Here is a 124,418-nt window from a genome sequence, read left to right as displayed (position 1 = left end):
TTCTGCTCTCTCAACCACGCTCTTCTTATTTCCACACATCTCTCTTACCCTTACATTACTTACTCGATCAAACCACCTCACACCACATACTGTCCTCAAACATCTGATTTCCAGCACATCCACCCTCCTGCGCACAACTCTATCCATAGCCCATGCCTCGCAACCATACAACATTGTTGGAACCACTATTCCTTCAAACATACCCATTTTTGCTTTCCAAGATAATGTTCTCGACTTCCAAACATTCTTCAAGGCTTCCAGAATTTTCGCCCCCTCCCCCACCCTATGATTCACTTCCACTTCCATGGTTCCATCCACTACCAGATCCACTCCCAGATATCTAAAACACTTTACTTCCTCCAGTTTTGCTCCATTCAAACTTACCTCCCAATTGACTTGACCCTCAACCCTACTGTACCTAATAACCTTTCTCTTATTCACATTTACTCTTAACTTTCTTCTTTCACACACTTTACCAAACTCAGTCACCAGCTTCTGCAGTTTCTCACATGAATCAGCCACCAGCGCTGTATCATCAGCGAACAACAACTGACTCACTTCCCAAGCTCTCTCATCCACAACAGACTTCATACTTGCCCCTCTTTCCAAAACTCTTGCATTCACCTCCCTAACAACCCCATCCATAAACAAATTAAACAACCATGGAGACATCACACACCCCTGCCGCAAACCTACATTCACTGAGAACCAATCACTTTCCTCTCTTCCTACACGTACACATGCCTTACATCCTTGATAAAAACTTTTCACTGCTTCTAACAACTTGCCTCCAACACCATATATTCTTAGTACCTTCCACAGAGCATCTCTATCAACTCTATCATATGCCTTCTCCAGATCCATAAATGCTACATACACATCCATTTGCTTTCTAAGTATTTCTCACATACATTCTTCAAAGCAAACACCTGATCCACACATCCTCTACCACTTTTGAAACCACACTGCTCTTCCCCAATCTGATGCTCTGTACATGCCTTCACCCTCTCAATCAATACCCTCCCATATAATTTACCAGGAATACTCAACAAACTTATACCTCTGTAATTTGAGCACTCACTCTTATCCCCTTTGCCTTTATACAATGGCACTATGCATGCATTCCACCAATCCTCAGGCACCTCACCATGAATCATACATACATTAAATAACCTTACCAACCAGTCAACAATACAGTCATCCCCTTTTTTAATAAATTGCACTGCAATACCATCCAAACCTGCTGCCTTGCCGGCTTTCATCTTCCGCAAAGCTTTTACTACCTCTTCTCTGTTTACCAAATCATTTTCCCTAACCCTCTCACTTTCCACACCACCTCGACCAAAACACCCTGTATCTGCCACACTATCATCAAACACATTCAACAAACCTTCAAAATACTCACTCCATCTCCTTCTCACATCACCACTACTTGTTATCACCTCCCCATTAGCCCCCTTCACTGAAGTTCCCATTTACTCCCTTGTCTAACGCACTTTATTTACCTCCTTCCAGAACATCTTTTTATTCTCCCTAAAATTTAATGATACTCTCTCACCCCAACTCTCATTTGCCCTCTTTTTCACCTCTTGCACCTTTCTCTTGACCTCCTGTCTCTTTCTTTTATACATCTCCCACTCATTTGCATTCTTTCCCTACAAAAATCGTCCAAATGCCTCTCTCTTCTCTTTCACTAATAATCTTACTTCTTCATCCCACCACTCACTACCCTTTCTAATCAACCCACCTCCCACGCTTCTCATGCCACAAGCATCTTTTGCTGAAGCCATCACTGCTTCCCTAAATACATCCAATTCCTCCCCCACTCCCCTTACCTCCTTTGTTCTCACATTTTTCCATTTCTTTAATACTTAACCGCTGTTTTCCATGTCAGCGAGGTAGCACAGGGAAACAGACGAAGAATGGCTCAACCACTCATATACATAAACGCTCATATCAATGTATACATATATACACATATATGTATATATTCACACTTGCTGCCTTCATTCATTAAGGTTGCTACCACCCCCCCCCCCCCCCCCCCCCCCCCCCGTGAGGTAGTGTCAGAAAAAGATAAAAAAAAAAAAAAAAAAAAAAAAAAAAAGGCCACATCCACTCACACTCAATTTCTAGCTATCATGTGTACTGCACCGAAACCACAGTTCCCTTTTCACATCCAGACCCCACAGACCTTTCCATGGTTTACCCCAAATGCTTCAAATGCACTGGTTTATTCCAGTAACAGCACTTCAACCCCGGTATATCACATCGTTCCAATTCAATATATTCCTTACACGCCTTTCACCCTCCTATATGTTCAGGCCCCGATCGCTCAAACTCTTTTTCACTCCATCCTTCCACCTCCAGTTTAGTCTCCCACTTCTCTTTCCCTCCACCTTTGACACATATATCCTCTTTGTCAATCTTTCCTTACTTATACTCTTCATGTGTCCAGACCATTTCAACACACCCTCTTCTGCTCTCTCAACTACACTCTTTTCATTACTACACATCTCTCTTATCCTTACATTACTTACTCGATCAAACCACCTCACACCACATATTGTCCTCAAACATGTCATTTCCAATACATCCATACTCTTCTGTACAACCCTATCTACAGCCCATACCTCACAACCATATAACAATGTTGGAACCACTATTCCTTCAAATATATCCATCTTTGCTCTCCGAGATAACATTCCCGCCTTCTACACATTCCTCATCACTCCCAGAAACTTTGCCCCCTCCCCCAACCCTGTAACTCACTTCCACTTCCATGGTTCCATCCGCTGCCAAGTCCACACCCAGATATCTAAAACACTTCATTTCCTCGTTTTTCTCCTTTCAAACTTACCTCCCAAAATAACTTGTCCCTCAACCCTACTGAACCTAATAACCTTGCTCTTATTCACATTTACTCTCAGCTTTCTTCTTTCACTTTCACTTTACCAAACTCAATCACCAACCTCTGCAGTTTCTCACCTGAATCAGCCTCTTCCCAAGCCCTCTCATCCACAACAGACTGCATACTTGCCCCTCACTCCAAAACTCTTGCATCCACCTCCCTAAATACCCCATCCATAAACAAATTAAACAACCATGGAAACATCACACACCCCTGCCGCAAACTGACATTCACTGGGAACCAATCACTTTCCTCTCTTCCTACTCGTACACATGCCTTACATCCTTGGTAAAAACATTTCTCTACTTCTGGCAACTTACCTCTCACACCATATACTCTTAATACCTTCCACAAAGCATCTCTAACAACCCTATAATATGCTTTCCCCAGATCCATAAATGCTACATATAAATCATTCTGTTTTTCGAAGTATTTCTCTTATACATTCTTCAGAGCAAACACCTGATCCACACATCCTCTACCATTTCTGAAACCATACTGCTCTTCCCAATCTGATGGTTTGTACATGCCTTTACCCTCTCACAAATACCCTCCCATATAATTTCCAAGGAATACTCAACAAACTTATGCCTCTGTAATTTCAACACTCACCTTTATCCCCTTTGCCTTTGTACAATGGCACTATGCACGCATTCCACCAATCCTCAGGCACTTCACCATGATCCACACATACAATGAATATCCTTACCAATCAATGAACAACACAGTCGCCCCCTTTTTTAACAAATTACACTACAATACCATCCAAACCTGCCACCGTGCCAGCTTTCATCTTCCACAAAGCTTTCACTACCTTTTCTCTATTCAACAAACCATTCTCCCTGACACTCTCACTTCGCACACCACCCCGACTAAAACAACCAATATCTGCCAGTATATCATCAAACACATTCAACAAACCTTCAAAATACTCACTCAATCTTCTCACTTCATCACTACTTGTTATTACATCCCCATTTGCCCCATCCACCAACGTTCCTATTTGTTCTCTTGCCTTTTGGCAAAACATCTTTTTATTCTCATTAGCCCTCTTCCTCACCTCTTGTACCTTTCTCATGATCTCCTGCTGCTTTCTTTTATACATCTCCATCATTTGCACTACTTCCCTGCAGAAATCATCCAAATGCCTCTCCCCTCTTTCAATAACAACCTTATTTCTTCATCCTACCACTCACTACTCTTTCTAATCTAACTACCTGCTACCTTTCTCAGGGAACATGCATCTTTTGTGCAAGCCATCACTGCTTCCCTAAATACATCCCATTCCTCTCCCACTCCCCTCACATCATTTGTTCTCACTTTCTGCCATTCTACATTCAATCTCTCCTGGTACTTCCTCACACAAATCTCCTTTCCAAGCTGACTTACTCTCACCAATCTCTTCACCCCATTTTCTCTTCTTTTCTGAACACCGCTACAAATCTTCACCTTCACCTCTGCAAGACAGTGATCAGACATCCTTCCAGCTGCCCCTCTTAGCACATTGACTTCCAAAAGTCTTTCTTTTACACGCCTATCAATTAACACATAATCCAATAACGCCCTTTGACCATCTCTTCTATTCAATTCAAGGTTGAAAAGTATAAGAATTACATAAAAATAATAGAATATCACATAAATGGACCACATAAAATATCACATAAAGAATCATCTACTGCACTGAAAAGCTATATCACAGAGGAGTTACAGCATCTCTAGATAATTAAACAGTAGAATGCTTTTTGGTACAAATGATTTCCTGAATCTATCAATGCACTGTTCAGGCAGAGACAGTCTACTTCCTGGCCTTAAAAATACATAGTATTGGTGTAAGAGGATGGGTTGCATCTTGCATGATCTCTGCCTGCCACACTGCTCATTCCTGATACAGCATATCTAATATTTTAGTGTTTGCACCCAATTTCCCAGCTTTCTTAATTTTCTCAAGCTTATTTTTATCTTTACTGATTAGCTTGCCATACCAGGCAGTAATTGAAAAACTAAATTGATTCAATAGTTGACCTACAACAAATATTAATTATTGCATTGTCTATATGTAGACTAAGATATGTACAAAGTGCAAGCTGATTACATGTCTTATACACCACATCCATATTTGCACCACCTTTTAACTGGTCATATATGATAAAGCCTGAATATTTGTACTGACTGACTCTTTCTACACTTTTATCTTCAATTGTGATTAAGTCTGGAACATGTAGTTTTTTGTCCTAAAATATATTATCATCTTTTTAGTCTTCTTTACATTCAAGTGCAAATGATTTGTTTTACACCACTCAACAAAGCAACTAACCTGCACAATATATTTATCACAATTATCATTTTAAATTTTTCCTGATTTCTGTATCATCAGCATATTTCAAAATGACGCAGTCGCTAAAAACACAACCACAGTCATCAGTATACAAACTGAACAAAGTGGAGAACATAAGGCATCCCTGGGATGAACCTGTATTGGTAAAAATTATGTTGGACTTAATGTTTTGGTATACTGTGGCCTTTGTGTTAAAAAGCTGAAGATCCATTTCAGTAAGTTACAGTTCACATCCATCACTAACAATCTATTCAACAAAATATGTGAATGGATAGTATTAAAGGCAGAGCTAAAATCAATGTATAAGATTCTTGCTTGTGAGTTGTGACTGTCTCAATGTTTGCTAATCTCATTCATAAAAGTCAAACTTGCATCCTGCACACTCTTATTTCTACAGTATGCAAAGCGCAGTGGATCCCTGAAATTATCTATGCAATTACACAAATAGTTTCTAATTATGTCTTCAAGACATTTAATATCTGACATCAAGAGTAAGTCTAAAATCCTTGAACACTTTAGGAAATGAGATTTTGGCAATTGGCTCATTTCTGACAATATCCATATGTCGGGCACTACCCCTTGATCAAGTGAATCCTAAAACAGATGGTGAAGTATGGGTGCCAGTTGTCAGGCACAACACTTAAGTGCCTTGGCTGGCACTTCTGCAACTCCTTATCATTCTCCAAACATAACACCCTTGTCATTAGCCAACAAACCTTACAACCACACTCCATCTCTCTTCCCCCTTCCCCTAATTTTGCTTTCATCTTTCTTATCACTCCATCCCTATACATGTTAAAAAGCACAGTGAAATCACACAGCCCTGCCTCACACCCATATGTATACCATAACATTCACTCAACTCTCCATCCACTCTTACACAAATGTTTCCTTCTTTATAGAAGGGTTTCACACCATCTAACAACTGTCCCTCTACCCCATATATCATTAACATATCTCATAAGGCATTCCAATTAACTCTTGTCATATACTTTCTCCAAATCCATAATAGCTACATACAGCTGCTTAACTTTCACTAAATGTTTCTGAAATCATTCTCTACAAAAATCTAATCCACACATCCAATATCTTTCCTAAAACTCCTTGCTCCTCACTTATTCTGCATTCACTCACTTCCATCATCCTATCAATCAACACTGGCAAACACTTTTCCTGGTATAATTCATAAGACTCATTTGCTGTGGACATCCCCTTGATGAAAGTTCCCAGAAGAAATGGGCATCAGAGATATGGACAGAATAATTCAACAGACTTAGCAGGCTTATTCCCCTACAACTGCTACATATATCCTTAGCACCTTTCATTTGAAAAAAAAACGAACAATAATAGCTTTCACCCAATCCTCAGGCAACTACCTCTGCTTCCATGCTACATTACATATCAAATGCATCCACTTTATTACACTTTCTCTTCTATACTTCAAAATTTCAGCCATAACCCTAACCACTTCAGGTGCATTTCCAACCCTCAACATCATTATTGCCCTTTTTACTTCCCCTCTTGCTATAGGCCTCTGCACTTGTATCCTTTTCCTTCCATTCTCACTATCCATGCATGTAACAAGTGCTGAATCACCTTCTGCAGTCTTCAGTTCTTCAAAATACTTTTTTCATCTTTCTTTCACTTCCCTTCTTGTATATTCAACAACTCTCCTTCCTCACTTCTTATATTTACATTTCTACTTTTACATCCACTTCTTCCCTTTTTCACCTCTTTCCAGTACAATATCTTATTTTCCCCAAACTTTTCACACAACTTTCTTCCAAAATCTTCATTCACTCTTTCTTTGCTTTCCTTTAAGAGCTTCTTAAAATTCCACTAACACATATTCCTCCCTCCTCCTCAAAACATTTTAAAAACCACATTCATATATCATCTATAACATTCAAAACAGCATGCATGATAATTTTCACAATCAACCATCATATATATACAAAATGCTCAGCTTGACAGATGTTCACTTATCTATATCAAGTTTCAGCTGGGAAACATAACTAAAACATAAAAGAGATTATGACATACACAAAGCTTAGAAACCATAAGACTACAGCTTATTCTTTCATTAAATTCTTGCTTTGTGATGATAATAGTAATGAATCTATTCTCATTTTCTTTACTGTATTGTTCTCTCGGTAAAATGCAATACATGAAAAGGTTGAGGTTTGCTATAATGAACCTAATACATTTGTTGAAACTCCCCAGTTCCATTAGTTCCCTGTGTATTACCAGTTGATATGTTTCTTGGGAAAAACAAACTGTGAGTTTACCTTAAAGCAGACATCTGGAAAACAACACAGTACTCTATAGAGAATTGTAAAATGTCTTGTACCTATGTTTCGATGGTGTACTTTTATGGATATGGTCAGTATGTGGTCACTCTAAGTCCATTCATATCATCTACAATATACTAATTTCTAAAATTAGTATAATATTAATTAGTATAATAATAATTTCTAAAAGAGGAGACAGAAGAAGGAGCCACGTGGGGAATGCTCATCCTCCTCGAAGGCTCAAACTAGGGTGTCTGAATGAGTGTAGATGTAATCAAGATGGGAAGAGAGGTGAGACAAGTAGTATGTTTGAGGCAAGAAACCTAAATGTTCTGGCCCTGAGGGAAACAAAGTTCAAGAGTAGAGGGGAAAAATGGTTTGGAAAAGTCTTAGGAGTAAAGTCAGGGATTTGTGAGAGGACAGGAACAAAGGAAGGAGTAGCATTATTACTGAAGAGAAGAGTTGTGGGAGTGTGATAGTGTAAAGAAGTAAATTCTACATTGATGTAAAACTGAAAGTAGATGGCAAGACATGGAAAATTACTGGAGTTTATGCACATGGTCATGAGAAGAAAGATCATGAGAAAGAAGTGTTTTGGAAGTAGCTGAGCGAGTGTGTCAGCAGTTTTAGTTTACAAGACTGGGTATTAGTGATGGGTGATTGAAATATGAAGGAATGTAATGAGCCAGTTGAGGGGAAAATTGGTGCACATAGGGTATTCAGTGTTATGAATGGAAATGGTGAAGAGCTTGTGGAATTGTGTGCTGAAAAAAGACTGGTAAAAGGGAAATACAAAGTTTAAAAAGAGATATACACTAGTATGAGAGTAAGATAGATGGTTAACCAGCATTACTGGATTACATATTAAGTGACCGGTGTGTAAAAGCTCATGGAGATGAGGGTGAAGATTGGTAGAGGTTTTCGAAAAAGAAGAAACAATTTTCAGCGAACAACAACTGACTCACGTCCCAAGTTCTCTCATCCACGACAGACTGCATACTTGCCCCTCTTTCCAAAACTCTTGCATTCACCTCCCTAACAACCCCATCCATAAACAAATTAAACAACCATGGAGACATCACACGCCCCTGCCGCAAAGCAGCATTCACTGAGAACCAATCACTTTCCTCTCTTCCTACACGTACACATGCCTTACAGCCTCAATAAAAACTTTTCACTGCTTCTAACAACTTGCCTCCCAAACCATATTTTCTTAATACCTTCCACATAGCATCTCTATCAGCTCTATCATATGCCTTCTCCAGATCCATAAATGCTACATACAAATCCATTTGCTTTTCTAAGTATTTCTCACATACATTCTTCAAAGCAAACACCTGATCCAAACATCCTCTACCACTTCCGAAACCACACTGTTCTTCCCCAATCTGATGCTCTGTACATGCTATCACCTGTCCAATCAATACCCTCCCATATAATTTCCCTGGAATACTCAACAAACCTATACCTCTGTAATCTGAGCACTCATTTTTATCCCCTTTGCCTTTGTACAATGGCACTATGCAAGCATTCCACTAATCCTCAGGCACCTCACCATGAGACATACATACATTAAAAAACCTTACCAACCAGTCAACACTACAGTCACCCCTTTATTTAATAAATTGCACTGCAATACCATCCAAACCCGCTGCCTTGCTGGCTTTCATCATCTGCAAAGCTTTTACTACCTCTTCTCTGTTTACCAAATCATTTTCCCTAACCCTCTCACTTTGCACACCACCTCGACCAAAACATCCTATATCTGCCACTCTATCATCAAAGACATTCAACAAACCTTCAAAATACTCACTCCATCTCCATCTCACATCACCACTACTTGTTATCACCTCCCAATTAGCCCCCTTCACTGAAGTTCCCATTTGTTCCCTTGTCTTACTTTATCTACCTCCTTCCAAAACATATATATATATATATATATATATATATATATATATATATATATATATATATATATATATATATATATATATGGTTGGTAAGGTTATTTAATGTATGTATGACTCATGGTGAGGTGCCTGAGGATTGGCGGAATGCATGCATAGTGCCATTGTACAAAGGCAAAGGGGATAAGAGTGAGTGCTCAAATTACAGAGGTATAAGTTTGTTGAGTACTCCTGGTAAATTATATGGGAGGGTATTGACTGAGAGGGTGAAGGCATGTACAGAGCATCAGATTGGGGAAGACCAGTGTGGTTTCAGAAGTGGTAGAGGATGTGTGGATCAGGTGTTTGCTTTGAAGAATATATGTGAGAAATACTTAGAAAAACAAATGGATTTCTATGTAGCATTTATGGATCTGGAGAAGGCATATGATAGAGTTGACAGAGATACTCTGTGGAAGGTATTAAGAATATATGGTGTGGGAGGCAAGTTGTTAGAAGCAGTGAAAAGTTTTTATCGAGGATGTAAGGCATGTGTACGTGTAGGAAGAGAAGTGATTGGTTCTCAGTGAATGTAGGTTTGCGGCAGAGGTGTGTGATGTCTCCATGGTTGTTTAATTTGTTTATGGATGTGGTTGTTAGGGAGGTAAATGCAAGAGTTTTGGAAAGAGGGGCAAGTATGAAGTCTGTTGGGGATGAGAGAGCTTGGGAAGTGAGTCAGTTGTTGTTCGCTGATAATACAGCGCTGGTGGCTGATTCATGTGAGAAACTGCAGAAGCTGGTGACGGAGTTTGGTAAAGTGTGTGAAAGAAGAAAGTTAAGAGTAAATGTGAATAAGAGCAAGGTAATTAGGTACAGTAGGGTTGAGGGTCAAGTCAATTGGGAGGTAAGTTTGAATGGAGAAAAACTGGAGGAAGTAAAGTGTTTTAGATATCTGGGAGTGGATCTGGCAGCGGATGGAACCATGGAAGCAGAAGTGGATCATAGGGTGGGGGAGGGGGCGAAAATCCTGGGAGCCTTGAAGAATGTGTGGAAGTCGAGAACATTATCTCGGAAAGCAAAAATGGGTATGTTTGAAGGAATAGTGGTTTCAACAATGTTGTATGGTTGCGAGGCAGGGGCTATGGATAAAGTTGTACGCAGGAGGATGGATGTGCTGGAAATGAGATGTTTGAGGACAATGTGTGGTGTGAGGTGGTTTGATCGAGTATGTAACGTAAGGGTAAGAGAGATGTGTGGAAATAAAAAGAGCGTGGTTGAGAGAGCAGAAGAGGGTGTTTTGAAATGGTTTGGGCACATGGAGAGAATGAGTGAGGAAAGATTGACCAAGAGGATATATGTGTCGGAGGTGGAGGGAACGAGGAGAAGTGGGAGACCAAATTGGAGGTGGAAAGATGGAGTGAAAAAGATTTTGTGTGATCGGGGCCTGAACATGCAGGAGGGTGAAAGGAGGGCAAGGAATAGAGTGAATTGGATCGATGTGGTATACCGGGGTTGACGTGCTGTCAGTGGATTGAATCAGGGCATGTGAAGCGTCTGGGGTAAACCATGGAAAGCTGTGTAGGTATATTTGCGTGTGTGGACGTATGTATATACATGTGTATGGGGGTGGGTTGGGCCATTTCTTTTGTCTGTTTCCTTGCGCTACCTCGCAAACGCGGGAGACAGCGACAAAAAAAAAAAAAAAAAAAAAAAAAAAAAAAAAAAAAAAAAAAAAATATGGAAGTAAGGGGAGTGGGGCAGGAATGGGATGTATTTAGGGAATCAGTGATGGATTGTGCAAAAGATGCTTGCGGCATGAAAAGAGTGGGAGGTGGGTTGATTAGAAAGGGTAGTGAGTGGTGGGATGAAGAAGTAAGATAATTAGTGAAAGAGAAGAGAGAGGCATTTGGACGATTTATGCAGGGAAAAAATGCAATTGAGTGAGAGATGTATAAAAGAAAGAGACAGGAGGTCAAGAGAAAGGTGCAAGAGGTGAAAAAGAGGGCAAATGAGAGTTGGGGTGAGAGAGTATCATTAAATTTTAGGGAGAATAAAAAGATGCTCTGGTAGGAGGTAAATAAAGTGCGTAAGACAAGGGAGCAAATGCAAACTTCAGTGAAGGGCGCAAATGGGGAGGTGATAACAAGTAGTGGTGATGTGAGAAGGAGATGGAGTGAGTATTTTGAAGGTTTATTGAATGTGTTTGATGATAGAGTGGCAGATATAGGGTGTTTTGGTCGAGGTGGTGTGCAAAGTGAGAGGGTTAGGGAAAATGATTTGGTAAACAAAGAAGAGGTAGTAAAAGCTTTGCGGAAGATGAAAGCCGGCAAGGCAGCAGGTTTGGATGGTATTGCAGTGGAATTTATTAAAAAAGGGGGTGACTGTATCACTGACTGGTTGGTAAGGTTATTTAATGTATGTATGACTCATGGTGAGGTGCCTGAGGATTGGCGGAATGCGTGCATAGTGCCATTGTACAATGGCAAAGGGGATAAGAATGAGTGCTCAAATTACAGAGGTATAAGTTTGTTGAGTATTCCTGGTATATTATATGGGAGGGTATTGATTGAGAGGGTGAAGGCATGTACAGAGCATCAGATTGGGGAAGAGCAGTGTGGTTTCAGAGTGGTAGAGGATGTGTGGATCAGGTGTTTGCTTTGAAGAATGTATGTGAGAAATACTTAGAAAAGCAAATGGATTTGTATGTAGCATTTATGGATCTGGAGAAGGCATATGATAGAGTTGATAGAGATGCTCTGTGGAAGGTATTAAGAATATATGGTGTGGGAGGCAAGTTGTTAGAAGAAGTGAAAAGTTTTTATCGAGGATGTATGGCATGTGTACGTGTAGGAAGAGAGGAAAGTGATTGGTTCTCAGTGAATGTGGGTTTGTGGCAGGGGTGTGTGATGTCTCCATGGTTGTTTAATTTGTTTATGGATGGGGTTGTTAGGGAGGTGAATGCAAGAGTTTTGGAAAGAGGGGCAAGTATGAAGTCTATTGGGGATGAGAGAGCTTGGGAAGTGAGTCAGTTGTTGTTGCTGATGATACAGCGCTGGTGGCTGATTCATGTGAGAAACTGCAGAAGCTGGTGACTGAGTTTGGTAAAGTGTGTGGAAGAAGAAAGTTAAGAGTAAATGAGAATAAGAGCAAGGTTATTAGGTACAATAGGGTTGAGGGTCAAGTCAATTGGGAGGTAAGTTTGAATGGAGAAAAACTGGAGGAAGTAAAGTGTTTTAGATATCTGGGAGTGGATCTGGCAGCAGATAGAACCATGGAAGCGGAAGTGGATCATAGGGTGGGGGAGGGGGTGAAAATCCTGGGAGCCTTGAAGAATGTGTGGAAGTCGAGAACATTATCTCGGAAAGCAAAAATGGGTATGTTTGAAGGAATAGTGGTTCCAACAATGTTGTATGGTTGCGAGGCATGGGCTATGGATAGAGTTGTGCGCAGGAGGATGGATGTGCTGGAAATGAGATGTTTAAGGACAATGTGTGGTGTGAGGTGGTTTGATCGAGTGAGTAACGTAAGGGTAAGAGAGATGTGTGGAAATAAAAAGAGCGTGGTTGAGAGAGCAGAAGAGGGTGTTTTGAAGTGGTTTGGGCACATGGAGAGGATGAGTGAGGAAAGATTGACCAAGAGGATATATGTGTCGGAGGTGGAGGGAACGAGGAGAAGAGGGAGACCAAATTGGAGGTGGAAAGATGGAGTGAAAAAGATTTTGTGTGATCGGGGCCTGAACATGCAGGAGGGTGAAAGGAGGGCAAGGAATAGATTGAATTGGATCGATGTGTTATACCGGGGTTGACGTGCTGTCAGTGGATTGAATCAGGGCATGTGAAGCGTCTGGGGTAAACCATGGAAAGCTGTGTAGGTATGTATATTTGCGTGTGTGGACGTATGTATATACATGTGTATGGGGGTGGGTTGGGCCATTTCTTTCGTCTGTTTCCTTGCGCTACCTCGCAAACGCGGCAGACAGCGACAAAGCAAAAAAAAAAAAAAAGAAAATATATATATATATATATATATATATATATATATATATATATATATATATGGTAAATTATATGGGAGGGTATTGATTGAGAGGGTGAAGGCATGTACAGAGCATCAGATTGGGGAAGAGCAGTGTGGTTTCAGAAGTGGTAGAGGATGTGTGGATCAGGTGTTTGCTTTGAAGATGTATGTGAGAAATACTTAGAAAAGCAAATGGATTTGTATGTAGCATTTATGGATCTGGAGAAGGCATATGATAGAGTTGATAGAGGTGCTCTGTGGAAGGTATTAAGAATATATGGTGTGGGTGGAAAGTTGTTAGAAGCAGTGAAAAGTTTTTATCGAGGATGTAAGGCATGTGTACGTGTAGGAAGAGAGGAAAGTGATTGGTTCTCAGTGAATGTAGGTTTGCGGCAGGGGTGTGTGATGTCTCCATGGTTGTTTAATTTGTTTATGGATGGGGTTGTTAGGGAGGTAAATGCAAGAGTTTTGGAAAGAGGGGCAAGTATGAAGTCTGTTGGGGATGAGAGAGCTTGGGAAGTGAGTCAGTTGTTGTTCGCTGATGATACAGCGCTGGTGGCTGATTCATGTGAGAAACTGCAGAAGCTGGTGACCGAGTTTGGTAAAGTGTGTGGAAGAAGAAAGTTAAGAGTAAATGTGAATAGGAGCAAGGTTATTAGGTACAGTAGGGTTGAGGGTCAAGTCAATTGGGAGGTGAGTTTGAATGGAGAAAAACTGGAGGAAGTGAAGTGTTTTAGATATCTGGGAGTGGATCTGGCAGCGGATGGAACCATGGAAGTGGAAGTGGATCATAGGGTGGGGGAGGGGGCGAAAATTCTGGGGGCCTTGAAGAATGTGTGGAAGTCGAGAACATTATCTCGGAAAGCAAAAATGGGTATGTTTGAAGGAATAGTGGTTCCAACAATGTTGTATGGTTGCGAGGCGTGGGCTATGGATAGAGTTGTGCGCAGGAGGATGGATGTGCTGGAAATGAGATGTTTGAGGACAATGTGTGGTGTGAGGTGGTTTGATCGAGTGAGTAACGTAAGGGTAAGAGAGATGTGTGGAAATAAAAAGAGCATGGTTGAGAGAGCAGAAGAGGGTGTTTTGAAGTGGTTTGGGCACATGGAGAGGATGAGTGAGGAAAGATTGACCAAGAGGATATATGTGTCGGAGGTGGAGGGAACAAGGAGAAGAGGGAGACCAAATTGGAGGTGGAAAGATGGAGTGAAAAAGATTTTGTGTGATCGGGGCCTGAACATGCAGGAGGGTGAAAGGAGGGCAAGGAATAGAGTGAATTGGAGCGATGTGGTATACCGGGGTTGACGTGCTGTCAGTGGATTGAATCAAGGCATGTGAAGCGTCTGGGGTAAGCCATGGAGGGCTGTGTGGGTATGTATATTTGCGTGTGTGGACGTGTGTATATACATGTGTATGGGGGGGGTTGGGCCATTTCTTTCGTCTGTTTCCTTGCGCTACCTCGCAAATGCGGGAGACAGCGACAAAGTTTAAAAAAAAAAAAAAAAAAAAAAAAAAAATGTATATATATATATATATATATATATATATATATATATATATATATATATATATATATATATATATATATATATACATATATATATATATATATATATATCCAATTCACTCTATTCCTTACCCGCCTTTCACCCTCCTGCATGTTCAGGCCCCGATCACACAAAATCTTTTTCACTCCATCTTTCCACCTCCAATTTGGTCTCCCACTTCTCCTCGTTCCCTCCACCTCCGACACATATAACCTCTTGGTCAATCTTTCCTCACTCATTCTCTCCATGTGCCCAAACCATTTCAAAACACCCTCTTCTGCTCTCTCAACCACGTTTTTTTTTATTTCCACATATCTCTCTTACCCTTACATTACTTACTCGATCAAACCACCTCACACCACACATTGTCCTCAAACATCTCATTTCCAGCACATCCATCCTCCTGCGCACAACTCTATCCATAGCCCACGCCTCACAACCATACAACATTGTTGGAACCACTATTCCTTCAAACATACACATTTTTGCTTTCCGAGATAATGTTCTCGACTTCCACACATTCTTCAAGGCTCCCAGGATTTTCGCCCCCTCCCCCACCCTATGATTCACTTCCGCTTCCATGGTTCCATCCGCTGCCAGATCCACTCCCAGATAATTAAAACACTTTACTTCCTCCAGTTTTTCTCCATTCAAACTTACCTCCCAATTGACTTGACCCTAAACCCTACTGTACCTAATAACCTTGCTCTTATTCACATTTACTCTTAGCTTTCTTCTTTCACACACTTTACCAAACTCAGTCACCAGCTTCTGCAGTTTCTCACATGAATCAACCACCAGTGCTGTATCATCAGCGAACAACAACTGACTCACTTCCTAAGCTCTCTCATCCACAACAGACTTCATACTTGCCCCTCTTTCCAAAACTCTTGCATTCACCTCCCTAACAACCCCATCCATAAACAAATTAAACAACCATGGAGACATCACACAGCCCTGTTGCAAACCTACATTCACTGAGAACCAATCACTTTCCTCTCCTCCTACACGTACACATGCCTTACATCCTCGATAAACATTTTCACTTCTTCTAACAACTTGCCTCCCACACCATATATTCTTAATACCTTCCACAGAGCATCTCTATCAACTCTATCATATGCCTTCTCCAGATCCATAAATGCTACATACAAATCCAATTGCTTTTCTAAGTATTTCTCACATACATTCTTCAAAGCAAACACCTGATCCACACATCCTCTACTACTTCTGAAACCACACTGCTCTTCCCCAATCTGATGCTCTGTACATGCCTTCACCCTCTCAATCAATACCCTCCCATATAATTTACCAGGAATACTCAACAAACTTATACCTCTGTAATTTGAGCACTCACTCTTATCCACTTTGCCTTTGTACAATGGCACTATGCACGCATTCCGACAATCCTCAGGCACCTCACTATGAGTCATACATACATTAAATAACCTTACCAGCCAGTCAATAATACAGTAACCCCCTTTTTAATAAATTCCACTGCAATACCATCCAAACCTGCTGCCTTGCCGGCTTTCATCTTCCACAAAGCTTTTACTACCTCTTTTACTACCTTTTTGCTTTGTTGCTGTCTCCCGTGCTTGCGAGTTAGCGCAAGGAAACAGACGAAAGAAATGTTCCAACCCACCCCCATACACAATGTATATACATACACGTCCACACACTCAAATATACATACCTATAAAACTCAATGTACACATATATATACACACACAGACATGTACATATATACACATGTACATAATTCATATTGTCTGCCTTTATTTATTCCCATCGCCACCTCGCCACACATGGAATAACATCCCCCTCCCCCTCATGTGTGCGAGGTAGTGCTAGGAAAAGACAACAAAGGCCACATTCGTTCACACTCAGTCTCTAGCTGTCATGTAATAATGCCCAAAACCACAGCTCCCTTTCCACATCCAGGCCCCACACAACTTTCCATGGTTTACCCCAGACGCTTTGCATGCCCTGATTCAATCCATTGACAGCACGTCGACCCCGGTATACCACATCGATCCAATTCACTCTATTCCTTGCACGCCTTTCACCCTCCTGCATGTTCAGGCCCCGATCACTCAAAATCTTTTTCACTCCATCTTCCCACCTCCAATTTGGTCTCCCACTTTGGATAGTATTGCGGTGGAATTTGTTGAAAAAGGGGGTGACTGTGTTGTTGACTGGTTGGTGAGATTATTTAATGTACGTTGACTCATGGTAAGGTGCCTGAGGATTGGCGGAATGCTTGCATAGTGCCATTGTGTAGGGGCAAGGGGGATAAAAGTGAGCGCTCAAATTACAGAGGTATAAGATTGTTGAGTGTTCCAGGGTAATTATATGGGAGGGTATTGATTGAGAGGGTGAAGGCATGTACAGAGCATCGCATTGGGAAAGAGCAGTGTGGTTTCAGAAGTGGTAGAAGATGCGTGGATCGGGTGTTTGCTTTGAAGAATGTATGTGAGAAATACTTAGAAAAGCAAATGGATTTGTATGTAGCATTTATGGATCTGGAGAAGGCATATGATCAAGTTGATAGAGATGCTCTGTGGAAGGTATTAAGAATATCTGGTGTGGGAGGCAAGTTGTTAGAAGCAGTAAAAGGTTTTTATCGGGGATGTAACGCGTGTGTACGTGTAGGAAGAGAGGAAAATGATTGGTTCTTAGTGAATGTTGGTTTGCGACAGGGGTGCGTAACTCTCCAAGGTTGTTTAATTTGTTTATGGATGGGGTTGTTGGGGAGGTGAATGCAAGAGTTTTGTAGAGAGGGGCAAGTATGCAGTCTGTTGTGAATGAGAGAGCTTGGGAAGTGAGTCAGTTGTTGTTCGCTAATGATACAGCACTGGTGGCTGATTCGGGTGAGAAACTGCAGAAGCTGGTGACTGGGTTTGCTAAAGTCTGTGAAAGAAGAAAGCTGAGAGTAAATGTGAATAAGAGCAAGGTTATTAGGTGTAGTGGGGTTGAGGGACAAGTCAGTTGGGAGGTAAGTTTGAATGGAGAAAAACTGGAGAAAGTGAAGTGTTTTAGATATCTGGGAGTGGATTTGGCAGCGGATGGAACCATGGAAGTGGAGGTGAGTCATAGGGTGGGGGAGGGGGCGAAAGTTCTGGGAGCAATGAAGAATGTGTGGAAGTAGAGAGCATTGTCTTGGAGAGCAAAAATGGGTATGTTTGAAGGAATAGTGGTTCCAACAATGGTATATGATTGCGAGGCATGGGCTATAGATAGAGTTGTGCAGAGGAGAGTGGATGTGGTGCAAATGAGATGTTTGAGGACAATATGTGGTGTGAGGTGGTTTGATCGAATGAGTAATGAAAGGGTAAGAGAGATGTGTGGTGATAAAAAGAGTGTGGTTCAGAGAGCAGAGGAGGGTGTTTTGAGGTGGTTTGGTCACATGGAGAAAATGAGAGAGGAAACATTGACCAAGAGGATACATGTGTTAGAGGTGGAGGGAACAAGGAGAAGTAGGAGACGAAATTGGAGGTGGAAAGATGGAGTGAAAAAGATTTTGAGTGATCGGGGCCTGAACATGCAGGAAGGTGAAAGGCATGCAAGGAATACAGTGAACTGGAATGTTGTGGTATACCAGGTTCAAGGTGCTGTCAATGGATTAAACCAGGGCATGTGAAGCATCTGTGGTAAACCATGGAAAGTTCTTTGGGGCCTGGATGTGGAAAGGTAGCTGTGGTTTCGGTGCATTGTACATGGCAGCTAGAGACTGAGTGTGAACGAATGTGGCCTTTATTATCTTTTCCTTGCGCTACCTTGCACACATGCGGGGGGAGGGGGTTGTTATTTCATGTGTGGTAAGGTGGCAATGCGAATGAATTAGGGCAGACAGTATGAATTATCAGTGGATTGAATCAAGGCATGTGAAGCGTCTGGGGTAAGCCATGGAAAGCTGTGTAGGTATGTATATTTGCGTGTGTGGACGTATGTATATAAATGTGTATGGGGGGGGTTGGGCCATTTCTTTCGTCTGTTTCCTTGCGCTACCTCGCAAACGCGGGAGACAGCGACAAAGTATATAAAAAAAAAAGTATGAATTATGTACATGTGTACATATGTATATGTCTGTGTGTGTATATATATGTATACACTGAGATGTATTGGTGTGTGGACGTGTATGTAGATACATGTGTATGTGGGTGGGTAGGGCCATTCTTTTGTCTGTTCCCTTGCGCTACCTCACTAACATGGGAAACAGTGACAAAGTATAATAATGAAAAAAATATATAGATACTATATCCCAGGGGATAGGCGAGAAAGAATACTTCCATGTATTCCCTGCGTTTCATAGAAGGTGACTAAAAAGGCGAGGGAGCGGGGGGCTGGAAATCCTCCCCTCCTGTTTATAATTTTCCAAAAGAAGGAATGGAGAGGTGGGCCAAGTGAGAATATACCCTATAAGGCTCACTCCTCAGTTCTTAACGCCACTTCGCTAATGCGGAATAAGGCAAATGTGTATGAAAAAAATATATATATTTCAATCCCTGGGGATTGGGGAGAAAGAATACTTCCCACGCATTCCCGCGTGTCGTAGAAGGCGACTAAAGGGGATGGGAGCAGGGGGCTAGAAACTCTCCCCTCCTTGTATTTCAACTTTCTAAAAGGGGAAACAGGAGTCATGCAGGGAGGGCTCATCCTCCTCAAAGGCTCAGATTGGGGTGTCTAAATGTGTGTGGATGTAACCAAGAGAGATAGGTAGTATGTTTGAGGAAAGGAACTTCGATGTTTAAGCTCTGAGTGAAACGGAGCTCAAGGGTAAAGGGGAAGAGTGGTTTGGGAAAGTCTTGGGAGTAAAGTCATGGGTTGGTGAGAGGACAAGAGCAAAGGAAGGAGTAGCTCTACTCCAGAAGCAGGAGTTGTGGGAGTATGTGATAGAGTGTAAGAAAGTAAACTCTAGATTGATATGGGTAAAACTGAAAGTTGATGGAGAAAGATGGGTGATTATTGGTGCCTATGCACCTGGTCATGAGAAGAAAGATTTGGGGGCAGCTGAGTGAGTGTGTTAGCAGCTTTGATGCATGAGACTGGGTTATAGTGATGGGTGATTTGAATGCAAAGGTGAGTCATGTAGCAGTTGAGGATATAATTGGTGTACATGGGGTGTTCAGTGTTGTAATGGAAATGGTGAAGAGCTTGTAGATTTTTGCTGAAAAAAGACTGGCAATTTGGGAATACCCAGTTTAAAAAGAGATATACATAAGTATACATATATAAGTAGGAGAGATGACCAGAGAGTGTTATTGGATTACATGTTAATTGATAGGCGCATGAAAGAGGCGCATGAGAAACTTTTGGATGTTAATGTGCTGAGAGGGGCAACTGGAGGGATGTCTGATCATTATCTTATGGAGGCGAAGGTGAAGATTTATAGAGGTTTTCAGAAAAGAGAGAATGTTGGGGTGAAGAAAGTGGTGAGAGTAAGTGAGCTTGGAAAGGAGACTTGTGTGAGGAAGTACCAGGAAAGACTGACTGCAGAATGGAAAAGGGTGAGAGCAAATGACGTAACAGGAGTGAGGGAAGAATGTTATGTATTTAGGGAAGCAGTGATGGCTTGCACAAACGATGCTTGTGGCATGAGAAAGGTGGTAGGTTAGCAGACTAGAAAGGGTACTGAGTGGTGGGATGAAGAAGTAGGATTGTTAGTGAGAGAGAAGAGAGAGGCGTTTGGATGATTTTTGCAAGGAAGTGGTACAAATGACTGGGAGATCTATAAAAGAAAGAGGCAGGAGGTCAAGAGAAAGGTGCATGAGGTGAAAAAGAGGGCAAATGAGAGTTTGGGTGAGAGAGTATCATTAAATCTTAGGGAGGATAAAAACGTGTTTTGTAAGGAGGTAAATATAGTGTGTAAGACAATAGAACAAAAGGGAACATCGGTGAAGGGGGGTAAAGGGGAAGTAATAACAAGTAGTGGTGAAGTGAGAAAGAGATGGAGTGAGTTACTTTGAAGATTTGTTGAATGTGTTTGATGATAGAGTGGCAGATATAGGGTGTTTTGGTTGAGGAGGTGTGTGAAGTGAGAGGGTCAGGGAGAATGGTTTGGTAAACACAGAAGAAGTAGTGAAAGCTTTGCGGAAGATGAAAGCCGGCAAGGCAAAGGGTTTGGATGGCATTGCAGTGGAATTTATCAAAAAAGGGGGTGACTGTGTTGTTGCCTGGCTGGTAAGGATATTCAATGTATGTATGGTTCATAGTGAAGTGCCTGAGGATTGGCGGAATGCATGCACTGTGCCACTGCATAAAGGCAAAGAGGATAAAGGTAAGTGTTCAAATCACATACGTATAAGTGTGTTGAGTATCCCTGGGAAAATGTATGGGAGGGTATTGATTGAGAGGGTAAAGGCATGTACAGAGCATCAGATTGGGGAAGAGCAGTGTGGTTTCATAAGTGGTAGAGGATGTGTGGATCAGGTGTTTGCTTCGAAGAATGTATGTGAGAAATACTTAGAAAAAGAGATGGATTTGTATGTAGCATTTATGGATCTGGAGAAGGCATGTGATAGAGTTGATAGAGATGCTCTGTGGAAAGTATTGAGAGTACTTGATGTGGGAGGTAAGCTGCTACAAGCAGTGAAAAGTTTTTATAAAGGATGTAAGGCATGTGTACGAGTAGATATAGAAGAAAGTGATTAGTTCGGTTTGCGGCAGGGGTGTGTCATATCTCCATGGTTCTTTAATTTGTTTATAGATGGGGGTGTTAGGGAGGTGAATGCAAGAGTTTTGGAGAGAGGGGTAAATATGCAGTCTGTTGTGGATGAGAGGGCTTGGGAAGTGAGTGAGTCGCTGATCTGAGTGAAAAACTGCAGAAGTTGGTGACTGAGTTTGGTAAAGTGTGTAAAAGAAGAAAATGTTATATGGTTACGAGGCATGGGCTATAGATAGGGCTATGCGGAGGACGGTGGATCTGTTGGAAATGAAATGTTTGAGGACAATCTGTGGTGTGAGGTGGTTTGATCAAGTAAGAAATGAAAGGGTAAGAGAGATGTGTGGTAATAAAAAGTGTGGTTGAGTGCAGAAGAGGGTGTATTGAAATGGTTTGGTCACATGGAAAGAATGAGTGAGAAAGATTGACAAATATATAAGTGTCAAAGTGACAAATATATAAGTGACAAAGATATAAGTGTCAGAGGTGGAGGAAATGAGGAGAAGTGGGAGACCAAACTGGATGTGGAAGGGTGGATTTTGAGCGATTGGGGCCTGAACATACAGGAGGGTGAAAGGCGTGCAAGGAATAGAGTGAATTGGAACAATGTGGTATACCAGGATGGATGTGCTGTCAATGGACTGAACCAGGGCATGTGAAGCATCTGGGGTAAACCATGGAAAGTTTTGTGGGGCCTGGCTGTGGAAAGGGAGCTGTGGTTTCAGTGCATTACACATGACAGCTAGACTGAGTGTGAATGAATGTGGCCTTTATTGTCTTTTTCTACCGCTACCTCGCACACGCACGAGGGGTACCATTTCATGTCTGGTGGGGTGGCGATGGGAATGTATGAAGGCAGCAAGTATGAATTATGTACATGTGTATATATGTATATGCCTGTGTATGTATATGTATGTATATGGTGAAATGTATAGGTATGTATATTGGCGTGTGTGGGCGTTTATGTATATACATGTGTATGTGGTTGGGTTGGACCATACTTTCGTCTGTTTCCTTGCGCTACCTCGCTCACACGGGAGACAGCGACAAAGCATAATAAATAAATAAACATACATTGAAATGTATAGGTATGTATATGTGCATGTGTTGGCGTTTATGTATATACATGTGTATGTGGGTGGGTTGGGCCATTCTTTCATCTGTCTCCCTGCGCTACCTCACTAACGCGGGAAACAGCATCAAAGTATGATAAATAATAATAATAATAATAATAATAATAATAATAATAATAATAATAATAATAATAATCATAATCATAATAATAATAATAATAATAATGATAATAATAATAATAAAAAGTTTGAATGGAGAAAAACTGGAGGAAGTAAAGTGTTTTAGATATCTGGGAGTGGATCTGGCAGCGGATGGAACCATGGAAGCGGAAGTGATCATAGGGTGGGGGAGGGGGTGAAAATCCTGGAGCCTTGAAGAATGTGTGGAAGTCGAGAACATTATCTCGGAAAGCAAAAATGGGTATGTTTGAAGGAATAGTGGTTCCAACAAGGTTGTATGGTTGCGAGGCGTGGGCTATGGATAGAGTTGTGTGCAGGAGGGTGGATGTGCTGGAAATGAGATGTTTGAGGACAATGTGTGGTGTGAGGTGGTTTGATTGAGTAAGTAATGTAAGGGTATGAGAGATGTGTGGAATAAAAACAGCGTGGTTGAGAGAGCAGAAGAGGGTGTTTTGAAATGGTTTGGGCACATGGAGAGAATGAGTGAGGAAAGATTGACCAAGAGGATATATGTGTCGGAGGTGGGGGAAACGAGGAGAAGTGGGAGACCAAATTGAAGGTGGAAAGATGGAGTGAAAAAGATTTTGAGTGATCGGGGCCTGAACATGCAGGAGGGTGAAAGGCGGGCAAGGAATAGAGTGAATTGGATCGATGTGGTATACTGGGGTTGACGTGCTGTCGGTGGATTGAATCGGGGCATGTGAAACGTCTGGGGTAAACCATGGAAATTTGTGTGGGGCCTGGATGTGGAGGGGGAGCTGTGGTTTCGGGCATTATTGCGTGACAGCTAGAGACTGAGTGTGAACGAATGGGGCCCTTGTTGTCTTTTCCTAGTGCTACCTTGCACACATGAGGGGGAGGGGGATGGTATTCCATGTGTGGCGAGGTGGCGATGGGAATGAATAAAGGCAGACAGTGTGAATTGTGTGCATGGGTATATATGCATGTGTCTGTGTGTGTATATATATGTGTACATTGAGATGTATAGGTATGTATATTTGCGTGTGTGGACGTGTATGTATATACATGTGTATGGGGGTGGGTTGGGCCATTTCTTTCATCTGTTTCCTTGCGCTACCTCGCAAATGCGGGAGACAGCGACAAAGCAAAATAAAAATAATATATAAAAATATATACAGAAGGGTGAGAGGCATGCCATGAATAGAGTGAATTGAAACAGTATGGTATACCGGGATTGACGTGCTGTCAGTGGATTGAACCAAGGCATGTGAAGCATCCGGGGTAAAGCATGGAAAGGCCTGTGGAGCCTGGATTTGGATGGGAAGCAGTGGTTTTGGTGCATCACACATGACAGATAGAGACTGAGCATGAACAAATGTGGCCTTTTTTGTCTGTTTTACCTGGCACTACCTTTCTGAAGTGGGGGGGTGGCAATGCTTGTTTTGTGTCAGGTGGAGTAGCGACAGGAATGGATGAAGGCAAGCAAGTATGAATATGTACATGTGTATATATGCATATGTTTGTGTATGTGTATGCATATGTGTATATGCTGATATGTGTAAGTGTGTGTATGGGCATTTATGTATATACATGTGTATATGAGTGGATGGGACATTCTGCGTATGCCTAAGTATATTCGTATGAGTCCACGGGGAAAATGAAACACGATAAGTTCCCAAGTGCATTTTCGTATAATAATCACATCATCAGGGGAGATACAAGAAAGGAATAAAACAGTCAGTTGATATACAACGAATAAACGTAGCTAAGACGCCATTTGGTAAAAAGTGATTGTCCAAGACACATGCCTATGTATATGTACGTTTATGTGTGTATAAGTATATATGTGTATGTGAGTTGATGTGTCTTTCTTTGTCTGTATCCTGGTGCTATCTCACTACCATGGGTAGCAGCAATCAAGTAAGAAAAAATCCCAGGTGCCTTTACTACTGCATGTTCCAATATTTTTTATGAAATGTCCTGGTAATGGTATCATCCTGAATAGGTTATCATTACCAGTATAGTATTACCATTATTATCAATGAACTGTTCCAGAAACTGGATCTATATAATCAATAGAATACTATACAAGTATCAGAATAAACCTGAATCCTTCAGAAACTTGTTCCAGAAAGTTTCAGTGACTTGGCCATTACTGAAAATTTTGTGAAATGGAGACCCAAGCTGTATTTGTATGGACTGCCTATTCCCATCATGTAAATCTGAAAGCACGTTTTATAGGTATGTATAGGTGCCTTATGTCACAAATAACTATAATTAGTACTGGGACAAAATTCTAGTTATATTTACCCATACAGCACACTTTTTTCCCGATGGGAACCCTAACCATAATTGTAAAAGTTGCTTTTCCCATCATCATTTCCAATGAAAGGCATCCTTTATGTAGAGACACTTTTTATCAAAAGCAGCTACAATCAGCACCAGGAAAGAATCGTAGTTTCTAACTTATCCATGTTAAAAGATGGGGGAAACTATGCCCCTGCTGTATGCTCCACAACAAGTAGTGGCTAATTGGCAATAATCTTTGGGAACTAATTATGGTGATAATGATTTGGTAACAAATGTTAAACTGTTGGCAGAGATAATTTTATTTGTGAGTGTATCAGTAATCCATAGGCATACAGCCACTGACCAGGGAGGTATAATACTAGTACCCCCCTGGATATTAGAAGGTTTATTGGCAGCTGCATAGTGAGACATCACTTCAGCAGTTCTCAAGTTGCAATCCTCTGACCCAGGTAACTGTCTTTTTTTTTCTGCTTCACCCACACATAGACTACTAGAATTCTGTCCACAAACATACATTCCCTCCTTATCACACATACCACTCACACAACTCATTCTTTGTTATTCATTTATATTTATTATACTTTAATGTCGCTGTCTCCTGCATTAGCGAGGTAGCACAACGAAACAGACAAAAGAATGGCCCAACCCACCCACATACACATGTATATACATACACGTCCACACACGCAAATATACATACCTATACATCTCAATGTATACACATACATACACACACAGACATATACATATATACACATGTACACAATTCATACTATCTGCCCTCATTCATTCCTGTCACCACCCTGCCACACATGAAGTAACAACCCCCTCCCCCTGCATGTGCGTGAGGCAGCGCTAGGAAAAGACAACAAAGCCATATTCGTTCACACTCAGTCTCTAGCTGTCATGTATAATGCACCAAAACCACAGCTCCCTTTCCACATCCAGGCCCCAGAGAACTTTCCATGGTTTACCCCAGACGCTTCACATACCCTGGTTCAATCCATTGACAGCACGTCGACTCTGGTATACCACATCGTTCCAATTCACTCTATTCCTTGCACGCCTTTCACCCTCATGGACATTCAAGCCCCGATCACTCAGAATCTTTTTCACTCCATCTTTCCACCTCCAATTTGGTCTCCCACTTCTCGTTTCCTCCACCTCTGACACATATATCCTATTTGTCAATCTTTCCTCACTCATTCTCTCCATGTGACCAAACCATTTCAAAACACCCTCTTCTGCTCTCTCAACCACACTCTTTCTATTACCACACATCTCTTACCCTTTCATTAATTACTCAATCAAACCACCTCACACCACATACTGTCCTCAAACATCTCATTTCCAACACATCCACCCTCCTCCGCACAATTCTATCTATAGCCCACGCCTCACAACCATATAACATTGTCGGAACCACTATTCCTTCAAACATACCCATTTTTGCTTTCCGAGATAACGTTCTCGACTTCCAAACATTTTTCAACGCTCCCAGAACTTTCGCCCCCTCCCCCACCCTATGATTCACTTCCGCTTCCATGGTTCTAACCGCTGCCAAATCCACTCCCAGATATCTAAAACACTTTACTTCCTCCAGTTTTTCTCCATTCAAACTTACCTCCCGATTGACTTGTTCCCCAACCCTACTGTACCTAATAACCTTGCTCTTATTCACATTTACTCTTAACTTTCTTCTTTCACACACTTTACCAAACTCAGTCACCAGCTTCTGCAGTTTCTCACATGAATCAGACACCAGCGCTGTATCATCAGCGAACAACAACTGACTCACTTCCCAAGCTCTCTCATCCACAACAGACTGCATACTTGCCCCTCTTTCCAAAACTCTTGCATTCACCTCCCTAACAACTCCATCCATAAACAAATTAAACAACCATGGAAACATCACGCACCCCTGCCACAAACCTACATTCACTGAGAACCAATCACTTTCTTCTCTTCCTACACATACACGTGCCTTACATTCTTGATAAAAGCTTTTCACTGCTTCTAACAACTTACCTCCCACACCATATATTCTTAATACCTTCCACAGAGCATCTCTATCAACTCTATCATATGCCTTCTCCAGATCCATAAATGCTATATACAAAGCCATTTGCTTTTCTAAGTATTTCTCACATATATTTTTTGCAAACACCTGATCCACACATCCTCTACCACTTCTGAAACCACACTGCTCTTCCCCAATCTGATGCTCTGTACATGCCTTCACCCTCTCAGTCAATACCCTCCCATATAATTTACCAGGAATACTCAACAAACTTATACCTCTGTAATTGGAGCACTCACTTTTATTCCCTTTGCCTTTGTACAATGGCACTATGCAAGCATTCAACCAGTCCTCAGGTACCTCACCAATGAGACGTAGATACATTAAATAACCTTACCAACCAGTCAACAATACAGTCACCCCCTTTTTTAATAAATTCCACTGCAATACCATCCAAACCTGCTGCCTTGCCAGCTTTCATCTTCCCCAAAGCTTTTACTCCCTCTTCTCTGTTTACCAAATCATTCTCCCTAACCCTCCCTCTCACTTTGCACACCACCTCGACCAAAACACCCTATATCTGCCACTCTATCATCAAACACATTCAACAAACCTTCAAAAAACTCACTCCATCTCCTTCTCACATCACCACTACTTGTTATCACCTCCCCATTAGCCCCCTTCACCGATGTTCCCATTTGTTCCCTTGTCTTACGTACTTTATTTACCTCCTTCCAAAATATCTTTTTATTCTCTCTAAAATTTAATGATACTCTCTCACCCCAACTCTCATTTGCCCTCTTTTTCACCTCTTGCACCTTTCTCTTGAGCTCCTGCCTCTTTCTATTATACATCTCCCTGTCATTTGCATTATTTCCCTGCAAAAATCATCCAAATGCCTCTCTCTTCTCTTTCACTAATAATCTTACTTCTTCATCCCACCACTCACTACCCTTTCTAATCTGCCCACCTCCCACCCTTCTAATGCCACAAGCATCTTTTGCACAATCCATCACTGCTTCCCTAAATATATCCCATTCCTCCCCCATTCCCCTTACATCCTTTGTTCTCACCTTTTTCCATTCTGTACTCAGTCTCTCCTGGTACTTCCTCACACAAGCCTCCTTCCCAAGCTCATTTACTCTCACCACTCTCTTCACCCCAACATTCTCTCTTCTTTTCTGAAAACCCCTAGAAATCTTCACCTTCGCCTCCACAAGATAATGATCAGACATCCCTCCAGTTGCACCTCTCAGCACCTATCAATTAACACGTAATTCTATAGCGCTCTCTGGCCATCTCTCCTACTTATATACGTATACTTATGTATATCTCTCTTTTTAAACCAGGTATTCCCAATCACCAGTTCTTTTGCAGCACATAAAGCTACAAGTTCTTCACCATTTCCATTTACAACACTGAACACCCCATGTACATCAATTATTCCCTAAACTGCCACATTACTCACATTTGCATTCAAATCACCCATCACTATAACCCAGTCTTGTGCATCAAAACTAGTAACACACTCACTCAGCTGATCCCAAAACACTTGCCTCTCATGATCTTTCTTCTCATGCCCAGGTGCATATGCACCAATAATCACCCATCTCTCTCCATCCACTTTCAGTTTTACCCATATCAATCTAGAATTTACTTTCTTACACTCTATCACATACTCCTACCACTCCTGTTTCAGGAGTAGTGCTACTCCTTCCCTTGCTCTTGTCCTTTCACTAACCCCTGACTTTATTCCCAAGACATTCCCAAACCACTCTTACTCTTTACTCTTGAGCTTCGTTTCACTCAGAGCCAAAATATCCAGGTTCCTTTCCATAAACAAACTACCTATCTCTCCTTTTTTCTCATCTTGGTTACATCCACACACAATTAGACACCCCAATCTGAGCCTTCGAGGAGGATGAGCACTCCCCGCGTGAGTCCTTCTTCTGTTTCCCCTTTCATTCTTTGTAACTCTATATATTCCTGCGGGTGCTTTGTGCTAACCCCATCTTATGGCAACATGGTGGGAGCAACAGAGAGAAGTAGCAGGTAGGAACACTGGGTAGTAGAAGCATTAGGTAAAGAAGTATGTAAGAACATTTAGGTGTCAGCATTAGGCAGAAGTAGCTGTTAGAAACATTAGGTAGGCACTTCTAGAAACACTGCACTAAAGTTGCCCTCTGCCAGTGGCCGATTAAGGGTGAGGAACTAAAAAGCTATGAAGCAGCACTGGAGTTCACCAATTATAGAGACTCTTTTGCTGCAGCCACCAACTTGAGGGTGTTCCCAAAGGGAACAGTCGTCAGAGATAAAGATAGAAAAATAGACAGTAATCCACTGGTGGTGGATGAAATGAAACAAATATGTATGAGCCAGCAAAAGTCAATAAACATATGATAAACCAAGTATGTGCAGCACACAAAGTCTGAATGTTGGCAATGATACAGTTATGGATAATTTACCAGAATTTCTTTTTAACTTTTTCCAATTTTTTCATACTAGTTCAGCATATCCTGCAACAGCAAGATGGCATTAAGAAGGGATGTAAAACAGCTTCATTCACTCAAGACTATTCTCTAACTGTTGTATACAATGCATTAAAACCAGAGCCCCTTGTCCGCAACCAGGCCCAGCAAAGCTTTCTGTGGTTTCCTCTGACTGCTTAATATGTCCTGGTTCTGCCTGTTGGCAGCATGTGGGCCCCTGTATACCATATTGCTCCAATTTTCTCCATCCCATGCATGCTGGACACCCTCCTGTATAATCAGGCCCAAAATAATCAAGGCCTCTCTCACTCCATCTTTCCTTCTCCTCAGTAGCCCCCCTTATCTTGTTCTCTCCATTTCCAATATGCATACACTCTTACTGAACTTCTCACTCATCCTTCCCATACATCCAAACCATTTCAGCAAACCTCTCCAGCTCTCATACATACAACTTTTACATACATACTCCTCTTGATATTTCCTATAAACTGATATAAATCTTTTTTTTATAAACCCAGTCCTGAGGATCTCCCTAAATTTCTAGGCCTTTAAGGATTAACTATCATTCTGGTCAAAATGAAAAGTACTGTGAGGGTCACTCCTTTCTATAAGCTTTACACATATGTATTGATTGTGAAATAAACTTTTTAAGCTTTACACATATGTATTGACTGTGAAATAAGCTTTTTAACTTTTTCATACTTAAACATTCATGTACTTAGGTTTATTTTGTCAACTTTTTCATACATGAATATTTATTTGCTTAAGTTAAGTTCTTTAATAGTGATGTCTCGCATCTTGAACTTCTGTATTTTGCCAGTCACAGTTCTTGGCAACTCATCCTTGAAGAGAATGTAGCGAGGCACTTTATAGTGAGCAATCTGGAAAATAAAGATAGGAAAAAATCAAAAATGAAAAAGTAAATGCAGCAGCTGTGGCAAGGAAGTAACATTAAGTTCATAGCAAACTAGTGAAAAATAAACTTTCTATTTCTAAATTCACTTGTTTTCAATGGCAAAACAAGCCATATGGTGGTCAAGGTAAAGAACAGGGTTTTGGAGATTTGAAGAACCATTCAAAAGCTGGCCAGAGAAATAAAAAAGCCAACAAAGGATGGATAAAATTTCCAAAATTTGGAATAATATAAAAAAAGGATATTCAATGTTTGTGTGTGGATCATGGTGGGGTGCCTGAGGATTGGCAAAATGCATGCATGGTGCCACTGTACAAAGGCATAGAGGATAAAGGTGAGTGTTCAAACTAAAGAGAAATAGGTTTGTTGAATATTCCAGGAAAATTGTATGGGAGGGTATTGATTGTGAGGGTGAAGGCTTGTAAAGAACATCAGATTGGAGAAGAGCAGTGTGGTTTCAGAAGGGGTAGAGGATGAGTAGATCAGGTGTCTGCTTTGAAGAGTAAGTGTGAGAAGTACTAAGAAAAACAGATGGAGAAGGCATGTGATTGGGTTGACAGAGATGCTTTGTGGAAGGTCTTAAGAGTATATAGCGTGGGAGGTAAGCTGCTAGAAGCAGTGAAAATCTTTATCAAGGATGAAAGGCATGTGTACAAGTAGGAAGAGAGGAGAGTGATTGGTTCCCAGTGAAGATTAGTCTGAGGCAGGGGTGTGTGAAGTCCCCATGGTTGCTTTATTTTTTTTTATGGATGGGGTGGTTAGGTAGGTAAATGCAAGAGTTTTGGAGAGTGGGGCAAGCATGTGGTCTCTTGAGGATGAGAGGGCCTGGGAAGTGAGTCGCTCGTTATTTCCCAATGATAAAGGTCTGGTGGCTGATTTGAATGAGAAACTTCAGAAGTTGGTGACTGAGTTTGGAAAAGTGTGTGAAAGGAGAAAGTTCAGAGTAAATGTGAATAAGAGTAAGGTTATTAGGTTCAGTAGGGTGAAGGGACAAGCTAATTGGGGTGTAAGTTTGAATAGAGAAAAATTGGAGGAAGAAGTGTTTTGGATATCTAGGAGTGGGCTTAGCAGCAAATGGAACCATGGAAGCGGAAGTGAGTCACAGGGTGGGGAAAGGGGCAAAAGTTTTGAGAGCAATGAAGAAAGTGTGGAAGGATAGAATGTTGTCTCTGAAAGCAAAAATGCATAAGTCTGAAGGAATAGTATATGGTAGCAAAGCATGGGCTATAGATAGGATTGTATGGAGGAGGGTGGATGTGTTGGAAATGAGATGTTTGAGAACAATATGTGGTGTGAGGTGGTCTGATCGAGTAAGTAATGAAAGGGTAAGTGAGATGTGTGGAAATAAAAAGAGTGTGGTTGAGAGAGCAGAGGAGGGTGTATTGAAATGGTTTGGACATATGGAGAGAATGAATGAGGAAAGATTGACAAACAGGATATATGTGTCAGAGGTGGAGGGAAGAAGGGGAAGCGGAAGACCAAACTGGAAGTGGAAGGATGGAGTGAAAAAGATTTTCAGCAATCAGAGCCTGAACATACAGGAGGGTGAGAGGCATGCAAGAAATAGAGAGAATTAGAATCATGTGGTATACTGGGGTTGACATGCTGTCACTTGACTGAACCAGGACATGTGATATGTCTGTGGGACCTGGATGTGGATAAGGAGCTGTGGTTCCAGTGCATTACACATGACGGCTAGAGACTTATTGTGAACAAATGTGGCCTTTTTTTCATCTGTTTTCCTGGTCCTATCTTGCTGGAGCAGGGGGTGGTGATGCTGTTTCCTGTGGGGCAGGATAGTGCCAGGAATGGATGAAGGCAAGCTGGTATGAATATGTACATGTGTATAGATGTATATGTCTGTGTATGTATATATGTACATGCTGATATGTATATGTACCTGTAGAAGGCAAGCTGGTATGAATATGTACATGTGTATATATGTATATGGAAAAAGGTGAGAACAATGGAAGTAAGGGGAGTGGGGGAGGAATGGGATGTATTTAGGGAATCAGTGATGGATTGCGCAAAAGATGCTTGTGGCATGAGAAGAGTGGGAGGTGGGTTGATTAGAAAAGGTAGTGAGTGGTGGGATGAAGAAGTAAGAGTATTAGTGAAAGAGAAGAGAGAGGCATTTGGACGGTTTTTGCAGGGAAAAAATGCAGTTGAGTGGGAGACGTATAAAAGAAAGAGACAGGAGGTCAAGAGAAAGGTGCAAGAGGTGAAAAAAAGGGCAAATGAGAGTTGGGGTGAGAGAGTATCATTAAATTTTAGGGAGAATAAAAAGATGTTCTGGAAGGAGGTAAATAAAGTGCGTAAGACAAGGGAGCAAATGGGAACATCAGTGAAGGGCGCAAATGGGGAGGTGATAACAAGTAGTGGTGATGTGAGAAGGAGATGGAGTGAGTATTTTGAAGGTTTGTTGAATGTGTTTGATGATAGAGTGGCAGATATAGGGTGTTTTGGTCGAGGTGGTGTGCAAAGTGAGAGGGTTAGGGAAAATGATTTGGTAAATAGAGAAGAGGTAGTAAAAGCTTTGCGGAAGATGAAAGCCGGCAAGGCAGCAGGTTTGGATGGTATTGCAGTGGAATTTATTAAAAAAGGGGGTGACTGTATTGTTGACTGGTTGGTAAGGTTATTTAATGTATGTATGACTCACGGTGAGGTGCCTGAGGATTGGCGGAATGCGTGCATAGTGCCATTGTACAAAGGCAAAGGGGATAAGAGTGAGTGCTCAAATTACAGAGGTATAAGTTTGTTGAGTAATCCTGGTAAATTATATGGGAGGGTATTGATTGAGAGGGTGAAGGCATGTACAGAGCATCAGATTGGGGAAGAGCAGTGTGGTTTCAGAAGTGGTAGAGGATGTGTGGATCAGGTGTTTGCTTTGAAGAATGTATGTGAGAAATACTTAGAAAAGCAAATGGATTTGTATGTAGCATTTATGGATCTGGAGAAGGCATATGATAGAGTTGATAGAGATGCTCTGTGGAAGGTATTAAGAATATATGGTGTGGGAGGCAAGTTGTTAGAAGCAGTGAAAAGTTTTTATCGAGGATGTAAGGCATGTGTATGTGTAGAAAGAGAGGAATGTGATTGGTTCTCAGTGAATGTAGGTTTGCGGCAGGGGTGTGTGATGTCTCCATGGTTGTTTAATTTGTTTATGGATGGGGTTGTTAGGGAGGTGAATGCAAGAGTTTTGGAAAGAGGGGCAAGTATGAAGTCTGTTGGGGATGAGAGAGCTTGGGAAGTGAGTCAGTTGTTGTTCGCTGATGATACAGCGCTGGTGGCTGATTCATGTGAGAAACTGCAGAAGCTGGTGACTGAGTTTGGTAAAGTGTGTGAAAGAAGAAAGTTAAGAGTAAATGTGAATAAGAGCAAGGTTATTAGGTACAGTAGGGTTGAGGGTCAAGTCAATTGGGAGGTGAGTTTGAATGGAGAAAAACTGGAGGAAGTGAAGTGTTTTAGATATCTGGGAGTGGCTCTGGCAGCAGAAGGAACCATGGAAGCGGAAGTGGATCATAGGGTGGGGGAGGGGGCGAAAATTCTGGGAGCCTTGAAGAATGTGTGGAAGTCGAGAACATTATCTCGGAAAGCAAAAATGGGTATGTTTGAAGGAATAGTGGTTCCAACAATGTTGTATGGTTGCGAGGCGTGGGCTATGGATAGAGTTGTGCGCAGGAGGGTGGATGTGCTGGAAATGAGATGTTTGAGGACAATGTGTGGTGTGAGGTGGTTTGATCGAGTAAGTAACATAAGGGTAAGAGAGATGTGTGGAAATAAAAAGAGCGTGGTTGAGAGAGCAGAAGAGGGTGTTTTGAAATGGTTTGGGCACATGGAGAGAATGAGTGAGGAAAGATTGACCAAGAGGATATATGTGTCGGAGGTGGAGGGAACGAGGAGAAGAGGGAGACCAAATTGGAGGTGGAAAGATGGAGTGAAAAAGATTTTGTGTGATCGGGGCCTGAACATGCAGGAGGGTGAACGGAGGGCAAGGAATAGAGTGAATTGGAGCGATGTGGTATACCGGGGTTGACGTGCTGTCAGTGGATTGAATCGGGGCATGTGAAGCGTCTGGGGTAAACCATGGAAAGCTGTGTAGGTATGTATATTTGCGTGTGTGGACATATGTATATACATGTGTATGGGGGTGGGTTGGGCCATTTCTTTCATCTGTTTCCTTGCGCTACCTCGCAAACGCGGGAGACAGCGACAAAAAAAAAAAAAAAAGTATATATATGTATATGTCTGTGTATGTATATATGTACATGCTGATATGTATATGTACCTGTAAGGGTGTTTGTGTATATATAAGTGTATATGAGTGGATGGACCATTCTTTGTCTGTTTCCTGGCACTACCTCGCTGAAGTGGGAAATGGCAATCAAGTATAATAAATAAATAAATAATAAAAAAGTACCATGAACCACTTCCCAGCTACAGAACATCTTTCATATTCAAATCTTGATGCAAAGCTTTTTCATTCAAATCTTGGTGCACAACCATCAAACCAAGTTTAAACCCAGTAATATGATATCTAACCCCTGTTAGTGACGTGTGTGTAACTGAGAAGCTTAAGTGTAGCTAACTGAAGCTACAGGTGGCATATAGTGTCTAAATATGCTTCTAGAAGCATAGGCTTATTCAAATGTTGGTCTGCTGCAGGAGTGTGTGTGATGTTACCATGGCTATTCAATTTGTTTATGGATGGGGTGGCGGGGAAATTCAACGCATGGGTCTTCAAGGAATGAGAAGGTATGCAGTCTGTTGATGAAAGGCCTGAGAAATATGTCGGTAGTTGTTTGCTTATGACTAAGTTCTTGGTTGATCGATAAGGATATTCAATGTATGTATGGATCATGATGAAGTGCCTGAGGATTGGCAGAATGCATGCATAGTGCTACTATTCAAAGGCAAAGAGGATAAAGGTGAGTGTTCATACTAGAGGCATAAATCTGTTGAATTTTCCTGGAAAATTGTAAGGGAGGGTACTGACTGTGAGGGGGAATGCATGTACAGAACATCAGATTGGGGAGGAGCAGTGGTTTCAGAAGTTGTAGAGGATGTTTGGATCAAGAGTTTGCTTTAAAGAATGTACATGAGAAACACTTAGAAAAACAGATGGATTTGTATGTGGCATTTATGGATCTGGAGAAGGCATATGATATGGTTGATAAAGATGCTTTGCAGAAGGTCTTAAGAATATATGGTATGGGAGATAAGCTGCTAGAAGCTGTGAGAAATTTCTATAAAGAATATAAGGCATGTGTATGAGTAGGAAGAGGGGAGAGAGATTGGTTCCCAATGAAGGTCGGTCAGCAGCAAGAGTGTGTGATGTCCCCTTGGTTGTTTAATTTGTATATGGATGGGGTGGTTAGGGAGGTAAATGCAAGAGTTTTTGAGAGAAAGGCAAGTATGCATTCTGCTGGGGATGAGGGCCTAAGAAGTGAGTCAGTTGTTGTTCGCTGATGACAAGGCACTGGTGGCTGATTCAAGTGAGAAACTGAAGAAGTTCGTGACTGAGTTTGAAAAAAATGTGTGGAAGGAGAAAGTTGAGGGTAAATGTGAATAAGAGCTAGGTTATTAGCTTCAGCAGGATTGAGGGAGAAATTAGTTGGGATATGTTTGAAATGCAGAAAAAATGGAGAAAAAGAACTGTTTTTGATATCTGGGAGTGGACATAGCATCAAATGGGACCATGGAAGTGGAAGTGAATCACAGGGTAGGGGAGGGGGTTAAGGTTCTAGAAGTGATGAAAAATGTGTTATTATCTAGTTTACCTGGTTTAAAAAGAGAGATATACATAAGTATACGTATGTGAGTAGGAAAGATGGCCAGAGGGCATTATTGGAATATGTGTAAATTAATAGGTGTGTAAAAGAGAGACTTTTGGACGTTAATGTGCTGAGCGGCAGCTGGAGGGATGCCTGATCACTATCTTGTGGAGGCGAAGATGAAGATTTGTGGTTTTCAGAAAATAAGAGAGAATTTTAGGGAGAAGAGACTGGTGAGAGTAAATGAGCTTGGAAAGGAGACTTGCACGAGAAAGCACCAGGAGAGACTCAATGCAGAATGGCAAACGGTGAGAGCCAATGATATAAGGGGAATGGGGGAGGAATGGAATGTATTTAGGGAAGAAGTGATAGCTTAAGCAAAAGAGTTATGTGGCATGAAAAAGGTGGGAGGTGGCAGATTAGAAAGGGTAGTGAGTGGTGGGATGAAGAAGTAAGACTGTTAGTGAAAGAAAAGAGAGAGGCATTTGGATGATATTTGCAGGGAAGTAGTGGAAATGACTGGGAGATGTATAAAAGAAAGTGGCAAGAGGTCAAGAGAAAGGTGCAAGAGGTGAAAAAGTGGGTAAATGAGAGTTGGGGGTGAGAGAGTATCATTAAATCTTAGGGAGAATAAAAAGATGTTTTGGAAAGAGGTAAATAAAATGCATAAGACAAGAGAACAAATGGGAACATCGGTCAAGGGGGCAAAGGTAATAATAAGTAGTGATGAAGTGAAAAGATGGAGTGAATATTTTGAAGGTTTGTTGAATGTGTTTGATGATAAGAGTGGCAGATATAGGGTGCTTTCCTCATGATGGTGTGCAAAACGAGAGGGTCAGGGAGAATGGTTTGGTAAACAGAGAAGAGGTAGTGAAAGCTGTGCAGATGATGAAAGCCAGCAAGGCAGCGGGTCTGGATGGTACTGCAGTAGAATTCATTAAAAAAGGTGGGGTGACTGTGTTCTTGATTGGTTGGAAAGGAGATTCATTGTATGTATGTATCATGGTGAAGTGCCTTAGGATTGATGGAATGCAGGCATAGGGCCATTGTACAAAGGCAAAGGGTTATAAAAGTGAGTGTTCAAATTGCACAGACACAGGTTTGTTGAGTATTCCTTGGAAATTATATGGAAGGGATTTGATTGAGAGGGTAAAGGCATGGACAGAGCATCAGATTGGGGAAGAGCAGTGTGGTTTCAGAAGTGATAGAGAGAGGATGTGTGGATCAAATGAATGCTTCGAAAAATGTATATGAGAAATACTTAAAAAACAAGTGGATTTGTATGTAACATTCATGGATCTGGAGAAGGCCTATGATAGGGTTGATAGCGATGCTTTTTGGAAGGATTTATAAGTATATGGTATGGGAGGTAAGTTGCTAGAAGCAGTGAAAAGTTTTTACCAAGAATGTAAGGCATGTGCACGAGTAGGAAGGGGAAAGTGATTGGTTCCCAGTGAATGTTGGTTTGTGGCAAGGGTGCATGATGTCACCATGGTTGCTTAATTTGTTTATGGATGGGGTGGTTAGGGAGGTGAATGCAAGAGTTTTGGAAAGGGGGGCAAGTATGCAGTCTGTTGTGGATGAGAGGACTTGGGAAGTGAGTCAGTTGTTGTTCACTGATGATACAGCACTGGTGGCTGATTCTGGTGAGAAACTGCAGAAGTTGGTGACTGAGTTGGGTAAAGTGTGTGAAAGGAGAAAGTTGAGATTAGATGTGAACAAGAGCAAGGTTATTAGGTTCCGTAAGGTTGAGGGACAGATTAACTGGGAGGTAGGCTTGAATTGAGAAAAACTAGAGGAAGTGAAGTGTTTTAGATATCTGGAAGTGGACTTAGCAGCAGATTGAACCATGGAAGCAGAAGTGAGTCACAGGGTGGGGGTGGGGGCGAAGGTTCTGGGAGTAATTGAAGAATGTGTGGAAGGCAAGAATGTTATCTCGGTGCAAAAATGGGTATGTTTGAAGGAATAGTAGTTCCAACAATGTTGCACTGGTTGCGAAGCATGGGCTAAAGATAGGGATGTGTGGAGGAGGGTGAATGTGTTGGAAATGAGATGTTTGAGGACCATATGTGGTGTGAGGTGGTTTGATTGAGTAAATAATGAAAGGGTAAGAGAGATGAGTGTTAATGAAAGAGTGTGGTTGTGAGAGCAGAAGAGGGTGTATTGAAATGGTTTAGTCACATGGAGAGAATGAGTGAGGAAAGATTGACAGAGGATATATGTGTCAGAGGTGGAGGGAACGACGAGAAGTGGGAGACCAAATTAGAGGTGGAAGGAGGATGAAAGGCGTGCAAGGAATAGAGTGAATTGGAACGATGTGGTATATCAAGGTTGACTTGGTGTTAATGAATTGAACCAGGACATGTGAAGCATCTGGGGTAAACCATAGAAAGTTTTGTGGGACTTAGATGTGGAAAAGTTGTGGTTTCAGAGCTAGAGACTGAGCGTGAATGAATATGGCCTTTGTTGTCTTTTCCTACCGCTGCCTCACACCCACACAGGGGAAGGGGGTGCTATTTCACGTGTGGCGGGGTGGCGACAAGGAATATTGTAAATGGAAATGGTGAAGAGCTTGTAGATTTGTACTGAAAAAGGACGGGTGATTGGGAATACTTGGTTTAAAAAGAGAGATATACATAAGTAAGCGTATGTAAGTAGGAGAGATGGCCAGAAAGCATTATTGGATTATGTGTTAATTGATAGGCGCGTGAAAGGGAGACTTTTGGATGTTATTGTGCTCAGAAGGGCAAATGGAGGGATGTCTGATCATTATCTTGTGGAGGTGAAGGTGAAGATTTGTAGAGGTTTTCAGAAAAGAGGAGAGAATGTTGGGGGCGAAGAGAGTGGTGAGAGTAAGTAAGTGTGGAAAGGAGACTTAGGTGAGGAAGTACCCAGACAGATTGAGAGCAGAATGGAAAAAGATGAGAGCAAATGACGTAAGGGGAGTGGGGGAGGAATGGGATGTATTTAGGGAAGCAGTGATGGCTTATGCAAAAGATGCTTGTGGCATGAGAAAGGTGCGAGGTGGGCAGACTAGAAAGGGAAGTGAGTGGTGGGATGAAGAGGTAAGATTCTTAGTGAAAGAGAAGAGAGAGGTGTTTGCATGATTTTTGGAGGGAAGTAGTGCAAATGACTGGGAGATGTATAAAAGAAAGAGGCAGGAGGTCAAGAGAAAGTTGCGAGATGTGAAAAAGAGGGCAAATGAGAGTTGGGCTGAGAGAGTATCATTATATTTTAGGGAGAATAAAAAGATGTTTTGGAAGGAGGTATATAAAGTGCGTAACTCAAGAGGACAAATGGGAACATCGGTGAAGGGGGCTAATGGGGAGGTAATAACAAGGAGTGGTGAAGTGAGAAGGAAATGTAGAGAGTATTTTGAAGGTTTGTTGAATGTGTTGGATGATAGAGTGGCAGATATAGTGTGTTTTGGTCGAGGTGGTGTGCAAAGTTAGAGGGTCAGGAAGAATGGTTTGGTGAACAGAGAAGACATAGTGAAAGCTTTGCGGAAGATGAAAACCAGCAAGGCGGCAGGTATGAATGGTACTGCAGTGGAATTTATTTAAAAAGGGGGTGACTTTGTTACTGACTGGTTGGTAAGGGTATTCAGTGTATGTATGGTTGATGGTGAAGTGCCCTAGGATTGGCAGAATGCATGCATAGTGCCACTGTACAAAGGCAAAGGGGATAAGGGTGAATCTTCAAATTAAAGAGGCATAATTTTGTTGAGTATTCCTGGGAAACTATATGGGAGGGTGTTGATTGAGAGGGTAAAAGCAAGTTGAGAGCATCAGATTGGGGAAGAGCAGTAAGCTTTCAGAAGTGGTAGAGGATGTGTGGATAAGGTGTTTCCTTTGAAGAATGTACATGAGAAATGCTTAGAAAAACATATGGATTTGTATGTAGCATTTATGGATCTGGAGGAGGCATATGATAGAGTTGACAGAGGTGCTTTTTGGAAGATATTAAGAGTATATGGTGTGGGAGGTAAGTAGCTAGATGCAGTGAAAAGTTTTTATCAAGGATGTAAGGCATGTGTACGAGTAGGAAGAGAGGAAAAAGACTAGCTCTCAGTGAATGTCGGTTTGTGGCAGGGTTTTGTGATGTCTCCATGGTTGTTTAATTTGCTTATGGATGGGGTTGTTAGGGAGGAGAATGCAAGAGTTTTGGAGAGAGGGGGCAAGTATGTAGTCTGTTCTGAATGAGAGGGCTTGGGAAGCGAGTCAGTTGTTTGCTGATAATACAGCACTGGTGGCTGATTTGGGTGAGAAACTACAGAAGTTGGTGACTGAGTTTGGTAAAATGTGTGATAGAAGAAAGTTGAGAGTAAATGTGAATAAGAGCAAGGTTATTAGGTTCAGTAGGGGCGAAGGACAAGTTAATTGGGAGGTAAGTTTGAATGGAGAAAAACTGGATGAAGTGAAGCATTTTAAATACCTGAGAGTGGATTTAGCAGTGGATGGAGCCATGTAAGCAGAAGTAAGTCACAGGTTGAGGGAGGGAGAAATGGTTCTGGGAGCCTTGAAGAATTGTGGAAGGTGAGAACGTTATCTCAGAGAGCAAATATGGGTATGTTTGAAGTACTAGTGGTTCCAACAATGTTATATGGTTGTGAGGCATGGACCATAGATAGGGTTGTGTGGAGGAGGGTGGATGTGTTGGAAATGAGATGTCTGAGGACATTATGTGGCATAAAGTGGTTTGATCAAATGAGTAATGAAAGGGAAAGAGATATGTGTGGTAATAAAAAGAGTGTGGTTGAGAGAGCAGAAGAGGGTGCATTGAAATGGTTTGGTCACAAGGAGAGAATGAGTGAGGAAAGATTGACAAAGAGGATATATGTGTAAAAGGTAGAGGGAACGAAGAGAAGTGGGAGACCAAATTGGAGGGGGAAGGATGGAGTGAAAAAGATTTTGGGCAATCGGGGCCTGAACATAAAGGAGGGTGAAAGGTGTACAAGGAATACAGTGAACTGGAACGATGTGGTATACCAGGGTCGAAATGCTGACAATGGATGGAACCAGGGCATGGGAAGCATCTGGGGTAAACCATGGAAAGTTTTGTGGGGTCTGGATGTGGAAAGGGAGCTGTGGCTTTGGTGCATTACACATAACAGCTAAAGACTGTCATATGTATAGATATGCGACAGGAGGTCGAGAGAAAGGTGTAAGAGGTGAAAAAGGGGGCAAATGAGAGTTGGGGTGAGAGAGTATCATTACATTTTAGGGAGAATAAAAAAGATGTTTTGGAAGGAGAGAAATAAAGTGCGTAAGACAAGAGAACAAATGGGAACATCGGTGAAGGTGGAAAATGGGGAGATAATAAAATGTAGTGGTAATGTGAGAAGGAGATGGAGTGAGTATTTTGAAGGTTTGTTGAATGTGTTTGATGATAGAGTGGCAGATATAGGGTGTTTTGGTCGAGGTGGTGTGCGAAGGGAGAGGGTCAGAGAGAATGATTTGGTAAACAGAGAAGAGGTAGTGAAACCTTTGCGGAAGATGAAAGCCGGCAAGGCGGCAGGTTTGGATGGTATTGCAGTGGAATTCATTAAAAAAGGGGGTGACTCTGTTGTTGACTGGTTGGAGAGGATATTCACTATATGCATGGCTCATGAAGTGCCTGAGGATTGGTGGAATGCATGCATATTGCCATTGTACAAAGGCAAAGGAGATAAAGGTGAGTGTTCAAATTACAGAGGTAATTACAGAAGAAAGTTAAGAGTAAATGTGAATAAGAGCAAGGTTATTAGGTACAGTAGGGTTGAGGGTCAAGTCAATTGGGAGGTGAGTTTGAATGGAGAAAAACTGGAGGAAGTGAAGTGTTTTAGATATCTGGGAGTGGATCTGGCAGCGGATGGAACCATGGAAGCGGAAGTGGATCATAGGGTGGGGGGAGGGGGCGAAAATTCTGGGGGCCTTGAAGAATGTGTGGAAGTCGAGAACATTATCTCGGAAAGCAAAAATGGGTATGTTTGAAGGAATAGTGGTTCCAACAATGTTGTATGGTTGCGAGGCGTGGGCTATGGATAGAGTTGTGCGCAGGAGGATGGATGTGCTGGAAATGAGATGTTTGAGGACAATGTGTGGTGTGAGGTGGTTTGATCGAGTGAGTAACGTAAGGGTAAGAGAGATGTGTGGAAATAAAAAGAGCGTGGTTGAGAGAGCAGAAGAGGGTGTTTTGAAGTGGTTTGGGCACATGGAGAGGATGAGTGAGGAAAGATTGACCAAGAGGATATATGTGTCGGAGGTGGAGGGAACAAGGAGAAGAGGGAGACCAAATTGGAGGTGGAAAGATGGAGTGAAAAAGATTTTGTGTGATCGGGGCCTGAACATGCAGGAGGGTGAAAGGAGGGCAAGGAATAGAGTGAATTGGAGCGATGTGGTATACCGGGGTTGACGTGCTGTCAGTGGATTGAATCAAGGCATGTGAAGCGTCTGGGGTAAGCCATGGAAAGCTGTGTAGGTATGTATATTTGCGTGTGTGGACGTATGTATATACATGTGTATGGGGGGGGGTTGGGCCATTTCTTTCGTCTGTTTCCTTGCGCTACCTCGCAAACGCGGGAGACAGCGACAAAGTATAATAATAATAATAATAAATTACAGAGGTACAAGTTTGTTGAGTATTCCTGGGAAATTATATGGGCGAATACTGACTGAGAGGGTGAAGGCATGTACAAAGCATGAGATTGGGGAAGAGCAGTGTGGTTTCAGAAGTGGTAGAGGATATGTAGATCAGGTGCTTGCTTTGAAAAATGTATGTGAGAAGTACTCAGAAAAACAAATCAATTTGCATGTAGCATTTTTGAATCTGGTGAAGGCATATGATAGAGTTGATAGAGATGCGCTGTGGAAGGTATTAAGAGTATATGGTGTGGGGGGGCAAGTTGCTAGAAGCAGTGAAACATGTTTATCAAGGATATAACACCAAAAATGGAGCCTGCAAGCTGTACAGTCAGATACTTACCTTGCCCCTGCACCATTCCTTCAGTATGGTATCACTCAGTTCACTGCTGTCAGTTTTCCGAATCCAAGCAGCTACCTCCTCTCCCATTCTGGCATCTGGCACACCAAAAACCTGTTTAATCAATATCAAATTCTTAAATGACTGATCAAATGACAGAAAGAAAAGGAAATAAAAGGAAATGAAAATAGAGGACAAAAACAAAAAGATAGGTAGTGATGTTAAAATGACAGTACGACTACTGCATTCAAAGAGAGGAGAAACAGTAAGGAAAGACAGCCATTAACTTTCTTGAGCTAACCATACACGCTGAAGAATACATCCATGCAACTTTTAATTTTCCCACCTGTTTATGTATAATCAAACTGACAACAAAAGCCAGGTTGAAAGTTTGTCTCTGATGGTGCAAAACCCATAAACAGTACCTTGGGGGACAGACATCAGCATCTGAATTAGCCAGCAGTGACTCAGCACCACTATGTAAGAAAATCAGTTTTATGGACCAAAGTTATGAGACCTTACACCAAAGGCTGATGATTCAATAGAAAAGTAGATATGGTTTCTATATAGGAACTTTAATTCTTAAAACCTCTAAACTGTGTGAGTGATGTAACTGATGATAACAAACATGTATATGAGGGACTTCAGATCTGATTAATAATTACATATCAATTATATCCAGCATACTCTCAGTCATAGCAATTACCTGTTCTTTATTACCAACAGTACTGTACGGGGAAAGAGTCTTACACTTCTGGGGCCATATGTCAGCCATTTTCTATCATCACACAACCTCTTAAATCTCTGTATGCTATCTGCATTAACCATGTTCTCAGTCAATCTGTTACATTCATCCACTTTCTTTTTCTTTTCGGAGGCTCAAGTCATGGACTAAAGTCCACATCAACATGGAGAGGATTATGGTAAGGAAAAAAGAAAAGTATCTACGAATTTTGTAGAAAGTGAAAAACCTGGCTTTTAAACTGTCTCTGGTCATAGTTACTGGAAAAGACATAAGAAGGTAGAGAGTACCAAAGCTCTGAGGAGTAGGAAAAGGAACAGTTATCAAAACGGCCCACTCTTAAGTTGCTGATGCCCACACAATAATCAAGTGATGCAGTAGCATGCCCAGTGGTCTAGCTAGTGGTGGGGACAGAAAAGCTGCCAGCTCATATAATAAAAAACCATAGTAATACCTATAAGCGAGGGAGAGTGGCGCAGGGCAAGAGGGTCAAGTTTGGAAGTTAGCCTGGGACAGCTTATTAATTGGACCACTTTTGCTTCAGCTCTGTCAAGTAAGGATGCAGAGCTAGAAGCATCCCAGATGTGAGAGCAGTACTTCAGACAAGGATGAATCAATCTTTTGTATAAATGGAGCAACTGTTCAGAAGACAAGAAATTTTGATATGTAAAAAGGACTCCCAGTTTCTTAGAAGCAGACTTAGCTATTTCTGTAATGTGGGGTTTCCAAAAAAAGAGTTGATGCTGAAGTAATACCAAGTATGTTCAATCAGTCAGAACTATCAAAGGGAAACAAGAATTGTGAATTTCCAATAAAAAGATGGGTAGAAACTGGGTCTTGAAGGAATTAAACTTGATTTCATCTACCCCCCTGATATATCCTATCTAAGTCTGAGTTTATTGAGAAAGATTGTCAAGATGAGATGAAGATCTCGTGAGAAAGAGCATAATTGAAGGATGTGGATGAATGCAGTGATTAGTGGTCAGCATATGAGTGCATTTGGTTATATGCAGAAGGAAGGAAATCACTGATAAAAGGAGAAAAAGTGTAGAGGACAAGACAGAACCTTGAGAGATACTGCTGTTAATGGAGAAAGGAGGTTGGACTGGTCTATTAAAACAACCACAAAGATAGATTGGCCACAGGGAATGCTAGATATGAAGGAGCAAAGTGAGGGAGGGAGGCTAAAAGAAGGGAGGTTAGAGATGAGACTACAATGCCACACCCAGTCAAGGGCATCTACACAAGACTCTCCAAAATCTGCCAGGGATGATGATCAGATATCAGGAAGACAGGAAAGAATATCACCAGTGGATCTCGCCTTACAGAAGCCATACTGGTGATCAGAGAGAAAGCTGTAAGATTCAAGGTGTCAAAGGGTATGGGAGTTGAGGAGGGCTTCAAAGGCTTTGGAAAAGGTAGATACCAAAGCAATAGGATGATAGTTGGAGGGGTCAGGATGGTCACACATCTTAGGGATGGGATGTATCAAAACAAGATTCCAAGTCAAAGAAAAAGTTTGATCAGATTTTCCTGAGTTAGCAAGGTAGTGCCATATGCAGATAAAGGAAGGCTACATCCACTTACATCCTTCTAGTATTGTCATGTGTAATGCACCAAAACCACAGCTCACTATCCATACCAGGCCCCACACACCTTTCCATGAATTACCCTGGATGCTTCACATGCCCTGGTTCAGTCCACTAACAGCGCCTCAACCCATGTATACCACATTGTTCCAATTCTCTCTAGCCCATGCATGCCTTTTACCCTCCTGCATGTTCAGACCCCAACCGCTCAAAATCTTTTTCACTCCATCCTTCGTATTTCCAATATGATGCCATGTTCTCCTTGTTCCATCCAATTTTGACACATGTATCCTCCCCTGTCAGCCTTTACTCACTCACTCTCTCCAGATATCCAAACCATTTCAGCAAATCCTCTTCAGCTCTCACAACCACACTCTTTTTATCACCACACTTCTCTCTTATCCTCTCACTACTTCCTTGATCAAACCACCTCATACTATAGTGGTCAAACACTTCATTTCCAACACACCCACCCTCCTCTGCAGTCTTATATATAGCCAATGCCTCACATCAATATAATAATATATTTGCCCTCCCAAACAACAATCTGTCTTTCCACACATTCTTCAGTTCTCTCAAAACCTTCGCCCCCTCCCCCTTACTATGACTCACCTCCACTTCCATGGTTACATTCACTACCATGCTCCAGATATCTAAAACACTTCACTTCTTCCAAGTTTTTTCTATTCAACATTATACTCCTACTAACATAACCCTCAACTCTGCTAAACATTCATTCTCAATTTCCTCTTTTCTCACAAACTTCCAAACCCAGTCGCCACCAGCTGCAGTTCCACACTCAAATCTGCTAGCAGTGCTGTACCATCAGCAAACAACTGACTCACTTTCCAGGCCCTTTCATCTACTACAGATTGCATTCCCATCCCTCTCTCTAGGACTTGCATTGACCTCCCTCACCACCCTATCCATAAACAAATTAAACACATGTACACATACTTCAAACCCTTGATAAAAACTTCTCACTGCTTCTAGCAACTTTCCTCCCATGCCATATATTCTTAAGACCTTCCACAAGACATCTCCATCAACCCTATCATATGTTATCTCCAGAACCGTATACGTCATCCATGTCTCTGAGTATTTCTCACACATATTCTTTAGAGCAAACATCTGATCCACACATCTACCACTTCTGAAACCTCACTGCAATTTTCCAATCTGGTGCTCTGTACATGCCTTCACCTTCTCAATCACTACTCTCCCATACAAATTACCAGGTATACTAAAACAAACATACTCGGTAGTTTGAAAACTCATCTTTATGACCTTTCTTTTATACAATGGCACTATATATGCATTCTGCCCATCCTCAGGCACCTCATCATGATCCATAAAGACAATGAAAATCCTAACCAACCAATCAAGAACAGTCACCTCTTCCTTAAGAAATTCAACAGCAATACTATTCAATCCATGCCTCAGGTTTACAGCTCCCAAGGACTACCTGACTCTTCTGCTAGTTGGAAACAGTGCATGAGACTTCAAGATTAAGCCCTTGCTGGCATATTACCATGAGACACCCAGGACTATGAAAAGTTATTCAAAGCAACATTTCCCTGTTATTTGACACTGTGAACAAGATGGCTTGGGTGAAAACAGGAATTTTTCAGGAGTGTTTCAGCTTCTATTTCTGTCCTGCTGTGAAGTCTTACTGTGCTAAAAGAAACCTACCATAGCAGTCATTGCTTATCCTTAACAGTGTACCAAGTCATTCTCCCAACATGAATGATCTACTTAAGCACATTTATGTCATGTTTCTGCCACCCAACACCATTTCTATCCATGAGGAAGGGTAGAAAAACAGAAGTAACCAAGCAGGGAGTGCTCATCCTCCTCGAAGGCTCATAATGGGGTGTCTGAGAGTGTGTGGATGTAAGTAAGATGAGAAGTGAGAAGAAATAGATAGCATATTTGAGAAAATGATCCTGGCTAGTCAAGGATATAGGGGAAGTATGGTTTGAAAATGTCTTAGAAGTAAAGTCTGGGGAAGGTGAGCAGATAAGAGCTAAAGGAGTAGCACTACTCCTGCAGTGGGAGTTGTGTGAGTGTTTGATAGGAGTGTATGCAAGTAAATTCTAGACTGATGTGAGTAAAACTAAAAGTGGATAGCAAGAGATGGGTGATTATCACTGTATAACACAATTTTTGTTCCTGGGTAGTAAGTGTTATTTCCCAATTGCTTATGTGTATAGAGTAAAGAAAAAGGTTCTTATTCCCTTCAAACTTTGCTTTTGTGACCAGGACAGTGATATTTTGAAATTTACCTATTCACAGTTGAACAGGCAAATTTTCACACTTTTATTCATATAAAATCAGAAAAACAACATATGAATCAAAGTCCAACAGAAGTGACCACAAAAGATTTAGAAGTAAGTAGTTTTTCAAGATTTACTACTGTACTGTAAATTACTTTCACGAATCAGGCCCCAAATATAATCTCCCATCATGTTCTCATTATATGTCCCTTGGTAGCAGTGTTCAAAGTCCAGCATATCCTGGTGGAAGCACTCACCTTGCTCCTCTAAATATATTCCTATATTCTCCTTGAGTTTTTCAAGGTGACTGTCAAGGATATGGACTCTGAGGGACATTCTGCAGGCAATTTTGCCATAGTTCTTCACCACAGTCTCAACCAGCTCCACATAGTTTTCAGCCTCATGATTGTCCAGCAAACCACAAACCACTGTGACAAAGCTACACTTAGATGCTTTCTCCTTCCTAGTGAGCTTTTTTGAGAATTCCTTGCACTCCAGGATCTTTATCGATGGTCCGATGAAGACACCGGCTTTGACCTTTGCCTCAGACAGCTTAGGGAAGAAGTCTTGAAGGTACTTAAGGCTGCAGACTCCTTATCTAGAGATGTGATAAATTGCTTCATAAGGCCTAATCTTATGTGCAGAGGTGGGATCACACCTTCCAGGAGTCCAGCAGTGGCTCCCACATGATGTTCATCCCCACAGAGAATTTGGTCCACTGTGGCCAGTCCTGCCTATGGTAGTGCGCCATGGTGCCTCTGCAGTCCCAAAGGCAAAGATAGGGAAATTTGGTAAAACCACCTTGGAGACCCAACAGGAATGCCACCATTTTGAAGTCTCCAATGACCTCCCAGCTGTACTCATCATACTTTAAGGTGTCTAGCAAGGTTTTGACACTGTTGTATTCTTCTTTGAGGTGCATCAAGTTAGCCAGGGGAACAGATGGGTACTTGTTCCCACTATGGAGGCTCCTGGATAAGCTTTCAATAAAGAGGCACCACTCGTTCAGATTACAGGCAATCCTGATTGCCTTGAACAGACTTTTCACTATGGCAGAAGCAGAGCCCATCTTGATGGGTGAAGAAGCTGGAAAAACCTAGATGACGCTTCCTTTGATCAGTGATTTGCACACTTTCATCCGACAACTTCCACTGATTATAGATGTCAAAAGCTTGGCACTGGACTTTGTGCGACCAATTTTTCTGATCAAGTCGTTGATGTCTTTTTGACTGGGGTGGTATGATTTTCTCTCCTCAGCTGCAACTCTGAAATTGTAATCTGGATCTACAACGTCTTCCTCACCTACTGACTTGCTGGTCTGTTCTGACATCAGCTGCTTTCTCTCTGGAGGAATCGGTATGGAGAGCTCAGGGCCATGTGGCACTGGGGCAATGGGTGATGGAAAGTCCAGATACATGATAGCAGGGGCAGGCTTGTCAGTCTGACATTTGAAGGGTCTACCATGTAGAAGTAGTGGTTCCTTGAGTGGTCAGTGGGTTCCCACCAAATTCTTGCAAAGAGCAAAATAAAATTGCGATTATGAGAATTGGGCCAGGTGAGGGTATTCCCTCAAGGCCCAGTCCTCTGTTCTTAACGCTACCTCGCTAATGCGGGAAATGGCGAATAGTTTGAAAGAAGAAAGAAATATTTTTTTCAGTAACACTAAAAATCTAAATCAAAATTTAAAAAAATTCAAACCCTAAAAATTCTAAAACATCTTATAACAAGATTCTAACCCCCCCCCCCCACACACACACACACAAATGAGCAACAATTGTCTATTTCACCTTCCAGAGTTTTTTTAGTCTATCTTTTTTTTTTACAGTGTTAAAAGGTGAAATGAGGTGCCCTGAATTTGTCTTGATCCCCGACAGGCATGACGAAATATGCCTTGTAAGCCTTGCACATCTTAGCTGATGCTACCACAGAGTACTTTTAATTCTTGTTTTGATAAATTGGCAGCACACACAGCAAAATGTGTCTGCTCAATGCTTGCAGCCTCCAGATGCCAACTCCGAAAAGTGTACACATTTGCATCCACTTAGGCAGTTAGATCTAAACTGAACTGGTTGGCTTGATGCTCTTATATTTACACTACTATTCATATCATTGTAACTACTATCTATATTACTGGAAACTTCTACAAAGTTCTGTTATCATTACTTAGTACTGAATCTATGTGGAATGTTCTGAAAAATAGGTAAATTTCAAATTATCACTGTCCTGATCATAAAAGCAAAAGTTGCAATGAAATAATAACCATTTTCTATACTATTCAAACATAATCAATTAGAAAATAACATTTAATAACCAGGAACAAAACAAAGTAAAAAAAAAATTTACACAGTGATTGGTGCTTTTGCACCTGGCGATGAAATCATGGGAGGCATATGTTTGGAAGCAGCTGAGTGAGTGTGTCAGCAGTTTTGGTGTACGAGACAGGGTATTAGTGATACATGATTTAAATGCTAAGTAATGTGACAGTTGAGGGTATAATTGGTGAGTGTGTGCCAAAAGAAGACCAGTGACTGGAAATACCTGGTTTAAAAAGAGGGATATACACAAGTATAGGTTTGTAGACTCAGATTGGGGTGTCTAAATGTGTGTGGATGTAACCAAGACGTGAAAAAAAGGAGAGATAGGTAGTTTGTTTGAGGAAAGGAACCTGGATGTTTTGGCTCTGAGTGAAACAAAGCTCAAGGGTAAAGGGGAAGAGTGGTTTGGGAATGTCTTGGGAGTAAAGTCAGGGGTTAGTGAGAGGACAAGAGCAAGGGAAGGAGTAGAAGTACTTCTGAAACAGGAGTTGTGGGAGTATGTGATAGAGTGTAAGAAGGTAAATTCTCGATTAATATGGGTATAACTGAAAGTGGATGGAGAGAGATGGGTGATTATTGGTGCATATGCACCTGGGCATGAGAAGAAAGATCATGAGAGGCAAGTGTTTTGGGAGCAGCTGAATGAGTGTGTTAGTGGTTTTGATGCACAAGACCGGGTTATGGTGATGGGTGATTTGAATGCAAAGGTGAGTAATGTGGCAGTTGAGGGAATAATTGGTATACATTGGGTGTTCAGTGTTGTAAATGGAAATGGTGAAGAGCTTGTAGATTTATGTGCTGAAAAAGGACTGGTGATTGGGAATACCTGGTTTAAAAAGCGAGATATACATAAGTATATGTATGTAAGTAGGAGAGATGGCCAGAGAGCATTATTGGATTACGTGTTAATTGAAAGGCGCGCGAAAGAGAGACTTTTGGATGTTAATGTGCTGAGAGGTGCAACTGGAGGGATGTCTGATCATTATCTTGTGGAGGCTAAGGTGAAGATTTGTATGGGTTTTCAGAAAAGAAGAGTGAATGTTGGGGTAAAGAGGGTGGTGAGAGTAAGTGAGCTTGGGAAGGAGACTTGTGTGAGGAAGTACCAGAAGAGACTGAGTACAGAATGGAAAAAGGTGAGAACAATGGAAGTAAGGGGAGTGGGGGAGGAATGGGATGTATTTAGGGAATCAGTGATGGCTTGCGCAAAAGATGCTTGTGACATGAGAAGTGTGGGAGGTGGGCAGATTAGAAAGGGTAGTGAGAGGTGGGATGAAGAGGTAAGATTATTAGTGAAGGAGAAGAGAGAGGCATTTGGATGATTTTTGCAGGGAAAAAATGAAATTGAGTGGGAGATGTATAAAAGAAAGAGACAGGAGGTCAAGAGAAAGATGCAAGAGGTGAAAAAGAAGGCAAATGAGAGTTGGGGTGAGAGAGTATCATTAAATTTTAGGGAGAATAAAAAGATGTTCTGGAAGGAGGTAAATAAAGTGCGTAAGACAAGGGAGCAAATGGGAACTTCAGTGAAGGGCGCTAATGGGGAGGTGATAACAAGGAGTGGTGATGTGAGGAGATGGAGTTAGTATTTTGAAGGTTTGTTGAATGTGTTTGATGATAGAGTGGCAGATATAGGGTGTTTTGGTCGAGGTGGTGTGCAAAGTGAGAGGGTTAGGGAAAATGATTTGGTAAACAGAGAAGAGGTAGCAAAAGCTTTGTGGAAGATGAAAGCCGGCAAGGCAGCAGGTTTGGATGGTATTGCAGTGGAATCTATTAAAAAAGGGGGTGACTGTATTGTTGACTGGTTGGTAAGGTTAATTAATGTATGTATGACTCATGGTGAGGTGCCTGAGGATTGGCGGAATGCTTGCATAGTGCCATTGTACAAAGGCAAAGGGGATAAGAGTGAGTGCTCAAATTACAGAGGTATAAGTTTGTTGAGTATTCCTGGTAAATTATATGGGAGGGTATTGATTGAGAGGGTGAAGGCATGTACAGAGCATCAGATTGGGGAAGAGCAGTGTGGTTTCAGAAGTGGTAGAGGATGTGTGGATCAGGTGTTTGCTTTGAAGAATGTATGTGAGAAATACTTAGAAAAGCAAATGGATTTGTATGTAGCATTTATGGATCTGGAGAAGGCATATGATAGAGTTGATAGAGATGCTCTGTGGAAGGTATTAAGAATATATGGTGTGGGAGGCAAGTTGTTAGAAGCAGTGAAAAGTTTTTATCGAGGATGTAAGGCATGTGTACGTGTAGGAAGAGAGGAAAGTGATTGGTTCTCAGTGAATGTAGGTTTGCGGCAGGGGTGTGTGATGTCTCCATGGTTGTTTAATTTGTTTATGGATGGGGTTGTTAGGGAGGTGAATGGGTATGTTTGAAGGAACAGTGGTTCCAACAAAGTTGTATGGTTGCGAGGCGTGGGCTATGGATAGAGTTGTGTGCAGGAGGGTGGATGTGCTGGAAATGAGATGTTTGAGGACAATGTGTGGTGTGAGGTGGTTTGATCGAGTAAGTAATGTAAAGGTAAGAGAGATGTGTGGAAATAAAAAGAGCGTGGTTGAGAGAGCAGAAGAGAGTGTTTTGAAATGGTTTGGGCACATGGAGAGAATGAGTGAGGAAAGATTGACCAAGAGGATATATGAGTCGGAGGTGGAGGGAACGAGGAGAAGTAGGCGACCAAATTGGAGGTGGAAAGATGGAGTGAAAAAGATTTTGAGTGATGGGGGCCTGAACATGCAGGAGGGTGAAAGGCAGGCAAGGAATAGAGTGAATTGGATTGATGTGGTATACCGGGGTTGACGTGCTGTCAGTGGATTGAATCAGGGCATGTGAAGCGTCTGGGGTAAACCATGGAAAGTTGTGTGGGGCCTGGATGTGGAAAGGGAGCTGTGGTTTCGGGCATTATTGCATGACAGCTAGAGACTGAGTGTGAACGAATGGGGCCTTTGTTGTCTTTTCCTAGCACTACCTTGCACACATGAGGGGGAAGGGGGATGGTATTCCATGTGTGGTGAGGTGGCGATGGGAATGAATAAAGGCAGACAGTGTGAATTGTGTGCATGGGTATATATGTATGTGTCTGTGTGTGTATATATATGAGATGTATAGGTATGTATATTTGCGTGTGTGGACATGTATGTATATACATGTGTATGGGGGTGGGTTGGGCCATTTCTTTCGTCTGTTTCCTTGCGCTACCTCGCAAACGCGGGAGACAGCGACAAAGCAAAATAAAAATAAAAAAAAAGGTTTGTGAGTAGGACAGATGGTCAAATTACATATTAATTGATAGGCATAAAAAAGAGACACTTTCAGATGTATATGTGCTAACAAGCAGCTGGTGGAATGTCTGATCACTATTTTGTCATGCGAGGGTGAAGATTTGTAGAGGTTTTCGAAAAAGAGGACACAATGTCGGGGAGAAGAAAGTGGTGAAAGTAAGCTAGCTTGGAAAGGAGACTTGTGCAAAGAAATAAAAGCAGAGATTAAGTTTAGAATGGCAAAAGGTGAGAACAAATGATGTCAGGGGAGTGGGTGAGGAATGGGAGATATTTTGGCAAGCAATGATGGCATGTGCAAGAGATGCATTTGGCATGCAAAAGATGGAAGATGGGCACTTTAGAAAGGGTATAGAGTGGTGGGATGAAGAAGTAAAGTTGCTACTGAGAGAGAGGTGTTTGGGTGCTATTTAGAGGGAAGGAGTGCAAATGGTTGGAAAATGTATAAGAGAAAGTGGAGGGGGGGTCAAGAGAAAAGTACAGGGGTTGAAAAAGAAGGCAAATGAGAGTTGGGTGAAAGAGTATCATCAAACTTTGGAAAGAATGAAAAAATGCTTTGGAAGGACATAAATAATGTGCTAAAGACAAGAGAACAAATGGGAATAGTGAAGAAGGCAAAATGGGAACTGATATCAACTCATGATGAAGAGGAGGAGATGGACTGAGTATTTTGAAGGACTGTTAAATGTGTTTGATGATACAGTAAAAGATGTAGCGTGACTTGGTCAGGGTGGTATGTGAAGTAAGGAAGTGAGAATTATGGAGAGCATTACAGTAAAGAGAGAAGAGGTGGTGAAAGCCTTGCATAAGATGAAATGCAACAAGGTTGTGGGAGTTGATGTTATTGCACTTAAATTCATTAAGAAAGGGGGTGGCTGTGTTGCTGATTGGTTGGTAAAGACATTCAATGTATGTATGGATTGTGGTGAAGTGTCTGAGGATTGGCAGAATGCATGTATAGTGCCACTGTATAAAGGAATAGGGAATAAACATGAGTGTTCAAACAATGTAAGTATAAGTTTGTTGAGTATCCCTGGTAAGTTGTAAGGGACAGCATTTATTGAGAGGGTGAAGGCATGAGCTGAGAATGAGACAGGGAGGAACACTTTGGTTTTAGAAGTGGTAGAATATGTGTGGATCAAGTGTATGCTTTGAAGAATGCAGTGAGAAATACTTAGAAAAACAGATGGATTTGTATGTGGCTTGTATGGACCTGAAGAAGGCATATGATAGGGCTGACTGATGAAATGCTTTGTGGAAGGTCTTAAGAATATTTGGTGTGGTAGGTAGGCTACAAGAGGCAATGAGAAGTTTTTATTAAGAGTGTAAAGTGAGTGCAAGAGTAGGGAGAGAGGAGAGTGAATGATTCACACCAAAGGTTGGTCTGTGGCAGGGGCGTGTGATGTCACTACTGTTTTTTAATTTGTTTATGAATGGGGTGGTGTAGAGAGCAAATGCAAGAGTCTTGGAGACTGGGGCAAGTGCAATCTGTGGGGAATGACATAGCCTGGTAAGTGAGAGAGTTGTTGTTCACCAATGATACAGCAATGGTGGTTGATTCAAGTAAGAATCTGCAGAAGTTGGTGACTGAGTTTGCAAAAGTGTAAGAAAGAAAGTTGAGTGAATGTGAATAAAAGCAAGATTATTAGGTTCAGTAGGGTTGAGGAACTAGTTTGTTGGCATGTAAGTCTGAATGGAGAAACATTGGAGGAACTGAAGTGTCTTAGATATCTGGGAGTGAACGTTGCAGCTAATGGAACCATGCAAGCAGATTCATCGAGTGAGGGAGGGGGTGAAGATTCTGGGAGCACTGAAGAATGTTAGGGAAGAGAGAATGTTATCTAGGTAGTAAAAATGGGTATGTTTCAAAGAATAGTAGTTCCAACACTATCATATGATTGTGAGGCAACAAAGCTAGAACTGAAGCAGTTCAGAATCAATATATGATTGGTGAAGGACAAATAAGAGCTAAATGACAATCATTGGAGAGAATAGCTGCTCCTAACAAAATGCATTAAACGTTTTTGGGAAACCAATTTCCCTTTTTCATGCTTAAACCAGGCACATCAAGCAACAGATTTCCTCAAATCCCATCAAAACTGGGCAAAAATTCCCTAAAATCAAAGTGGATGAGTTAAAAATCAAATGTTTGAGGACAATATGGAGTATGTGGTGGTTTGATCAAGTAAGTAATGAAAGGGTAAGAGAGATGTGTGGTAATAAAAATAGTACGGTTGAAAGAGCAAAAGAAGGGTGTTTTGAAATGGTTTGGACTCTACTGCAATGAGAGGGAGGGCTCTGAGGTAGAATTAATGGCCCCTTTCTCGACCTTTCTGTCTCTGTTAGAACTTTCTCTTTCTATATTCACTACACCAATATTCATTGTCTCACTAGTAACATGTCTTCTGTTGAACACCATCTGTCTATTGCCTCTCCTAAAATCTTACTTCTCTCTGAGACACTGTTGTCTGATGATGTTCTTACTTATCCCTTTTTCATATCCAACTATAATTTCCAATCAGGGTTCCAGTTTAAAGGTGGTGTTCGTGCTTGTTCCAAGATAAAAATACCTGTTGCAAGTCTCAAGGGCCCTGAGTTCCCGAACTTTGACGTTATGTGGCTCAAGGTCTGTCTCCCAACTACAACACTTTTCCTCCGTTTTGCCTATTGCTCTCCTAGTTCTACAAATCTTATATCTTTCCTCTAGATCTGGACAAACACCTGAAGTGTACGGCTACTAACTTTGACAATTTTGGAGCCTCACTGCCTCTGGAAACACTGTGCTGGAGCTGTCCTCTGCCAGTGACCTGTCAAAGGTGAGGCACAAAGCCTTAGAAGTGGCACTGGTGTCCACCAGTTATGCCGAGGGTTAAAAGGAACGAGCAATTGAGGGTAAGGGCATTGAATGTGAATGGGATGACTGGGGAGAATTAAAGGAAGGAGATTGTGGAGAGGTTTAAAAGTTGTAGTGTGGATGTGCTAGGGATTGGGGAAACCTATATCATTAGGAAATGATGAATGCAAGTTATGGCAGGACATGGAAGGAAGTGAGGTATGGAGAGGAATGAATGAAAATTATAAGAACAAGGAAAGAGAAATGTGCAATTCTGCTATCACCAAGAATATGGGAGGGTGTTACAGAGTATGGATGGAATGGATCAAGAATACTGTGGGTGAAAGGAAAGACTGGGATTGTGAAATATGCATAGGTATGTGTATTGGGAATACCTGGTTTAAAAAGCGAGATATACATAAGTATATGTATGTAAGTAGGAGAGATGGCCAGAGAGCGTTATTGGATTACGTGTTAATTGACTGGCGCGCGAAAGAGAGACTTTTGGATGTTAATGTGCTGAGAGGTGCAACTGGAGGGATGTCTGATCATTATCTTGTGGAGGCTAAGGTGAAGATTTGTATGGGTTTTCAGAAACGAAGAGTGAATGTTGGGGTGAAGAGGGTGGTGAGAGTAAGTGAGCTTGGGAAGGAGACTTGTGTGAGGAAGTACCAGGAGAGACTGAGTACAGAATGGAAAAAGGTGAGAACAACGGAAGTAAGGGGAGTGGGGGAGGAATGGGATGTATTTAGGGAATCAGTGATGGATTGCGCAAAAGATGCTTGTGGCATGAGAAGAGTGGGAGGTGGGTTGATTAGAAAGGGTAGTGAGTGGTGGGATGAAGAAGTAAGAGTATTAGTGAAAGAGAAGAGAGAGGCATTTGGACAATTTTTGCAGGGAAAAAATGAAATTGAGTGGGAGACGTATAAAAGAAAGAGACAGGAGGTCAAGAGAAAGGTGCAAGAGGTGAAAAAAAGGGCAAATGAAGAGTTGGGGTGAGAGAGTATCATTAAATTTTAGGGAGAATAAAAAGATGTTCTGGAAGGAGGTAAATAAAGTGCGTAAGACAAGGGAGCAAATGGGAACTTCAGTGAAGGGCGCAAATGGGGAGGTGATAACAAGTAGTGATGATGTGAGAAGGAGATGGAGTGAGTATTTTGAAGGTTTGTTGAATGTGTTTGATGATAGAGTGGCAGATATAGGGTGTTTTGGTCGAGGTGGTGTGCAAAGTGCGAGGGTTAGGGAAAATGAGTTGGTAAACAGAGAAGAGGTAGTAAAAGCTTTGCGGAAGATGAAAGCCGGCAAGGCAGCAGGTTTGGATGGTATTGCAATGGAATTTATTAAAAAAGGGGGTGACTGTATTGTTGACTGGTTGGTAAGGTTATCTAATGTATGTATGACTCATGGTGAGGTGCCTGAGGATTGGCGGAATGCGTGCATAGTGCCATTGTACAAAGGAAAAGGGGATAAGAGTTAGTGCTCAAATTACAGAGGTATAAGTTTGTTGAGTATTCCTGGCAAATTATATGGGAGGGTATTGATTGAGAGGGTGAAGGCATGTACAGAGCATCAGATTGGGGAAGAGCAGTGTGGTTTCAGAAGTGGTAGAGGATGTGTGGATCAGGTGTTTGCTTTGAAGAATGTATGTGAGAAATACTTAGAAAAGCAAATGGATTTGTATGTAGCATTTATGGATCTGGAGAAGGCATATGATAGAGTTGATAGAGATGCTCTGTGGAAGGTATCAAGAATATATGATGTGGGAGGAAAGTTGTTAGAAGCAGTGAAAAGTTTTTATCGAGGATGGAAGGCATGTGTACGTGTAGGAAGAGAGGAAAGTGATTGGTTCTCAGTGAATGTAGGTTTGCGGCAGGGGTGTGTGATGTCTCCATGGTTGTTTAATTTGTTTATGGATGGGGTTGTTAGGGAGGTGAATGCAAGAGTTTTGGAAAGAGGGGCAAGTATGAAGTCTGTTGGGGATGAGAGAGCTTGGGAAGTGAGTCTGTTGTTGTTCGCTGATGATACAGCGCTGGTGGCTGATTCATGTGAGAAACTGCAGAAGCTGGTGACTGAGTTTGGTAAAGTGTGTGGAAGAAGAAAGTTAAGAGTAAATGTCAATTCAATTGGGAGGTGAGTTTGAATGGAGAAAAACTGGAGGAAGTGAAGTGTTTTAGATATCTGGGAGTGGATCTGGCAGCGGATGGAACCATGGAAGCGGAAGTGGATCATAGGGTGGGGGAGGGGGCGAAAATTCTGGGAGCCTTGAAGAATGTGTGGAAGTCGAGAACATTATCTCGGAAAGCAAAAATGGGTATGTTTGAAGGAATAGTGGTTCCAACAATGTTGTATGGTTGCGAGGCGTGGACTATGGATAGAGTTGTGCGCAGGAGGATGGATGTGCTGGAAATGAGATGTTTGAGGACAATGTGTGGTGTGAGGTGGTTTGATCGAGTAAGTAACGTAAGGGTAAGAGAGATGTGTGGAAATAAAAAGAGCGTGGTTGAGAGAGCAGAAGAGGGTGTTTTGAAATGGTTTGGTCACATGGAGAGAATGAGTGAGGAAAGATTGACCAAGAGGATATATGTGTTGGAGGTGGAGGGAACGAGGAGAAGAGGGAGACCAAATTGGAGGTGGAAAGATGGAGTGAAAAAGATTTTGTGTGATCGGGGCCTGAACATGCAGGAGGGTGAAAGGAGGGCAAAGAACAGAGTGAATTGGATCGATGTGGTATACCGGGGTTGACGTGCTGTCAGTGGGTTGAATCAAGGCATGTGTATGGGGGTGTGTTGGGCCATTTCTTTCGTCTGTTTCCTTGCGCTACCTTGCAAACGCGGGAGACAGCAAAAAAAAAAAAAAAAAAAAAAAAAAAAAAATGTGTATAGGCACTTGTGAGTATGAAGACTGTATGAAGTAAGAATGAAATGAAGCATTTCTAGAGGAATTTGAAAGACCATACAAACAGTTTTCAGAATGAGAGAAACGTGTTCGTATCAGGTGATATGAATGCGAAAGTGAGATGTGATGGAATTGCTGAGTTAGTTGGTATATGGGAGTGCCTGGGGAAAATGAGAATGGAAGCTATCTTGTGGACAATAGTACTGAGAGGGGTTTATTCCTTGTAAATACCTTTTTTTCAGCACAAGATGATCCACAGCTATATTTGGATGAGGAAGGATGGAAGAGAAGAGCGAAAGGCTTTGATTAACTACATGGCAGTGGATGAAAGATTGAGAAATGCTGTGCTGGATGCTAGAGATGCGAGGATTCTCTGAAGACTCTGACCATTTCGCAGTTCTTGTGGGGATGAGGATCAGGGGAAAAATGGAGGTATGGTGTAAAGAAGAATGGAAAGGTAAAAGTGTTAGCAAGCAAGAAGATGAATTAGGAAAAATACTGGGAGAAGTATGAAAGGAAGGTAACTGAAAGCTTAGCTGGAATTGCAGTAAATGTAGGAATGCAGTCATGTGAGAATAAGTTATCTAAAATGTTTAGAGAAACACTGGTAAAGGTCGCAGAGTCTGTAATTGGATACAAGGTAGTGAGATAAAGGATTAAAAAGGGCAATGCAGGGTGGACAGATGAGATTAGAAATGCGGTAGAAGAGAAGAAAAAGGCATATGGTAGATTGCTCAATAGGGAATGTACCAGTGAAGTTCAGTAAGGAGGAGGGAAGAATACAAATTATGTAAGTTGAATGCTAAGAAGCGATAGGAGAAAGCAAAGAAAGAGTTGATGAAAATTTTGAAAGAAAGTTTAGTGAAAAATTTTGTATAAAAATCTATACTGGAAGGAGGTGAAAAAGAAAAGAGGCAGATGTAAAAGTGGAAATGTTGATGTGAGAAGTAAGAAAGGCAAATTGATGAATCAAAAGGAGGAAGCAAAAGGAAGATGAAGAGTATTTTGAAGAACTGAGGAATGTCAGAGAAGGGAAGGCAGTAGTTGTTACATGCATGGGTATGGAGGATGGAAGGAAGAGGATACAAGTACACAGGGCCTATAGCAAAGAGGGAGGTAAGAAGGAAAATAATGAGGCTGAAGGTACGAAAGGCACCAGGAGCGGATGGGATTACAGATGAAATGTTGAAGTATGGAGGAGAAAGTGTGATAGAATGGATGCATCTTATATGTAATTTAGCATGGAAACAGAAGGTTGTGCCTGAGGATTGGGTGAAAGCTATTATCGTTCCTTTATTCAAAGGAAAAGGTGTGGATGATGTTTGTAGCAATTTTTTTTTCATACTATTCACCATTTCCCACATTAGCTAGGTAGCGTTAAGAACAGAGGACTGGGCCTTTGAGGGAATATCCACACCTGGCCCCCTTCTCTGTTCCTTCTTTTGAAAAACTGAAAAAAAAAACGAGAGGGGAGGATTTCCAGCCACCCGCTTCCTCCCCTTTTAGTTGCCTTCTACGACACACAGGGAATACGTGGGAAGTATTCGTTCTCTCCATCCCCTGTAGCAATTATGATGGAATAAATCTGCTGGGTAAACCAGGAAAAGTGTATGCAAGAATAACAACTGACAGAGTGATGGAAGTGACTGAAAGCAGTATAAGTGAAAAGCAAGGAGGTTTTAGGAAAGATAGATGTGTGGATCAGATTTTTGTAGTAAAGACGACAGTGGAAAAGTACTTAGCGAAAGGTAACAAGTTGCACGCTGCTTTTACGGATCTGGAGAAAGCGTATGACAGAGTTGAGGGGGATTTTTTTTATTTTACTTTGTTGCTGTCTCCCGTATTAGCATAGAAGCGCAAGGAAACAGATAAAAGAATGGCTCAACCCACCCACATACACATATATATACATACAAGCCCACACACGCACATATACATATCTATACATTTAAATGTACAAATACATATGCATATATTATCTTTATTATTCATTTTGCTATGTTGCTGTCTCCCGATTTAGCGAGGCAGCGCAAGGAAACAGACGAAAGAATGGCCCAACCCACCCACATACACACGTATATACATACACGTCCACACACGCAAATATACATACCTATATATCTCAACGTATACATATATATACACACACAGACATATACATATATACACTTGTACATAATTCATACTATCTGCCTTTATTCATTCCCATCGCCACCAAGCCACACATGAAATAACAACCCCCTCCCCCTTCATGTGCGTGAGGTAGTGCTAGGAAGAGACAACAATGGCCACATTTGTTCACACTCAGTCTCCAGCTGTCATGTAATAATGCACCGAAACCACAGCTCCCTTTCCACATCCAGACCCGACAGAATTTTCCATGTTTTACCTCAGACACTTCACATGCCCTGGGTCAATCCACCGACAGCACGTCGACCCCGGTATACCACATCGTTCCAATTCACTCTACTCCTTGCACGCCTTTCACCTTCCTGCATGTTCAGGCCACGATCACTCAAAATCTTTTTCACTCCATCTTTCCACCTCCAATTTGGTCTCCCACTTTTCCTCTTTCCCTCCACCTCTGACACATATATCCTCTTGGTCAATCTTTCCCCACTCATCCTCTCCATGCGACCAAACCATTTCATTTCAAAACACCCTCTTCTGCTCTCTCAACCACACTCTTTTTATTACCGCACATCTCTCTTACCCTATTATTACTTACTTGATCAAACCACCTCACACCACATATTGTCCTCAAACATCTCATTTCCAGCACATCTACCCTCCTCTGCACAACTCTATCTATTGCCCAAGCCTCGCAACCATATAACATTGTTGGAACCACTATTCCTTCAACATACCCATTTTTGCTTTCCGAGATAATTTTCTCAACTTCCACAAATTCTTCAACGCTCCCAGAACTTTCGCCCCCTTCCCCACCCTATGATTCACTTCTGCTTCCATGGTTCCATCTGCTGCCAAAGCAACACTTTACTTCCTCCAGTTTTTCTCCATTCAAACTTACCTCCCAACTGACTTGTCCCTCCAGTTTTTCTCCATTCAAACTTACCTCCCAACTGACTTGTCCCTCAACCCTACTGTACCTAATAACCTTGCTCTTATTCACATTTACTCTCAGCTTTCTTCCTTCACACACTTTACCAAACTCAGTCACCAGCTTCTGCAGTTTCTCATATGAATCAGCTACCAGCACTGTATCATTAACGAACAACAACTGACTCACTTCCACAACAGACTGCATATTTGCCCCTCTTTCCAAAACTCTTGCATTCACCTCCCTAACACCCTATCCATAAACAAATCAAACAACCATGGAGACATCACACACCCCTGCCGCTACCCTACATTCACTGAGAACAAATCACTTTCCTCTCTTCCTACACGTACACATGCCTTACAGCCTTGATAAAAACTTTTCACTGCTCCTAACAACTTGCCTCCCACACCATATATTCTTAATACCTTCCACAGAGCATCTCTATCAACTCTATCATATGCCTTCTTTTTTCTAAGTATTTCTCACATACATTCTTCAAAGCAAACACCTGATCCACACATCCTCTAACACTTCTGAAACCGCACTGCTCTTCCCCAATCTGATGCTCTGTACATGCCTTCACCCTCTCAATCAATACCCTCCCATATAGTTTCCAAGGAGTACTCAACAAACTTATACCTCTGTAATTTGAGCACTCACTTTTATCCCCTTTGCCTTTGTACAAAGGCACTATGCATGCATTCCAACAATCCTCAGGCACCTCACCATGAGTCATACATACATTAAATAACCTTACCAACCAGTCAACAATAAAGTCACCCCCTTTTTTAATAAACTCCACCGCAATATACCATCCAAACCCGCCGCCTTATTGGCTTTCATATTCCGTAAAGCTTTTACTACCTCTTCTCTGTTTACCAAATCATTTTCCCTAACCCTCTCACTTTGCACATCACCTCAACCAAAACATCTTATATCTGCCACTCTATCATCAAACAAATTCAGCAAACCTTCAAAATACTAACTCCATCTCCTTACATCACTACTACTTGTTATCACCTCCCCATTAGCCCCCTTCACTGATATTCCCATTTGTTCCCTTGTCTTATGCACTTTATTTACCTCCTTCCAAAACATCTTTTGATTCTCCCTAAAATTTAATGATACTCTCTCTCACCCCAACTCTCATTTGCCCTTTTTTTCACCTCTTGCACCTTTCTCTTGACCTCATGCCTCTTTCTTTATATATCTCCCACTCAATTGCATTATTTCCCTGCAAAAATTGTCCAAATGCCTCTCTCTTCTCTTTCACTAACAATCTTACTTCTTCATCCCACCACTCACTACCCTTTCTAATCTGCCCACCTCCCACGCTTCTCATGCCACAAGCATCTTTTGCGCAAGCAATCACTGCTTCCCTAAATACATCCCATTCCTCCCCCACTCCCCTTACCTCCTTTGTTCTCACCTTTTACCATTCTGTACTCAGTCTCTCCTGGTACTTCCTCACACATGTCTCCTTCCCAAGCTCACTTACTCTCACCACTCTCTTCAGCCAACATTCTTCTTTTCTGAAAACCTCTACAAATCTTCACCTTCTCCTCAACAAGATAATGATCAGATGTCCCTCCACTTGCACCTATCAGCACATTAACATCCAAAAGTCTCTCTTTCGTGCGCCTATCAATTAACACGTAATCCAATAACGATCTCTGGCCATCTCTCCTACTTACATATTATTTTTTTTTTTTATTATACTTTGTCGCTGTCTCCCGCGTTTGCGAGGTAGCGCAAGGAAACAGACGAAAGAAATGGCCCAACCCCCCCCCCATACACATGTATATACATACGTCCACACACGCAAATATACATACCTACACAGCTTTCCATGGTTTACCCCAGACGCTTCACATGCCCTGATTCAATCCACTGACAGCACGTCAACCCCGGTATACCACATCGCTCGAATTCACTCTATTCCTTGCCCTCCTTTCACCCTTCTGCATGTTCAGGCCCCGATCACACAAAATCTTTTTCACTCCATCTTTCCACCTCCAATTTGGTCTCCCTCTTCTCCTCGTTCCCTCCACCTCCGACACATATATCCTCTTGGTCAATCTTTCCTCACTCATTCTCTCCATGTGCTCAAACCACTTCAAAACACCCTCTTCTGCTCTCTCAACCACGCTCTTTTTATTTCCACACATCTATCCCCCACCTTATGATCCACTTCCGCTTCCATGGTTCCATCCGCTGCCAGATCCACTCCCAGATATCTAAAACACTTCACTTCCTCCAGCCTTTCTCCATTCAAACTCACCTCCCAATTGACTTGACCCTCAACCCTACTGTACCTAATAACCTTGCTCTTATTCACATTTACTCTTAACTTTCTTCTTCCACACACTTTTCCAAACTCAGTCACCAGCTTCTGCAGTTTCTCACATGAATCAGCCACCAGCGCTGTATCATCAGCGAACAACAACTGACTCACTTCCCAAGCTCTCTCATCCCCAACAGACTTCATACTTGCCCCTCTTTCCAAAACTCTTGCATTTACCTCCCTAACAACCCCATCCATAAACAAATTAAACAACCATGGAGACATCACACACCCCTGCCGCAAACCTACATTCACCGAGAACCAATCACTTTCCTCTCTTACTACACGTACACATGCCTTACATCCTTGATAAAGACTTTTCACTGCTTCTAACAACTTGCCTCCCACACCATATATTCTTAATACCTTCCACAGAGCATCTCTATCAACTCTATCATATGCCTTCTCCAGATCCATAAATGCTACATACAAATCCATTTGCTTTTCTAAGTATTTCTCACATACATTCTTCAAAGCAAACACCTGATCCACACATCCTCTACCACTTCTGAAACCACACTGCTCTTCCCCAATCTGATGCTCTGTACATGCCTTCACCCTCTCAATCAATACCCTCCCATATAATTTACCAGGAATACTCAACAAACTTATACCTCTGTAATTTGAGCACTCACTCTTATCCCCTTTGCCTTTGTACAATGGCACTATGCACGTATTCCGCCAATCCTCAGGCGCCTCACCATGAGTCATACATACATTAAATAACCTTACCAATACATATGTATTTATTTATTTATATTTATTTTGCTTTGTCGCTGTCTCCCGCGTTAGCGAGGTAGCACAAGCAAACAGACGAAAGAATGGCCCAAACCGCCCGCATACACATGTATATACATACACGTCCACACACGCAAATATACATACCTATACATCTCAATGTACACATATATATACTCACACAGACATATACATATATACACATGTACATAATTCATACTGTCTGCCTTTATTTGTTCCCATCGCCACCTCGCCACACATGGAATAACATCCCCCTCCCCCTCATGTGTGCGAGGTAGCACTAGGAAAATCCACCAAAGGCCTCACTCGTTCACACTCAGTCTCTAGCTGTCATGTAATAATGCACCGAAACCACAGCTCCCTTTCCACATCCAGGCCCCACAAAACTTTCCATGGTTTTCCCCAGACGCTTCACATGCCCTGGTTCAATCCATTGACAGCACGTCGACCCCGGGATACCACATCGTTCTAATTCACTCTATTCCTTGCACGCCTTTCACCCTCCTGCATGTTCAGGCCCCCATCACTCAAAATCTTTTTCACTCCATCTTTCCACCTCCAATTTGGTCTCCCACTTCTCCTCGTTCCCTCCACCTCTGACACATATATCCTCCTGGTCAATCTTTCCTCACTCATTCTCTCCATGTGACCAAACCATTTCAAAACACCCTCTTCTGGTCTCTCAACCACACTCTTTTTATTTCCACACATCTCTCTTACCCTTACATTACTTACTCGATCAAACCACCTCACACCACATATTGTCCTCAAACATCTCATTTCCAGCACATCCACCCTCCTGCGCACAACTCTATCCATAGCCCACGCCTCGCAACCATACAACATTGTTGGAACCACTATTTCTTCAAACATACCCATTTTTGCTTTCCGAGATAATGTTCTCGACTTCCAAACATTCTTCAAGGCTCCCAGAATTTTCGCCCCCTCCCCCATCCTATGATTCACTTCCGCTTCCATGGTTCCATTCACTGCCAGATCCACTCCCAGATATCTAAAACACTTTACTTCCTCCAGTTTTTCTCCATTCAAACTTACCTCCCAATTGCCTTGACCCTCAAGCCTACTGTACATAATAACCTTGCTCTTATTCACATTTACTCTTAACTTTCTTCTTTCACACACTTTACCAAACTCAGTCACCAGTTTCTGCAGTTTCTTACATGAATCAGCCACCAGCGCTGTATCATCAGCGAACAACAACTGACTCACTTCCCAAGCTCTCTCATCCACAACAGACTGCATACTTGCCCCTCTTTCCAAAACTCTTGCATTCACCTCCTTAACAACCCCATCCATAAACAAATTAAACAACCATGGAGACATCACACACCCCTGCCACAAACCCACATTCACTGAGAACCAATCACTTTCCTCTCTTACTACACGTACACATGCCTTACATCCTCGATAAAAACTTTTCACTGCTTCTAACAACTTGCCTCCCACACCATATATTCTTAATACTTTCCACAGAGCATCTCTATGAACTCTATCATATGCCTTCTCCAGACCCAGAAATGCTACATACAAATCCATTTGTTTTTCTAAGTATTTCTCACTTACATTCTTCAAAGCAAACACCTGATCCACACATCCTCTACAACTTCTGAAACCACACTGCTCTTCCCCAATCTGATGCTCTGTACATGCCTTCACCCTCTCAATCAATACCCTCCCATATAATATAACAGGAATACTCAACAAACTTATACCTCTGTAATTTGAGCACTAACTCTTATCCCCTTTCCCTTTGTACAATGGCACTATGTAAGCATTCCGCCAATCCTCAGGCACCTCACCATGAATCATACATACAATAAATAACCTTACCAACCAGTCAACAATACAGTCACCCCCTTTTTTACTAAATTCCACTGCAATACCATCCAAACCTGTTGCCTTGCTGGCTTTCATCTTCCGTAAAGCTTTTACTACCTCTTCTCTATTTACCAAATCATTTTCCCTAACTCTCTCACTTTGCACACCACCTCGACCAAAACACCCTATATCTGCCACTCTATCATCAAACACATTCAACAAACCTTCAAAATACTCACTTGATCTCCTTCTCACATCACCACTACTTGTTATCACCTCCCCATTAGCCCCCTTCACTGATGTTCCCATTTGCTCCCTTGTCTTACGCACTTTATTTACCTTCTTCCACAACATCTTTTTATTCTCCCTGAAATTTAATGATACTCTCTCACCCCAACCCTCATTTGCCCTCTTTTTCACCTCTTGCACCTTTCTCTTGACCTCCTGTCTCTTTCTTTTATACCTCTCCCACTCATTTGCATTTTTTCCCTGCAAAAATCGTCCAAATGCCTCTCTCTTCTCTTTCACTAATAATCTTACTTCTTCATCCCACCACTCACTACCCTTTCTAATCAACCCACCTCCCACTCTTCTCATGCCACAAGCATCTGCACACGCCATCACTGCTTCCCTAAATACATCCCATTCCTCCCCCACTCCCCTTACTTCCATTGTTCTCACCTTTTTCCATTCTGTACTCAGTCTCTCCTGGTACTTCCTCACACAAGTCTCCTTCCCAAGCTCACTTACTCTCACCACTCTCTTCACCCTAACATTCTCTCTTCTTTTCTGATAACCCCCACAAATGCTCACCTTCGCCTCCACAAGATAATGATCAGACATCCCTCCAGTTGTACCTCTCAGCACATAAACATCCAAAAGTCTCTCCTTCGTGCATCTATCAATTAACACGTAATCCAATAACGTTCTCTGGCCATCTCTCCTACTTACATATGTTTTTTTTTGCTTTGTCGCTGTCTCCCAAGTTTGCGAGGTAGCGCAAGGAAACAGACGAAAGAAATGGCCCAACCCACCCCCATACACATGTATATACATACGTCCACACACGCAAATATACATACCTACACAGCTTTCCATGGTTTACCCCAGACGCTTCACATGCCCCGATTCAATCCACTGACAGCACGTCAACCCCGGTATACCACATCGCTCCAATTCACTCTATTCCCTGCCTTCCTTTCACCCTCCTGCATGTTCAGGCCCCAATCACACAAAATCTTTTTCACTCCATCTTTCCACCTCCAATTTGGTCTCCCTCTTCTCCTCGTTCCCTCCACCTCCGACACATATATCCTCTTGGTCAATCTTTCCTCACTCATTCTCTCCATGTGACCAAACCATTTCAAAACACCCTCTTCTGCTCTCTCAACCATGCTCTTTTTATTTCCACACATCTCTCTTACCCTTACGTTACTTACTCGATCAAACCACCTCACACCACACAGTTGTCCTCAAACATCTCATTTCCAGCACATCCATCCTCCTGTGCACAACTCTATCCATAGTCCACGCCTCGCAACCATACAACATTGTTGGAAACCACTATTCCTTCAAACAACCACATCAACCCTACTGTACCTAATAACCTTGCTCTTATTCACATTTACTCTTAACTTTCTTCTTTCACACACTTTACCAAACTCAGTCACCAGCTTCTGCAGTTTCTCACATGAATCAGCCACCAGCGCTGTATCATCAGTGAACAACAACTGACTCACTTCCCAAGCTCTCTCATCCCCAACAGACTTCATACTTGCCCCTCTTTCCAAAACTCTTGCATTCACCTCCCTAACAACCCCATCCATAAACAAATTAGACAACCATGGAGACATCAGACACCCCTGCCGCAAACCTACATTCACTGAGAACCAATCACTTTCCTCTCTTCCTACACGTACACATGCCTTACATCCTCAATAAAAACTTTTCACTGCTTCTAACAACTTGCCTCCTACACCATATATTCTTAATACCTTCCACAGAGCATCTCTATCAACTCTATCATATGCCTTCTCCAGATCCATAAATGCTACATACAAATCCATTTGCTTTTCTAAGTATTTCTCACATACATTCTTCTAAGCAAACACCTGATCCACACATCCTCTAACCACTTCTGAAACCACACTGCTCTTCCCCAATCTGATTGCTCTGTACATGCCTTCACCCTCTCAATCAATACCCTCCCATATATTTGCCACGAATACTCAACAAACTTATACCTCTGTAATTTGAGCACTCACTCTTATCCCCTTTGTCCCCCCATTTGTAAAATGGCACATGCACTATTTCCGCCAAGCCCTCATGGCGCCTCACCCATGAGTCATACATACATTATATAACCTTACCATACATATGATTTATTTATTTAAATTTATTTTTTGCTTTGTCCTGTCTCCCGCGTAGCGAGGTATCACAAGAAACAACGAAAGAATGGCCCAAACTCGCCCCGCTTACACAGTAATACATACACGTCCACACACGCAAATTACATACCTTACATCTCAATGTACAACATATATATACTCACACAACATATACATATATAACAACTATGTACATAATTCATACTGTCCTGCTTTATTTGTTCCCCATCATCGCCACCGAGCATCCCACACATGGATTAACATCCCCCTCCCCCTCATTGTGCGAGTTAGCACTAGAAATCCACCAAATCCGCACTTCGTTTCACACTCCAGTCTCTACTGTCATGTAATAATGCACCGAAACCACAGCTCCCTTTCCACATCCAGCGCACCACAAAACTTTCCATGGTTTTCCAACCTCACATGCCCCTGGTTCAATCCATTGACAGCACGTAGACCCCGGATACCACATCGTTCTAATTCACTCTATTCCTTGCAACGCCTTTCACCTCCTGCATGTTCAGGCCCCATCTTCAAATTCTTTTTCACTCCATCTTTCCCAACCGTCCAATATGGTCCCAACCACTTCTCCTCGTTCCCATCCACCTCTGACACATTATCCTCCTGGTCAATCTTTCTCACTCATCTCTCCATGTGACCAAACCATTTCATAACACCCTCTTCTGGTCTCTTCAACCACACCAACCTCATTTCCAGCACATCCATCCTCCTGTGCACAACTCTATCCATAGTCCACGCCTCGCAACCATACAACATTGTTGGAACCACTATTCCTTCAAACATACCCATTTTTGCTTTCCGAGATAATGCTCTCGACTTCCACACATTCTTCAAGGCTCCCAGAATTTTTGCCCCCTCCCCCACCCTATGATCCACTTCCGCTTCCATGTTTCCATCCGCTGCCAGATCCACTCCCAGATATCTAAAACACTTCACTTCCTCCAGTTTTTCTCCATTCAAACTCACCTCCCAATTGACTTGACCCTCAACCCTACTGTACCTAATAACCTTGCTCTTATTCACATTTACTCTTAACTTTCTTCTTTCACACACTTTACCAAACTCAGTCACCAGCTTCTGCAGTTTCTCACATGAATCAGCCACCAGCGCTGTATCATCAGCGAACAACAACTGACTCACTTCCCAAGCTCTCTCATCCCCAACAGACTTCATACTTGCCCCTCTTTCCAAAACTCTTGCATTCACCTCCCTAACAACCCCATCCATAAACAAATTAGACAACCATGGAGACATCACACACCCCTGCCGCAAACCTACATTCACTGAGAACCAATCACTTTCCTCTCTTCCTACACGTACACATGCCTTACATCCTCAATAAAAACTTTTCACTGCTTCTAACAACTTGCCTCCTACACCATATATTCTTAATACCTTCCACAGAGTATTCTTAATACCTTCCACAGAGCATCTCTATCAACTCTATCATATGCCTTCTCCAGATCCATAAATGCTACATACAAATCCATTTGCTTTTCTAAGTATTTCTCACATACATTCTTCAAAGCAAACACCTGATCCACACATCCTCTACCACTTCTGAAACCACACTGCTCTTCCCCAATCTGATGCTCTGTACATGCCTTCACCCTCTCAATCAATACCCTCCCATATAATTTGCCACGAATACTCAACAAACTTATACCTCTGTAATTTGAGCACTCACTCTTATCCCCTTTGCCTTTGTACAATGGCACTATGCACGCATTCCGCCAATCCTCAGGCATCTCACCATGAGTCATACATACATTAAATAACCTTACCAACCAGTCAACAATACAGTCACCGCCTTTTTTAATAAATTCCACTTCAATACCATCCAAACCTGCTGCCTTGCCGGCTTTCATCTTCCGCAAAGCTTTTACTACCTCTTCTCTGTTTACCAAATCATTTTCCCTAACCCTCGCACTTTGCATACCATCTCGACCAGAACACCCTATATCTGCCACTCTATCATCAAACATGTATACATATGTATACTTATATATATTTCTCTTTTTAAACCAGGTATTCCCAATCACCAGTCCTTTTTCAGCACATAAATCTAGAAGCTCTTCACCATTTCCATTTACAATGCTGAACACCCCATGTACACCAATTATTCTCTCAAATGCCACATTACTCACCTTTGCATTCAAATCACCCATCACTATAACCTGGTCTCGTGTATCAAAACTACTAACACACTTGCTCATCTGCTCCCAAAACACTTCACTATCATGATCTTTCTTCTCATGCCCAGGTGCATATGCACCAATAATCACCCACCTCTCTCCATCAACTTTCAGTTTTACCCATATCAATCTAGAGTTTACTTTCTTGCACTCTATCACAAACTCCCACCACTCCTCTTTCAGGAGTAGTGCTATTCCTTCACTTGCTCTTGTCCTCTCACTAACCCCTGACTTTACTCCCAAGACATTTCCAAACCACTCTTCCCCTTTACCCTTGAGCTTCGTTTCACTCAGAGCCAAAACATTCAGGTTCCTTTCCTCAAATATACTACCTATCTCTCCTTTTTTCTCATCTTGGTTACATCCACACACATTTAGACACCACAATCTGAGCCTTCGAGAAGGATGAGCACTCCCTGCGTGACTCCTTCTGTTTCCCCTTTTAGTTGAAATACAAGGAGGGGAGGGTTTCCAGCCCCCTGCTCCCATCCCATTTAGTCGCCTTTTACGACACGTGAGGAATGCGTGGGAAGTATTCTTTCTCCCCTATCCCCAGGGATATATCCTCTTTGTCAACCTTTCCTCACTCATTCTCTCCATGTGACCAAACCATTTCAATACACCTTCTTCTGCTCTCTCAACCACACTGTTTTTATTACCACACATCTCTCCCTTACCCTTTCTTTACTCTCTCAATCAAACCACCTCACACTCCATATACATACACATATATATTTTTATCTATTATACTTTGTCGCTGTCTCCTGCATTAGCGAGGTAGGGAAAGGAAACAGAAGAAAAAATGGCCCAACCCAACCACATACACATATATATACATACATGTCCACACATGCACATATACATACCTATACATCTCAATGTATACATATATATACACACACAGACATATACATATATACACATGTACATAATTCATACTGTCTGCCCTCATTCATTCCCGTCGCCACCCCGCCACACATGAAATGACAACCCCCTCCCCCCGCATGTGCGCGAAGTAGCGCTAGGAAAAGAAAACAAAGGCCACATTCGTTCACACTCAGTCTCTAGCCGTCATGTATAATGCATCGAAACCACACCTCCCTTTCCACATCCAGGCCCCACAAAACATTCCATGGTTTATCCGAGACACTTCACATGCCCTGGTTCAATCCACTGACAGCACATCGACCCCGGTATACCAAATCATTCTAATTCACTCAATTCCTTGCATGCCTTTCACCCTCCTGCATGTTCAGGCCCCAGTCGCTCAAAATCTTTTTCAATCCATCCTTCCGCCTCTAATTTGGTCTCCCGCTTCTCGTTTCCTCCACCTCTGACACATATATCCTCTTTGTCAACCTTTCCTCACTCATTCTCTCCATGTGACCAAACCATTTCAAAACACCCTCTTCTGCTCTCTCAACCACTCTCTTTTTACTACCACACATCTCTCTCTTACCCATTCTTTACTTAATCAAACCACCTCACACCAAATATTGTACTCAAACATCTCATTTCCAACACATCCACCCTCCACACAACCCTATCTATAGCCCACGCCTCGCAACCATATAACATTGTTGGAACCACTATTTCTTCAAACATACCCATTTTTGCTCTCCAAGATATCGTTCTCGCCTTCTATACATTCTTTAACGCTCCCAGAATCTTTGTCCCCTTCCCCATCCCGTGATTTACTTCCGCTTCCATCTGCTGCTAAATCCACTCCCAAATATCTAAAACACTTCACTTCCTCAAGTTTTTCTCCATTCAAACTTACCTCCCAATTGAGTTGTCCCTAAACTGAACCTAGTAACCTTGCTCTTATTCACATTCACTCTCACTTCACACACTTTACCAAAATCAGTCACCAGCTTCTGCAGCTTCTCACCAGAATCAGCCATCAGCGCTGTACCATCAGCAATCAACAACTCACTCACTTCCCTAGCCCTCTCATCCACAACAGACTCCATACTTGCCCCTCTCTCCAAAACTCTTGCATTCACTTCCCTAACAACCCCATCCATAAACATATTAAACAACCATGGAGACATCACACATCCTTGCCGCAAACCGACATTCACTGAGAACTAATCATTCAGTAAACACTTTCCATTGCTTCTAGCAACTTACCTCCCACACCATATACTCTTAATACCCTCTACAGAGCATCTCTATCAACTCTATCATATGCCTTCTCCAAATCCACAAATGCTACATACCAATCCATCTGTTTTTCTAAGTATTTCTCACATACATTCTTCAAAGCAAACACCTGATCCACACATACTCTACCGCTTCTGAAACCACACTGCTCTTCCTCAATCTGATGCTCTGTACATGCCTTCATCCTCTCAATCAATACCCTCCCATATAATTTCCCAGAAATACTCAACAAACTTATACCCCTGTAATTTGAACACTCACCTTTATCCCTTTGTGGGATGTGTTAAGGATATGTGGCATACGGGGGAAAACTGTTGGATGGTGTACAAGCCTTCTATAGAGGAGCAAATGCCTGTGTAAGAGTGAATGGAATGCTTAGTGAAAGTTCTGGGATACTTGTAGCTGTGAGGCAGGGCTGTGATGTCACTGTGGCTTTTTAATATTCATATATACATGGATGGAGTGATATGAGATATGGAAACAAAACTAGGGAAAAAGAATGCAGAGATGGAGTGTGGCAGTAAAATATGGTGGCTAATGGCAAGCCTGTTTGCAGATGATACAGTGTTGTTTGCAGAGAGTGAGGAGTTGCAGAAGGTTGTGAGTGTGTTTTAAGAGGTGTGTAAGCAGAGATGATTGAAGGTAAGTGCAAGAAAAAGTAGAGTAATGGTGTTTGAAAGGAAACAGAGTGAAAGTATAGATTTTGTAAAACCATATAGAAGGAAACAGAGTGAAAGTATAGATTTTGTAAAACCATATAGAATGAATGAAAGAAGAAAGTGTACTAAATTGAGCTGAGGATATGGGAGGAAAAATATTGGAAGTGAGGGAATACAAGTATCTGGGGGCTGTTTTTGGGTAAGTGTGGTGATATGGAAGGAGAGATAAGGGAGAGAGCAGTACAGAGTAATGAAGGGTAGAGGTGTAAGTATGGGAGTGAAAAGAGGATTAAGGGACAGCATAGTCCTCTAAACCCTGACCTATGTAGACGAAACATGGACGTGGAATGAGTCACAGAGGTAAAGAATCCAGGCTGTGGAAATGAGGTTTTTGAGAAGAGCAAGTAATGTGATTCGATGGAATGAAGAAAGAAATGAAAGGGTGCAGAGAGATGTGGTATGGCAAGGAATGCAAAGGGAATGAATTGTGGAGAAGTAGAATGGGTGAAATGTAATACTTTGAGATGGTTTGGGCATGTGGAAAGAATGCAAGCCTGTGAGTTTACAAAGAGAGTGTATGATAGTAAAATTAAAGGGGTTAGGGTGAGTGGAAAACCACCTGTGACTTGGGCAAACAGGGTGGAGGAATACTGGAGAGATAAACATAGGAAGAACGCATGGAATGGTGTATGCAAGGGAGACATGCAAGAACAGGGATAAGTGGAGGCTCTTCTGCCATGGCCACCTCTTGATGGGAGTTCCCAGAGGAACAGGCATCAGAGATATAGGTAGATAGAAAGTATCTAAACTCCTGCCATGAGGCTGTGGCATCTTCTCATCCACAAGCCAAGATCCTCTACCTTGGAGATGTTAACATTCATCATAGGGGATGGCTGAATTCCTCTAAAAGGATGCTGGAGGGATTGAAGCCCTCACCTTCTTCATTCTCAAAGATTTAGAATAAATTATCTCCCACCCTAACCATATTTCTAACTGCTGTCAACACTCTCCTAATTTTTTTCTTTATACATATCATGTTGAAGGCTCCAGTCATGAACAAAAGTCCACATCAAGGCCAAGCCTTAACTGAAATATTGTGAGAATTATGAAACAGAAAAAGAAAAGACAAGGGAAAATATCTACATATTTTGGAGGAAGTGACAAACCTGTTTTTTAGTGTGCTAGGGGACAGTTATTTGGAAAGACATGAGAAGGTTGAGAGTTCCAAAACTTCAACATGTATGGAAAGAAGCAGGTATCAAAACGGCCCACCCTAGAGTTGCCGATGGCAACACAATAATCACATGACAGAGCAGCTTGCCAAGTATTGCATGGTCTAGCTAGTGGTGTACGCAGACAAGTCACCAGCTCTCGGGAGCAAAAACCAAAGTTATACCAACAGAAGAGGGAAAGTGAACCAACACTGCAACATGGGGTAAGGGGGTCACACTTGAAATTTAGCCTGGGACAGTTTTTAAGTCAAACTGCTTTGACTCAACTCTGTTAAGTAAGAATGCATAGCTAGAACCACCCCACATGTGAGAGCAGTAATCCATACAAGGACGAATCAATCCCTTACATAAATAGAGCAAGCATTCAGAAGATAAGAAGTTTCGACATCTAAACAGGACAACCAGTTTTTTAGAGGTAGACTCAGCTATTCCTATAATATGGGGTTTCCAAGAAAGTGGATGTTTAAGTAATACCATGACTCAAGAGGTGGAATTATAGAACCATGAAAAGAGAGATAAGAGTTGTGAGGAGTTTTCAATACAGAGATGGGTAGAAAGTGGGTCTTGGAGGCACTAGATAAGATTTTGTGTACCCCACTGAAATATCCTGTCCAAGTCTGAGTTCACCGAGGATGCAGTGTCTAGATGAGATGAAGATTGAGTGAGAGAAGAGGAAGCAGAACTGAAGATGTGGATGACTGCAGTGTTGAGTAATCACCGTACTGAGTGCATTGGATTTTTTGCGGAGAGGAAATCGTTGAAAAAAAGGAGAAACAGTGTAGGGAACAGGACAGAACCATGAGGGACACTACTGTTGATTTAAAAAAGTGGTGAGGCTGATCCATCAACAACCAGAGAAAGATCAGCTGAAGAGGAAGCTATACATGATGCAGCAAAATGAGGGGAAGCCAAAAGAAGAGAGCTTAGAGATAAGACCCTGATATCACACCCTGTCAAAAGCCTTAGATATGTCAAAGGCAACCACACGACTCCCCAAAATATTTCAGGGATGGCCACAGTCAACTTGGGATGGTTTATAAAATGAGTGCCTGGCTTAGACTAGGGTATATGTATTCATATAGTATAAATGAGATGGCCTCAATTAGGGCTTCAGTTGCCCATGCTGTCTCAGCTCAGAAAGAAAGAAAGAAAAAAAAACTCCCAAGCACACCTTCCACACTCCAGCATGTTCAGGCCATATGTGCTCAAAACCTTATTCACCTATCCTTCTTTCTCCAATTCAGTCTTCCTCTTCTTGTCCCATCCACTTCTGACACATCTATCCTCTTTGTCATTCTCTCCATATGTCCAAATTATTTCAGCACACCCTTTAGCACTCTCAACCATACTCTCCTTATTACTTCAACTCTCTCTTACCCTAACAATTCTTTCCCAATCAATTCTCCTCAAATCACATATTGTCCTCAACTATTTCATTTCCAAAACTCTCATCCTCTTCCATACATTCTCATCTACAGTCCATGCCTTGCATCCATGCAACACTATCATGACTACTATATCTTCACAAACACCTATCTTTGTCCTCCCATTTGGCAACCACTCTTTCTACACATTCTTCAATGCTCCCAGGACCTTCTCCTTTCATCCACTGTATGACTTACTTTAGCTCCTACAGTTCTGTTCACTGCCATGTCCATTCCCAGAACCAAAAACATCCAAATTTTTGCCATTCAAATTCACTTCTCAACTAACCTCTTTGCACTATCAAACCTAATAACCCTTCTTTTATTCATATTTACTCTCAACTTTTTCCTTTTACTTACTCTCCCACATTCAGATATCAACTTTGGCACTTTCTCACTCAATTCTGCCACCAGTGTCATGTCATCAGAAGACAACAACTAATTCACCTCCCGGGCCCCCCAGCTACCAATAGATTGCAAACCGGCCCCTTTCTCCAAGCCCCTTGCTTTTACCCACCTCATAAACCCATCCATAAACATTAAACAGTTATGGTGACATGACAGCTCTACCCATTTTCATCAGTCACCGTGAGTCTGTTGTGGTCTGAAAAGCATCAATATACATGTGGATGATTTAATAAATCTAATTCAGGAGTGCCCTGCTCTCTATGATCCTAGTAATTGGAGACAAGACTGTGATGTGATCTCTGCCATGTGGAAAGAGGTTGCTGCTGAAATGAAATGTATAGGAAGACCATATATAAGTAAACAGAAGTCTACAATTTTGTTGGTACATCAAGAATCTCAAAATATTTCACATAAGTTTACACACTGTTTACTAAGTGTACATATACATACACAAAATTAATGGAAAGTAGATTTTCTAGTCAATAACCAATAGTTGAGCACCTGATGAATTTAACAGGAAAGGTTATGTAGGTATATTATAATAGTCTGGGCTCTTATAAGTAAATTGATAATATCTGAAAACACATTATATTAATCACTCTTTACTAATTATTTAACAGGAAAGCTTATGTAGGTATATTATAATAGTCTGGACTCTTATAAGTAAATTGATAATATCTGAAAATACGTTATTTTAATCTCTTTACTAATTATGTTTGTGGAAAGGAACCTGGATGTTTTGGCTCTGAGTGAAATGAAGCTCAAGGGTAAAGGGGAAGAGTGGTTTGGGAATGTCTTGTGAGTAAAGTCAGGGGTTAGTGAGAGGACAAGAGCAAGGGAAGGAGTAGCACTACTCCTGAAACAGGAGTTGTGAGAGTATGTGACAGAGTGTAAGAAAGTAGACTCTTGATTGATATGGGTAAAACTGAAAGTGGATGGAGAGAGATGGGTAATTATTGGCACATATGCACCTGGGCATGAGAAGAAAGATCATGAGGCAAGTGTTTTTGGAGCAGATGAGTGAGTGTGTTAGTAGTTTTGATGCATGAGACCAGGTTATAGTGATGGGTGATTTGAATGCAAAGGTGAGTAATGTGGCAGTTGAGGGAATAATTGGTGTACATGGGGTGTTCAGTGTTGTAAATGGAAATGGTGAAGAGCTTGTAGATTTATGTGCTGAAAAAGGACTGGTGATTAGGAATACCTGGTTTAAAAAGAGAGATATACATAAGTATACGTATGTAAGTAGGAGAGATGGCCAGAGAGTATTACTGAACTACGTGTAAATTGATAGGCGTGCAAAAGAGAGACTTTTGGATGTTAATGTGCTGAGAGGTGCAACTGGAGGGATGTCTGATCATTATCTTGTGGAGGCGAAGGTGAAGATTTGTAGTGGTTTTCAGAAAAGAAGAGAGAATGTTGGGTGAAAAGAGTAGTGAGAGTACGTGAGCTTGGGAAGGAGACCTGTGTGAGGAAGTACCATGCGAGACTGAGTGCAGAATGGAAAAAGGTGAGAACAATGGAAGTAAGGGGAGTGGGGGAGGAATGGGATGTATTTAGGGAAGCAGTGATGGCTTGCGCAAAAGATGCTTGTGGCATGAGAAGCGTGGGAGGTGGGCAGATTAGAAAGGGTGGTGAGTGGTGGGATGAAAAAGTAAGATTATTAGTGAAAAAGAAAAAAGAGGCATTTGGACGATTTTTGCAGGGAAAAAACGCAAATGACTGGGAGATGTATAAAAGAAAGAGGCAAGAGGTTTAGAGAAAGGTGCAGGAGGTGAAAAAGAGGGCAAATGAGAGTTGGGGTGAGAGAGTATCATTAAATTTTAGGTAGAATAAAAAGATGTTTTGGAAGGAAGTAAATAAAGTGCGTAAGACAAGGACCAAATGGGAACATCAGTGAAGGGGGCTAATGGGAAGGGGATAACAAGTAGTGGTGATGTGAGAAGGAGATCAAGTGAGTATTTTGAAGGCTTGTTGAATGTGTTTGATGACAGAGTGGTAGATATAGGGTGTTTTGGTTGAGGTGGTGTGCAAAGTGAGAGGGTTAGGGAAAATGATTTGGTAAACTGAGAAGAGGTAGTAAAAGCTTTGCAGAAGATGAAAACCGGCAAGGCAGCAGGTTTGGATGGTATTGCAGTGGAATTTATTAAAAAAAAGGGGTGACTGTATTGCTGACTGGTTGGTAAGGTTCTTTAGTGTATGTATGATTCATAGTGAGGTGCCTGAGGATTGGCAGAATGCTTGCATAGTGCCATTGTACAAAGGCAAAGGGGATAAGAGTGAGTGCTCAAATTACAGAGGTATAAGTTTGTTGAGTATTCATGGGAAATTATATGGGAGGGTATTGATTGAGAGGGTGAAGGCATGTACAGAGCATCAGATTGGGGAAGAGCAGTGTGGTTTCAGAAGTGATAAAGGATGTGTGGATCAGGTGTTTGCTTCGTAGAATGTATGTGAGAAATACTTAGAAAAGCAAATGGATTTGTATGTAGCATTTATGGATCTGGAGAAGGCATATGATAGAGTTGATAGAGATGCTCTGTGGAAGGTATTAAGAATATATGGTGAGGGAGGCAAGTTCTTAGAAGCAAAGAAAAGTTTTTATCGAGGATGTAAGGCATGTGTATGTGTAGGAAGAGAGGAAAGTGATTGGTTCTCTGTGAATGTTGGTTTGCAGCAGGGGTGTCTGATGTCTCCATGGTTGTTTAATTTGTTTATGGATGGGGTTGTTAGGGAAGTGAATGCAAGAGTTTTGGAAAGAGGGGCAAGCATGCAGTCTGTTGTGGATGAGAGAGCTTGGGAAGTGAGTCAGTTGTTGTTCGCTGATGATACAGTGCTGGTGGCTAATTCATGTGAGAAACTGCAGAAGCTGGTGACTGAGTTTGGTAAAGTGTGTGAAAAAGTTGAGAGTAAATGTGAATAAGAGCAAGTTTATTAGGTACAGTAGGGTTGAGGGACAAGTCAATTGGGAGATAAGCTTGAATGGAGAAAAACTGGAGGAAGTGAAGTGTTTTAGATATCTGGGAGTGGATTTGGCAGCGGATGGAACCATGGAAGCAGAAGTGAATCATAGGGTGAGGGAGGGGGCGAAAGTTCTGGGAGTATTGAAGAATGTTTGGAAGTCGAGAACATTATCTCAGAAAGCAAAAATGGGTACGTTTGAAGGAATAGTGGTTCCAAAAATGTTATAAGGTTGCGAGGCATGGGCTATAGATAGAGTTGTGCGGAGGAGGGTGGATGTGCCGGAAATGAGATGTTTGAGGACAATATGTGGTGTGAGGTGGTTTGATCGAGTAAGTAATAACAGGGTAAGAGAGATGTGTGGTAGTAAAAAGAGTGTGGTTGAGAGAGCAGAAGAGGGTGTTTTGAAATGGTTTGGTCACATGGAGGGAATGAGTGAGGAAAGATTGACCAAGAGGATATATGTGTCAGAGGTGGATGGAATGAGGAGAAATGGGAGACCAAGTTGGAGGTGGAAAGATGGAGTGAAAAAGATTATGAGTGATGGGGGCCTGAACATGCAGGAGGGTGAAAGGCGTGCAAGGAATAGAGTGAATTTGAATGATGTGTTATACTGGGGTCGACGTGCTGTCAATGGATTGAACCAGGGAGTGTGAAGTGTCTGGGGTAAACCATGGAAAGTTCTGCGGGGCCTGGATGTGGATAGGGAGCTGTGGATTCAGTGCATTATACATGACAGCTAGAGACAGCGTGAACGAATGTGGCCTTTGTTGTCTTTTCCTAGCGCTACCCCGCGCACATGTGGGGGGAGGGAGTTGTTATTTCAAGTGTGGCAGGATGGCAATGGGAATGAATAAAGGCAGACAGTATGATGTACATGATTATATATGTGTATGTCTATGTGTGTATATATATGTATAAGTTGAGATGTATAGGTATGTATATTTGCGTGTGTGGATGTGTATGTATATTAATGTGTATGTGGGTGGGTTGGGCCATTCTTTCGTCTGTTTCCTTGCGCTACCTTGCTAACGCGGGAGACAGCGACAAAGCAAAATAAAATAAAAATAAAAAAATAAAATTAAATAAAATACTAATTATATAATTGTAAAGGAAAAAATAAAAATTACTTAAATGTAGTAAATATCTTGATGAAATAACTAATATTACTATATTACCATTGAGATGCAATCACTCTATCTTGCCACTCAGTAGCCCCATACAAGAACATGAATTAATCCTTCAGAATGTTACAAACTAATGGTGCTTGTCCTGTAGGCTTTGTGCCTCTTATAGGTGCTAGGCACATGTCTCAACAACAAAAATCAATTGCATCATCAACACCATCACCATGAAAGTTGAAATCATTTTCTTTTCTTTATGAAGTCATGAAGAACTCATGCACTTTTTTACAGCTGCTTCAGAGACTTTCACTCTTGTTTCCATAGCTGTTTCAAGTACTCCAAAATCTGGTCTTTTGATGCTGACTTCATGTACACAAAATCAGTTTTTCCTTATTTCATGCCGCCAAAACCACAACAGAACATATACTTTAAATATTTACATCTCTCGCTTTCACACCCTAAGCCCCTTTTAAATGGACGGATAGAATATAGAAGCTTGCAGCATGGTACAGTCTGTCATCTACAGGACATGTAATGATTGTTATCTGTGATAAAATGTTGTTCATATTCAGGAAGGGTCCTGATCTCAGACTAAATACGTACATCAGTAGAGGACTTATCAACAGTAAACACTATTTGCATAAGGCATATGAAATGTTTTAAGTGGCTGCATTCCAGGAAACCTTCTTTAGCCACATGAAACACATATGAGAATGGTTTGAACCCTAACCCTGACTCATTCTCTACCTACTTCCTAGATATAATTCAGGTACTATTTCCATTCTCCACCAGATAATTTCTTCATAGAATACCAGGTCAGCTGTTATCTGGCTCTTTCATGAACTCCCACTGGGAGGTATCATATTTCTCAAGTGTATGAACTTCAAGAAACTGGTCAGAATTCAAGAGGAAAATTACTGTCACAATAGGGTTATCCTTCTGATGAATATGTCAGTCAGTGTTATATGTTGCAAGGCACTGTAGAATTTCCTAAAGATATTGAACAGAACAGGGAAAAGCAGTTGGGATATGCAGAAGAAACTACCTCAATAAATGATGAAGTTCAGAAAGATTATATATATGGAATCTAATTCATTTTAGTACAACCTCAGGAAGTAACAGAGATGAGCAAAGTCTTAGCATGGCTGATGTGACTAGCTTCCTCATTATATCTTCATTCTTATAATCCACGACTTTCTGATCAGGTAATAGTTAGACCATGAAATGTGATTTATTTGTGAATTGTATGGTGGAAATTCTTTTCTAATGTGGTCCCATCTGTAACATACTTAATCAACATCATGAAGAGAAGTTTCTGTAAAAGTCTAACTTCTAACCACCCACTTTCTTTCTTATGATTAAACTAAATCATGGGTAATTTTTCCACAGCAAGATAAGAGAGTCAGTATCTGACTCGGTCAAGAAGAATCCAAATAACGAAAAGCGGGATGTGTACAGCTGGGCAATGTCACATACACAAGTCCCTCTCTACACAGTCTACAGTGCTATGTAGTGCTAAGCTATCTATCTGCCTATATCTCTATCACGTGTTCCCTTCAGGAACTCCCTTAAGGGGGCAGCTATGGCAAAAGTCTCCATGATTGGAGAACTCCAGTGCTACTTTTTAGCCTTTTGTGCCTTAACCTTAACTGGCTACTGGCAGAGTGCAGCTCTAGTGCAGTGTTTTCAGAGGCTCCTTCCTAATATTCCTACCAACTTCACTACCTAATGTGTACCTGATGTTCTAACCTATTACTTTTACATAATGCTCCCAACTAATATTCCAACCAACTACTTCTACCAAATGTTGTTACCTAATACTTCTATCTGTTCCTTCTATCATCTTACCAAATGGCAAGGATAGCGCATAGAGCTCACCACAAGAAAAATCTAGGATTACAAAGAATGAGTTATTTAATTGTTGTCAAGTGTTATGAGTGACAAAGAGAGATTGTAAGTTTTTGGACAGAATGCCAGCAGTCAAGGTGTGGGTGAGGCAGAAAGATAAGACAACTACCTTCATGGGAGTGCAACTTGAAAACCACTGATGTGCTGGCTCACTATACAGCTGCCACTAACCCTCTCATTACCCAGGAGGGTAGTAACAGCAATACATCTCCCTAGTCAGAGTCTTCCTACCAACTACTACCAAGCACATATGTACAACCTTTTACACTCTTTACATACCATGCATCTGCATTTAAGTCATGAAGAGAATGTTTATGCTGAAGTTTGGTATTTAGTCGAGAAAGAAAACTGAAGTGAGTTTGATGAACCTCTCTTACAATGATACTTAATGAAAGCCTTAAGTATAGGCTCTTGGTTGATGACATGCAACATACTGTTAAAAGATCCTTCAGATATTTTCATGTAGGTCACTGCTCTGATGACTGAAACCTTTCCTGCTTCTTACCAAGGCATTCACATTAGAGTGATGGAAGCATCTATCAACTGTGAATACTTTCCAAACAGAATATTTTTAGCTCACCTGTGCTTCAATAACATTTGGATGTCTCATGAGAAAGTTCTCCAACTCAGCTGGGTAGATGTTCTCACCACCACGGATAATCAAATCCTTAATACGACCAATTATCCTGCCATAACCATCAGGCTGTAATACTGCTAGATCTCTGTCAATAAACAAAAATGATTACTGCATGTAATTCTAATACTTACTGTAAAGAAATACATTGAAAAGGGAGCTTTGATGAAGAGACTTACTTTTACATTATGACAACATGTAAGAAACTGTTTACCTTTCAATCCAAAGAGGTCTTATCAGACAATAAACATCACCCAATCATAAAACTTTTGTCAAAGAATCCACAACCCAACATACAACTGGCTTCTTGGCTTAGTTAATCATATCAATATCCAGTGAGTCTGATGCACATTCACTAAACCCATAAATTCTCCAGCAATAAAGCTAGCCAATTTAATAATATGATATACGTCAAGCTGTATCTCTGCAGGATCCAATGTTACAGTGGGGCAGCTAGCTTGTCTCTTTATTTGCATGCCCTCTACACAGCAACAACCCTGTTGCCACATCTACCTTCTACCGCATCTGCCCTCTCATCAAAGAAACTAAATCCTTATAAACTCCAGATATACATAATTCCAATAATTTTTTTTTATACATAATCACTGTTTCCTGCATCAGCGAGGTAAAGCAGAAAACAGACAAAGAATGGCCCACCCATTCATATACACATATACAAACAAAAATGCTCATATACACACATATAGATAATATTTTCATTTATATATTATACTTTGTCCCTGTCTCCCACATACACAAGTATATACATAGACGTCCACACAAGCATATATACATACCTATACATTTCAACATATACATATATACATACATACAGACATATACATATATACACATGTACATAATTAATACTTGCTGCCTTTATTCATTGCCGGCGCCACCGCACCACATATGAAATGACAACCCCCTCCCCCCACATGCGCGTGAGGTAGCGCTAGGAAAAGACAACAAAGGCCACATTCGTTTACACTCATTAGCTAGCTATCATGTATTATACACCGAAACCACAGCTCCCCTTCTACATCCAGGCCCCACAAAACTCTCCATGGTTTACTCCAGATGCTTCACATGCCCTGGTTCAATCCAGTGACAGCACGTCAACCCCAATATACCACATCATTCCAATTCACTCTATTCCTTCACCCTCCTGCATCTTCAGGCCCTGATTGCTCAAAATCTTTTTCACTCCATCCTTCCACCTCCAATTTGGTCTTCCACTTCTCATTCCCTCCACCTCTGACACATATACCTCTCTGTCAATCTTTCCTCAACTCATTCTCTCCATGTGACCAAACCATTTCAATACACCCTCTCGTACTCTGTCAAACGCAATCTTTTTTTACCACACATCTCTCCTACCCTTTCATCATTTACTCAATCAAACCACCTCACACCACATATTGTCCTCAAACATCTCATTTCTAACACATCCACCCTCCTCCGCACAGCCCTATCTATGCCCCATGCCTCACAACCACATAACATTACTGGAACCGCTATTCCTTCAAACATACCCATTTTTGCTTTCCAAGATAATGTTCTCTACTGCCACACATTTTTCAACACTCTCAGAACTTTCACCCCCTACCCCACCCTGTGACTCACTTTCACTTCCATGGTTCCATCCGCTACCAAATCCACTCCCAGATATCTAACAAACTTCACTTCCTCCAGTTTTTCTTCATTTAAACTTACCTCCCTATTCACTTGTCCCTCAACCCTACTATACCTAATAACCTTCCTCTTATTCACATTTACCCTCAGCTATCTTCTTTCACACACTTTATCAAACTCAGTCACAAGCTTCTGCAATTTTTCACCTGAATCAGCAACCAACGCTGTATCATTAGCGAATAACAACTGGCACTTCCCAAGCCCTCTCATCCACAACAAACAGCATACTTGCCCCCTCTCTCTAAAACTTGCATTCACCTCCCTAATCACCCCATCCATAAACAAATTAAACAACCATGGAGACATCATGCACCCTTGCTGCGAACTGACATTCACTGAGAACCAAACAGTTTCCTCTCTTCCTACTCATACACATGCCTTACATCCTCTATGAAAACTTTTCACTGCTTCTAGCAAATTGCCTCCAAGTATTTTAAACATACATTCTTCAAAGAAAACACCTGATCCACACACCCTCTACCACTTCTGAAACCACACTGCTCTTCCCCAATTTGATGCTCTGTACATGCCTTCACCCTCTTAATCAATACTTAACCATATAATTTCCCAGGAATACTCAACAAACTTATACCTCTGTAATTTGAACAGTCACCTTTATTCCCTTTGCCTTTGTACAATGGCACTATGCATCCATACCGCCAATCCATAAGCCATAAATATATTGAATATCCTCACCAACCAGTCAACAACACAGTCACCCCCTTTTTTAATAAATTCCACTGCAATACCATCCAAAACCACCGCCTTGCTAGATTTCATCTTCCGCAAAGCTTTCTTTACCTCTTCTCTGTTTAACAAACCATTCTCCCTGACCCTCTCCCTTCGCACACCACCTTGACCTAAACACCATATATCTGCCACTCTATCATCTAACAAATTCAACAAACATTCAAAAAACTCACTCTATCTCCTTCTCATATCACCACTACTTGTTGTTACCTCCCCATTAGCTCCCTTCACCAATGTTACCATTTCAGAGTACAGGACGTAAGGGGAGTGGAGGAGGAGGAGAGGAATGCATTTAGGGAAGCAGTGATGGCTTGTGCAAAAGATGCTTGCGGCATGAGAAGCGTGGGAGGTGGGCAGATTAGAAAGGGTAGTGACCGGTGGAATGAAGAAGTAAAATTATTAGGAAAAGAGAAGAGACAGCCGTTTCGACGATTCTTCCAGGGAAATAGTGGTACTGTCTGGGAGATGTATAAAAGAAAGAGGCAGTAGGTCAAAAGAAAGGTGCAAGAGGTGAAAAAGAGGGCAAACGAGAGTTGGGGAGAGAGAGTATCATTGAATTTTAGGGAGAATAGAAAGATGTTTTGGAAGGAGGTAAATAAAGTGCATAAGACATATGTGTGTGGATGTAACCAAGATGAGAAAAAAGGAGAGATAGGTAGTATGTTTGAGGAAAGGATCCTGGATGTTTTGGCTCTGAGTGAAACAAAGCTCAAGGGTAAAGAGGAAGAGTGGTTTGGGAATGTCTTGGGAGTAAAGTCAGGGGTTAGTGAGAGGACAAGAGCAATGGAAGGAGTAGCACTGCTCCTGAAACAGGAGTGGTGGGAGCATGTGATAGAGTGTAAGAAAGTAAACTCTAAAATTGATATGGGTAAAACTGAAACTTGATGGAGAGAGATGGGTGATTATTGGTGCATATGCACCTGGGCATGAGAAGAAATATCATGACAGGCAAGTGTTTTGGGAGTGGTTTTGATGCAGGATATAGTGATGGGTGATATAGTGATGGATATAGTGATGGGTGATTTGAATGCAAAGGTGAGTAATGTGGCAGTTGAGGGAATAATTGGTATACATGGGTTGTTCAGTGTTGTAAATGGAAATGGTGAAGAGCTTGTAGATTTATGTGCTGAAAAAGGACTGTTGATTGGGAATACCTGGTTTAAAAAGCGACATATACATAAATATACGTATACAAGTAGGAGAGATGGCCAGAGAGGGTTATTGGATTAGGTGTTAATAGATAGGCAAGCGAAAGAGAGACTTTTGGTGTTAATGTGCTGAGAGGTGCAACTGGAGGGATGTCTGATCATTATCTTGTGGAGGTGAAGGTGAAGATTTGTAGAGGTTTTCAGAAAATAAAAGAGAATGTTGGGGTGAAGGGAGTGGTGAGAGTGAGTGAGTTTGGGAAGGACTCTTGTGTGAGGAAGTACCAGGAGAGACTGAGTACAGAATGGAAAAAGGTGCGAACAAAGGAGGTAAGGGAAGTGGGGGAGGGATGCGATGTATTTAGGGAAGCAGTGATGGCTTGTGCAAAAGATGCTTGTGGCATGAGAAGCGTGGTAGGTGGGCAGATTAGAAAGAGTAGTGAGTGATGGAGTGAAGTAAGATTATTAGTGAAAGAGAAGAGAGAGGCATCTGGACGATTTTTGCAGGGAAAAAATGCAAATGACTGGGAGATGTATAAAAGAAAGAGGCAGGAGGTCAAGAGAAAGGTGCAAGAGGTGAAAAAGAGGGCAAATGAGAGTTGGGGTGAGAGAGTAGCATTTAATTTTAGGGAAAATAAAAGATGTTTTGGAAGGAGGTAAACAAAGTGCGTAAGACAAGGGAACAAATGGGAACTTCAGGAAAGGGGGCTAATGGGGAGGTGATAACAAGTAGTGGTGATGTGAGAAGGAGATCAAGTGAGTATTTTGAAGGTTTGTTGAATGTGTTTGATGATAGAGTGGCAGATATAGGGTGTTTTGGTCAAGGTGGTGTACAAAGTGAGAGGTTTAGGGACAATGATTTGGTAAAAAGAGAAGAGGTAGTAAAAGCTTTGCAGAAGATGAAAACAGGCAAGGCAGCGGGTTTGGATGGTATTGCAGTGGAATTTATTAAAAAAGGGGGTGACTGTACTGTTAACTGGTTGGTAAAGTTAGTTAATGTATGTATAATTCATGGTGAGGTGCCTGAGGATTGGCGGAATGCTTGCATAGTGCCATTGTACAAAGGCAAAGGGGACAAAGGTGAGTGCTCAAATTACAGAGGTATAAGTTTGTTGAGTATTCCTGGGAAATTATATGGGAGGGTATTAATTGAGAGGGTGAAGGCATGTACAGAGCATCAGACTGGGGAAGAGCAGTGTGGTTTCAGAAGTGGTAGAGGATGTGTGGATCAGGTGTTTGCTTTGAAGAATGTATGAGAAATACTTAGAAAAGCAAATGGATTTATATGTAGCATTTATGGATCTGGAGAAGGCATGTGATAGAGTTGATAGAAATGCTCTGTGGAAGGTATTAAGAATATATGGTGTGGGAGGCAAGTTGTTAGAAGCAGTGAAAAGTTTTTATCGAGGATGCAAGGCAAGTGTAAGTGTAGGAAGAGAGGAAAGTGATTGGTTCTCAGTGAATGTAGGTTTGCGGCAGGGGTGTGTGATGTCTCCATGATTGTTTAATTTGTTTATGGATGGGGTTGTTAGGGAGGTGAATGCAAGAGTTTTGGAAAGAGGGTCAAGTATGCAGTCTGTTATGGATGAGAGAGCTTGGGAAGTGAGTCAGTTGATGATACAGCGCTGGTGGCTGATTCATGCGAGAAACTGCAGAAGCTGGTGACTGAGTTTGGTAAAGTGTGTGAAAGAAGAAAGTTGAGAGTTAATGTGAATAAGAGCAAGGTACAGTAGGGTTGAGGGTCAAGTCAATTGGGAGGTAAGTTTGAATGGAGAAAAACTGGAGGAAGTGAAGTGTTTTAGATATCTGGGAGTGGATTTGGCAGCGGATGGAACCATGGGAACGGAAGTGAATCATAGGGTGGGGGGAGGGAGCAAAAATTCTAGGAGCCTTGAAGAATGTGTGGATGTCGAGAACATTATCTCAGAAAGCAAAAATGGGTATGTTTGAAGGAACAGTGGTTCCAACAATGTTATAAGGTTGCGAGGCATGGGCTATAGATAGAGTTGTGCGGAGGAGGGTGGATGTGCTGGAAATGAGATGTTTGAGGACAATATGTGGTGTGAGGTGGTTTGATCGAGTAAGTAATAATAGGGTAAGAAAGATGTGTGGTAGTAAAAAGAGTGTGGTTGAGAGAGTAGAAGAGGGTGTTTTGAAATGGTTTGGTCACATAGAGAGAATGAGTGAAGAAAGATTGACCAAGAGGATATATGTGTCAGAGGTGGAGGGAACGAGGAGAGGTGGGAGACCAAATTGGAGGTGGAAAGATGGAGTGAAAAAGATTTTGAGTGATTGGGGCCTGAAAATGCAGGAGGGTGAAAGGTGTGCAAGGAACAGAGTGAATTGGAACGATGTGGTATACCGGGGTCGACGTGCTGTCAATGGATTGAACAAGGGCATGTGAAGCGTCTGGGGTAAACGATAGAACGTTCTGTGGGGCCTCGATGTGGAAAGGGAGCTGTGGTTTCGGTGCATTATTACATGACAGCTAGAGACTGAGTGTGAACTCATGTGGCCTTTGTTGTCTTTTCCTAGCGCTACCTCACACACATGAGGGGGGACGGGGTTGTTATTCCATGTGTGGCAGGGTGGCGATGGGAATGAATAAGGGCAGATAGTATGAATTATGTACATGTGTATATATGTATATGTCTGTGTGTGTGTATATATGTATACATTGAGATGTATAGGTATGTATATTTGCGTGTGTGGACGTGTATGTATATACATGTGTATGTGGGTGGGTTGGGCCATTCTTTCGTCTGTTTCCTTGTGCTACCTTGCTAACGCGGGAGACAGAAACAAAGCAAAATAAACGAATAAATATATATATTATCCCTGGGGATAGGGGAGAAAGAATACTTCCCACGCATTCCTCACGTGTCGTAAAAGAACACGGGAGCAGGGGGGGGCTAGAAACCCTCCCCTTGTATTTTAACTTTCTAAAGGGGGAAACAGAAGGAGTCACTCGGGGAGTGATCATCCTCCTCGAAGGCTCAGATCGGGGTGTCTAAATGTGTGTGGATGTAACCTAGATGAGAAAAAAGGAGAGATAGGTAGTATGCTTAAGGAAAGGTACCTGGATGTTTTGGCTCTGAGTGAAACGTAGCTCTATGGTAAAGAGAAAGAGTGGTTTGGGAATGTCTTGGGAGTAAAGTCAGGAGTTAGTGAGCGGGCGAGAGCAAGGGTAGTAGTAGCACTACTCCTGAAACAGGAGTGGTGGGAGTATGTGATAGAGTGTAAGAAAGTAAGCTCTAGATTGATATGGGTAAAACTGAAAATGGATGGAGAGAGATGGGTGATTATTGGTGCATATGCACCTGGGCATGAGAAGAAAGATTATGAGAGGCAAGTGTTCTGGGAGCAGCTGAGTGAGTGTGTTACTTTTGATGCACGAGACTGGGTTATAGTAATGGGTGATTTGAATGCAAATGTGAGTAATGTGGCAGTTGAGGGAATACTTAAAATGTACATGGGGTGTTCAGTTTTGTAAATAGAAATGGTGAAGAGCTTCTAGATTTATGTGCTGAAAAAGGACTGGTGAAAAGGAATACCTGGTTTAAAAGAGAAATATACATAAGTATATGTATGTAAGTAGGAGAGATGGCCAGAGAAAGTTACTGAATTATGTGTTAATTGAGAGATGGGTGAAAGAGAGACTTTTGGATGTTAATGCGCTGATAGGTGCAACTGGAGGGATGTCTGATCATTATCTTGTGGATGCAAAAGTGAAGATTTGTAGAGGTTTTTAAAAAACAAGAGAGAATGTTGGGGTGAAGAGAGTGGTGAAAGTAAGTGAGCCTGGGAAGGAGACTTGAGTGAGGAAGTACCAGGAGAAACTCAGTACAGAATGGATAAATGTGAGAACAAAGGAGGTAAGGGGAGTGGGGGAGGAATGGGATGTATTAAGGGAATCAGTGATGGAGTGCGCAAAAGATGCTTGTGGCATGAGAAGGGTGGGAGGTGGGCAGCTTAGAGAGGGTACTGAGTGGTGGGATGTAGTAAGATTATTAGTGAAAAAGAAGAGAGAGGAATTTGGACGATTTTTGCAGGGAAATAATGCAAATGACGACATGTATAAAAGAAAGAGGCAGGAGGTCAAGAGAAAGGTGCAAAAGTTGAAAAAGAGGGCAAATGAGAGTTGGGGTGAGAGTATCATCACATTTTAGGTAGAATAAAAAGATGTTTTGGAAGGAGGTAAATAAAGTGCATAAGACAAGGGAACAAATGGGAACTTCAGTGAAGTGGGCAAATGGGGAGGTGATAACAAGTAGTGGTGATGTGAGAAGGAGATGGAGTGAGTATTTTGAAGGTTTGTTGAATGTGTTTGACGATAGAGTGGCAGATAGAGGGTGTTTTGGTTGAGGTTGTGTGCAAAGTGAGACGGTTAGGGAGAATGATTTGGTAAACAGAGAAGAGGTAGTAAAAGCTTTGGGGAAGATAAAAGCTGGAAAGGCACTGGGTTTCGATGGTACTGCAGTGGAATTTTAAAAAAGGGGGTGATTGTATTGTTGACTGATTGGTAAGGAATCTAATGTATGTATGACTTGTGGTGAGGTGCCTCAGGATTGGTGGAATGCGTGCATAGTGCCATTCTACAAAGGGAAAGGGGATATAGGTGAATGCTCAAATTACAGAGGTATAAGTTTGTTGAGTATTCCTGGGAAATTATATGGGAGGGTATTGACTGAGAGGGTGAAGGCATGTATAGAGTATCATCTTGGGAGGTGATAAGTAGTGGTGATGTGAGAAGGAGATCGAGTGAGTATTTAGAAGGTTTGCTGAATGTGTTTGATGATAGAGTGGCAGATATAGGGTGTTTTGGTCGTGGTGGTGTGCAAATTGAGACAGTTAAGGAGAATGATTTGGTAAACAGAGAAGAGGTAGTAAAAGCTTTGGGGAAGATGAAACCTGCCAAGGCAGCACGTTTGGATGGTATTGCAGAGGAATTTATTAAAAAAAGGGGGTGACTGTATTGTTGACTGGTTGGTAAGGAATCTAATGTATGTAAGACTTATGGCGAGGTGCCTGAGGATTGGCAGAATACATGCATAGTGCCTTTGTACAAAGGCAAAGGGGATAAAAGTGAGTGCTCAAATTACAGAGGTATAAGTTTGTTGAGTATTCCTGGGAAATTATATGAGAGGGTATTGATTGAGAGGGTGCAGGCATGTATAGAGTATCAGATTGGGGAAAAGCAGTGCGGTTTCAGAAGTGGTAGAGGGTGTGTGGATCAGGTGTTTGCTTAGAAGAATGTATGTGAGAAATACTTAGAAAAACAAATGGATTTGTATGTAGCATTTATGGATCTGGAGAAGGCGTATGATAAAGTTGATAGAGATGCTCTGTGGAAGGTATCAAGAATATATGGTGTGGGGATAGGGGAGAAAGAATACTTCCCACGTATTCCCTGCGTGTCGTAGAAGGCGACTAAAAGGGGAGGGAGCGGAAATCCTCACCTGGCCCCCTTCTGTCTTCCTTCTTTTGGAACATTAAAAAAAGAAAAAAAAAAAACAAAAAAAAAAAACGAGAGGGGAGGATTTCCAGCCCCCCCTCCCTCCCCTTTTAGCCGCCTTCTACGACACGCAGGGAATACGTGGGAAGTATTCTTAATCCCCTATCCCCAGGGACAATATGTATATATATATATATATATATATATATATATATATATATATATATATATATATATATATACAGACGAAAGAAATGGCCCAACCCACCCCAATACACATGTATATACATACACATCCACACACGCAAATATACATACCCATACATCTTAATGTACACATATATATATATATATATATATACACACACAGACTCATACATATATACCCATGCACACAATTCACACTGTCTGCCTTTATTCATTCCCATCGCCACCTCGCCACACATGGAGTAACATCCCCCTCCCCCCTCATGTGTGCGAGGTAGAGCTAGGAAAAGACAAAGAAGGCCCAATTTGTTCAAACTCAGTCTCTAGCTGTCATGCAATAATGCCTGAAACCACAGCTCCCTTTCCACATACAGGCCCCACACAACTTTCCATGGTATACCCTAGACGCTTCACATGCCCTGATTCAATCCATTGACAGCACGTCGACCCCGGTATACCAAATCAATCCAATTCACTCTATTCCTTGCCCGCCTTTCACCCTCCTGCATGTTCAGGCCTCGATCACGCAAAATCTTTTTCACTCCATCTTTCCACCTCCAATTTGGTCTCCCACTTCTCCTCGTTCTCTCCACCTCCTACACATATATCCTCTTGGTCAATCTTTCCTCACTCATTCTCTCCACGTGACCAAACCATTTCAAAACATCCTCTTCTGCTCTCTCAACAACGCTCTTTTTATTTCCACACATCTCTCTTACCCTTACATTACTTACTCGATCAAACCACCTCACACCACACATTGTCCTCAAGCATCTCATTTCCAGCACATGCACCCTCCTGCGCACAACTCTATCCATAGCCCACGCCTCGCAACCATACAACATTGTTGGAACCACTATTCCTTCAAACATACCTATATTTGCTTTCGGAGATAATGTTCTCGACTTCCACACATTCTTCAAGGCTTCCAGGATTTTTGCCCCTCTCCCCCCCATGATTCACTTCCTCTTCCATGGTTCCATCCGCTGCCAGATCCACTCCCAGATATCTAAAACACTTCACTTCCTCCAGTTTTTCTCCATTCAAACTTACCTCCCAATTGACTTGACCCTCAACCCTACTGTACGTAATAAACTTGTTCTTATTCACATTTGTATATATATATATATATATATATATATATATATATATATATATATATATATATATATATATATATATGTATGTATATATGTATATTGCGAGGTAGCGCAAGGAAACAGACAAAAGAAATGGCCCCCCCCCCCTACACATGTATATACATACGTCCACACATGCAAATATACATACCTACACAGCTTTCCATGGTTTACCCCAGATGCTTCACATGCCCTGATTCAATCCACTGACAGCACGTCAACCCCGGTATACCACATCGATCCAATTTACTCTATTCCTTGCCCTCCTTTCACCCTCCTGCATGTTCAGGCCCCGATCACACAAAATCTTTTTCACTCCATCTTTCCACCTCCAATTTGGTCTCCCACTTCTCCTCATTCCCTCCACCTCCGACACATATATCCTCTTGGTCAATCTTTCCTCACTCATTCTTTCCATGTGACCAAACCATTTCAAAACACCCTATTCTGCTCTCTCAACCACGCTCTTTTTATTTCCACACATCTCTCTTACCCTTACGTTACTTACTCGATCAAACCACCTCACAACACACATTGTCCTCAAACATCTCATTTCCAGCACATCTATCCTCCTGCGCACAACTCTATCTATAGCCCACGCCTCGCAACCATACAACATTGTTGGAACCACTATTCCTTCAAACATACCCATTTTTGCTCTCCAAGATAATGTTCTCGACTTCCAAACATTCTTCAAGGCTCCCAGGATTTTCGCCCCCTCCCCCACCCTATGAATCACTTCTGCTTCCATGGTTCCATCCGCTGTCAGATCCACTCCCAGATATCTAAAACACTTCATTTCCTCCAGTTTTCCTCCATTCAAACTTACCTCCCAATTGACTTGACCCTCAACCCTAGTGTACCTAATAACCTTGCTCTTATTCACATTTACTCTTAACTTTCTTCTTTCACACACTTTACCAAACTCAGTCACCAGCTTCTGCAGTTTCTCACATGAATCAGCCACCAGCACTGTATCATCAGCGAACAACAACTGACTCACTTCCCAAGCTCTCTCATCCACAACAGACTTCATACTTGCCCCTCTTTCCAAAACTCTTGCATTCACCTCCCTAACAACCCCATCCATAAACAAATTAAACAACCATGGAGACATCACACACCCCTGCCGCAAACCTACATTCACTGAGAACCAATCACTTTCCTCTCTTCCTACACGTACACATGCCTTACATCCTCAATAAAAACTTTTCACTGCTTCTAACAACTTGCCACCCACACCATATATTCTTAATACCTTCCACAGAGCATCTCTATCAACTCTATCATATGCCTTCTCCAGATCCATAAATGCTACATACAAATCCATTTGCTTTTCTAAGTATTTCTCACATGCATTCTTCAAAGCAAACACCTGATCCACACATCCTCTACCACTTCTGAAACCACACTGCTCTTCCCATATCTGATGCTCTGTACATGCCTTCACCATCTCAATCAATACCCTCCCATATAATTTACCAGGAATACTCAACAAACTTATACCTCTGTACTTTGAGCACTCACTCTTATTCCCTTTGCCTTTGTACAATGGCACTATGCATGCATTCTGCCCATCCTCAGGCACCTCACCATGAGTCATACATACATTAAATAACCTTACCAACCATTCAACAATACAGTCACCCCCTTTTTTAATAGATTCCACTGCAATACCATCCAAACCTGCTGCCTTGCCAGCTTTCATCTTCCACAAAGCTTTTACTACCTCTTCTCTGTTTACCAAATCATTTTCCCCAACCCTCTCACTTTGCACACCACCTCGACCAAAACACCCTATATCTGCCACTCTATCATCAAACACATTCAACAAACCTTCAAAATACTCACTCCATCTCCTTCTCACATCACCACTACTTGTTATCACCTCCCCATTTGCGCCCTTCACTGAAGTTCCCATTTGCTCCCTTGTCTTACGCACTTCATTTACCTCCTTCCAGAACATCTTTTTATTCTCCCTAAAATTTAATGATACTCTCTCATCCCAACTCTCACTTGCCCTCTTTTTCACCTCTTGCACCTTCCTCTTGACCTCCTGTCTCTTTCTTTTATACATCTCCCACTCAATTGCATTTTTTCCCTGCAAAAATAGTTCAAATGCCTCTCTCTTCTCTTTCACTAATAATCTTACTTCTTCATCCCACCACTCACTACCCTTTCTAATCAACCCACCTCCCACTCTTCTCATGCCACAAGCATCTTTTGCGCAATCCATCACTGATTCCCTAAATACATCCCATTCCTCCCCCACTCCCCTTACTTCCATTGTTCTCACCTTTTTCCATTCTGTACTCAGTCTCTCCTGGTACTTCCTCACACAAGTCTCCTTCCCAAGCTCACTTACTCTCACCACCCTCTTCACCCCAACATTCACTCTTCTTTTCTGAAAACCCATACAAATCTCCACCTTCGCCTCCACAAGATAATGATCAGACATCCCTCCAGTTGCACCTCTCAGCACATTAACATCCAAAAGTCTCTCTTTCGCGTGCCTGTCAATTAACACATAATCCAATAATGCTCTCTGGCCATCTCTCCTACTTACATAAGTATACTTATGTATATCTCCCATTTTAAACCATGCATTCCCAATCACCAGTCCTTTTTCAGCACATAAATCTACAAGCTCTTCACCATTTCCATTTACAACACGGAACACCCCATGTATACCAATTATTCCCTCAACTGCCACATTACTCACCTTTGCGTTCAAATCACCCATCACTATAACCCGGTCTTGTGCATCAAAACCACTAACACACTCATTCAGCTGCTCCCAAAACACTTGCCTCTCATGATCTTTCTTCTCATGCCCAGGTGCATATGCACCAATAATCACCCATCTCTCTCCATCAAGTATCAGTTTTACCCATATTAATCGAGAATTTACTTTCTTACATTCTATCATATACTCCCAAAACTCCTGTTTCAGGAGTACTGCTACTCCTTCCCTTGCTCTTGTCCTCTCACTAACCCCTGACTTTACTCCCAAGACATTCCCAAACCACTCTTCCCCTTTACCCTTGAGCTTCGTTTCACTCAGAGCCAAAACATCCAGGTTCCTTTCCTCAAACATACTACCTATCTCTCCTTTTTTCACATCTTGGTTACATCCACACACATTTAGACACCCCAATCTGAGTCTACGAGGAGGATGAGCACTCCCTACGTGACTCCTTCTGTTTCCCATTTTTAGAAAGTTAATATATATATATATATATATATATATATATATATATATATATATATATATATATATATATATATATATATATATATATATTATTTATTTATTATACTTTGTCGCTGTCTCCCGCGTTTGCGAGGTAGCGCAAGGAAACAGACGAAAGAAATGGCCCAACCCACCCCCATACACATGTATATATATACGTCCACACACGCAAATATACATACCCACACAGCTTTCCATGGTTTACCCCAGACGCTTCACATGCCTTGATTCAATCCACTGACAGCACGTCAACCCCGCTATACCACATCGCTCCAATTCACTCTATTCCTTGCCCTCCTTTCACCCTCCTGCATGTTCAGGCCCCGATCACACAAAATCTTTTTCACTCCATCTTTCCACCTACAATTTGGTCTCCCTCTTCTCCCCGTTCCCTCCACCTCCGACACATATATCCTCTTGGTCAATCTTTCCTCACTCATTCTCTCCATGTGCCCAAACCACTTCAAAACACCCTCTTCTGCTCTCTCAACCACGCTCTTTTTATTTCCACACATCTCTCTTACCCTTACGTTACTCACTCGATCAAACCACCTCACACCACACATTGTCCTCAAACATCTCATTTCCAGCACATCCATCCTCCTGCGCACAACTCTATCCATAGCCCACGCCTCGCAACCATACAACATTGTTGGAACCAGTATTCCTTCAAACATGTGCCTCTTGCACAAGGGGTCCCAGGTTCGATCCTGGCTGATGGAGATTTGTATGTTTATGAAGGTGCGCGTTCATATACACATTATTCGTGTTCATATAACTCCGCGTTGTACAGTCAGGTTCGGTAAAACGCTTTCAGCTGGCTATGGGTTCTGTTTGAAAACAACCGATAGACCCCGTTGCTCACCATAGTGAGATGAAGGGTATTTGAGTACTTAGTATTTCGAATAGTTGTTTCTAATTATACAGTCCCTTAGCCTAGCGGTTAGCATGCCTGCCTCTTGCACAAGGGGTCCCAGGTTCGATCCTGGCTGATGGAGATTTGTATGTTCTATGAAGGTGCGCGTTCATATACACTTTATTCGTGTGCATATAACTCCGCGTTGTACAGTCAGGTTCGGTAAAACGCTTTCAGCTGGCTATGTGTTCTGTTCGGAAACAATCGATAGACCCCGTTGCTCACCATAGTGAGACGAAGGGTATTCGAGTACTTAGTATTTCGAATAGTTGTTTCCTATTATACAGTCCCTAAGCCTAGCGGTTAGCATGCCTGCCTCTTGCAAAAGGGGTCCCAGGTTCGATCCTGGCTGATGGAGATTTGTATGTTCTATGAAGGTGCGCGTTCATATACACTTTATTCGTGTTCATATACCTCCGCGTTGTACAGTCAGGTTCGGTAAAACGCTTTCAGCTGGATATGTGTTCTGTTCGGAAACAACCGATAGACCCCGTTGCTCACCATAGTGAGACGAAGGGTATTCGAGTACTTAGTATTTCGAATAGTTGTTTCCTATTATACAGTCCCTTAGCCTAGCGGTTAGCATGCCTGCCTCTTGCACAAGGGGTCCCAGGTTCGATCCTGGCTGATGGAGATTTGTATGTTCTATGAAGGTGCGCGTTCATATACACTTTATTCGTGTTCATATAACTGCGCGTTGTACAGTCAGGTTCGGTAAAACGCTTTCAGCTGGCTATGTGTTCTGTTCGGAAACAACCGATAGACCCCGTTGCTCACCATAGTGAGACGAAGGGTATTCGAGTACTTAGTATTTTGAATAGTTGTTTCCTATTATACAGTCCCTTACTCTAGCTGTTAGCATGCCTGCCTCTTGCACAAGGGGTCCCAGGTTCGATCCTGGCTGATGGAGCTTTGTATGTTCTATGAAGGTGCGCGTTCATATACACTTTACTCGTGTTCATATAACTCCGCGTTGTACAGTCAGGTTCGGTAAAACGCTTTCAGCTGGCTATGTGTTCTGTTTGGAAACAACCGATAGACCCCGTTGCTCACCATAGTGAGACGAAGGGTATTCGAGTACTTAGTATTTCGAATAGTTGTTTCCTATTATACAGTCCCTTAGCCTAGCGGTTAGCATGCCTGGATCTTGCACAAGGGGTCCCAGGTTCGATCCTGGCTGATGGAGCTTTGTATGTGATATATATATATATATATATATATTATATTATTTATTTATTTTGCTTTGTCGCTGTCTCCCGCGTTTGCGAGGTAGCGCAAGGAAACAGACGAAAGAAATGGCCCAACCCACCCACATACACATGTATATACATACACACATCCACACACGCAAATATACATACGCATACATCTCAATGTACACATATATATACACACACACAGACATACATATATACACATGCACACAATTCACACTGTCTGCCTTTATTCATTCCCATCGCCACCTTGCCACACATGGAATAACATCCCCCTCCTCCCTCATGTGTGCGAGGTAGCGCTAGGAAAAGACAACAAAGGCCCCATTCGTTCACACTCAGTCTCTAGCTGTCATGCAATAATGCCCGAAACCACAGCTCCCTTTCCAAATGCAGGCCCCACAGAACTTTCCATGTTTTACCCCAGACACTTCACATGCCCTGATTCAATCCATTGACAGCACGTCGACCCCGGTATACCACATCGATCCAATTCACTCCATTCCTTACCCGCCTTTCACCCTCCTGCATGTTCAGGCCCCGATCACTCAAAATCTTTTTCACTCCATCTTTCCACCTCCAATTTGGTCTCCCACTTCTCCTCGTTCCCTCCACCTCCGACACATATATCCTCTTGGTCAATCTTTCGTCACTCATTCTCTCCATGTGACTAAACCATTTCAAAACACCCTCTTCTGCTCTCTCAACCACGCTCTTTTTATTTCCACACATCTCTCTTACCCTTACATTACTTACTCGATCAAACCACCTCACACCACATATTGTCCTCAAACATCTCATTTCCAGCACATCCACCCTCCTGCGCACAACTCTATCCATAGCCCACGCCTCGCAACCATACAACATTGTCGGAACCACTATTCCTTCAAACATAGCCATTTTTGCTTTCCGAGATAATGTTCTCGACTTCCACAAATTCTTCAAGGCTCCCAAGATTTTTGCCCCCTCCCCCACCCTATGATTCACTTCCGCTTCCATGGTTCCATCTGCTGCCAGTTCCACTCCCAGATATCTAAAACACTTTACTTCCTCCACTTTCTCTCTATTCAAACTTACCTCCCAATTGACTTGACCCTCAACCCTATTGTATATTTTTTTTTTTTCTTTTATACTTTGTCGCTGTCTCCCGCGTTTGCGAGGTAGCGCAAGGAAACAGACAAAAGAAATGGCCCAACCCCCCCCCATACACATGTACATACACACATCCACACACGCAAATATACATACCTACACAGCTTTCCTTGGTTTACCCCGGACGCTTCACATGCCTTGATTCAATCCACTGACAGCACGTCAACCCCTGTATACCACATTGCTCCAATTCACTCTATTCCTTGCCCTCCTTTCACCCTCCTGCATGTTCAGGCCCCGATCACACAAAATCCTTTTCACTCCATCTTTCCACCTCCAATTTGGTCTCCCTCTTCTCCTCGTTCCCTCCACCTCCGACACATATATCCTCTTGGTCAATCTTTCCTCACTCATTCTCTCCATGTGCACAAACCACTTCAAAACACCCTCTTCTGCTCTCTCAACCACGCTCTTTTTATTTCCACACATCTCTCTTACCCTTACGTTACTTACTCGATCAAACCACCTCACACCACACATTGTCCTCAAACATCTCATTTCCAGCACATCCATCCTCCTGCGCACAACTCTATCCATAGCCCACGCCTCGCAACCATACAACATTGTTGGAACTACTATTCCTTCAAACATACCCATTTTTGCTTTCCGGGATAATGTTCTCGACTTCCACACATTTTTCAAGGCTCCCAAAATTTTCGCCCCCTCCCCCACCCTATGATCCACTTCCGCTTCCATGGTTCCATCCGCTGACAGATCCACTCCCAGATATCTAAAACACTTCACTTCCTCCAGTTTTTCTCCATTCAAACTCACCTCCCAATTGACTTGACCCTCAACCCTACTGTACCTAATAACCTTGCTCTTATTCACATTTACTCTTAACTTTCTTCTTCCACACACTTTACCAAACTCAGTCACCAGCTTCTGCAGTTTCTCACATGAATCCGCCACCAGCGCTGTATCATCAGCGAACAACAACTGACTCACTTCCCAAGCTCTCTCATCCCCAACAGACTTCATACTTGCCCCTCTTTCCAAGACTCTTGCATTTACCTCCCTAACAACCCCATCCATAAACAAATTAAACAACCATGGAGACATCACACACCCCTGCCGCAAACCTACATTCACTGAGAACCAATCACTTTCCTCTCTTCCTACACGTACACATGCCTTACATCCTCGATAAAAACTTTTCACTGCTTCTAACAACTTGCCTCCCACACCATATATTCTTAATACCTTCCACAGAGCATCTCTATCAACTCTATCATATGCCTTCTCCAGATCCATAAATGCTACATACAAATCCATTTGCTTTTCTAAGTATTTCTCACATACATTCTTCAAAGCAAACACCTGATCCACACATCCTCTACCACTTCTGAAACCACACTGCTCTTCCCCAATCTGATGCTCTGTACATGCCTTCACCCTCTCAATCAATACCCTCCCATATAATTTACCAGGAATACTCAACAAACTTATACCTCTGTAATTTGAGCACTCACTCTTATCCCCTTTGCCTTTGTACAATGGCACTATGCACGCATTCCGCCAATCCTCAGGCACCTCACCATGAGTCATACATACATTAAATAACCTTACCAACCAGTCAACAATACAGTCACCCCCTTTTTTAATAAATTCCACTGCAATACCATCCAAACCTGCTGCCTTGCCGGCTTTCATCTTCCGCAAAGCTTTTACTACCTCTTCTCTGTTTACCAAATCATTTTCCCTAACCCTCTCACTTTGCACACCACCTCGACCCAAACACCCTATATCTGCCACTCTGTCATCAGACACATTCAACAAACCTTCAAAATACTCATTCCATCTCCTTCTCACATCACCACTACTTGTTATCACCTCCCCATTTACGCCCTTCACTGAAGTTCCCATATGCTCCCTTGTCTTACGCACCCTATTTACCTCCTTCCAGAACATCTTTTTATTCTCCCTAAAATTTACTGATAGTCTCTCACCCCAACTCTCATTTGCCCTTTTTTTCACCTCTTGCACCTTTCTCTTGACCTCCTGTCTCTTTCTTTTATACTTCTCCCACTCAATTGCATTTTTTCCCTGCAAAAATCGTCCAAATGCCTCTCTCTTCTCTTTCACTAATACTCTTACTTCTTCATCCCACCACTCACTACCCTTTCTAAACGGCCCACCTCCCACTCTTCTCATGCCACAAGCATCTTTTGCGCAATCCATCACTGATTCCCTAAATACATCCCATTCCTCCCCCACTCCCCTTACTTCCTATTGTATATATATATATATATATATATATATATATATATATATATATATATATATATATATATACATATATATATATATATATATATATATATATATATATATTTTTTTTTTTATACTTTGTCGCTGCCTCCCGCGTTTGCGAGGTAGCGCAAGGAAACAGACGAAAGAAATGGCCCAACCCCCCCCCCCATACACATGTATATACATACGTCCACACACGCAAATATACATACCTACACAGCTTTCCATGGTTTACCCCAGACGCTTCACATGCCTTGCTTCAATCCACTGACAGCACGTCAACCCCGGTATACAACATCGCTCCAATTCACTCTATTCCTTGCCCTCCTTTCACCCTCCTGCATGTTCAGGCCCCGATCACACAAAATCTTTTTCACTCCATCTTGACACCTCCAATTTGGTCTCCCTCTTCTCCTTGTTCCCTCCACCTACAACACATATATCCTCTTGGTCAATCTTTCCTCACTCATTCTCTCCATGTGCCCAAACCACTTCAAAACACCCTCTTCTGCTCTCTCAACCACGCTCTTTTTATTTCCACACATCTCTCTTACCCTTACGTTACTTACTCAATCAAACCACCTCACACCACACATTGTCCTCAAGCATCTCATTTCCAGCACATCCATCCTCCTGCGCACAACTCTATCTATAGCCAACGCCTCGCAACCATACAACATTGTTGGAACCACTATTCCTTCAAACATACCCATTTTTGCTTTCCGAGATAATGTTCTCCACTTCCACACAGTCTTCAAGGCTCCCAGGATTTTCGCCCCCTCCCTCACCCTATGATCTACTTCCGCTTACATGGTTCCATCCGCTGCCAGATCCACTCCCAGATATCTATAACACTTTACTTCCTCCAGTTTTTCTCTATTCAAACTTACCTCCCAATTGACTTGACCCTCAACCCTACTGTACCTAATAACCTTGCTCTTATTCACATTTACTCTTAACTCTCTTCTTTCACACACTTTACCAAACTCAGTCACCAGCTTCTGCAGTTTCTCACATGAATCAGCCACCAGTGCTGTATCATCAGCGAACAACAACTGACTCACTTCCCAAGCTCTCTCATCCCCAACAGACTTCATACTTGCCCCTCTTTCCAAAACTCTTGCATTTACCTCCCTAACAACCCCATCCATAAACAAATTAAACAACCATGGAGACATCACACACCCCTGCCGCAAACCTACATTCACTGAGAACCAATCACTTTCCTCTCTTCCTACACGTACACATGCCTTACATGTGTATATATATATATATATATATATATATATATATATATATATATATATATATATCATAGGGTGGATCATAGGGTGGGGGAGGGGGCGAAAATTTTGGGAGCCTTGAAAAATGTGTGGAAGTCGAGAACATTATCTCGGAAAGCAAAAATGGGTATGTTTGAGGGAATAGTGGTTCCAACAATGCTGTATGGTTGCGAGGCGTGGGCTATGGATAGAGTTGTGCGCAGGAGGATGGATGTGCTGGAAATGAGATGTTTGAGGACAATGTGTGGTGTGAGGTGGTTTGATCGAGTAAGTAACGTAAGGGTAAGAGAGATGTGTGGAAATAAAAAGAGCGTGGTTGAGAGAGCAGAAGAGGGTGTTTTGAAATGGTTTGGGCACATGGAGAGAATGAGTGAGGAGAGATTGACCAAGAGGATATATGTGTCGGAGGTGGAGGGAACGAGGAGAAGAGGGAGACCAAATTGGAGGTGGAAAGATGGAGTGAAAAAGATTTTGTGTGATCGGGGCCTGAACATGCAGGAGGGTGAAAGGAGGGCAAGAAATAGAGTGAATTGGAGTCATGTGGTATACAGGGGTTGACGTGCTGTCAGTGGATTGAAGCAAAGCATGTGAAGCGTCTGGGGTAAACCATGGAAAGCTGTGTAGGTATGTATATTTGCGTGTATGGACGTGTGTATGTACATGTGTATGGGGGGGGGGGGGTTGGGCCATTTCTTTCGTCTGTTTCCTTGCGCTACCTCGCAAACGCGGGAGACAGCGACAAAGTATAAAAAAAAAAAAAAAAGGGCAAATGAGAGTTGGGGTGAGAGACTATCAGTAAATTTTAGGGAAAATAAAAAGATGTTCTGGAAGGAGGTAAATAGGGTGCGTAAGACAAGGGAGCAAATGGGAACTTCAGTGAAGGGCGTAAATGGGGAGGTGATAACAAGTAGCGGTGATGTGAGAAGGAGATGGAATGAGTATTTTGAAGGTTTGTTGAATGTGTCTGATGACAGAGTGGCAGATATAGGGTGTTTTGGTCGAGGTGGTGTGCAAAGTGAGAGGGTTAGGGAAAATGATTTGGTAAACAGAGAAGAGGTAGTAAAAGCTTTGCGGAAGATGAAAGCCGGCAAGGCAGCAGGTTTGGATGGTATTGCAGTGGAATTTATTAAGAAAGGGGGTGACTGTATTGTTGACTGGTTGGTAAGGTTATTTAATGTATGTATGACTCATGGTGAGGTGCCTGAGGATTGGCGGAATGCGTGCATAGTGCCATTGTACAAAGGCAAAGGGGATAAGAGTGAGTGCTCAAATCACAGAGGTATAAGTTTGTTGAGTATTCCTGGTAAATTATATGGGAGGGTATTGATTGAGAGGGTGAAGGCATGTACAGAGCATCAGATTGGGGAAGAGCAGTGTGGTTTCAGAAGTGGTAGAGGATGTGTGGATCAGGTGTTTGCTTTGAAGAATGTATGTGAGAAATACTTAGAAAAGCAAATGGATTTGTATGTAGCATTTATGGATCTGGAGAAGGCATATGATAGAGTTGATAGAGATGCTCTGTGGAAGGTATTAAGAATATATGGTGTGGGAGGCAAGTTGTTAGAAGCAGTGAAAAGTTTTTATCGAGGATGTAAGGCATGTGTACGTGTAGGAAGAGAGGAAAGTGATTGGTTCTCAGTGAATGTAGGTTTGCGGCAGGGGTGTGTGATGTCTCCATGGTTGTTTAATTTGTTTATGGATGGGGTTGTAAGGGAGGTAAATGCAAGAGTCCTGGAAAGAGGGGCAAGTATGAAGTCTGTTGGGGATGAGAGAGCTTGGGAAGTGAGTCAGTTGTTGTTCGCTGATGATACAGCGCTGGTGGCTGATTCATGTGAGAAACTGCAGAAGCTGGTGACTGAGTTTGGTAAAGTGTGTGGAAGAAGAAAGTTGAGAGTAAATGTGAATAAGAGCAAGGTTATTAGGTACAGTAGGGGTGAGGGTCAAGTCAATTGGGAGGTGAGTTTGAATGGAGAAAAACTGGAGGAAGTGAAGTGTTTTAGATATCTGGGAGTGGATCTGTCAGCGGATGGAACCATGGAAGCGGAAGTGGATCATAGGGTGGGGGAGGGGGCGAAATATATATATATATATATATATATATATATATATATATATACTAAATACCTGTACATATCTTCACCTTAGCCTTCAGAAGATAGTGATCACACATCCCTCCAGCTGCGCCTCTCGGCACATTAACATCCATAAGTCTCTCTTTTACATTTCTATCAATTAACACGTATTCTAATAATGCTCACTGGCCATCTCTCCTGTTCACATATGTATATCTTTCTTTTCAAACCAGGTATTTCATATCACCAGTCCTTTTTCAGCATAGAAATCTACAAACTCTTCACAATTTCCATTAACAACACTGAACACCCCATGTATACCAATTATACCTCTAACTGCCACATTACTCACCTTTGCATTGAAATCATCCATCACTGTAACCCGGTCTCGTGCATCAAAACTACTAACACACTCACTGAGCTGCTCCCAAATCACTTGCTTCTAATGATCTTTCTTCTCATGACCAGGTGCACAGGCACCAATAATCACCCATCTCCCTCCATCCACTTTCAGTTTTACCCATATCAATCTAGAGTTTACTTTCTTACACTCTATCACATACTCCCATGACTCCTGCTTCAGGAGGAGTTCTACTCTTGACTTTACTCCCAAGCCATTCCCAACCCACTCTTCTTCTTTACCCTTGAGCTTCATTTCACTCAGAGCCAAAACATCCAGGTTCTTTCCCTCAAACATACTACCCATCTCTCCTAATTTCTCATCTTGGTTACGTCTACAGAAATTTAGACAGCCCATTATGAGCCTTCAAGGAGGATGAGCACTCCCCGCATGACTCCTTCTGCTTCCCCTTTTACAAAATTTAAATACGAGGAAGGGGGGGTCCAGCCCCAGCTCCCACCCTCTTTATTTGCCTTTTACAGCATGCGGGGAATACATGGGAAGTATTCTTTCTCCCTTGTCCCAAGGGGAATGTTGGGGAAAAGAGAGTGGTGAGAGTAAGTGAGCTTGGAAAGGAGACTTATGTGAGGAAGTACCAGGAGAGATTGAATGCAGAATGGCAAAAGGTGAGAGCAAATGATGTAAGAGGAGTGTGGGAGAAATGCGATGTATTTAGGTAAGCAGTGAAGGCTTGTGCAAAAGATGCAGGTGGCATGAGAAAGGTGGGAGGAGGGCAGATTAGAAAGGGTAGTGAATGGAGGGATGAAGAAGTAAGATTGTTAGTCAAAGAGAAGAGAGAGGTGTCTGGACGATTTTTGCCGGGAAGTAGTGCAAATGACTGGGAGATGTATGAAAGAAAGAGGCAGGAGGTCAAGAGAAAGATGCAAGAGGTGAAAAAGAGGGAAACTGAGAGTTAGGGAGAGAGAATAATATCAAATTTAAGGGAGAATAAAAAGATGTTTTGGAAGGACATAAATAAAGAGAACAAATGGGAACATCAGTGAAGGGGGAAATGGCAAGGTAATAACAAGTAGTAATGATGTGAGGAGATGGAGTGAACATTTTGAAGGTTTGTTGAATGTGTTTGATGATAGAGGGGCAAATATAGGGTGTTTTGGTTGGGGTGGTGTGTGAAGTGAGACGGTCAAGGAGAACAGTCTGGTGAACAAAGAAGAGGAAGTGAAAGCTCTGCGGAAGATGAAAGCCGATAAGGCAGCGGGTTTGGATAGTATTGCAATGGAATTCATAAAAAAAAGGGGGTGATAGTGCCTGTTGATTAGTTGGTAAGGATATTCAATGTATTTTTTTTTCTTTTTTTTTTGCCGCTGTATCCCGCGTTTGCGAGGTAGCGCAAGGAAACAGACGAAAGAAATGGCCCAACCCACCCCCATACACATGTATATACATACACGTCCGCACACGCAAATATACCTACCTACACAGCTTTCCATGGTTTACTCCAGACGCTTCACATGCCTTGATTCAATCCACTGACAGAACGTCAACCTTGGTATACCACATCGATCCAATTCACTCTATTCCTTGCCCTCCTTTCACCCTCCTGCATGTTCAGGCCCCGATCACACAAAATCTTTTTCACTCCATCTTTCCACCTCCAATTTGGTCTCCCACTTCTCCTCGTTCCCTCCACCTCCGACACATATATCCTCTTGGTCAATCTTTCCTCACTCATTCTCTCCATGTGCCCAAACCATTTCAAAACACCCTCTTCTGCTCTCTCAACCACGCTCTTTTTATTTCCACACATCTCTCTTTCCCTTACGTTACTTACTCGATCAAACCACCTCACACCACACATTGTCCTCAAACATCTCATTTCCAGCATATCCATCCTCCTGCGCACAACTCGATCCATAGCCCACGCCTCGCAACCATACAACATTGTTCGAACCATTATTCCTTCAAACATACCCATTTTTGCTTTCCGAGATAATGTTCTCGACTTCCACACATTCTTCAAGGCTCCCAGGATTTTCGCCCCCTCCCCCACCCTATGATCCACTTCCGCTTCCATGGTTCCATCCGCTGCCAGATCAACTCCCACATATCTAAAACACTTTACTTCCTCCAGTTTTTCTCCATTCAAACTTACCTCCCAATTGACTTGACCCTCAACCCTACTGTACCTAATAACCTTGCTCTTATTCACATTTACTCTTAACTTTCTTCTTTCACACACTTTACCAAACTCAGTCACCAGCTTCTGCAGTTTCTCACATGAATCAGCCACCAGCGCTGTATCATCAGCGAACAACAACTGACTCACTTCCCAAGCTCTCTCATCCCCAACAGACTTCATACTTGCCCCTCTTTCCAAAACTCTTGCATTCACCTCCCTAACAACCCCATCCATAAACAAATTAAACAACCATGGAGACATCACACACCCCTGCCATAAACCTACATTCACTGAGAACCAATCACTTTCCTCTCTTCCTACACGTACACATGCCTTACATCCTCGATAAAAACTTTTCACTGCTTCTAACAACTTCCCTCCCACACCATATATTCTTAATACCTTCCACAGAGCATCTCTATCAACTCTATCATATGCCTTCTCTAGATCCGTAAATGCTACATACAAATCCATTTGCTTTTCTAAGTATTTCTCACATACATTCTTCAAAGCAAACAACTGATCCACACATCCTCTACCACTTCTGAAACCACACTGCTCTTCCCCAATCTGATGCTCTGTACATGCCTTCACCCTCTCAATCAATACCCTCCCATATAATTTACCAGGAATACTCAACAAACTTATACCTCTGTAATTTGAGCACTCTTATCCCCTTTGCCTTTGTACAATGGCACTATGCACGCATTCCGCCAATCCTCAGGCACCTCACCATGAGTCATACATACATTAAATAACCTTACCAACCAGTCAATAATACAGTCACCCCCTTTTTAATAAATTCCACTGCAATACCATCCAAACCTGCTGCCTTGCCGGCTTTCATTTTCTGCAAAGCTTTTACTACCTCTTCTCTGTTTACCAAATCATTTTCCCTAACCCTCTCACTTTGCACAACATCTCGACCAAAACACCCTATATCTGCCACTCTATCATCAAACACATTCAACAAACCTTCAAAATACTCACTCCATCTCCTTCTCACATCACCACTACTTGTTATCACCTCCCCATTTGCGCCCTTCACTGAAGTTCCCATTTGCTCCCTTGTCTTACACACTTTATTTACCTCCTTCCAGAACATCTTTTTATTCTCCCTAAAATTTAATGATACTCTCTCACCCCAACTCTCATTTGCCCTCTTTTTCGCCTCTTGCACCTTTCTCTTGACCTCGTCTCTTTCTTTTATACATATCCCACTCAGTTGCATTTTTTCCCTGCAAAAATTGTCCAAATGCCTCTCTCTTCTCTTTCACTAATAATCTTACTTCTTCATCCCACCACTCACTACCCTTTCTAATCAACCCACCTTCCACTCTTCTCATGCCACAAGCATCTTTTGCACAATCCATCACTGCTTCCCTAAATACATCCCATTCCTCCCCCACTCCCCTTACTTCCATTGTTCTCACCTTTTTCCACTCTGTACTCAGTCTCTCCTGGTACTTCCTCACACAAGTCTCCTTCCCAAGCTCACTTACTCTCACCACCCTCTTCACCCCAACATTCACTCTTCTTTTCTGAAAACCCATACAAATCTTCACCTTAGCCTCCACAAGATAATGATCAGACATCCCTCCAGTTGCACCTCTCAGCACATTAACATCAAAAAGTCTCTCTTCCGCGCGCCTGTCAATTAACACATAATCCAATAATGCTCTCTGGCCATCTCTCCTACTTACATACGTATACTTATGTATATCTCGCTTTTTAAACCAGGTATTCCCAATCACCAGTCCTTTTTCAGCACATAAATCTACAAGCTCTTCACCATTTCCATTTACAACACTGAACACCCCATGTATACCAATTATTCCCACAACTGCCACATTACTCACCTTTGCATTCAAATCACCCATCACTATAACCCGGTCTTGTGCATCAAAACCACTAACACACTCATTTAGCTGCTCCCAAAACACTTGCCTCTCATGATCTTTTTTCTCATGCCTAGGTGCATATGCACCAATAATCACCCATCTCTCTCCATCAACTTTCAGTTTTACCCATATTAATCGAGAATTTACTTTCTTACATTCTATCACATACTCCCACAACTCCTGTTTCAGGAGTACTGCTACTCCTTCCCTTGCTCTTGTCCTCTCACTAACCCCTTGACTTTACTCCCAAGACATTCCCAAACCACTCTTCCCCTTTACCCTTGAGCTTCGTTTCACTCAGAGCCAAAACATCCAGGTTCCTTTCCTCAAACATACTACCTATCTCTCCTTTTTTCACATCTTGGTTACATCCAAACACATTTAGACACCCCAGTCTGAGCCTTCGAGGAGGATGAGCACTCCCCGCGTGACTCCTTCTTCTGTTTCCCATTTTAGAAAGTTAAAAAAATACAAGGAGGGGAGGATTTCTGGCCCCCCGCTCCCATCCCCTCTAGTCGCCTTCTACGACTCGCGAGGAATGCGTGGGAAGTATTCTTTCACCCCTATCCCCAGGGATAATATATATATATATATATTTTTTTTTTTTTTATACTTTGTCGCTGTCTCCCGCGTTTGCGAGGTAGCGCAAGGAAACAGACGAAAGAAATGGCCCAACCCCCCCCATACACATGTATATACATACGTCCACACACGCAAATATATATACCTACACAGCTTTCCATGGTTTACCCCAGACGCTTCACATGCCCTGATTCAATCCACTGACAGCACGCCAACCCCGGTATACCACATCGCTCCATTTCACTCTATTCCTTGCCCTCCTTTCACCCTCCTGCATGTTCAGGCCCCGATCACACAAAATCTTTTTCACTCCATCTTTCCACCTCCAATTTGGTCTCCCTCTTCTCCTCGTTCCCTCCACCTCCGACACATGTATCCTCTTGGTCAATCTTTCCTTACTCATTCTCTCCATGTGCCCAAACCACTTCAAAACACCCTCTTCTGCTCTCTCAACCACGCTCTTTTTATTTCCACACATCTCTCTTACCCTCACGTTACTCACTCGATCAAACCACCTCACACCACACATTGCCTCAAACATCTCATTTCCAGCACCTCCATCCTCCTGCGCACAACTCTATCCATAGCCCACGCCTCGCAACCATACAACATTGTTGGAACCACTATTCCTTCAAACATACCCATTTTTGCTTTCCGAGATAATGTTCTCGACTTCCACACATTCTTCAAGGCCCCCAGAATTTTCGCCCCCTCCCCCACCCTATGATCCACTTCCGCTTCTATGGTTCCATCCGCTGCCAGATCCACTCCCAGATATCTAAAACACTTCACTTCCTCCAGTTTTTCTCCATTCAAACTCACCTCCCAATTGACTTGACCCTCAACCCTACTGTACCTAATAACCTTGCTCTTATTCACATTTACTCTTAACTTTCTTCTTCCACACACTTTACCAAACTCAGTCACCAGCTTCTGCAGTTTCTCACATGAATCAGCCACCAGCGCTGTATCATCAGCGAACAACAACTGACTCACTTCCCAAGCTCTCTCACCCCCAACAGACTTCATACTTGCCCCTCTTTCCAAAACTCTTGCATTTACCTCCCTAACAACCCCATCCATATATGTATATATATATATATATATATACATATATGTGTGGATCAGGTGTTTGCTTTGAAGAATGTATGTGAGAAATACTTAGAAAAGCAAATGGATTTGTATGTAGCAAGCATTTATGGATCTGGAGAAGGCATATGATAGAGTTGATAGAGATGCTCCGTGGAAGGTATTAAGAATATATGGTGTGGGAGGCAAGTTGTTAGAAGCAGTGAAAAGTTTTTATCGAGGATGTAAGGCATGTGTACGTGTAGGAAGAGAGGAAAGTGATTGGTTCTCAGTGAATGTAGGTTTGCGGCAGGGGTGTGTGATGTCTCCATGGTTGTTTAATTTGTTTATGGATGGGGTTGTTAGGGAGGTGAATGCAAGAGTTATGGAAAGAGGGGCAAGTATGAAGTCTGTTGGGGATGAGAGAGCTTGGGAAGTGAGTCAGTTGTTGTTCGCTGATGATACAGCGCTGGTGGCTGATTCATGTGAGAAACTGCAGAAGCTGGTGACTGAGTTTGGTAAAGTGTGTGAAAGAAGAAAGTTAAGAGTAAATGTGAATAAGAGCAAGGTTATTAGGTACAGTAGGGTTGAGGGTCAAGTCAATTGGGAGGTGAGTTTGAATGGAGAAAAACTGGAGGAAGTGAAGTGTTTTAGATATCTGGGAGTGGATCTGGCAGCGGATGGAAACATGGAAGCGGAAGTGGATCATAGGGTGGGGGAGGGGGCGAAAATTCTGGGAGCCTTGAAGAATGTGTGGAAGTCGAGAGCATTATCTCGGAAAGCAAAAATGGGTATGTTTGAAGGAATAGTGGTTCCAACAATGTTGTATGGTTGCGAGGCGTGGACTATGGATAGAGTTGTGCGCAGGAGGATGGATGTGCTGGAAATGAGATGTTTGAGGACAATGTGTGGTGTGAGGTGGTTTGATCGAGTAAGTAACGTAAGGGTAAGAGAGATGTGTGGAAATAAAAAGAGCGTGGTTGAGAGAGCAGAAGAGGGTGTTTTGAAATGGTTTGGGCACATGAAGAGAATGAGTGAGGAAAGATTGACCAAGAGGATATATGTGTCGGAGGTGGAGGGAACAAGGAGAAGAGGGAGACCAAATTGGAGGTGGAAAGATGGAGTGAAAAAGATTTTGTGTGATCGGGGCCTGAACATGCAGGAGGGTGAAAGGAGGGCAAGGAATAGAGTGAAATGGAGTGATGTGGTATACCGGGGTTGACGTGCTGTCAGTGGATTGAATCAAGGCATGTGAAGCGTCTGAGGTAAACCATGGAAAGCTGTGTAGGTATGTATATTTGTGTGTGTGGACGTATGTATATACATGTGTATGGGGGTGGGTTTGGCCATTTCTTTCGTCTGTTTCCTTGCACTACCTCGCAAACGCGGGAGACAGCGACAAAGCAAAAAAAAAAAAAAAAAGAATATACATATACACATACATATACATACACACGCACATATACACACACACACACACACATATACATATATATACATATGAAAAATGTAAGAAATAATTTAGAAAACTGAAACTTCTAGCTTGAAATGAAATGAAAAAAATGAATAAATGAATGTCACATAATGGTTCAACCTCTGGCTATGGAAAAGGGAAATGTATAATTTATTTACACAAACCTCACACCACATATATTTTTCACTTTGCTTTGTCGTTGTCTCCTGCGTTAGCGAGGTAGCACAAGGAAAGAGACAAAAGAAATGGCCCAACCCACCCACATACACGTGCATATACATGCACATCCACACACGCAAATATACATACCTATACATCTCAACGTATACATATATATACACACACAGACATATACATATATACACATGTACATAATTCATCCTGTCTGCCTTTATCTATTCCCATCGCCACCTCACCACACATGGAATAACAACCCCCTCCCCCCTCATGTGTGTGAGGTAGCACTAGGAAAAGACAACAAAGGCCCCGTTCGTTCACACTCAGTCTCTAGCTGTCATGTAATAATGCACCGAAACCACGGCTCCCTTTCCACATCCAGGCCCCACACAACTTTCCATGGTTTACCACAGACGCTTCACATGCCCTGGTTCAATTCATTGACAGCACGTCGACCCCGGTATACCACATCGTTCCAATTCACTCTATCCCTTGCACGCCTTTCACCCTCCTGCATGTTCAGGCCCCAATCACTCAAAATCTTTTTCACTCCATCTTTCCACCTCCAATTTGGTCTCCCACTTCTCCTCGTTCCCTCCACCTTTGACACACATATCCTCTTGGTCAATCTTTCCTCACTCATTCTCTCCATATGACCAAAAACCATTTCAAAACACCTTCTTCTGCTCTCTCAACCACACTCTTTTTATTTCCACACATCTCTCTTACCCTTATATTACTTACTTGATCAAACCACCTCACACCACATATTGTCCTCAAACATCTCACTTCCAGCACATCCACCCTCCTCCGCAAAACTCTATCCATAGCCCACGCCTCACAACCATACAACATTGTTGGAACCACTATTCCTTCAAACATACCCATTTTTGCTTTCCGAGATAATGTTCTCGACTTCCAAACATCCTTCAAGACTCCCAGAGATTTCGCCCCTTCCCCCACCCTATGATTCACTTCCGCTTCCATGGTTCCATCCGCTGCCAGATCCACTCCCAGATATCTAAAACACTTTACTTCCTCCAGTTTTTCTCCATTCAAACTTACCTCCCAATTGACTTGACCCTCAACCCTACTGTACCTAATAACCTTGCTCTTGTTCACATTTACTCTCAGCTTTCTTCTTTCACACACTTTACCAAACTCAGTCACCAGCTTCTGCAGTTTCTCACATAAATCAGCCACCAGCGCTGTATCATCAGCAAACAACAACTGACTCACTTCCCAAGCTCTCTCATCCACAACAGACTGCATACTTGCCCCTCTTTCCAAAACTCTTGCATTCACCTCCCTAACAACCCCATCCATAAACAAATTAAACAACCATGGAGACATCACACACCCCTGCCGCAAACCTACATTCATATTCAATGTATGTATGGATAATCGTGAAGTGCCTGAGGATTGGCAGAATGCATGCACAGTGCCATTGTACAAAGGCAAAAGGGATAAAGGTGAGTGTTAAAATGAGAGAGGTATAACTTTGTTGAGTATTCCTGGGAAATTATATGGGAGGGTATTGATTGAGAGGGTAAAGGCATGCACATAGCATCAGCCTGGGGAAGAGCAGTGTGGTTTCAGAAGTGGAAGAGGATGTGTGGATCAAGTGTTTGCTTGGAAGAATGTATGTGAGAAATACTTATAAAAACAGATGGATTTGTATGTAGCATTTAGGGATCTGGAGAAGGCATATGATAGGGTGGATAGAGATGCTTTGTGGAAGGTTTTAAGAGTATATGGTGTGGGAGGAAAGTTGCCAGAAGCAGTGAAAATTTTTCACCAAGGATGTAAGGCTCGTGTACGAGTAGGAAGAAAGTGACTGGTTCCCAGTGAATGTCGGTTTGCAGCAGGGGTGTGTGATGTCTCCATGGTTGTTTAATTTGTTTATGGATGGGGTGGTTAGGGAGGTGAATGCAAGAGGTTTGGAGAGAGAGGCAAGTATGCAGTCTGTTGTGGATGGGAGGGCTTAGAAAGTGAGTCAGTTGTTGTTCACTGATGATACAGCTGATTCAGGTGAGAAACTGCATAACTTGGTGACTGAGTTTGGTAAAGTTAGTGAAAGAAGAAAGTTGAGAGTAAGTGTGAATAAGAGCAAGGTGATTAGGTTTAATAGGGTTGAGGGACAAGTTACTTAGGAGGTAAGTTTGAATGGAGAAAAACTTGAGGAAGTGAAGTGTTTTAGGTATCTGGGAGTGAACTCAGCAGCAAACAGAACCATGGAAATGGAAGTGAGTCACAAGGTGGGGGAGGGGGCAAATGTTTTAGGAGCGTTGAAGAATGTGTGGAAGGTGAGAACATTATCTCAGAGAGCAAAAATGGGTATGTTTGAAGGAAAAGTGGTTCCAACAATGTTATATGGTGTGAGGCATGGGATATAGATAGGGATGTGCAAAGGAGGGTAGATGTGTTAGAAATGAATTGTTTCAGGACAATATGTGGTGTGAGGTGGTTTGATCGAGTAAGTAATGAAAGGGTAAGAGAGATGTGTGGTAATAAAAAGAGTGTGGTTGAGAGATCAGAAGAGGGTATGATGAAATGGTTTGGACACATGGAGAGAATGAGTGAGGAAAGATTGACAAAGAGGATATATGAGTCAGAGATGGAGGGAACAAGAAGTGGTTAACCAAATTGGAGGTGGAAGGTTGGAGTGAAAAAAATTTTGAGTGATCAGGGCCTGAACATGCAGGAGGCAGGAGGGTGAAAGGCATGCAAGGAACAGAGTGAATTGGAACAATGTGGTATACCGTGGTCAACATGCTGTCAAAGGATTGAACCAGGGCATGTGAAGTGTCTGGAGTAAACCATGGAAAGGTCTCTGGGGCCTGGATGTGGAAAGGGAATTGTGGTTTTGGTGTATTACACATGACAGCTAAAGACTGAGCGTGAACGAATGTGGCCTTTTTTTTGTCTGTTCCTGGCACTGCCTCGCTGGGGAATGCTATTTCACGTGTGGCAGAGTGGCGACAGGAATGCAGTAAGTATGGATGTGTACATGTGTTAATTGTATATGTCTGTGCATGTATATTTATGAATACGTTGAAAAGTTTTTCTTTTCTTTTCATACTATTCGCCATTTCCCGCATTATCGAGGTAGCGTTGAGAACAGAGGACTGGGCCTTTGAGGGAATATCCTCACCTGGCCCCCTTCTCTGTTCCCTCTTTTGGAAAATTAAAAAAAAAGCGAGAGGGGAGGATTTCCAGCCACCCGCTCCCTCCCCTTTTAGTCGCCTTCTACGACATGCAGGGAATACGTGGGAAGTATATGTATGTATATGTGCGATTGGGGGCATTTATGTATATACATAAGTATGTGGATGGGTTGAGCCATTCTTTGTCTACTTGCGCTACCTTCCTGACACAGGAGACAGCGAATAAGAGTAATAATAATAATAATAAACATACGTATACCTACACATACGCAGATATTACATACATACACAAGTACATATTCATACTTGCTTGCCTTTATCCATTCCTTGCGCTACCCCACCCCACAGGAAAACATCGGTAATCCATGCTTCAGCGAGGAAGTGCCAGGAAAACAGACAAAAAGGTCATATTTGTTCACACTCAGTATTTGGTTCCCTATCCACACCCAGGCTCCACAGACCTTTCCATGGTTTACCCCAGATGCTTCACATGCCCTGGTTCAGTCCACTGACAGCACATCGACCCCGGTATACATCATTCCAATTCACTCTATTCCTTGCACACCTCCCACCCTCCTGTATGTTCAGGCCCTGACTGCTCAAAATGTTTTTCACTCCATCCTTCCACCTCCAATTTGGTCTACCGCTTCTCCTCATTCTTTCCACCTTTTTGTCAATCTTTCCTCACTCATTCTCTCCATAAGTCCAAACCATTTCAACACACCCTCTATTTCCACACATCTCTCTTACCATTACATTACTTACTCAATCAAACCACTTCACACCACATACTGTCCTCAAACTCTTCATTTCCATCACCTCTGTACAATCCTATCTACAGCCCAAGCCTCACAACCATATAACATTGTTGGAACCACTATTCCTTCAAACATACCCACTTTTGCTCTCTGAGATAATGTCCTCTCCTTCCACGCATTCTTCATCGTTTCCATAACACTCATCCCCTCCCCTACCCTGTGACTCACTTCCACTTCCATGGTTCCATCTAATGCTAAGTCCACTTCCAGATATCTAAAACACTTCACTTCCTCCATTCAAACTCACATCCTAATTAACTTGTCCCTCAACCCTACCAAACCTAATAACCTTGCTCTTATACACATTTACTCTCAACTTTCTCCTTTCACACACTTTTCCAAACTCGGTCACCAACCTCTGCAGTTTCCCACACAAATCAGCCACTAGAGCTGTATCATCAGCGAACAACAACTGACTCGCTTCCCAGGCCCTCTCATCCACAACAGAGTGCATACTCGCCCATCTCTCCAAAACTCTTGCATTCACCTCCCTAACAACCCCATCCATTAACAAATTAAACAACCATGGGGACATCACATACCCCTGCCGACAGTCACGGGGAACCAATCACTCCCCTCTCTTCCTAGTTGTACACATGCCTTACATCCTTGATAAAAACTTTTCACTGCTTCTAGCAGCTTACCTCCCACACCATATACTTTCAAAACCTTCCACAAAGCATCTCTATTCACTCTATCATATGCCTTCTCCAGATCCATAAATGCTATATACAAATCCATTTGTTTTTCTAAGTATTTCTCACATACATTCTTCAAAGCAAACAACTGATCCCTTGTCTTTTCTTTTTCCATTTCATAATTCTCGCATATTTCCATTAAGGCCTGGCCTTGATGTGGGCTTTTGTCCTTGACTGGAGCCTTAACATATAAAAAAATTTGGAAAGAATGGAAGATGGGTAGTTTATATGAAGAAATATGATAGTACAATTAAAGGGGTTAGTGTGAGAGGAAGACCAGCTGTGACATGGCGAAGAGAGTGAAAGAGTACTAAAGGGAGACAAATGATAGATGTTTGGAATGATATATGCAAGGTAGGCATGTAAGGAGATGGATTAGTAGAGATTATTTTGCTGTGGCCTCTCCCATAATGGGGGTTCACAGAGAAAATGGCCATTAAAGATACAGATACAGAGATAGAAGTTTGTGCAACAATATGGGAGGTGTAAAGAAGAGAAAAGCTAGGGAAATGGTTTAGTACTGGACTGAACTGAACAATGCTATTGTACTGTTCTCCAGCACAACACAACAGGGGATTGTTGTTGTCAAAATGTCTAATCAGTACAAGTCCAAGTCCAAATGTTAATGGCCAGCTGGTCACCTGACCTCCAGTCCTATGCAGAAGCTAGCAGATGAAGGCGTAGAGCACCCATTTTTGCAAGCATCCTAAAAAAGAACATCTTTACACCTTTTCTAATAAGTGTCTAAGTTTTATGCTAAGGCCTTTGGTCGTTCTAGCCATGCATCTTTTAAACTTTCAAAGAACTGTTCCCTATTCACATCATGAACATGGCTCAAAAACTTAATTGGTTTTACTGAGGTCACTGCATATTCTTCTCTCTTTCATGATGGACTTATTCAAGGCCTCTAATCTCTCCCTGTTACTCACCTCTCTTAATATGTAAACAATGCATCCCCCCAAATTGGGCTCCCAGTAGTGAGGTTTTATCAAAAAAATCTAAAAAGGTACATATGTATTTCAATCTACTCAGTTAACAAGAAATACCGTATCAAGAGAAGTGAAGAAAAAGAATAAAAAATCAGGCAAACTAACCATGTCATTATATCCTCTCATCCAATCTTATTGCCTTTTCTCAAAGACATTCAGAATCCTTGCACATTATATCCTTACTGAATGAATTCCAGATGCCAATTGTTCAAAGAAAACAAAACCAATTACTTATAAAACAATTACCATGACTGCCAGAAGCAACCCAAACATTACTATTACCAACAACACCATCAGTTACTATATAAACATTTAATCTTCATGCACCACCTGTGTGGTGCACTGCCTGAGTCAGCCTTGCTGACTCAACAAAATCTGTCATCACTTTGGGTGCCCATACACAAATATGTTTATCTACATAACTTACACATATGTTTCTTTTCATCTTCAGATAATTACACACTTCACACTTTTGAAGACTAACATGATGCACATTGAATAATGAGTACTGACCACATAAAATGTTTCATGTGCACCATACCATTTTTACATATGACTTATTTACATAATTTTCAGACATATCATTTAATTATTTCATTTCACTTACGCAAGTTTCTGATATATACATCATTAATGGTTTTATACACACTCCTGAGCCATTTAGAATATTCCACTATTTTTCTTCTATATCCTAATCAAGATCACTTCCCTGTTATGATGAAAATCACATTCAACTTCCCCTAAATTAATAGTGTCCTAGAGACAAGCATTGTTTTTACTGGGTCAAGTATGCATGCCTGAATGGCTGTGGCAGAAAGAAGCATGCACACATATATTGTAGGGAAGCAGCAGTAATCACCATTTGTACTGTATGGGGTGGGAGTTGAACACTAATGGGGTAACATCTCTTCACCAGTCCCTACAATCTGTGCTATTTGGGCAACTGACACAGAAGCACATTTTCTATGTTAATCTTACTTACAAGTGACATGAGACATCTTTGCATGCCAAAAAGGCACACCTTGAAATTCCAATGAAGGCTTGAAAAGGCAGCATGTAAAAATAAAGTTGAAGTCATCATGCTGAGCATGAATACCCACAGTTAAAGAGGTTATAGGGTTCAATTTGGTGTGACTGTCTTTGTGCCTGGAGAATTGACCTAACTCTGACTTTTTCCTTTTATTTACCATTTCTATGCAAGTTTCCTTTCTTTTCTTGCCTGAGTCTCTGTGATCAAGTAAATACAATATATTGTTGACATTATTTAAAGGCTCATTTTTTTAGCCAAGCTTGTCCAGTGTTAGGGATCTTTATAATATAAATGATCTTAATTGAACTATGAAAAATAGAATTGTGGCTGGGTAAGCATTTTTTCTTTCAAATGATCAATTTTCTGGTGTCTCACAGCATCTATATTCATTTTAGGACTTCCCTTATGATTCCTAACAGATCTATATCTTGAAAACTTACACATTTGGCATTTTCTGTAATCCCTCACAATCATGTGAAAAACAAGAAAAAAATCTGAATTTCTGGGAAAATGTTTTTAAAGGGAGGATAAAACAAAATGGAAATAACATAGAGACTATTGAAATCCAGCAAATATACCAGTGTGTTATATCCCAGCTTAAATGATACTCTTGTATTCCAGGAGTAATAGATAGATGTTCAAATTTTTTGCTTGACAGCATACTTACCTCGTTATACTTACATACACATCAGAGAGCTAAACAATGACTTCTAAAAATAAAAGCACATTACAACTGATTGAAATGAGAAAACTGTGTACAAGTTGAAAAAAAATTGAAATGAAGGAATATGGCAAATAATGGGTATAGTTTCAATGCAAAGAAAACCGGAGGTACCATAGATGAGACAGACATTTATTGAGGATGGAACAAGAAAAGGCTGCTAAGTAAAGTAGATTTCAAGATCTATGAGCAGAAGATCCAGAGCCAGAAAAAGGAAAAGATGAAGGGATAAAATGAAACAAAGTCCAAGTTATCACAACCTGCTAAGTATGCATCAACTGAGACTACTGTGTGTGCCAAAAGACGAGTGAAAGTGAGACTGGCCCCAGTGATAAGCTGAAGGCCTACCCAGGAACTCAAATAAGAGAAGAAATACATGCTCTATGTTGTCATCTTTAAGTCATAACAAACAGGTCATCAGTGGACAGAGAGTTGTTTCAGCATACTATAGAAGTGAAAAATTAATCAAATAATTTTCATTTCTTGTGACAGTTAAATGGATGTCAGTATTTACTGATGATATAATGTGCTGCTCATAAATGAAAAAAACATACGGTATCTTTCTGAGCTTATAGGACTTACCCTGTCTTAAGCCAACCGCCAGGACTCATAATTTCTTTTGTCTTTTCTGGGTCTTCCCAGTATCCAAGAAAGTTACAGTATCCCCTGATACACAGCTCTCCTGGCTCCCCTACTTCTACTATTTGCCCATCTCCATCAACCACTTTCACCTGTCCAAACACAGAAACATTACATCAGTATTTTTGAAGAGTGTTGTAGCATATGTAAATATCAAACGTTCCTGTCTGCATCTATTACCTCATATGATAATACTTTTACACAACTGTATACAAATCAAAGTTCCTAAAACTCACACAACCAAGATCATACAAAAGAGAATTAGCCTTATACCAAAAAGCACTGTATGGAAAAAAATTCATTTATAATAACCTAAGGACCAATTTCAATGAATAACTCCTGATGTTACCCATGCCATTTCTAACGGCTCTTGCAGCTTAAAGCTGCACTACTACCAGTAACAGGAAAATGTAGCCTCCTCTGGAGTGATAAGTTCTTTGACAGCGCTGTAGTCCCACTGATACAGCCTCACCAAAGGTGACTGTAGGTATTTTGAAGTATTTTGAAGGTTTGTTGAAGGGTGTTTCGGTTGAGGTGGTGTAAAAAGTGAGAGGATTAGGGAAAATGATTTGGTAAACAGAGAAGAGGCAGTAAAAGCTTTGTGGAAGATGAAAGCCAGCAAGGCAGCGGGTTTGGATGGTATTGCAGTGGAGTTTATTAAAAAAGGGGGTGACTATTGTTGACTGGATGGTGAGGATATTTAATGTATGTATGACTCATGGTGAGGTGCCTGAGGATTGGCGCAATGCTTGCATACTCCCATCGTACAAAGGCAAAGGGAATAAAAGTGAGTGCTCAAATTGCAGAAGTATAAGTTTGTTGAGTATTCCTGGGAAATTATATGGGAGGGTATTGATTGAGAGGGTGAAGGCATGTACAGACCATCAGATTGGGGAAGAGCAGTGTGGTTTCAGAAGTGGTAAAGGATGTGTGGATCAGGTGTTTCCTTTGAAGAATGTATGTGAGAAATACTTAGGAAAGCAAATGGATTTGTATGTAGCATTTATAGATCTGGAGAAGGAATATGATAGAGTTGATAGAGATGGTCTGTGGAAGGTATTAAGAATATATGGTGTGGGAGGCAAGATGTTAAAAGCAGTGAAAAGTTTTTATTGAAGATGTAAGGCATGTGTACGTGCAGGAAGAAGGGAAAGTGATTGGTTCTCAGTGAATGTAGGTTTGCGGAAGGGGTGTGTGATGTCTCCATGGTTGTTTAATTTGTTTATGGATGAGGTTGTTTGAGAGGTGAATGCAAGAGTTTTGGAAAGAGGAGCAAATATGCAGTCTGTTGTGGCTGAGAAAGCTTGGGAAGTGAGTCAGTTGTTGTTTGTTGATGATAGAGCACTGGTGGCTAATTCATGTGAGAAACTGCAGAAGCTGGTGACTGAGTTTGGTAAAGTGTGTGAAAGAAGAGAGTTAAGTGTAAATGTGAATAAGAGCAAGGCTATTAGGTACAGTAGGGTTGAGGGTCAAGTCAATTGGGAGGTAAGTTTGAATGGAGAAAAACAGGAGGAAGTGAAGTGTTTTAGATATCTGGGAGTGGATCTGGCAGCGGATGGAACCATGGAAGCGGAAGTGAATCATAGGGTGGGGGAGGGGCGAAAATTCTAGGAGCGTTGAAGAATATGTGGAAGTTGAGAAAATTATCTCGGAAAGCAAAAATGGGCATGTTTGAAGGAATAGTGGTTCCAACAATGTTTTA

At 41.9% G+C, this 124,418-nt stretch overlaps 1 protein-coding gene across 1 annotated transcript; it reads right to left on the bottom strand.

Annotated features, from left to right (window-relative positions):
• Window positions 1–24,537: 24,537 nt before the first annotated feature.
• Window positions 24,538–123,074, bottom strand: LOC139754424 (putative acyl-CoA synthetase YngI). The gene is made up of 5 exons (XM_071671701.1): window positions 123,066–123,074; window positions 122,660–122,808; window positions 84,328–84,469; window positions 43,335–43,445; window positions 24,538–30,565 (listed from the first exon to the last, which is right to left on the bottom strand). The coding sequence occupies exons 1-5, from the start codon at window positions 123,072–123,074 to the stop codon at window positions 30,440–30,442; spliced, it is 537 nt and encodes a 178-aa protein (XP_071527802.1). The 3' UTR covers window positions 24,538–30,439.
• Window positions 123,075–124,418: the final 1,344 nt, after the last annotated feature.

This window comes from Panulirus ornatus, chromosome 17, assembly GCF_036320965.1.
Source record: "Panulirus ornatus isolate Po-2019 chromosome 17, ASM3632096v1, whole genome shotgun sequence".
Lineage (NCBI taxonomy): Eukaryota > Metazoa > Arthropoda > Malacostraca > Decapoda > Palinuridae > Panulirus > Panulirus ornatus.
Note: the sequence above shows the minus strand (reverse complement) of the source record. Positions and strands in the feature narration are given on the sequence as shown.

Coding starts and splice junctions, on each gene's coding strand:
- LOC139754424 (XM_071671701.1), bottom strand. Junction 84,470..122,659: donor GGCGGTTGGCTTAAGACAGG/GTAAGTCCTATA, acceptor GTTTATTGACAG/AGATCTAGCAGTATTACAGC. Junction 30,566..43,334: donor AGGAATGGTGCAGGGGCAAG/GTAAGTATCTGA, acceptor TTTATTTTCCAG/ATTGCTCACTATAAAGTGCC.